The sequence below is a fragment of the Electrophorus electricus genome, chromosome 16 (assembly GCF_041902795.1).
Source record: "Electrophorus electricus isolate QZ-2024a chromosome 16, ASM4190279v1, whole genome shotgun sequence".
Taxonomy (NCBI): Eukaryota; Metazoa; Chordata; class Actinopteri; order Gymnotiformes; family Gymnotidae; genus Electrophorus; species Electrophorus electricus.
This window is the reverse complement of record NC_137512.1, coordinates 24,721,543-24,843,438: the sequence shown is the minus strand read 5'-3', so window position 1 is coordinate 24,843,438 and position 121,896 is coordinate 24,721,543. Positions and strand designations below refer to the sequence as shown.

Below are 121,896 nucleotides of genomic sequence, written 5' to 3'. Positions count from 1 at the left end.
AATATTTATCAAAATCATTTTGAAATTGTCAAACAATATGGCTGCAATACGCAAATGAATCATTCAGGAAGTTAGCATATTTAGCATGAACAATTAAAACTCAGCCAATTAGCTTTCATTAGAAATTTGAAATGCTGCAAATTGACCAATCATGATGAAACTTATTTGCTGTGGATCCTGAAAGATTCTGTTACTCTGTAAAGTTTCAAAACATTTGGCATTAGGGAGCCCTATTCAAGATAATCAAGTATATCTCCAACAAATTTTAATTTAGGAACATAATATTGGATGCATGTGATTCTTTGCAGGAGTGCTAACAACAATGCATTTATAACTGCCTTTCAGAAATGTATGCTATTTTTGGATCATTAATTATAGAAAATTTGCACTTTTCAAGCTAGCCCTAGGATTTTTATTCAGTTACATCAAATTAGGACTTGCAATAACCATCAAAGTCTTAAACTAAAATATTATAAAAAAAATATTGATTTTTTTACTGCATGTGGCTGCAACCCATTAATCAAATGCATTCCTGTATGACTTTTCTTAGTTGTATCTCTGAAACTCCATGACAGTTTGTGTGATTTTGACCAAAATGGCCAAATCTTATGACGGTATAACATGCTTAGGAAAACTACAAAGTTTGAGACAAATCGGTCACCAAGAGGCATTGACATAGATGCTCAGGATACTCTATTGCTGAAGCTCTGACAGTTTGAGTGATTTTGACCAAAATGAACAGATCTATTCACAGTATAACATTTTGAGGAAAACTAAAGTTTGAGACAAATCGGTCACAGAGAGGCATTAAAATGCACAATTGCCTATTTTGCATATTAGCACAGGCCTTGCATGCTCATATCTAAATGGACAGAAATCATGAAATGTAGATCCCATCAACAGATAAATGACATGCACTGTAAGTGACTGTGATGTTAAGTGCCAAATTTGGGAGAGACAGACGCTCAAGAGGCCGATCAGTGAAAATCACCTGTTTTGCATATTAGCAGAAGCCTTGTGTTTAACTCCATATATAGGCAAAAGTCATGAAAAGTAGTTCACATCAACACAAAAATTTACAAACATACATGTAACAATAGTTTGATATGGCCTGCAAAGTTTGAGGCAGTTAATTCATCAGTAGGCTCAAGAGCATAAAATTAGCATACGCTAAAGAACAAAATATCAGAATGAAGCAGAGTGATTTTACAAAATATCAGATGAATGCTCCTCAGATTTTGCTCAAGTCTAATTTGTGGCTCTGTCAAGGACAATGTGAATCTAATATGATGATTTTACTCTCCCTCTCTCTCTATATGTAGCCCCATCAGAACGTCGTAAGACTAAGTGTGAGCAGGAGAGGGACAATGTGACGGTCAAACACATGATAGGAGCCTTCATCCCTCAGTGTGATGAGGAGGGTCACTACAGGCCTCTACAGTGCCACCCCTCCACAGGATACTGCTGGTGTGTGGACTGTATGGGGCGGGAGATAGCAGGCACCAACACCCCACCTGGTACCAAAACTCCCAACTGTAAAGCTGCAGGTAAAAAACAGTGGCACTAAATTTTAGTGGAAATAAGATTCAGTACAATTATAGATTTTTGAAGCTAGTCTCATGTTATACATATGAGTTTGACTAAAAGAAATTTACTACTATGCATATAATCAAGGTCCTAGTGTTTCAATCCATATATGGACAAAGGTCTGGAAAGGTAGTTCAAATCAATACAGAAATCTATGGTCATACATGTTATGACAGTCTAATGTTGTTTGCAAAGTTCGATGGAGCTAGCCTATCAGGAGGCTCTACAGTACAGAATTCTCTACATAACATATAATGACAGACCTTGTGAAGTGAAAGACAGGAAAAGTCTTCATATCCACACAGAAATTTACACATATTTATGTAAGGTCAAAAAAACTTGCATTTTGAAATTTTCAAACAATATGTATAACATTTGTGGCATTTTGTTGATGCTTTTGTGCAAAGCGACTTACAATTCTGTAAGTGAACACAGATTGAGCAACTGAAGCTTAAGGGCCTTGCTCAGGGGCCCCAGAGCAACAACCTGGCAGTGGTGGGGCTTCAACTAGCAACCTTCTCATTACAAGTCAGGTACCTTAACCACTGAGGTACCACTGCCCAATATGGCTGCTATATGCAAATGCATCCTTCAGAAAGTTAGCATATTTAGCATGAACAGCTAAAACTCATAAGTGCTTCATCCAATTTTAATTAATCTTAAGAATTGTTTTAAACACATGATTCCAAGATAGGTTGATGAGTTTGGCAAATGTATGTGAATAGCCAGCTCTATAAATGCTGGGAAACTATATCTCAGCATCGTGACATCAGATGAAGCTGAAACTTTGCATGCTGCATCATTGAGCTATAACATACAAGTTACATTAATGATTAACCGATATATCAAAAATTGAGATTGCCATTGGCCAATCAGATTTCAGAAGGAATTTGACATGCTTCAAATTGACCAATCATGATGAAACTTAGGTGCTGTGGATCCTTAAAGATTCTCTTTGACTATGTAAAGTTTCAAAACATTTGGACATTAGAGGTCCCTATTCAAGATAATCAAGTATATCTCTACATATTTTAATTTAGAAACATAACATTGGATGCATATGATTATTTGCAGGAGTGCTAATAACAGTGCATTTAAAACTGCCTTTCAGAAATGTATGCTATTTTTGGATCATTAATTATATACAATTTGCCCCTTTCAAGATAGTTCTAGGACTTTCATTCAATCACATCAAATTGGGACTTCCAGTAATCATCAAGGTCTTAAACTATAAAATCAAAACATGTTGACTTTTTGACTGCATGTGGCTGCAACACATTGAGCAAATGCATTCCTGTATGACTTTTTTAGTTGTATAGCTGAAACTCCATGACAGTTTGTGTGATTTTGACCAAAATGGAAAAATCATCTTACAGTATAACATGCTTAGGAAAACTACAAAGTTTGAGACAAATCGGTCACCAAGAGGCATTGACATAGATGCTCAGGATACTCTACAGTGCAAATTATTAGCACAAGCCTTGTGTTTAACTCCATATATAGGCAAAAGTCATGAAAAGTGGTTCACATCAACACAAAAATTTACAAACATACATGTAACAATAGTTTGATATGGCCTGCAAAGTTTGAGGCAGTTAATTCATCAGGAGGCTCAAGAGCATAAAATTAGCATACGCTAAAGAACAAAATATCAGAATGAAGCAGAGTGATTTTACAAAATATCAGATGAATGCTCCTCAGATTTTGCTCAAGTCTAATTTGTGGCTCTGTCAAGGACAATGTGAATCTAATATGATGATTTTACTCTCCCTCTCTCTCTATATGTAGCCCCATCAGAACGTCGTAAGACTAAGTGTGAGCAGGAGAGGGACAATGTGACGGTCAAACACATGATAGGAGCCTTCATCCCTCAGTGTGATGAGGAGGGTCACTACAGGCCTCTACAGTGCCACCCCTCCACAGGATACTGCTGGTGTGTGGACTGTATGGGGCGGGAGATAGCAGGCACCAACACCCCACCTGGTACCAAAACTCCCAACTGTAAAGCTGCAGGTAAAACAGTGGCACTAAATTTTAGTGGAAATAAGATTCAGTACAATTATAGATTTTTGAAGCTAGTCTCATGTTATACATATGAGTTTGACTAAAATAAATTAACTACTATACATATAATCAAAGTCCTTGTGTTTAAATACATATATGGACAAAGGTCTGGAAAAGTAGTTCACATCAATGCAGAAATGTATAGACATACACGTTATGACAGTCTAATGTTGCTTGCAAAGCGTGATGGAGATAGCCCATCAGGATGCTCTATAGTGCACAATTACTTACTTATCATGTAATGACAGGCCTTGTAATGTGAAAGTCAGGAATGTAGTTCACATCCACACAGAAATTTACACATATTCATGTAAGGACAAAAAAAACCTTGTATGTTGAATTTAGATTCAGTAGGTTATGAGCCAAAAGTGCCACTTTGTAAATTTTACACATGTGCAAGGTATGCACTACTTGCATGTGACAGACCTTTCATCAAACCTGCAAAGAAATGGACCTCCAGAGCCAATGAACCCTTCAGAAAAAATATAATACCTAGTTCAGTCTTTACCAAACTTCACATACACCTGTGCTTTCACTCACTTAGTGCACTAACAACTAAGCTTCACACACTACTTCATAACTTTAATTTGCAGCCCTCCAGTCAGACTGCTTGATATCCATAAATATTATTTAAAGTAACAGGTACTGGGGCCTTCTCTGACCTCATGGTGGTGCTATAGCACAGCCTTTCACATTTTTGTGATTATCTCCCACAGTATAAAGCATAGAGATACATTTCCACTTCCATTGCATTCCTTAGCTGAAACCAAACAAAAAAGGTTGATGGAACTCTAAGCTCTGCCCACTGAGATCGATAATTTGCACAATATATGAGACCTACTTTTGCAAACTAATCATAGGTTTTTCACCCTCTGACCACAATCTTAGTGTTAAAATATTCACATGAATGTGACACTCAATAATTATCAAAAACATTTTGGAATTTTCAAACAATATGCAAATGAATGCTTCAAGAAGTTATCACATTTAGCATGAACAGTTAAAACTCAGAAATTCATGCTATTTTTGCATTCATTAACTGTATAAAACTGCATATTTAGCAAGACCGATAATGCTAACAGAGCTGGCAGAACATGTAATACCAGCAGATTAAACTGAACTGCCCATGTCCTCGAATCCCCCTCTATATATACCTCTTGGCTCCTCCCTGAATTGGTAGGAGCATACCATTATGGGTAAGAGAGTCAATCACAGATTATACATTATAATATTATACATGGAAGGTATATTCATATAATGTTACATCTTCATTTTTAGTTATTCATTTATTAGTTATTCTGTTATTAGTATGCATACACTCCATTAAACTGAATGTCTCTTTTGTTGTTGTAGGTTGGCTTCCTCCGGATTCCCCTCCTCCAGGTGTGTTGCGGATTCACCCGTGTTTGGATCTGTCCAGGGCCTCACCTCCATGCTCTGCAGATTCTTTTATGTGTTAATGACAGTAATATGATATATGGGTGAGGTGTGAGGCAGCTATATTAATACTTCTACTATTATTAGGAGTATTAGTAGCAGTAGTAAAACATACAATGTCACTCTCAAGTTCTTTATAATAGGAAAACAGGTGAGAGCTTTAAGGTGACAGGTGATGTTTGAGGTACCTTCTGTTAACCCTGATCATTTCTACCTGACTTGTGCTTTTTGGTCAGATATGGGCTGTAATGGAGCTGATGAAAACATTGTTTTTTTCTGCTAGTTAAACCAAAATTAACACTTAAAATATAATTTTAAAGTTTTCTTCTGGTCCTCAGTTCAAGGTGTTGGCACTCCTCAAACCTGCTGTTTTGACTTTTTCAATGGGAAAATTCCTGTCAACAAAATTAAAAAAATCGAAAAATTAGATTCAAGATGTGCAAACCCAGGCTTTTTGTGAGTATCTGACATTCACATGTGTTGTGGATTAATTGTTATATAACACAAACTAAATTGCTTTCCAGTTAAACCTGACTGGCTATTCAGTTATCTGTAGATAAGACCCTCTTGTCTGATAGAATGATTCCAGATCTAATGCTCTTCACAGCGATGGATAACTGTCATCTCTGTCTGTCAGGGTTACTACGGAAAAGAGGCAGATTTGCGTGGGGGAAGATCTCACCAGCGAGCTCGAGAATGACTAGACTGTAGTGGAGCAGCTTCTACTCACGCCAGATGCATCACGTGATGGTTATTTACCAGTGTAACACTCCCTTCTGACTATCAGTGTTTGGTTTATATACAAATGCAACCAATAAATCAAATGTAAAAATCACCAGAGTGTCTATAATGTCACTACATTGAAATACATGGATATTTACATATCAGAGGTGTGCAACAGTCTGCAGAGAGAAGGGTGATACAGCACTTAGTATAACCATTTCATCTTTAATAGTGATAATGTACAGACAGGTACACACAATAGCTAATAGTAAAATGAAGAAAAGATGACAATATGTTGAAAACAATATACATATAAAAACAATAAAACAAGATCATCATGAATGTGATATTGGGTTCTAGCATAACGACGTGGGAGAAAGATTTAGCAATGGTTAGAAAAAAGTCGGCTTAGAGTTCTACTGAAGCCTTCGAAGTGTGAGTTCTGATTATCAGGACCACAGGTAGAAGAGCGAAGTGTTGAAACTTGCATAGTGGATAACTGGATGCGATTATGTGATGCTTAACCCTCTTTGCTGCCTCATGGTTGATGAAGGTCACAGAGTTGTAAACGCCCATAAAGATGTAGAATACAGACAACAATCATCAGTATTTGTTTGTTTTTTGTTTTGTGTTTGTGTGTGTGTGTGGTTAGTATTTGCACAGGTTATGTAGTTTCCACTGAGGTCCACATAAATAAAAGTAGCTAGAGGGATTAGACTACAGAATACAGAGAGACCAGCCTCTACAGCAGATCTGTGCCTGGTGAATGAACTCTCACTGAGTAGGATGAAATGAACAAGATAATGATTCAAGATCAGTCTCCCAGATAAACTGCTGATCTTGAATGCATCAGCATGAGACTTTTAAGATTACTGATCCTGGTCCAGCAATCTTCCTTCCCGGGAAGTCTAATGAATGAAACCCACTGGTTTCAGGTCGTGCCCTATGAAACTGACTGGTTTCATGGGGCACAGGTCAGGAACATTGGAAAATGTTTCAAAATGTATCCATCCACAATAGTTGAAGAAAACAACAGGGAAAAGAAAAATATCTAAACATATTAAACTGACCCTTTGGTTTGTGTTGTACTGTGACTGATTTGGGGCAAACTAAATTAAATATTTATCTAAGTATTGATATTACTGTCATTATAATCAACCACACGGTCATCACTGTTACCGTTGAATACATTTCAACACCCATTCCCTTCACAACACTATATAATATAGGGACGATTATCTGGCTATATATATCATTCAAAAATGCATATTTATATAATGACAATGAAACTGTTACAGTTTAATCTGATGTGCTTGAACAAAAATGTGTTAGAGTGGAGTTTGAGACAATGCATTTGACCCCCCTTAAACAACACACGCAAACACACTCCACAAGGTAATGTCATAACATTACCAAAATCTAATAAAAAGATAGCTAAGACTTTCAGCACACAACATAAAATGTTCTTTAAACCATAGTTCCACTCAACTCCTAAACTCTATGTTCCACTGATCTTGGCTTTTCACATTCGGCTTCATTTCAGCTGACATTCACAACCATCATCTGCACACTGACGCTCTCAATATGTGAGTGCCCTCTGCTGGAAGAATAAGTAAGACAATCGCTCTAACCAAGTGAGTGTGTGTGAGTGTGTGTGTGTGTGTGTGTGTGTGTGTGTGTGTGTGTGTGTGTGTGTGTGTGTGTGTGTGTGTGTGGAAACATGGAAACACCAGCAGCAGATAAAATTGGTACTCCCAGACTTGAGTTAGTTGTCAGAGGGTTAGTTATTAACATCCTCTTCGTCATAGTCACTAAAAGACGGTTCTCCTACAAGAGTGCAGTAGCAGTCACTGTACACAAGAGGGCAGACTGAACTTGAGATTGAGGTTCATGTATGTAACCTTTTACATACAAGTATCTGAAAGGTTTTGATCAAGTTCATGTAGAAAAACTTGTTTATTGGAAACAGGCTGAGAGCAAATGTCTGTTTTTGAAATGTTACAACAGCATGTGAGTACTCACTGCAAATGAAATGCTTTGTCTATATGTACACAAGAACTGACTGTGTGTGTGTGTGTGTGTGTGTGTGTGTGTGTGTGTGTGCGTGTGTGTGTATGTGTGTGTGTGTGTGTGTGCGTGTGGGTGTGTGTGTATGTGTGTGTGTATGTGTGTGTGTGTGTGTGTGTGTGTCTGTATGTATGTGTGTGTGTGTGTGTGTGTGTGTCTGTGTGTGTGTGTCTGTGTGTGTGTGTGTCTGTGTGTGTGTATCTGTGTGTCTGTGTGTGTGTGTGTCTGTGTGTGTGTGTGTGTGTGTGTGTGTGTGTGTACTGGGGGTCATAAATCATGCGAGCAGTAACGGGGATGGAACAAAGCGGTTCTGGTGCTGAGTTGGAGGGAAGGACGGGCTGTTAAAAGATCTTGCCTTTCTTCTTGTTCTTTTCCATGGTCCTGAAAACCAGGAAGGAAGACACTGAAATTAGCCAGGGAGAAAGTGTGTGTGTGTGTGTGTGTGTGTGTGTGTGTGTGTGTGCGTGTGTGTGTGTGTAGAATGATGTGAAAATTGCTGTTAATACTTTTGCCACTTACAGATATGTAATATTAGATCATTTTCCTCAATAAATAAATGACGGCGTCTGATATTTTTGTCTCATTTGTTTGATCTCATTTTAGAACTTGTGTGACAAGCTGAAGTCACACCTCTGAGGCAGAGGTGTGGGTGTGAGAGAGAGAGAGACACTCACTTGGACACATCGAGTTTCTGCTGCTCCAGCAGGCGCTGCTGGGCCTCCCAGTTGACCTTCTCCTCCTCAAACTGCCTCCTCTTCTCCTCCAGCTCCTTGTACTGTGCCTCCAGGTTCCTCTTCATCTGCTCGTGCCTCCTCTCCAGCTAGCAGAAACACACATGCAATACACATGCACACACAGAGACACACACACACACACACACACACACTATAAACCTTCGACCCTCTATCATATCATTTACTAACAGGTCATTCAAACTTTTACTCTCTCTCTCACTCACACACACAAACATACACACAGTGTACATTCATACACATATCTAAACACACCACATCTGCTCAAAGATGTGGCGCTAATGCATAAAGTCAATGCTAAAATTGTAAACTTTGAAGCACTAATTAACAGCATTCCACACACACACACACACACACACCTCTGCCTCAGAGTCTTTCAGTTTCTGTTTCTTCTCTTTGACCTTCATCTCGAACACCTGCTCCATCTCACTCTCCATCTTCTTCATCTTCATCACGTGCTCCCTCCTCTCCTCCTCCATCTGTGCCAGGGGACTCCTGAAGAAGACACACACACGCACACACAGATTAACACAGACACATGTGTGCCACCACAGACTCACACCACAGACCAACACATATCTAATCTGCATGTACCTCATGTCCATTATCATCATGGACCATATGGTTTGCTTACACAGAGATGATGAAAGTGTTCTCTATTATCTGTACTGTAATAATCTGTATCTGAACTGGAATCAGTTTCTGATGTGTCAGTAGGGGGTGCCCTTTCCTACTTGGTCAGTTGGCCCTTGTTCTTGGTGCCATCCACACCGTTGCAGGTGACGGCTGCAAGCTTCCTACTGCGGTAGTTCTCATAGTGAACGTTGTTGGTCACGTCTTTCAAGTCCTGCATGTGGGTCCTGATGGTGAATAAAAGGCATTTGTGTCAAACACAACAAACCAGCAGCACAAGGTTTGGGCATTAGCAAGCTAATTTGACCTTGGAAATATGCAATGCTTAAAAAAGAGTAACAAAAATGATAAAATGACAGACACAGTCATTTTCATAACATTTAAGTGAACAGGTGTCCAATACGAGCTTTAGATGCGTCACGACTCCAGGAGCCCCTCTGTGCAGCTTCACTGGCCAAAGTGAGGCATGGTGAGTGTGTGGGTTGGTGTGTGAGTGTGTGTGAGCGTGCGTGCGTGCGTGTCACCTGATGAGCATGTTCCGCAGCACAGTAAAGTCACAGTGCTCGCCGTTTTCCACTGAAAGTGCAAGAGAAAAACACACTGCTGTTAGCTTAGTATTGCTAACAGGGTGACTGGGAACCACCCTGTACAGATAATACTGATCAAGTCCTGCTTTATAATGAAGGCTTTCTGATCTCTCAGTTACACGTACATTCACACGTTTTGACGGATATGTTCAAAATGTATAATCTTCTTTTATGTGCTTTCGACATGCTTGATAGCATTGTGACCCAGACTCAAAGTCCAGTGACACAGACTCCTAATCCAGTGACACAGACCACTGTGTCTCATGGACCACCCGTTAGTCACAGACCTGCTTCAGCAGACAACACACCTGAACTAGGTAATCAAAGGCGAGAGAACTCTGATTACCTGATGCAGGTGAGTTGGAAGCTAGAGGAGAACAGATCCATAGAGTGTGCGTGAGCCAGTGAGGACTAGATCAGTAGCGTATGTGGATTGCTGCGTATTGCTAGAACACTACAGTAACATGCCACACACATGAAGTGTTAAACATTTATATAGGTTGTCTTTCTCATGCATGGCACTTTAGCCCTAAGAAAACACAGCATCATCATTAACAAAGCCAACTTTTCAGGGGAGCATTAGTGTCACACCAATATGCCCTGTTCATCAGAAAACTGTACATTTGTTTTGTTTTCTTCAAGTTCACCAAGCTGCAAAGCTCCCTGACCCACAACGGGGGCTGTCAGTGTTGCTTTTCTTTAAAGGCTGAAGGGGCAGGGACAAACAGAAAAAAAATAAGCAAATTAAAACCTCAAACTGTTAACAATGAAGCCGGAAGGTTTTCTTAGGACAGTAGCTACACAGGAAATGATCCGTTAACCTCTTAAACTCCAGATCTGCTCAGTGTTATACATTTCAGTACAAACTGTATCTTCTGAGAAAATAACATAAAAGGTTCATATTTGTGAGAGTCAGAAACGAGTGCCTGGACCTGCTCATGACTTCAAGGAGTTTAAGAGGTTTTAATCTTGAAAAAAGTTTCTAAGAGTTCTGAGAATTTCTAAAACAGTCAAAACCAAGGATGAAGATATTAAATACCACACGACTGTTTAAACAAACACCACAAAAACGCACTCAGTCACACAGCACAAGCAGACATATGCTTCAGAAACCCCAGTTTACACAACAAGATTATTAGTCTTCACAACTGCCAGCACTTCAAACAGACAAAAAACCCAATCTGGTGAGCTAGTTAACAAGTAAACAAACAAACACAGACGTTCACAGATTAAATGTTTAAACAGCTGACAGCACAGAGAAATGTAGTCATGTGGTTATACAGTTGAACAGAGACACGGTTAGAGGTAATCTGTAATATTAACAGGAAAAACAAAACAAAAATAAACAAACCAAAACCAAAAAAATTACTCTTTCAGTTTTCAAAAGAAATTCTGAGAAAGACCATGGACGCCACATTGTGACTTCTGCCAAGAATGTATTTAATATCGTTTACTTACCCTTCCACTGGCCTTATTCACCCCCTAGTAACTATGAACTTAACTACAGCTCTAACATGCTTCAAAACAAGAACCAGTCCAAGTGTACCAAAGACACCTTACCCACGAGGAGGAACGGGTGCTCAATGACCACCCTGCACGTCAATCTTACGTTACAACCACCTACCTTTGAGGAAGCTGGTGAAGGGGTGGGACTTTGGAGCTCATAGTCTCTCCTGCAGGAGACCTGTGACCCTGATTGGCTACTAAGACTAAGAATGGCATGTTGAAGGCGAGGTTACATGGTGTGGTGGTGATAAGCAGAGAAGAACCAGCCAGACTGATGGAGCTGGAAGGAGGCAAGTCGGGGGAGGGGTCACAGGGCCGCGGGGCGGTCATGGGATTTGTAGTTCTTCTAAAGGGAGGGGGGTCACATTTTGATGGCACAGCAGCACCAAACGCCTTTTAAACTAAAAGATATTGACCTTTTAGCTGTTTTCTGACTGGACCTTTAACCTTAAATCATCTCAAAAATCTCAAAAGAAAAATGCTAAAATAAATGGCTGGCCTATCTGTATCTGAGGACACAGATATTTCTGGATTTCCTATATAATTTGAAAAAGCATGATTTCAAACAAGGGTATGCACTGCATAAAAACATTTTACCTAGAGTTCCAAATTTAGATATCATATTATAAAATAATTAAAATGAGTAAAAAAGAACATAGTGGTATTTATCAGACAATCACTACCATTTTTTAAAGAAGCAATCAATATCACACCCATGAAGCTACATACATAATTTATAAATGATGCATAAAAGAAATTTAACATCACTTATGTAAACAAAGTGAAAGAAACTGGCTTGTGGCTCAATAAACATAATTATTCCAATGAGAAATAAACATTTTTAATCCTGTGTTATCAATTCAGTCCTCACACATACTGCAAGTGTCACCACATATTTTGACCCCACTTGTCAATGGAAAATGAGAGCTGGAACCAAATAAAGGGAAGCATGCATATCTGGGGGATGGGGGTGAGGGGAAGGTTTTGTTTGTGTACATGGGTAATAATTAAGGAACCTATAAACATGAGTTAGAGAGCGATGCTGCTCTATTCTACATGCCAGCGTTGCTTATAGGTTTCTCCGTGACTATTTGGTAGAACACAACCTTGACCACTCAGCATGAGGCAACAAAACTGGTGAGAGGAGAAGGGGAGGGGCTTAGGGGATAGGGGGTGGGGAAAGTAGTATAAAAAATGACAAATGGTATTGTTTACCAAAAATGCCCTCTGCCAGTCATGGAAAAGAACAGACAAAGAAAAAAGAGAAAAGAAAGAAATGAGACATGAACGACTGAGGAAGGAAAGAAAACGAAAAGACAAACCATCACCCACCATATAAAAAACGGTTCAAACTGAAGGGAAAAAAAGTCTCGGGACAATGGGAGAGGAACTTTGTAGAGAAAGAAAGCAAAACAAAGTGGGAGAATATCAACACAACATCAGGCAATTTGTGGTCTGAGATGCAAGAGGGGTGACGAGCCTTCTCTCTTCAAAGAAGGATGCAGTGACCGTTTACTAGGTAGGCTAGAACTACAATACCCAGGGTACACCTGTCCCCCCCTTTGAGACCATGCACTTTTATTGTACTTTTGTATATGGTGCTCCATCCATTAGCATCTGTGAACCCCCATGCTGTTAAATTGGTGCAGTCCTGAAAAACAACTTCCATATAGGGTATGCTGGTGTGGGACGTACCTTCAGCCACTCCCCAGGGGTACTGGCGCCCTCTGACCTTTCTCCCATTCACTTCGACTACCACATTACTGCCGACCACAGCCAGAGGCATCCGCTCCTACCACACACAGCAGAGTTAATTACAAGGGTCACATCGACCATACAAACACACACAAATGTGAAACACTGGCACACCACAGAATCACACACTCGTATGCCTTATGACACGTATATCCACACATGCACAAATGCACAGACAAAAAAACACACACTGAAGCCCACAATCATGTGACAAACACACACACACACATACACACAGGCAGATGGAGGGACTTATTGACCACTAAAGTAAAAAAAACAAAAAAACACAGATGTCAAGAGCACCTCAAAGCAGTATCATGTTCTCTGTCAGCAGGACTGATGCGTTTAAAAGCAGTTAGGCTGAGTCAGTCATTAAAGTCTGTATCTGGAAATGTACATTTTCAGCATTTTGCAGATGGTCTTATTTCAGGGCATTGTACATATAATTATCAGAACACACACACACAATGTGTTCTCTGGGAACCATCACCCTGGTGTTGATGGCTCTTTGCAATTTCTACTCTACTGGAAATCCTTCAAGTGTGTTGGATTATATATGCAAAATAATGTGGGTATATGTCATAGCTTTGGCAAACACACTAGTTTTAAAATAGGAATAATGAACATTTTATTTTAATTTTCTGTCTTTCATAGCAAAGTGTAAGAGCTTGAGAAAGAGGCGAATAACCTACTGTTGGCATGGATCTGTTACAGTGCAGCATTTGACTCTAGTGATTGTGATATTTGAAAAGACCAGTTTGCTCTTGACTGGTTCAGATCTTGTTTTACTGACCATTAGAGATTAGTTTGGGTAAATGGGGACGACAGGACAATCAGGTGTCCTACGATATTGTGTTTCAGGCACTTTATTGCCCCCCCCCCATATACAGCCCCTGGGAGGTGTAATATCATATCTTATATTCTGCTTGATGCCAGCCAGATTGAATAGTTTGACTGGACTGAGCATGACTTGGGACCAAAGAGAAGACTCTTTTAAACTCTCAGCTGAGACGTCCTGTTCACTCTCAGCTGAGACAGACGTCCTGTTCACTCTCAGCTGTATGGGGTGTTAATTTGCTTTATTCATAAATTGTAGTAATGTGTTATGGTATTTATTCATCATATGAACTTTAATGGCTAATCATTAGAATCGATATAAAACACATGGGTGTTCTAGAGCTAAAATGAAGGGCTCTATAAAAAGTGATGGGCTTTGTTCCAACATCTCTCCTCCACCTTTATCTTGCGGATGAGTTTGTTGTCCTCGTCCTCTTCTGTGTCTGGAAACTCGTAGATCTTAATCTTGTGCTCCTGAATCTCCTTCATGATCTGGAACAAGTAGAGAAGACACAAGCAAACTAAATCTAGAGCACTGAAACACACACGCACGCACGCACGCACACACACACACACACACACACACACGCGCGCGCACACGTACACACGCACGCACTCATCCACACACCTGTTTCTTGAAGTGCTGGCACTCCTCTGGTGTCATTGTGTCAGCCTTGGCGATGAGTGGAATGATGTTCACTTTATCATGCAGACGCTTCATGAATTCAATATCCAGAGGCTTCAAACTGAAAACATACAGCAGACAACACAAACTCTGTGAGCTCTTCAGGGGTGAAGATTTCAACAAATTGTTAAACACATAGTTTTTTAATAAGCGCCTATTCACATGTTTGGGCCTGGCATCACTCAGCTGTAACATCTGTCATGTGACCTCTAGTTTTGGGACAGCCGGGGGCAGTAGAGAGCTTCAGCACAGAGGCTCACAGAGACGTTAAGCACACTCTGTTTTCTTTAGACTCCTCCCCCCCCATAAAATCACATCATACTGGAAGAGTTAGAGGCCTGCTTCACACCGCTGGGTCTCACTCACTCACTGAGGGGATTGAGACAAAGATTCTGTTCTTCTCCATGGACTGTGTCTGTGTGTGTGTGTGTGTGTGTGTGTGTGTGTGTGTGTGTGTGTGTGTGTGTCTGTGTGTGTGGCGGGAACATAGAGGGCAACTGAGGGGCAGTTTATGCAGCTCTGGAATGTCAAGCATCAAGAAGAACGTCAGAGGTTACGGAGACATTGAAATGGCTGCAGGCCAGTGGGTTTGTGGGAAAACAGCCCAGCTGCTGGAGAGTGCACACGGTCACCATTTTCCACAGCAGGCTAGGGTAACATGCGTCTCCGTGCCAAGTCGTGATGGACTGAGGTTGAAAGCTACCGGATTTTCCAGATTTAAATAGTGTACCCTAGTTTAACTGAAACAACGAACCCAGGCTAAAACACACAACACACACGCACATATACTCATGCAGAACAAACATGCACGTGCAACCATGCACAACTGCATGCACGTGCACACACGCACACTTCATTTTGGCATTACCCACCCATGGCCAGAGGGGGCGATAAAGTACAGGCAGCAGTGCACACGGTTGTCTGGCATTTGTCTGCGGTTCACCCGGGATTCGGCATTCAGGAAGTCCTCACACTTGCTGTCAATATAGTTGATGACTGGCTGCCAACTGGAGTGTGGAAGAGAGGGGGGGGGAGAGAGAGAGAGAGAGAGAGAGAGAGACAGAGAGAGAGAGAGGGAGGAAGAGAGAGAGAGAGAGAGAGAGGGAGGAAGAGAGAGAGAGAGAGAGAGAGAGAAATATGAAGGAACAAGTGGCAGAAAAACAGGTGAAAATAGGACATACAAAGCCCCAGTAACTTTGTAGAATTTTTATTAAAGCCCAAGTTTAAAATACACTGTGAAAAATATGCCAAAGCACTTATATGTGTCCCCAAAATGTCCGCAATGGCCTTAAAATTCATTTTTAAGTCACAGATAATGTCTGTAAATGGGGGCCTGTTGAGACTCACCAATTGCTGTTGTCCACGGCATCACCGAACCCCGGTGTGTCCACGATGGTGAGCGTGAGCTGGACTCCCCCTTCCTTAACCAGCACTTTGGACTGTTCCACCTAAGGGGCACAATCAAATCATTTTATCTTACGTTTTATTTTATCTAATAAAACCTACATCATTTGGCAATATAATACGGACCTTCATAACTAAACAGTTATGAACGAGGAAGTGACATCAAGCAAGGATATGGGGGTGATGTGTAGCCGTGGTCTTACAGCACTGAGGGGCTTCTACATGTCTGCTCCAGCTTGGTCAGAAAACTAATGAGCAGTCTGAGCTGTGTCACTACTGTACTGGAGAGGTGTGGGATGTGTACAGGCAGAGGGGAAGGAGTGTGTGAGATGTGTGAGGGGTGTGAAGGGAATGTGAGGAGTGTGCAGAGTGTGAGGGCAGAGTGAGGAGTGTAAGGAGTGTGAGGGGGGAGAGCTCACACTAGGTGCAAATGCAGCTTTGCAGCTAGTAAACAGGACTCTGAAAGAGACACAGCAACACTGTCTGTTGGACAAGTTCTACTGCAGAAACGCTTTGAGAGAGAGAGAGAGAGAGTGTGTCTGTGTGTGTCTGTGTGTTAGTGTGAGTGTGTGTGTGTGTGTGGCATGAGGTGAGGTGGTTATCTCTGGTTGCACATCATGGTAGTCCCTCAGCTGTATTATTTCCTGCCGTTATTTCAGCTGGGTGATCCCCTCTCTCTCCCCCTCTCCCCCCCTCTCTCTCCCTCTCTCTCTCTCTCCCTCTCCCGCCTCTCTCTCTCCCTCCCTCTCTCTCTCTCTCCCTCCCGCCTCTCTCTCTCCCTCCCTCTCTCTCTCTCCCTCCCTCTCCCGCCTCTATCTCCCTCTCTCCCTCTCCCTCTCTCTCTCCCTCCCTCTCCCGCCTCTCTCTCTCTCTCTCTCTCTCGCTGTCTCCCTCTCTCTATCTCCCTCTCTCCCTCTCCCTCTCTCTCTCTCAGGCCCAGTTATTTTTGGCTGAACCTCAGTCCATGCTCGATTTCAGCCACTAACGCTCCCTCCATCTCATGCTATGTCGTCGTCACTCGTTCATACACACACCTAGAGATACAGACTATACGCTTGCTGCCAACAGAGATAAAACTGCCCAAAATGTTAGAGAGACAGATACAGCAACAGAGGTGAGTGAGGCAGGCAAGTGAGGAGCGTGAGACACAAAGACTGTGAAAGTAAACGCATTAAGTCGGTGGGAGGTTAAGGTGCCACAATCTCTTAGTCTGGCTGCTTGCTTGTGAGCCCCGTAGAGCAGTCCAGCTGTCTCACTGTGTCTTAGTCTCTTGCCAATGGTGGAAAACACTACAAAAATGTCCACCCAGTGGCCACAATCTGGGTGTTTTGACAAACTCCAGAGATTGTTTAGGAGTACAAATAACTTGCACTCGCTCGCTAAAATGACTGCGGGTGTGAGGACGTACACATAAATGCACACACACCCCCTCAGCCACACCCACAGTCTCACACAGAAAGAAACTCACAGACACAAAGGAAATGCCACAGAGCTTATTAATACAACTGACCTAAGGTCAGATTTGTCTCTGTCAGATTCCTAAGAACACGTTTCCTTGGACAAAAGGATCTGATCATAGATCAGAACTATCGGTATGAACAGAAGCCAGATGAAATGGTGGATGTGTGGAAGTTGTCTCCACAGCTGACAAAGACATGAAGATCCTGGGTCTGTCATGGAAAGGGAGCGGTGAGACGGACTCCACCCGCGGAAGCAGAAATGTTCACTGGGGCTTTTGCTTGGCCCTGGAAAATTACAAAAAAAACCTTCTAAAAAACAAACATCTCCATCAAAAGCTGTTCAAAGGTGGAGCCTCAGCGAGGTGGAGATGATCTCCATCACACCAGCATCTGTTCTTGAGACCTTGAGACCCGCCCTTGGCTCTGACGCCCGCCCGACGTAGCAGACGTGAGGCGAGTGGCAGGGGGAGATGGAGGAGCACCCCAACTGGGTGTTCCAAACCCTACCCCCACCACCCCATCTGCCCACCCCAAACCGCATTGGGAAAGCTGGGAGCGTGGTTGTCGGTTAGTGTTGGGTTGTGTGGGAACATTCTTGACCTCCAACCGAACCCTGCTGCTCTCTGTTGGAATTCAGTCACCACTGTCCAACAAACACACACACACACACACACACACACACACGACCCCCTCCCCCTAAACACTCAAATGACAAAACCCTCAACTCAAACCGTGTCTTGACTCTCAGCCATCCGCTTTCCATTTATCATCTCCTTATATGGGCAAAACTCAGCTCTCTCTCTCTCTCACTGTCTTGCTCTGTTCCTGGCTCTGGGAGCGTTTGCTCTGGGCTGAGCTCTTCAGGCAGCAGCAGGAGCTCTCTATTCGCTTGCTCAGGCCTGGATAGAGGCTCCGGGTGCCAGCTGTGGCAACTCCTCTGAGCCTGATCTGAGTTCTGAGAAATGGTGTCCCCTTTTCGAGAGTAGAGATGTGCAGCACCCAAAGGAAATGCTACAAGGTCCAAAAATGAGAGACATTTCGAGGCGTTGCGGAGCACATGATTGCCAGTTACGACTCTTCAGACACCACACCTTCAGCAGGACTTTCCAGATAGTGACATCGTCATCTCTCAAATCCCATGCAAGGGATGAGAGATCACATGGGAAATTTAAATCGGTCCTTTCCTTATGGCCATTAAAAAGCACACAGGGGCATTGAACCCTTGTTCTACAAGCTGTTACCAAAGGAAATCCAACCAATCAGACTCGTTCTGTAAGAGAGCGACACTTCCACTCCTCCCAGTAGCTGTGAGGAGGGCTGAAATGGAGTGGCTGTGGTTTTGCAGCGCGTTGGGTTTTGTCGGCAGAGGAGAGGGTTTTCTGCACCGCGGTGGACTGACGTGGTGAGAAGGTACACGTAGCCAGCAGAAGACGAACCGCCGGCTCTGCAAGTGATTTCGGGACTCAGGAAGGAACGTAAACCAAATGAGGACAGGTTTATGGTTTACTAAAAACCTCTGCCAGGGAATGGGCCACAGGAGGGAGAGTGGAGGAGAGAGAAAGAGGAAGAGAGAGAGAAGGGGAGAATCGAGAGAGGGAGAGATGACGAGGTCAGAAGTCTGCGGTGAAAGGTCAGGTGATACCTGCACCGTCTTCTTGATCCTCTGGGAGGGGCCAGGGTACTCTTTGGAGTAGAGGTCAGTCAGGAAGAGGGAGTTGATGAGCGTGGATTTACCCAATCCAGACTCACCTAGGACACAGAACAGCAGCCCATTGGTCAGTTACATAATCAGGGCCAGGCAAAGCAAAATGACAGGGAGTAAGCACTTAAAACTGAACTTGTAAAACCTCACACAACCAGACAGTCCTAAGCATCACAAATACACACACAAGCACACACGGATGCATGCACACACACAAAAACATACAGACACACACACACACACACACACACACACACACACACACACACACACACACACACACACGCGCACAAACACACCCTTTCAGTCATGGCAGCTTTCTCCACACTCAGCAGGTTCTGGCTAACAAGCACCCCGACTCCACCCGACTCCACCCAAAAGATGGATGAGTGGCTGACTGTGTTTTGAAATGAGCTGAAGAGGAAATGAGGAATTTTGATAAAGGCTATTCTCTCTCTCTCTCTCTCTCTCTCTCTCTGTCTCTCTCTCTCTGTCTCTCTCTCTCTCTCACACACACACACACACACACACGCAATGTTTCAAAGGCCTTTTCTGTTCCTGAAGGTAGTAACAGGCAACATGAGAGAGATACAGATAGTGAGAGGGGCAGGGAGACAGAGATAGACAGATAGAAGATGGAAATAGATAGTGAGACAGAGAGTGAGAGAGAGAGAGAGAGAGAGAGAGAGAGAGAGAGAGAGAGACACTAGGCCACTGTGAAAGCTGGAATGTGTTACTATGTGTTACTCCATTGGTCCTCAGACCAGGGTTAAGATACACCCCTCGTCCCTCCCCCACCCTCCTAGAGGCCGATCAGCAACTCCAAACTCTGTCTCCACCTCCCAGACCTTACCCCTCTACAGTCTACACACACACACACACACTCCACCTCCCAGACCTTACCCCTCTACAGTCTACACACACACACACACTCCACCTCCCAGACCTTACCCCTCTACAGTCTACACACACACACACACACACTCCACCTCCCAGACCTTACCCCTCTACAGTCTACACACACACACACACACACACTCCACCTCCCAGACCTTACCCCTCTACAGTCTACACACACACACACACACACTCCACCTCCCAGACCTTACCCCTCTACAGTCTACACACACACACACACTCCACCTCCCAGACCTTACCCCTCTACAGTCTACACACACACACACACTCCACCTCCCAGACCTTACCCCTCTACAGTCTACACACACACACTCCACCTCCCAGACCTTACCCCTCTACAGTCTACACACACACACACACACACACACACACACACACTCCACCTCCCAGACCTTACCCCTCTACAGTCTACACACACACACTCCACCTCCCAGACCTTACCCCTCTACAGTCTACACACACACACACACACACTCCACCTCCCAGACCTTACCCCTCTACAGTCTACACACACACACACACACACACACTCCACCTCCCAGACCTTACCCCTCTACAGTCTACACACACGCACACGCGCACACACACACACACACACACACACACACACACACACACACACACACACACACACACACACACACACACTCCACCTCCCAGACCTTACCCTCTACAGTCCACACACACACACACACACACACACACACACACTCCACCTCCCAGACCTTACCCTCTACAGTCCACACACACACACACACACACACACACACACACACACACACACACACTCCACCTCCCAGACCTTACCCCTCTACAGTCCACACACACACACACACACACACACACTCCACCTCCATCTACCAGATCCTACCCCTCTACAGCCTGGTACACCCATTCAGCCAAAGGGCATGTGTGTGTAGGTAAGACTGTGAATGTGTGTGTGGTTCTGTTTGTGTCTATAAGGAGGTGTAAGTTTACTCAGCAGACAGTGGGAAGGTTTGGTGACTTTGTGTTATGTGCTGACTAAACAGCACCCAGTCATGCCTGCTACGTCCTGCTTTGTTTTTTGTGTTTTTTTTGTGTGAGTGTGTGTGTGTGTGTGTGTGTGTGTGTATGTGCATGCATGTGTGTGTGTGTGTGTGTAGGGGTGTGTGTGTGGGTGTGTAGGAAGGTCTTGAATGCAAACAGACACTGAAGATGAGGAAGAAGTTAAGAAAAGTTGCACACAATCTCACACACACACACACACACACCCCTAGACACCCAGACATGCACACCCCTACACACACCCACACACCCCTGCACACACCCACACACCCCTACACACCCCCACACACCCCTACACACCCACACAAACCCCTACACACCCACACAAACCCCTACACACCCACACAAACCCCTACACACCCACACACAAACCCCCACACACACCCCTACACACCCACACACACCCCTACACACCCACACACCCACACACCCCTACACACCCACAGACCCACCCCCACACACCCACACACCCACCCCCACACACCCACACACACCCCTACACACCCACACAAACCCCTACACACCCACACACACCCCCACACACCTCCACATGTCTGCTGCTTGCTGCCCTCCCTTTCCATTCTCTTTTCTAGTGAGTGAGAAATACTTCTACATGTCTACTGCTATGACTGACTGAGACTCGGCGCATCCCTGCCTCAGACTGCCTGAGACTCGGCGCATCCCTGCCTCAGACTGACTGAGACTCGGCGCATCCCTGCCTCAGACTGACTGAGACTCGGCGCATCCCTGCCTCAGACTGACTGAGACTCGGCGCATCCCTGCCTCAGACTGACTGAGACTCGGCGCATCCCTGCCTCAGACTGACTGAGACTCGGCACATCCCTGCCTCAGACTGACTGAGACTCGGCGCATCCCTGCCTCAGACTGACTGAGACTCGGCGCATCCCTGCCTCAGACTGACTGAGACTCGGCGCATCCCTGCCTCAGACTGACTGAGACTCGGCGCATCCCTGCCTCAGACTGACTGAGACTCGGCGCATCCCTGCCTCAGACTGACTGAGACTCGGCGCATCCCTGCCTCAGACTGACTGAGACTCCGCGCATCCCTGCCTCAGACTGACTGAGACTCGGCGCATCCCTGCCTCAGACTGACTGAGACTCGGCACATCCCTCTCCCTGGGCCCCCACCATTCCTCCCCCCAGGCCGGGCCTGATGCATTAGCCTTATCTTCTTCTATAATTCACATTCACTCCACACACACAGTGAAACCCCTGAGAACGGCTCACAGAGGCTCGCAGCGCACGGCCTGGAAGCACAAGCACCTTTCTGCTATTGCTTCTCTCTTTTTCTCTCTTTCTTCCTCTCTATTTGTGTCTGTCATTCTCCTCTTGCCTCAGACAGTGGGGAAGGAATTACTGCCAAGTCACTGTTGTTCAACTACATAGCCAGACATCGAAAAGGTAGCTGCAGTCAGGGAAATGCAGGCTAAGCACAAGGACACAGAGAAACCAACACACACACCCTCCCGATGGGTAACGAGCCATGGTCCAGGCAGAGACTGGACTGAAGGATGCTAGAGAGTGTGAAATAGTGTAAGATAGACAGGCAGAGAGATGGATCCACACTCAGAGACAAATAGACACGTTTCACAAGACATTCCACAAATTCCTCCTTTTTACCTTTCTTCCCGTCATCATCTAAAGGCCACAGTTTGCCCCCGGGGAGGGGCAGCAGCCAGAGGCAGGCCAGAACACCCCACCCCATTCTACTGTCCCACCCCAGCCCCACAGCTACTGATCCCGCCCGTCATCCAGCCTTCCCCATAACTGCCCTGCATGACATCAGCCCGAGTGCTTAAACCCTGACCGTGTGAGACAGCTAGAGACATAGGGAGAGAATAAAAGAGGAGAGAGAGGGAGAGAGAGAGAGGCTCTTGTTATAACAGACCCATTGTTTAGTGATGTGGCAGCAGTATTCACATGTCAAATGCTATCCTCTGATATACTGGAGACACACAGGTAGATCAGTGTACACTGATATGCACACACAGCATTTAAATCAAAAGACCATCCGCAGCAGCAAACAAAACTGATCTCCCTTATTTTAAAGAAACCAGGGGTAGCAAACGATAAAGAGAGCCAAAGGCATGATGGGAAAGTGAGTCATTTAATGGTACTTCATGTAAGCGATGATTCAGTGAGGCAGTTTGCTGTCGTGCGCCCCTCAGTGCTGGGAACCACAGGGTTCCACACTCAAGATGAACACAACAGCCTCTGCTTGGACACCACAGATGCCAGTGGGGTTTGTGGCCTGTTTGCTATATGATCCGTCAACCTGGAGATGCGTGAGATTCTCCTGTCTTATGCCACTGGCACTGCTAACCCATCTAAACGGCATACTGTACAAAACGCTCATCATGTCATAGAGTATCGTCTCATATCATATCCAACGTGAGGTGTGGTGTTTCACGAGGTGGTGTATGTACATCATAATTCAATAGCATGTATTCTAACCTTTGAACAACAGAAACCTAAACTGACTTCACGCTGAGGGCAACAAACATTCAATATGGCATTAAAGGCTCAGTACACCTAAACAATAAGAATGCTTGACCCGTTTATTGACTTTCTCTCTCTCTCTCACACACACACACAGACCGAGCTGTGTGTACAGTGCACTGTAACATCATAACAGGACAGATAACAGGAAATGACAGGACAGGGGAGGGTAGGTACACATAGTCTGCTTCCAAGCCATGAGCTAAGCTAACAGGAGTGATTTAATGAAGCTTCGATTTGGTCAGTGGTAGAGGTGGGTGATATGAGCTAAAATTCATATCACGATATTTTACACTATCCAGATGGTAATACATTACGATATGTGAAATAAGTATAAAATACATTGGACTTCATGTTTTGTTAGGCATTTGCTATTATTGATATTTATATGCATTTAAAAATAAATGACAAATCTTAACTCATAAAGCCAAAACATGAATGAATCAATGCCAGTAAAAAATCTGCCTTTTCTTTATTGCAGAAATGGAAGTTTACACCTGAGGCAGAACTGTGCAAGCACAAAATGTAAATTAATATATTTAAATTAATCAATTGTTTTAAAGAAATTCAATTACTGGGGACAATTAAAGTAATCGCTGCAGTGAGTTATTGATCCTCTTGTCTCTCCATTTCGTGCTCTTCCTGTCATATGGAGTAGTGGGAGTGAACGATGTCTTGCTGGACTGCTGCACTGGTGCTTTGGGCGGAGCACTGCTGCTAGCGGGGCTAACCGTCGCACGCATGCTTACCTCCTTGTACACCCAGACAAGCGTGGGCTTCACGTGGTGAAACATCACTGGTGTTTCCACTATCAGGCAACAGCGTGTTAATCTAATCTACACAGCTGGCTATGGTTGGAAAATCTGAATCCAAACCAAATCCCAATGACGAGGGATGTTCTATATTTCTGTGGAACCGATTCTGTGTTGAGGTCTGAGAACGGTGAGGTCTGAGGTTGCGCTCTGAGGTTGAGGTTATTGAGGTCTGAGGTTGAGGTTGTTGAGGTCTGAGGATGGTGAGGTCTGAGGTTAAGGTCTGAGGTTGAGGTTGTTGAGGTCTGAGGTCTGAAGATGGTGAGGTCTGAGGTTAAGGTTGTTGAGGTCTGAGGTTGCGGTCTGAGTTCTGGTTTAGCTTCAGTCTCAGACACATTGGTTTTCTTCCTCGATCATTCTTTACTTGGTTATGCAGCATGTCTCCAAAATAAAGTTTAGCAGCTGACTTAGAAAATGTAGCTAAACTAACTACACACACACGCGCACACACACGCGCACACACGCGCGCACACACGCGCGCACACACGCGCGCACACACGCGCGCACACACGCGCGCACACACGCGCGCACACACGCGCGCACACACGCGCGCACACACGCGCGCACACGCACACACGCTTTAATGTGGTTGATTATTGAGTCATTGCCTCCAACGTTGCTGTGTGTGTGCGCGTGTGCACTTCTCTTCTGGACAACATTACCTAAAGGTTGTGCGTGTCAGACAGATCACCCCAGGCAGCACATGCTGTGTGTAACAGACTCAAACTATTCAAAAACTAGCATGCACACACACTCACAAAGAGATAAGCAGATAAACACAGATAACACAAACTTGCATAGATGAACACACCCACAGGTAAACAAAAGTGACACTCATGTTAGTTGCCAACAGCTCTGCTGTCTACAACAACTGTGAGTGAATATATACTTATGTACACGTACACACACACACACACACACACACACAAACACACAAACACACATTGACCTGGCCATTCTTAATCTTTCAGCAGATTTCAATGGGAAAAATGTTTACTATGTAAGGTATCCTTAATGTTGATGAAAATATTCCAGACAGGAGAATAGGACTTGTAGAATATTACTGTCAGCAGTCCAAAGCTGTGTGTGTCTGCATGTGCATGTATGTGTCTGCATGAATATTCAGTTGTGTTTAAAGCCTTCAGTGAAAACACTTGGGCCATAGGGTCAAACACACCTTGCTATCAGATCACCTGTAACAGGTGAGTCAAGAGACACACACATGCATACACACACGCACAGACACGCACCCATGCGCACGCACACACAGACAACTATAGGTGTGATCACCTCCAGGCAGCTGGCATGCGCCAAACTATTCAACAACGAGCACGCACACACGCACACACAGTCTATTTTCCCCAGGTCTCATTGGTTTGCTGGAGTCAGGATGAGAGCCTGTTGCAGTAAACATCTCTCCGCTGCATGTCTGAGTGTGCGACACTGAGCTCTCGCTCCACATTTCTCTCAAACAGAATTTCCAGCTGGCTGGAGAGACAGATTAAAAAAAACAGTGAACGGAAATGCTTGGGAGAGAAAAAAGAGAAAGAAAAAGAGGACAGGAAACCGATTCTTTTCCCTCTCAGCAGTTTCGGAGGGAAAAATGCAGCACAGAGCCAAAGTTTAATGCCGTCCATCTCTGTGAGGGACAGGAGAATGGCGACATTCCTAACACTCTCCATCTGACTTCAGAACTGCGCCTATGAGACGCTCTCATTCCTCTGCCTCTCCGGCAGGCTTTGCAGCTGTTCCGGGATCTGTTGTGAGCAGCGTAGATAAAAACTATTCCCCTCCAGCTGTCTCCCATTACATCCTCTACCCCCGCACTGGCAGAGTGTCTACGTCTCACTCTCAGCACTGTCTGTTAGTGTGAGGGCGTGTGCGTTTGTTTGTGTCAGAGTGTGTGTGTGTCTGAGAAAGAAAAAACAAAAACTAGAGTGATGGAAGAAAGACAGACAGATAGAGAGCGAGCAGAAGACAGCGAGAAAGCAGAGAGAGTGAGACAGACCATTTAACATCTACGTGGGTGGAGGTCTGAAGTAACAAATATAATCTATATGATAAACATGAACACAAAAGAGCAGCGAACAGAATGAGAGAGAGAGAGTGAGAGAGAGAGAGGGAGGGGGAGGGAAAGAAACTGTTTAACAACGTGCTAAAGAGATCCAAAACTCACCCTCTCTCGTTACTATGGTGAACACAGATCCATATTCCTTGGGTGAGTTAGTCACAGCTGACAGAATGCATTAGAAATGGAGCACTGTAGCATGCTTCACACCCACATTGTGTGTGTGTGTGTGTGTGTGTGTGTGTGTGTGAGAGAGAGAGTGAGTGAGTGTATACGTGTCTTCTGTATGTATGAAACAAATGTTTATCCAGCCCCACTGAGCAGACAGTATGGATTCTCCCTGTTCTTTCTGCTCCCACCACAAAACACATCCTGTAGGTCCAGAAAAACACATGCATGTCCAGGCCCTGCCTACAAATCCTAACACAGAAGTCTGAAAGACAAACACAAATAAACCCGAACAAACACCCCATGCTCGAACAAAGCTTAATGTCGAAGGCTTCCAACAGCACTCACTGCCTCCAGATTCTCTCTAACATACGCGCGTACACACACAAACACAAACAATTAAGTAAAGAATGTGTCACTCAAGTATGACCACCTGTGTCCTCTACATGTACAAACACACACACAGACACGCACACACACACACACACACACACACACGTGCGGTTACAGGTAAAGTCTCGCACATGTACATACATACACACACACACACACACACACACACACACACACACACACAGACACAGACACAGACACACGACAAAAGGTGTGTGACTTACCAACAACCATGAGCGTGAACTCGAAACCCCTTTTGACGGACTTGCGGTACACCTGGTTGGGCAGATTGGCAAAGCCCACATATCCCTCCAGATTCCTCTGCTGGAAGACACCAATCAGCTCATCAAACACCAGTCAGTTCATCAATCAACGATCAACTTTTAAAATGAGGCTCATAAGGTTTTATTTTGAATTTATATTAATGACATTGTTTTCACAGTGACAGAGTGTAATGTACATCTGAAGGCTGATGACACTCTTCAAGAATGTAAATTAGTCTTGAATGCAGACAAAATAATGTTTGTTATCTTCCAGATTTGCTCATACTGAATTGAAAAAACAAACAAACAAACAAACAAACAAACATGTTAAGTGTTTTACTTTACAAGGATCCAAAATCAGAACAACCCAAAACAACACTGACCCCCAACACCCCACAACAGCACTGACCCCCAACACCCCTAAGCAGCACTGACCTCTAACACCACAGAACAGCATCACACACAGATAACATTTCCCAGCTCACATAGACGAGTGATGGTAAGTTAACACTGGATATCGTTATTATGAGGTTATGACACTGAATCCCTAGTCATGTAATATAAACAAAAATGAAAAAGTATTACATTTGTGGTAAACATACTGCAACATCAAAAATGTTTTGCTACATAAATGACTCAAGCAACCAATTTCCTCATACACACATTAATATGTGCGATGTAATTCAGATGGATGATGTATGACCCAGTTTAACTGGAGTCTGGAGGGGAGGAAGAAGTACCAGAGAGGACTTAGTGAAGATGGGCGGGGTAGAGAGAGAGAGAGAAAGTAGTTACTAGTGGGGGGGGAAAATGGCAGCTAAAGATTGCATTTACATTTCATATCACATCCGTGATATACTCCATATCGTCATGGAGACAGTGGAGTTCGCTAGTGTCTTGCCTAGCTGCACAGCGGGCCTCTCACACTCTCACTCTCTCTCTCTCTCACTCACTCCCTCTCTCCTTTCTCCTTCTCCTCTAATATCATCCTCAAGAGCCAGCTTGAAATGCACGCTATGAGAGGCAAACACAATTAACCCATAAACACACACACACACACATACTCAGCCTGTTCAGAGACCGAACAGAAGAATAACTCATTCAGAAAGAAACAGTGCAAGAAAGACAAAACAGAGAGAGAGAGAGAGAGAGAGAGAGAGAGAGAGAGAGAGAGAGAGAGAGAGAGAGAGAGAGAGAGAGAGAGGTGGGGGGTGGGGTGGGAGGGGCAATAAAACAGCTAGTTGACCTTAGGGCCAGTTGACCTTTGCATCTCTGACTGGAGACATGAGAGTAGGTCACTCCAGTGCACATAGTCCATCAGTGGTTATCAGACATGGGAAGCAATAGTGTGTCTAAACAAATGGGCCAACACATGAAACGGACAGTAAAAGACCACAGCCTCACCTACACACACGAAACAGGCTGGGGTACTCTGCACCGGGCCTTTGCCGGAGAATATAACAATCGCGCGTGCAAACATGAATAGACTAAAAGGCTGAAGAAAGAGGAAATCATAAATGTTTAGATGCAGAACATTACGATGCCACGTTATAAAACCGCAGCGCATGCCCGCGTCTATTCATAGCGCTGTCCCCGTTCCGCGCGCTACCCCGGGCATTTTCCACACTCCTCAGCGCGCTCGCGCGTCACTTCCAGCAGCTGCGGCCAGCGCGAGACACCACAGCGCGGAGCACCAGCAAGAACGACGAAGCACTCTCGAGGCTGTACACCTGCACGCACGCCATCAAAGCACACCCAGTGAAGTCGCGTGTCTCTGCACCCGCCCGTCTGGGACAGAAGCAGCATCCCGGATGACATCATCCGCATCCCAGTAGCTCAAACAGCCGCAAGTCTTGGATGATGCGAGCTGTTTGCTGGCTTGACACGTTTACCTCGTGGAGTTTAACCTGTTAGTCTTGGTTTTTGAACTGTCGAGGTGCAAATATATGCCACAGTGGCAGGCCCGGCTGCGATAACAAAACGACGGTTCCTGTTTTAAGCAGAGCACTGACTCGCCAGTTCTTTTTGCTGTTAGTTTTGTCTGCTGTCTCTCTCTTTATCGCTTACTGATATGCACCCCCACTCCTCTGCACGGTTCGTACTGTTACACTGCGTTGATGTGTCATTCTCGTTAGTTGTAGTTGAAAGATAACCGGTAACACATTTCGTTGCGGATCGGACACAAGTGTCTTGTGTAATTACTGCACACGCATGCCGAGCGCACAACCAGCAGGTAATCCGGTTTGGGAGAAATATGGGATTGTACAGCAGCGGTGGAAGCGAATTTCGCCGAAGGGGGAGGAAGAGGAGGAGGGGTGGAGGAGGATCTCACCGGATCCGCATGCTGCTGTCCCATTGTGGGCCTGGCCGCAGTCAATCGGCCGCTCAAGCGAAACGTTATTTAACCGGAGGCGGTCAGCGTATTTTGTGTTTGTATCCAAATGAAAAGAATGACTGAAAAGTTCCCATAACTTGTTTCTTTGTGCCACACGCGTCGATATACTTGCACCATAGCCGCCAAATTAACGAATGAATGAGTTTTACGTGTTTTTTAAAAAATATTTGTTTCAAAACTCCGCTGGTATACATGCAAATGATATGTAGTTGGGTTTATACTCACCGCAACGCTGGAAACGGCGGAGTCCGCTCTCTCAATCATGGTACCGTGACACCACCCACCCTTAACCCAAATATACCATTAAATACAAAGATGGGGCAGATCGGCAGATGCAAACGCGCTGACGTCCCACCGGCCGAAAGCGATGCCTCGTTCAGTCGACGCTGTGTGGCATGAAACGGTGCAAACGAAGCTTGCTGCCTCGGGATAGGCCTAAGATGTGGGCTTTGAAGGGGAGGCTCCTGGGCTGCGAACTGCCGTTCGAGTAGCGGCCGCAGCAATTGGGATAGGCGCTTGTCCCTTCCCACTTAGCCGAGCGCTCATTGGAAAGGGACTAGAGCTACGTCACGCAAGCCCCGCCCACCCACTCTTTCGATTGGCTGACATCATAGCTCAAAGCATTGTGGTACTTGGAGTTTAACAAATCGGAGGCCGGTATTGTGTATGAGAGAAATATAACTGGTACTATTTCTTCAATAGTTACATTGTTTAGCACGCTCGAAAACCACCGTAAAATACGTAATTTGAATTTAAAACATTAGCACCAGAAGTATTTTTAAATATATAAAACTTAATACTAAACATTCACGCCATTCTTTGCCGCACAGTACATGGTCGCCCTCTAGTGTGCGCTTTTAGTGAGTGCACTACTCGTTAGCAATAGGAAATGTTTAATACAATTGCCCTATTATGTTATTTGAACTTTCAGACATTAATTCAACTAGAACACAACATGATGGAACATCCACACAAATCTTTGTGCAGCCACCTGAAAACAAGTGTGCTGTACCTAGATACAGGAGTAGTTTCAGTCAGAAGTGTCCGAAGTGCCACAGTATGAGGCCTTGACAGGAAACCCCTACGAATTATAGTATATATTTAGGTACTCTCCACGAGAGGGCACCAGAGCATAGTTTAGCAATAATCTTTGTTTTAAAGTTTGTTATTCGGACGGTAACATTTTTTGTTGTTTGGACTCAAGAAGTAAAAAACAACCATAAATAAATGGTATTGGCATCTATACTGATCTTCAGTAGGTGGGATGTTCAAATGTAAATCAGGTAGTGTGACTGATAGACCAAGTCGTCATTCCAGTTTTTGGCTGTCAAAATATTCCAAAGCTGCATTTGGGGTGATTGTCCTGCTGCAAAATGAATCATTATGCAATGACTTTATAAGCATTCGGCTGGTTATGAGCAGTTATGGTGCTGTAGTACACAGAATTCAGCAATCACACGATCAGTTACACTGGAAGCTGTTAACACCTTTGCAGCCGTGCTTAGCAAGGTTTGAGAAGCTGTTTATTTTCCTCCTCGCATTCCTCCCTCCATCCCTGTAGAACACATTAACCCCTCTGGAACACATTAATCCCTGTAGAACACATTAACCCCTCTGGAACACATTAATCCCTGTAGAACACATTAACCCCTCTGGAACATATGAATCCCTGTAAAACACATTAATTCCTGTAAAACACATTAACCCCTCTGGAACATATGAATCCCTGTAAAACACATGAACACCTCTGGAACACATGAATCCCTGTAAAACACATTAATTCCTCTGGAACGTATGAATCCCTGTAGAACACTTTTACCCCTCATAGATGTATATTAACACATTGTAAGTGTTTCACTCTTTAGTGCTTCACACTTCAAAACATGTTTATAGAAAATCAGCAACCTGGAAGGAGAAAGAACGTGTCGAATCAAGACTGGCCACCCTCCTAGCGTCCATGTTTCCATGGTTTCCTGTCTCGTGCCTTTCTTTTGCTTTACTTTCTTGTTGTGGTTCCCTTCCTTAGTTTAGTTTTTTTGGCCCCTTATGATTTGCCCCTGTGTCTTGTTTAGTGTTCATTAGATCATGTATTAGTTAAGTCTTATGGCTGATCACTGTAAGTCTAGACAACGGATTGCGAATGTAAGTGTAGTTTGTGAATGGAAGCCTGTTTTTCCTAGCCTCTTTGTTATAGCCTGCTTCCCGTTTGTCTTCGTGTGCTTTTGTTTAGTTTATCGTGCATTCCCAGACTCTCCGTGTTGGCTCTATGACCCTGGACTGTTGCAACGACACTGACTCTGGATTTGCCACTAATAAATCTCGCTCTTCTGTGCACATGCATCCGCGTTTGGAGTGATGCTGGGGCGGCAGTTTGTAGGGGGATGAATGACAGTTCTGAAAGAAAACTATTTGCTTAAGGTGCATCTAAAACCGTGTGTGTCTGTTTTTGAAAATGAACTCATATATAGGCTAGCGCATTTCCCAAATTATATTTGTCTTTGTAAGAATCTTAAGAATAACCCATTAGACTAATATGCCTTCATTACTATTAAAAACATACATTGTCAGGTCTGTGCAAACCTTTGACTGGTGTTGTATGTATATGTATGTTCACAAATATATAGACTATTCGTGAATTTTCAGTACATACACACCATAAAGAAAAATACAATTACAAGTGGACAGCTTTTTTCATGAACAGTATTGCAACAGCATACATGCTGTATATACTGTAATACATAGCAGATAACAAAATAGGCTTGTAACTATGAAATAAAAAATTTGATCTCATTGACTGTAACGGTGAGCGGTAAGGAGGCGGACGCGTGTGCGGAGAAGAGCGAGATTTATTAAGGGCAACTCCAGAGTCGTAGTCGTTAGGGTAGTGTAGGGTCATAGAGCCAACACGGAAAGTGCGAGGATACATTACACACAAATCAAGGGCTAGAATAAACAAACCAAAGGCACACAAAGGCAAACTGAGGAAGTAGGCTATAACAAAGACGGTAGGAAGAACTAAGACTAAACACGAAGGCTAGAAGAAACACAGGCACGGAGTACAAAACTTACAAACAGGCAGATACAGGCTCTCAGGTATTAAGACATTTACATTCAGACATGCACAACCATCAAACACAATGAACCAAATGAACAGCCAAGACAGAGGGACCACAACAGGGTTTAAATAGATGAACTTAACAAGACTAGAAACAAGGGACAGGTGTGGAAAATCAAACGAGGGGCGTTGAAAACGGAACTACAGAATGAAACTAAAATAAATAAGTCAGGGAAAACATGGAACATGGAAGCTGGGAGGGACTAACCGAGACATTGACATCACACATGATGTGCTCTCTGGCCAGAGAGCGGGGGATCTACCATTTGGAGTGATGTATCCACCCTGGCATGCTCTCACATTCATGTGGACATCAGCTTCAAAAGTATTTAGAAACCAAAAATCACTTTGAGCCATTCTGGATTCTGTCCCTACCACAGCACTGAAAGTCCCGAATAATAATCACTAATGATCGCCTCATGTTTGTTTATCCTGGTGCTCTCTGTATTCTTCTGCTGCTAGATCTAAGTGCAGCCTTTGACACGGTAAGCTGTTCTATCCTTCTGCCTAGACTGTGTGAGCTGGGCATTGACAGCTCCCCCCTGTACCGGTTCCCATCATATCTAACTGATAGAAATCAGTTCCTCAAGGATCAGTTCTTGGGCCCTTCCTATTCATTGTGTACATCCTTCCTTTAGGACATATCTTGCGTCACTTCTACCTTGACTTCCACTGCTATGCGGATGACATCCAGATTCATCTCGGTACTAAATCCAATAAAAATCCACCTCTTGAATAGTTAGAAACCCGTCTATCAAAAATCAGGATATGGATGAAGTGTAATTTTCTTATGCTAAATGGTGATTCGACTGAAATCATGATACTTGTTTCTAAATCATTTCGCAATAAAGCTGGTTCTCCGTTGATGTTACAGTTGTATTTTTCACCCCTGGTTCAAAATCTGGGTGACATCCTTGATTCCATTATCATTTAGTGTTAAGCAAAAGTTAAAACATCTTTTTAAAATCTGCGTAACATTGCCAAAATTAGGTCATCCCTCTCTCTGTCTGCTGTAGAAATTCCCATTCACGCATTCATCTCTAGTCGGTTGGACTATTATTGGACTATTATTATTGTAACTCTATTCTGTGTTACCTCCTCCTCTGTTCACTGACATCAGATGGTTCAGAACTCTGCTGCCTTCTCACCCACATTCATCCACTCTCACCCACACACACCCACTCTCACCCACTCTCACCCACTCTCACCCACTCTCACCCACTCTCACCCCCACACACCCACTCTCATCCACTCTCACCCACTCTCACCCACTCTCACCCACACACCCACTCTTACCTACACTCACCTGCACTCAACCTCACTCACCCACACTCGCTAGCTCCATCACATTATGCCCGTTCTCAATAATCTCCACTGGCTTCCTGTAAAATATTGTATTCAGTTTAAAATCCTCCAATTCACCTACAAAGCCCTAAATAACCTCACTCCTCACCTGTCTGATCTTCTCCTTCCTTACAAACCTACTCACACTCTCAGATCTTCCTCAGCTGGGCTGTGTACTGTTCCTGTTCTCTCCTCCAGCCTACATGGTGATCGTGCCTTTTCTAGATGTGCTCCTTGACTCTGGATCGCTTTCCCCTCTGGTACAACAGTCTGCAACTCCATCTATATTCAAATCTAGCGTTAAAATATCTTTTTTTCTTTTGCCTGGAATACTTCTCAAATATAAACAGCCCTCTCATCATGCCCGTGTCCTGTAAGTGCTATTTGTAAATGTTATGTACACTGGACATGTTGTCTTATATGTCTATCAACATCTTTTTACTGACAATTATAAGCATCTTTTGGTCCTTGAAAAGCATAAACAACTATCACTGTGACACGTTAAAACATCAAACAATAATTATCATCAAACATGAAGAAAAAGCTCTTGCTTCTCTACGCCACCGACTACCAGCGACACTAACTGGTCATCATGGACGTTTTTGGGCTGCGTAAACCCTCATCTGGCAAAATTCTCTCACACACTGATTTAACTAGTACTGATTCTTCATCTGATACACTCTTTGGTCACTTCGCTGTTTTACGTTTTGCTTCCTCACCTCTTCCTCAACTCTCTCTTCCTCTCTCTCCTGCACCTTCCCACGTCACCCATGAAGAAGTCACGGGATTGGATACTCCACAGAACAAACTCAGGATACACAGCACAATAAATTTCTTGCTGGTAAATGTGTGTAAATTGGGAATTTTCAAGTAGGAATTTCCACACAAGAATGCTGTAATGCCCCAGGGTCTCCTCAAGCTAGGATGGGCGCTGGGTTTTTAACATGTCACGAATTAGACTTGATTAATATAACAGACTTCCCAGTTCAAGAGTTTGTCCTTATCTCCTCCAACCTATGGGTTTACTTTACTTAGAATGAGTAATACCTATCAAACAACTATTACTGTGATACGTTAAGACATCAAACAAAAATGATCATCAAACATGAAAACGAACAGTTTTTACTTTAAGAAAGAACACAGTAAATCAGCATCACACCTGCCCTTATTATAAGACACCCCTTTTTCAAACCCAGTCCTTTAATTTTGGGAGTCTGTAACCTTGTTAAGTGACGTAGCAGGTTACTGTCCACACGCGACAAAAACGTTGCAGGCTCGAGCATGAAAAACAGAAAAACAGTGGCCCCTTCACTCAGCGAGCAGGAAATAATAAAGGAAATAATGTCTAAGTGAAGATTCAGGTATTTATGGGTGCACATTACTGTCCTTTTTGCTCTCTGTCCATTCTGCGAAGTAACCTCTCCTAGCACAGCACACACGGAGGAGCCTCTCAGATCAATCCTGTCCCTTCTCCGAGACTTGCACCTCAGATCTTCCCACACACAGGGGGGTTATCAGCAATTCCAGCTGCGTTATCTTCCTTGAAATGATACCCCTCGGATGTGAACTTTAACTGTCTGACCAGCTGAGCGAGTTGCCCATAGTTACTTTTTAGCTCTTCCTTTTCTACGCCACCGACTACCAGCGACACTATCTGGTCATCATGGACGTTTTTGGGCTGCGTAAACCCTCATCTGGCAAAATTCTCTCACACGTTGCTTTAACTAGTACTGATTCTTTTTTACTTTTTGCTTTTTTCTTCTGAAGCTCTCTTTATCCTCTGTTCCTCACCTCTCTTCCTCTCTCTCCTGCACCTTCCCACATCACCCGTGAAGAAGTCATGGGATTGGATACTCCACAGAACAAACTCAGGATATACAGCACATTAAATTTCTCCATACAGTATTGTGTTACCCATTACCAAATACAACATGTAACCCATTTATAAAATAAAATTCCTTAAAACACAACTATTAAAGGAACTATTACTATCTTTTCATTATATTTTCACTGGGCTACAGTGTCCTTTGTCTTTCTTGTCTGCTCTATGAGGCACAGTCTTCCCTCGTGTCTCAGTCTCAGAAAAGAGTTCCCCCCTCTGTCAGTTGTTCAACAGGAAAAGAAATCTGTAGCAGGCAGTGTTCCTGCATGTGTTTTCTGCCATTTTCTGTGTTTCTGGTGTTGTGGCTAGAGCTGAGGTCCCTGACATGCGTGAACTCTGGTTTTCTCCCTGGACTGGGCAAATCTAGTGGGCTTCACTCCCTTTGTTTCTGTTTGGACGAGGCTGAGCATCCGTGCACGTATTCCCATCCCGTCTGCTTGGGTGAGATTCCTGCTCCCTTCCAAACTAACGGTGTCACGAAGGTGTCAACCCCCCTCACCTTCTACTGAAGTTGTTTTCTAGATTTTTTACTATCCCATTAGTGTAGCATGAATCAGAATCAGTCGGGTTTACTGGGCAAGTATGTTGACACACAAGGAGTTTGGTTCTGGCTGCTGTTGACTCTCAAGCATTACAAGAAATATACCTACAATACACAATATGCAAGAAATATACCCACAATACACAATATACAAGCAATGTAACTTCACTACACAATATACAAGCAATGTAACTTCACTACACAATATACAAGCAATGTAACTTCACTACACAATATACAAGCAATGTAACTTCACTACACAATATGCAAGCAATGTAACTTCACTACACAATATACAAGCAATGTAACTTCACTACACAATATACAAGCAATGTAACTTCAATACACAATATACAAGCAATGTAACTTCAATACACAATATACAAGCAATGTAACTTCACTACACAATATGCAAGCAATGTAACTTCACTACACAATATGCAAGCAATGTAACTTCACTACACAATATACAAGCAGTGTAACTTCACTACACAATATACAAGCAATGTAACTTCACTACACAATATACAAGCAATGTAACTTCACTACACAATATACAAGCAATGTAACTTCAATACACAATATACAAGCAATGTAACTTCAATACACAATATACAAGCAATGTAACTTCAATACACAATATACAACCAATGTAACTTCACTACACAATATACAAGCAATATACCCACAATACACAATATACAAGCAATGTAACTTCACTACACAATATGCAAGCAATGTAACTTCACTACACAATATACAAGCAATGTAACTTCACTACACAATATACAAGCAATGTAACTTCACTACACAATATACAAGCAATGTAACTTCACTACACAATATGCAAGCAATGTAACTTCACTACACAATATGCAAGCAATGTAACTTCACTACACAATATGCAAGCAATGTAACTTCACTACACAATATACAAGCAATGTAACTTCACTACACAATATACAAGCAATGTAACTTCACTACACAATATACAAGCAGTGTAACTTCACTACACAATATACAAGCAATGTAACTTCACTACACAATATACAAGCAATGTAACTTCACTACACAATATACAAGCAATATACCCACACTACACAATATACAAGCAATGTAACTTCACTACACAATATACAAGCAATGTAACTTCACTACACAATATACAAGCAATATACCCACACTACACAATATACAAGCAATGTAACTTCACTACACAATATACAAGCAATGTAACTTCACTACACAATATACAAGCAATGTAACTTCAATACACAATATACAAGCAATGTAACTTCACTACACAATATGCAAGCAATGTAACTTCACTACACAATATGCAAGCAATGTAACTTCAATACACAATATACAAGCAATGTAACTTCACTACACAATATGCAAGCAATGTAACTTCACTACACAATATACAAGCAATGTAACTCCACTACACAATATACAAGCAATGTAACTTCACTACACAATATACAAGTAATGTAACTTCAATACACAATATACAAGCAATGTAACTTCACTACACAATATACAAGTAATGTAACTTCACTACACAATATGCAAGCAATGTAACTTCACTACACAATATACAAGCAATGTAACTTCACTACACAATATACAAGCAATGTAACTTCACTACACAATATACAAGCAATGTAACTTCACTACACAATATACAAGCAATATACCCACACTACACAATATACAAGCAATGTAACTTCACTACACAATATACAAGCAATATACCCACACTACACAATATACAAGCAATGTAACTTCACTACACAATATACAAGCAATGTAACTTCACTACACAATATACAAGCAATGTAACTTCAATACACAATATACAAGCAATGTAACTTCACTACACAATATGCAAGCAATGTAACTTCACTACACAATATGCAAGCAATGTAACTTCAATACACAATATACAAGCAATGTAACTTCACTACACAATATGCAAGCAATGTAACTTCACTACACAATATACAAGCAATGTAACTTCAATACACAATATACAAGCAATGTAACTTCACTACACAATATACAAGCAATGTAACTTCACTACACAATATACAAGTAATGTAACTTCAATACACAATATACAAGCAATGTAACTTCACTACACAATATACAAGTAATGTAACTTCACTACACAATATGCAAGCAATGTAACTTCACTACACAATATACAAGCAATGTAACTTCAATACACAATATACAAGCAATGTAACTTCACTACACAATATACAAGCAATGTAACTTCACTACACAATATACAAGCAATGTAACTTCACTACACAATATACAAGCAATGTAACTTCACTACACAATATACAAGCAATATACCCACACTACACAATATACAAGCAATGTAACTTCACTACACAATATACAAGCAATGTAACTTCACTACACAATATGCAAGCAATGTAACTTCACTACACAATATACAAGCAATGTAACTTCACTACACAATATACAAGCAATGTAACTTCACTACACAATATACAAGCAATGTAACTTCACTACACAATATGCAAGCAATGTAACTTCATTACACAATATGCAAGCAATGTAACTTCACTACACAATATACAAGCAATGTAACTTCACTACACAATATGCAAGCAATGTAACTTCACTACACAATATGCAAGCAATGTAACTTCACTACACAATATACAAGCAATGTAACTTCACTACACAATGCTACATTCTGAGCCCTTCCTTGCTCCATTTCATCTGCTATTGGGTCCTTCTAGGTGAGTTAAGAGCAACCACTGGGGGCACCATCTGTCGGGGTGCTATGACCCTGATTACCTCCTGCTGCCCAGGTACAGAGCTTGGTTGTCTCTGTGGAAGACGGCCTCATGCTAGTATACTGGGGCTAAATGTAAGGACACCATAAAACTAGAATCATGTCAGTGAATACACACAGAGGACGTACATCCTTTTATTTAATGTAGAGAAGTAAGTGAAGGATTAGTGAGTAATCAAGAACTTTGAAATAGTTATGCATCATTCAAGTGCTTCAAGAAGAGGTGGACCTTTATTCCATGTATGAAGACAACAATAGACAACTGTACAGACAGGCAGGTCAAAGTTCATTTCACTATCTGTGTAGGAGTACAGAAAAGTACTGATGGTATCTATCAAACTGGACACACGTGCACTTCGTTTCGACGGACGTCCAGAAGAGATTTGAATGACTTTCTTCTGAAGTTGTTTCTTCAAGATTATAATGAATGATTGGGCATGTATATGAATGATTTATGAATGTATATGAAGGATGACTGTGTATATTTTTAATCATGGATTGAGGAGGAAATAGTCACATAAACACACACACACACACACACACACACACACACACACACACACACACACACTCTCTCTCTCTCTCTCTCTCTCTCTCTCTCTCTCTCTCTCTCTGTCACACACACACACACACACACACACACACACAGTGAACACAAAAAGTCAAGACTTTTGTTTTTTTGTTTAATTGCACAAAAAGTTGCTGAGATGTTGTAACTGTGTACTATGTTAGGGTGGTTTAGGGGAGACTCAACACAGTAGACCCTACTTAGTGTTCTGGTTCCTGAATGTAATTTTGTTTGTATATAACTTACTAGTCTAAATGATAACATTTGTTATCTATAGATAAGGATTTGAAAAAAAAAGTTTTGAAGACGTTACTTTTGGTATCTTCGGTTTAAGAAAAAATATCTCATGGCCTTTTTGGTCTTCTGTAAGAATGAACACCTACACTGTAAGTCCCACAGGACACAAATAAAGACTATTGGTGATAATTATACACTGGGCCCACATTCTATTAACCATATTCATATGATCATATGATGTTCCAACATAAACTGTCTGATTGACATCAGTAGACTCAACTGAGTGGTTTCTTAGTTGTGTTTAGTCTGTGGTTGGGTGAAGTGTGCTATTTATGTTGAGGTGGTGGTGGCATAAATAAATAAATAAAGTTCATCTCTAAAACTGCAGGCGGCCACTGAGACACACACAGTGGGTCTGGAAGTCCCTGTGTGACAGTGGAACCTGAATGTCACATCTCATGTTCATGTTCCTCCTCCTACCCACATCAGCACAGGTACCTTCATTACTGTCCACAAAAATAACAACTGGGTGAGAATAGCATTACAAAAATAATAATGACCAAGATTTATTTCCCTCTCACACCCACACACACCCACACAAACACCCAAACAAAATGGGACTGGGACTACAGAAACCTGAACACTGCTATTTCTTTATCTTTTTCTATATATTATTTATCTTTCTCCATAACTGCAATGTTGTGTCTGTTCCATTTCACTTCCTGCTGAATGGTGGTGATCAGAGATTTGTAAGACTCTGTCCTGTGCACTGTGGAGCTGAGAATTCTCAGTGGTACCAGAGGATTTAGCTTCCATCTGCAATCAATAGTTATCTCCACAAGAACTACAGTTGGGTAGTTCCACACCAGGACACCAGATGCTTCACTTTCTTATGGTATTTGGACTCATCATTGTTAGAGATGAGACCAACCAGAAAGGTGTCATCTGCAATTGTAATAAGTTTAACAGAGTCACTGTTAGAGGTGCAGTCATTTGTGTAATGAGAACAGAGTAAAGGGAGAACACACAGGCCTGTGGAGCACCGATACTGAGGCAGAGAGGGTCTGAAACACCCAGCCTTACATACTGTTTCCTGTTGGACAGGAAGTTGTGGATCTAGTAGCAAACATCGAGCTGCCTCAGTCTATGCATAAGAACATCAGGGATGATGGGATTAAACGAAGAGCTAAAATCTCCAAACAGCACAAAGGTGAAGGTGTGAAAGGCATTCAGGTGTTGTAGGTTGTAGTGTATATAATGAGGTATCATCTACAGACCTGTTAACTCTGTATGCGAATGTCTGAGGGTCTTAGAGGCTGTCAGACAGGATTAAGAGGTGATGTAATATCAGTCTCTCAAAGCACTTGATGACTGCAGGTCTGTAGTCATTCTTGTCTGTAGTCAATCAAGGAGATATTCAGTTGTTTGGGAACTGGTATGATGACAGAGGTCTTGAAACAAGCAGACACTGCGCACTGTCTCCTGAGAACCTGCTGTTCAGTGATTATGTGATAGTGATGGTAGTGTGAGGATGTCTGAGTGTTCCTGCTTGCTGATGACGGCAGTTAACACTTTCCTCTGGATGTGCAGGGCTGTCCACTCTCACAGCAAGAGCAGCAGTTCAAAGAGACGTGATGCCTGGCTTCCTGTGTCCAGGGTGGGAACTGGAATAGTGCCTGAAAATGGGATAAGAAAAATCCCCCCCAAAAAACCCCAACAAAAAAACCCCCAAATGACTAACTATGATTAAAAAACAAAGTGATTTTAACTTTATTTTAAACATCATTTAATTTATTCAAAACTGTATTCCTATTTGAGTTAAAAAGTAAACAACATAAATCTCATAAATCAAAATGGTGTGATATAAATTGCAAAACGCTTGTGATGTTCTATCGCCAGTGAATGGTTACAGGAACATGAGGGAGTTTTTGTTGTTTTAGCTGCGTAATCAGCCTGTCAGTCTCGTACTTCTTCTCATGGCATGATAGGTAGACGTGATAGAAGATGTGCATTTCCGTTTCTTGGGGCAAATTGTAAGTGGTCTGTAAATAGCTGAGATTGTGTAGGCACACAGAAGTGATGTCAGTGTTAAGAGAAAGGAAACATCACAGCAGCAAGACTGACTCAGCAGAAGTTTATACAGAGAAACGTGTCTTAAATTAGAGCCACTGGGGATTTCAGACAGAGAAGGAGGTCAGTCCGTGTGTATAAATGATGGATTGCAGGTCACTCCACACACACTCAGCTCTTCACACAGACACTCAGCTCCTCACACAGACACTCACCTCCTCACACAGGTCCACATACACACTCAGCTCCTCTCTCCTGTAGTACAGGGCCCACTCTGCCCTCACAGTCTCTCTCTGTGTGTAATCAGACATTCTGCTAGAATGAGGAACCTGTCTGCTCTGCTGTTTGTGCTGCTGCTCTGTTCTCTCCAGCTGGTCTCTAGTGGTGAGTCTCCATCTCTCTGTTATATGGTGCCTTCTGTCTTTTACTGTGAAAACTACTAATGTGAACCAAACTGAGAGAATTCATTTTTACATCACTGTTACATAGTTTAGGCCTAAAGGTACAAAAAAGTGGTACAATCTCTCATTGCTGTACTGAGTGACTTTGTCTGGAACTGTTTGCTGATGACTTCCAGGTCCTGATGCTGGTAACCGTGCGATCTGCTGTCCTAATCTGACTCAGAAGAAGTTGCCCCTCAAACGCATTGTGTCCTACAACTGGAGCAGAAGTGATTGCTCCATCAAAGCTGTGGTGTGAGTATCACCTGCTCTGAGAGGCAGCACAAGCCTGCTGCAGCCCTTCATATATGTAACACAGTCCACACACTGCATGTATGAACCATTTCTGGAATCAGGTTTGGATTCCCTACTGAAACACTACAGTGAAGGTGCTGCAGCAACAACATTAAGAGATGATTTTAAACACTCACATTAATCCCAGTGGGAGAAACCTCTACAGGGAATTATCACTGATAGTGTCATTTACATCAGGAATGTTTATTGTGATTTTCCCCCACAGGTACATTTTTGCCATCTTGGGTCATTTAGTCCCGGCCTGCTGTATTAACAGAACATTGCTGTACCTTTGTCTCTGTTCCAGCTTTAAGATGATTAGTGGAAAGATGTTCTGTGTGGATCCTGCCTCTGACTGGGTCAATAACCACATGAAAGCAGTGGACCAGAGAACAAAAGGACCTGCTACTGGAAAACAAACATCCTCCAAACACTGAAGCTGACCAGCTAAAGGCTGTGAAATACATGAGATTACATATCACATATACATGTGTACATATAACTGTCTGCCATAAGGAGCCATTTATGTTAAATATGTAAATACTGTAGGCTTTCCTTTTTCTAAATTAATAATAAAGCTAATTTTCCTACAATGTCTTGCTCACTGTAATTTATGCTTTATTGAGTTGGAAATACAGAAAATACAGAAAAAGAAAAATGTCATTTTAAAGAGGTTCACCATAAAGCTGAATTCCTTTTGCACTTGAACCAGTGAAAGCCTTTCCTGGTGTATGAGGAAACCTTAACCCTAAATCTAACCCTAACTCTTACCCTAACCATAAATACCAGAAAACAACAGTTTGCTGTACCAAGCTGAGAAATCACTCTGAATCATCTGGGCCCCTACATTGTACTCAGACTAAAACATTATTAGTCATTATTGTTGATGGATATTATTCTGCAGATACCAAAACACTGATGTGAGAGGGGAGCAGATTAAATGTAATAATACTACTGTTCCTAAACCAGCCCTAACAGACTGTTGTGTCTGCAGACACGTCAGTGTAAAAGGTCAACTGTAACTCACCGGCCTCTACTGGTGTTCATCAGTTCATCTTTGTTTCATTGACGTTTAGTTGGATTATGTTGTGTTAGTTTATGTTCATGTGGGGTGTTTTAACTCAAAAGGTCAAATGAATTAGAAACAGAGCAATTTATTTCATTACATCTACTTCAAAGTCTTTTTAGAGCTACAGAAATCCAGAAAAAAAATGCAAAAATACTCTGACTGCCTTTTGGAAAATCTTGCATATGAACTCTAACCGTAAACATTAATCCATACACATTCTAATTAAGTCTAAACCAACACAGGCAGTAAAATGATGCCCACAATCAGAAATTCTTAATAACAATTCATTTTGACTTTGTTTATCCAACAACAACATTAATAACATTAACATTAATAACAAAAAATAAGTAAATAAATAATGATAATAATAATGTATTGAATAAGCACCTTTCAAGACACCCAAGGACACTGTACAATGTACCAGCACACAAGGCTCCTCCACAACTTGGGGCCAGCAACACCAAATGTACACAGCTTGGAGTGAAGAACCTTTAGCAGAAGGAAGTCAGAAGAGTAAATGCTGGAGAATAAGACTGAAGCAAACTACCACGTGTTACGGCCCTGTTGAAGGCAAAAAAATAAATAAAAAGGAAGCACACAACACTTCTCCCCTAACTCCCTAATACAAAAACAGGACAGTAAACGCAAAACACACCACCCACCCTACAACTCCAAACAAGATCAATAGTAGTTAAGATACACACACATCAGTTCATTGTCCTGTCAGCCAATCAGGTCGTCCATATGGAAAAGATAAGTCACATCTTCACTCTCTCACTGGCCCCTCTTAGATCGCCCACTTGTAGACAACCTCTAAAAACAAACCTCAAAGCACAACAGCACATATGACAATCTCATAACACCCCAGGAAATAACACCAAGATTAAGAGAAGCAAGACCATGCAAAACTTCAAAAACCAGCACTAGTATTTTGTATTGTACACGATACAGTACAAGGAGCCGATGAAGATGTTTCAAAATTGGACTAATATTTCCCAGTATTAAAAGATTATTTAGCACTCTAATGAGTGGTAAAACCAGCGGAACACCCAAAATGTGTCTTTTGTTATGAGTGTCTTAAATAACAATGGGTCTGTAACAGGTGGCTCGCAGTGCCAGCTGTTCATCACCAGAAGGAGCCGGTGGAGTCGTGGAGAGAATTTTCTCTTCTCCAGTTAAGGTTCAGGACAAATGAAGAGTACAACACAACAAAATACATTCCTAAGAGAGGATAGCAATTCTGAGCAGGTGCACCAGGTATTTATGGGTGCACATTACTGTCCTTTTTGCTCTCTGTCCATTCTGCGAAGTAACCTCTCCTAGCACAGCACACACGGAGGAGCCGCTCAGATCACTCCTGTCCCTTCTCCGAGACTTGCACCTCAGATCTTCCCACACACAGGGGGGTTATCAGCAATTCCAGCTGCGTTATCTTCCTTGAAATGATACCCCTCGGACGTGAACTTTAACTGTCCGACCAGCTGAGCGAGTTGGCCGTAGTTACTTTTTAGCTCTTCCTTCTCTACGCCACCGACTACCAGCGACACTAACTGGTCATCATGGACGTTTTTGGGCTGTGTAAACATCTGGCAAAATTCTCTCACACGCTGCTTTAACTAGTACTGATTCTTCATCTAAGACACTGTTTGGTTACTTCACTGTTTTACTTTTTGCTTTTTTCTTCTGAAGCTCTCTTTATCCTCTCTTCCTGACCTCTCTCTTCCTCTCTCTCCTGCACCTTCCCACATCACCCGTGAAGAAGTCACGGGATTGGATACTCCACAGAACAAACTTAGGATACACAGTACATTAAATTTCTCCATACAGTATTGTGTTACCCATTACCAAATACAATATGTAACCCATTTCTAAAATAAAATTCCTTAAAACACAACTATTAAAGGAACTATTACTATCTTTTCATTATATTTTCACTGGGCTACAGTGTCCTTTGTCTTTCTTGTCTGCTCTATGAGGGACAGTCTTCCCTCGTGTCTCAGTCTCAGAAAAGAGTTCCCCCCTCTGTCAGTTGTTCAACAGGAAAAGAAATCTGTAGCAGGCAGTGTTCCTGCATGTGTTTTCTGCCATTTTCTGTGTTTCTGGTGTTGTGGCTAGAGCTGAGGTCCCTGACATGCGTGGACTCTGGTTTTCTCCCTGGACTGGGCAAATCTAGTGGGCTTCACTCCCTTTGTTTCTGTTTGGACGAGGCTGAGCATCCGTGCACGTATTCCCATCCCGTCTGCTTGGGCGAGATTCCTGCTCCCTTCCAAACTAACGGTGTCACCAAGGTGTCAACCCCCCTCACCTTCTACTGAAGTTGTTTTCTAGATTTTTTACTATCCCATTAGTGTAGCATGAATCAGAATCAGTCGGGTTTACTGGGCAAGTATGTTGACACACAAGGAGTTTGGTTCTGGCTGCTGTTGACTCTCAAGCATTACAAGAAATATACCTACAATACACAATATGCAAGAAATATACCCACAATACACAATATACAAGCAATGTAACTTCACTACACAATATACAAGCAATGTAACTTCACTACACAATATACAAGCAATGTAACTTCACTACACAATATGCAAGCAATGTAACTTCACTACACAATATGCAAGCAATGTAACTTCACTACACAATATACAAGCAATGTAACTTCACTACACAATATACAAGCAATGTAACTTCACTACACAATGGACAAGCAATGTAACTTCACTACACAATATGCAAGCAATGTAACTTCACTACACAATATACAAGCAATGTAACTTCACTACACAATATACAAGCAATGTAACTTCACTACACAATATACAAGCAATGTAACTTCACTACACAATATACAAGCAATGTAACTTCACTACACAATATACAAGCAATGTAACTTCACTACACAATATACAAGCAATGTAACTTCACTACACAATATGCAAGCAATGTAACTTCACTACACAATATACAAGCAATGTAACTTCACTACACAATATGCAAGCAATGTAACTTCACTACACAATATGCAAGCAATGTAACTTCACTACACAATATACAAGCAATGTAACTTCAATACACAATATGCAAGCAATGTAACTTCACTACACAATATACAAGCAATGTAACTTCACTACACAATATGCAAGCAATGTAACTTCACTACACAATATACAAGCAATGTAACTTCACTACACAATATACAAGCAATGTAACTTCACTACACAATATGCAAGCAATGTAACTTCACTACACAATATGCAAGCAATGTAACTTCACTACACAATATACAAGCAATGTAACTTCACTACACAATATACAAGCAATGTAACTTCACTACACAATATGCAAGCAATGTAACTTCACTACACAATATGCAAGTAATGTAACTTCACTACACAATATGCAAGCAATGTAACTTCACTACACAATATACAAGCAATGTAACTTCACTACACAATATGCAAGCAATGTAACTTCACTACACAATATACAAGCAATGTAACTTCACTACACAATATACAAGCAATGTAACTTCACTACACAATATACAAGCAATGTAACTTCACTACACAATATACAAGCAATGTAACTTCACTACACAATATGCAAGCAATGTAACTTCACTACACAATATACAAGCAATGTAACTTCACTACACAATATACAAGCAATGTAACTTCACTACACAATATACAAGCAATGTAACTTCACTACACAATATGCAAGCAATGTAACTTCACTACACAATATGCAAGCAATGTAACTTCACTACACAATATACAAGCAATGTAACTTCACTACACAATATGCAAGCAATGTAACTTCACTACACAATATACAAGCAATGTAACTTCACTACACAATGCTACATTCTGAGCCCTTCCTTGCTCCATTTCATCTGCTATTGGGTCCTTCTAGGTGAGTTAAGAGCAACCACTGGGGGCACCATCTGTCGGGGTGCTATGACCCTGATTACCTCCTGCTGCCCAGGTACAGAGCTTGGTTGTCTCTGTGGAAGACGGCCTCATGCTAGTATACTGGGGCTAAATGTAAGGACACCATAAAACTAGAATCATGTCAGTGAATACACACAGAGGACGTACATCCTTTTATTTAATGTAGAGAAGTAAGTGAAGGATTAGTGAGTAATCAAGAACTTTGAAATAGTTATGCATCATTCAAGTGCTTCAAGAAGAGGTGGACCTTTATTCCATGTATGAAGACAACAATAGACAACTGTACAGACAGGCAGGTCAAAGTTCATTTCACTATCTGTGTAGGAGTACAGAAAAGTACTGATGGTATCTATCAAACTGGACACACGTGCACTTCGTTTCGACGGACGTCCAGAAGAGATTTGAATGACTTTCTTCTGAAGTTGTTTCTTCAAGATTATAATGAATGATTGGGCATGTATATGAATGATTTATGAATGTATATGAAGGATGACTGTGTATATTTTTAATCATGGATTGAGGAGGAAATAGTCACATAAACACACACACACACACACACACACACACACACACACACACACACACACACACTCTCTCTCTCTCTCTCTCTCTCTCTCTCTCTCTCTCTCTCTCTCTGTCACACACACACACACACACACACACACACACACAGTGAACACAAAAAGTCAAGACTTTTGTTTTTTTGTTTAATTGCACAAAAAGTTGCTGAGATGTTGTAACTGTGTACTATGTTAGGGTGGTTTAGGGGAGACTCAACACAGTAGACCCTACTTAGTGTTCTGGTTCCTGAATGTAATTTTGTTTGTATATAACTTACTAGTCTAAATGATAACATTTGTTATCTATAGATAAGGATTTGAAAAAAAAAGTTTTGAAGACGTTACTTTTGGTATCTTCGGTTTAAGAAAAAATATCTCATGGCCTTTTTGGTCTTCTGTAAGAATGAACACCTACACTGTAAGTCCCACAGGACACAAATAAAGACTATTGGTGATAATTATACACTGGGCCCACATTCTATTAACCATATTCATATGATCATATGATGTTCCAACATAAACTGTCTGATTGACATCAGTAGACTCAACTGAGTGGTTTCTTAGTTGTGTTTAGTCTGTGGTTGGGTGAAGTGTGCTATTTATGTTGAGGTGGTGGTGGCATAAATAAATAAATAAAGTTCATCACTAAAACTGCAGGCGGCCACTGAGACACACACAGTGGGTCTGGAAGTCCCTGTGTGACAGTGGAACCTGAATGTCACATCTCATGTTCATGTTCCTCCTCCTACCCACATCAGCACAGGTACCTTCATTACTGTCCACAAAAATAACAACTGGGTGAGAATAGCATTACAAAAATAATAATGACCAAGATTTATTTCCCTCTCACACCCACACACACCCACACAAACACCCAAACAAAATGGGACTGGGACTACAGAAACCTGAACACTGCTATTTCTTTATCTTTTTCTATATATTATTTATCTTTCTCCATAACTGCAATGTTGTGTCTGTTCCATTTCACTTCCTGCTGAATGGTGGTGATCAGAGATTTGTAAGACTCTGTCCTGTGCACTGTGGAGCTGAGAATTCTCAGTGGTACCAGAGGATTTAGCTTCCATCTGCAATCAATAGTTATCTCCACAAGAACTACAGTTGGGTAGTTCCACACCAGGACACCAGATGCTTCACTTTCTTATGGTATTTGGACTCATCATTGTTAGAGATGAGACCAACCAGAAAGGTGTCATCTGCAATTGTAATAAGTTTAACAGAGTCACTGTTAGAGGTGCAGTCATTTGTGTAATGAGAACAGAGTAAAGGGAGAACACACAGGCCTGTGGAGCACCGATACTGAGGCAGAGAGGGTCTGAAACACCCAGCCTTACATACTGTTTCCTGTTGGACAGGAAGTTGTGGATCTAGTAGCAAACATCGAGCTGCCTCAGTCTATGCATAAGAACATCAGGGATGATGGGATTAAACGAAGAGCTAAAATCTCCAAACAGCACAAAGGTGAAGGTGTGAAAGGCATTCAGGTGTTGTAGGTTGTAGTGTATATAATGAGGTATCATCTACAGACCTGTTAACTCTGTATGCGAATGTCTGAGGGTCTTAGAGGCTGTCAGACAGGATTAAGAGGTGATGTAATATCAGTCTCTCAAAGCACTTGATGACTGCAGGTCTGTAGTCATTCTTGTCTGTAGTCAATCAAGGAGATATTCAGTTGTTTGGGAACTGGTATGATGACAGAGGTCTTGAAACAAGCAGACACTGCGCACTGTCTCCTGAGAACCTGCTGTTCAGTGATTATGTGATAGTGATGGTAGTGTGAGGATGTCTGAGTGTTCCTGCTTGCTGATGACGGCAGTTAACACTTTCCTCTGGATGTGCAGGGCTGTCCACTCTCACAGCAAGAGCAGCAGTTCAAAGAGACGTGATGCCTGGCTTCCTGTGTCCAGGGTGGGAACTGGAATAGTGCCTGAAAATGGGATAAGAAAAATCCCCCCCAAAAAACCCCAACAAAAAAAACCCCAAATGACTAACTATGATTAAAAAACAAAGTGATTTTAACTTTATTTTAAACATCATTTAATTTATTCAAAACTGTATTCCTATTTGAGTTAAAAAGTAAACAACATAAATCTCATAAATCAAAATGGTGTGATATAAATTGCAAAACGCTTGTGATGTTCTATCGCCAGTGAATGGTTACAGGAACATGAGGGAGTTTTTGTTGTTTTAGCTGCGTAATCAGCCTGTCAGTCTCGTACTTCTTCTCATGGCATGATAGGTAGACGTGATAGAAGATGTGCATTTCCGTTTCTTGGGGCAAATTGTAAGTGGTCTGTAAATAGCTGAGATTGTGTAGGCACACAGAAGTGATGTCAGTGTTAAGAGAAAGGAAACATCACAGCAGCAAGACTGACTCAGCAGAAGTTTATACAGAGAAACGTGTCTTAATTAGAGCCACTGGGGATTTCAGACAGAGAAGGAGGTCAGTCCGTGTGTATAAATGATGGATTGCAGGTCACTCCACACACACTCAGCTCTTCACACAGACACTCAGCTCCTCACACAGACACTCACCTCCTCACACAGGTCCACATACACACTCAGCTCCTCTCTCCTGTAGTACAGGGCCCACTCTGCCCTCACAGTCTCTCTCTGTGTGTAATCAGACATTCTGCTAGAATGAGGAACCTGTCTGCTCTGCTGTTTGTGCTGCTGCTCTGTTCTCTCCAGCTGGTCTCTAGTGGTGAGTCTCCATCTCTCTGTTATATGGTGCCTTCTGTCTTTTACTGTGAAAACTACTAATGTGAACCAAACTGAGAGAATTCATTTTTACATCACTGTTACATAGTTTAGGCCTAAAGGTACAAAAAAGTGGTACAATCTCTCATTGCTGTACTGAGTGACTTTGTCTGGAACTGTTTGCTGATGACTTCCAGGTCCTGATGCTGGTAACCGTGCGATCTGCTGTCCTAATCTGACTCAGAAGAAGTTGCCCCTCAAACGCATTGTGTCCTACAACTGGAGCAGAAGTGATTGCTCCATCAAAGCTGTGGTGTGAGTATCACCTGCTCTGAGAGGCAGCACAAGCCTGCTGCAGCCCTTCATATATGTAACACAGTCCACACACTGCATGTATGAACCATTTCTGGAATCAGGTTTGGATTCCCTACTGAAACACTACAGTGAAGGTGCTGCAGCAACAACATTAAGAGATGATTTTAAACACTCACATTAATCCCAGTGGGAGAAACCTCTACAGGGAATTATCACTGATAGTGTCATTTACATCAGGAATGTTTATTGTGATTTTCCCCCACAGGTACATTTTTGCCATCTTGGGTCATTTAGTCCCGGCCTGCTGTATTAACAGAACATTGCTGTACCTTTGTCTCTGTTCCAGCTTTAAGATGATTAGTGGAAAGATGTTCTGTGTGGATCCTGCCTCTGACTGGGTCAATAACCACATGAAAGCAGTGGACCAGAGAACAAAAGGACCTGCTACTGGAAAACAAACATCCTCCAAACACTGAAGCTGACCAGCTAAAGGCTGTGAAATACATGAGATTACATATCACATATACATGTGTACATATAACTGTCTGCCATAAGGAGCCATTTATGTTAAATATGTAAATACTGTAGGCTTTCCTTTTTCTAAATTAATAATAAAGCTAATTTTCCTACAATGTCTTGCTCACTGTAATTTATGCTTTATTGAGTTGGAAATACAGAAAATACAGAAAAAGAAAAATGTCATTTTAAAGAGGTTCACCATAAAGCTGAATTCCTTTTGCACTTGAACCAGTGAAAGCCTTTCCTGGTGTATGAGGAAACCTTAACCCTAAATCTAACCCTAACTCTTACCCTAACCATAAATACCAGAAAACAACAGTTTGCTGTACCAAGCTGAGAAATCACTCTGAATCATCTGGGCCCCTACATTGTACTCAGACTAAAACATTATTAGTCATTATTGTTGATGGATATTATTCTGCAGATACCAAAACACTGATGTGAGAGGGGAGCAGATTAAATGTAATAATACTACTGTTCCTAAACCAGCCCTAACAGACTGTTGTGTCTGCAGACACGTCAGTGTAAAAGGTCAACTGTAACTCACCGGCCTCTACTGGTGTTCATCAGTTCATCTTTGTTTCATTGACGTTTAGTTGGATTATGTTGTGTTAGTTTATGTTCATGTGGGGTGTTTTAACTCAAAAGGTCAAATGAATTAGAAACAGAGCAATTTATTTCATTACATCTACTTCAAAGTCTTTTTAGAGCTACAGAAATCCAGAAAAAAAATGCAAAAATACTCTGACTGCCTTTTGGAAAATCTTGCATATGAACTCTAACCGTAAACATTAATCCATACACATTCTAATTAAGTCTAAACCAACACAGGCAGTAAAATGATGCCCACAATCAGAAATTCTTAATAACAATTCATTTTGACTTTGTTTATCCAACAACAACATTAATAACATTAACATTAATAACAAAAAATAAGTAAATAAATAATGATAATAATAATGTATTGAATAAGCACCTTTCATGACACCCAAGGACACTGTACAATGTACCAGCACACAAGGCTCCTCCACAACTTGGGGCCAGCAACACCAAATGTACACAGCTTGGAGTGAAGAACCTTTAGCAGAAGGAAGTCAGAAGAGTAAATGCTGGAGAATAAGACTGAAGCAAACTACCACGTGTTACGGCCCTGTTGAAGGCAAAAAAATAAATAAAAAGGAAGCACACAACACTTCTCCCCTAACTCCCTAATACAAAAACAGGACAGTAAACGCAAAACACACCACCCACCCTACAACTCCAAACAAGATCAATAGTAGTTAAGATACACACACATCAGTTCATTGTCCTGTCAGCCAATCAGGTCGTCCATATGGAAAAGATAAGTCACATCTTCACTCTCTCACTGGCCCCTCTTAGATCGCCCACTTGTAGACAACCTCTAAAAACAAACCTCAAAGCACAACAGCACATATGACAATCTCATAACACCCCAGGAAATAACACCAAGGTTAAGAGAAGCAAGACCATGCAAAACTTCAAAAACCAGCACTAGTATTTTGTATTGTACACGATACAGTACAAGGAGCCGATGAAGATGTTTCAAAATTGGACTAATATTTCCCAGTATTAAAAGATTATTTAGCACTCTAATGAGTGGTAAAACCAGCGGAACACCCAAAATGTGTCTTTTGTTATGAGTGTCTTAAATAACAATGGGTCTGTAACAGGTGGCTCGCAGTGCCAGCTGTTCATCACCAGAAGGAGCCGGTGGAGTCGTGGAGAGAATTTTCTCTTCTCCAGTTAAGGTTCAGGACAAATGAAGAGTACAACACAACAAAATACATTCCTAAGAGAGGATAGCAATTCTGAGCAGGTGCACCAGGTATTTATGGGTGCACATTACTGTCCTTTTTGCTCTCTGTCCATTCTGCGAAGTAACCTCTCCTAGCACAGCACACACGGAGGAGCCGCTCAGATCACTCCTGTCCCTTCTCTGAGACTTGCACCTCAGATCTTCCCACACACAGGGGGGTTATCAGCAATTCCAGCTGCGTTATCTTCCTTGAAATGATACCCCTCGGACGTGAACTTTAACTGTCCGACCAGCTGAGCGAGTTGGCCGTAGTTACTTTTTAGCTCTTCCTTCTCTACGCCACCGACTACCAGCGACACTAACTGGTCATCATGGACGTTTTTGGGCTGTGTAAACATCTGGCAAAATTCTCTCACACGCTGCTTTAACTAGTACTGATTCTTCATCTAAGACACTGTTTGGTTACTTCACTGTTTTACTTTTTGCTTTTTTCTTCTGAAGCTCTCTTTATCCTCTCTTCCTGACCTCTCTCTTCCTCTCTCTCCTGCACCTTCCCACATCACCCGTGAAGAAGTCACGGGATTGGATACTCCACAGAACAAACTTAGGATACACAGCACATTAAATTTCTCCATACAGTATTGTGTTACCCATTACCAAATACAATATGTAACCCATTTCTAAAATAAAATTCCTTAAAACACAACTATTAAAGGAACTATTACTATCTTTTCATTATATTTTCACTGGGCTACAGTGTCCTTTGTCTTTCTTGTCTGCTCTATGAGGGACAGTCTTCCCTCGTGTCTCAGTCTCAGAAAAGAGTTCCCCCCTCTGTCAGTTGTTCAACAGGAAAAGAAATCTGTAGCAGGCAGTGTTCCTGCATGTGTTTTCTGCCATTTTCTGTGTTTCTGGTGTTGTGGCTAGAGCTGAGGTCCCTGACATGCGTGGACTCTGGTTTTCTCCCTGGACTGGGCAAATCTAGTGGGCTTCACTCCCTTTGTTTCTGTTTGGACGAGGCTGAGCATCCGTGCACGTATTCCCATCCCGTCTGCTTGGGCGAGATTCCTGCTCCCTTCCAAACTAACGGTGTCACCAAGGTGTCAACCCCCCTCACCTTCTACTGAAGTTGTTTTCTAGATTTTTTACTATCCCATTAGTGTAGCATGAATCAGAATCAGTCGGGTTTACTGGGCAAGTATGTTGACACACAAGGAGTTTGGTTCTGGCTGCTGTTGACTCTCAAGCATTACAAGAAATATACCTACAATACACAATATGCAAGAAATATACCCACAATACACAATATACAAGCAATATACCTACAATACACAATATACAAGCAATATACATACAATACACAATATACAAGTAATGTACCTTCAATACACAATATACAAACATTATACCTACAATACACAATATACAAGTAATGTACCTTCAATACACAATATACAAACAATATACCTACAATATACAATATGCAAGCAATATACACACAATACACAATATACAAGTAATCTACCTTCAATACACAATATACAAACAATATACACACAATACACAATATACAAGTAATGTACCTTCAATACACAATATACAAACAATATACCTACAATATACAATATACAAGCAATATACCCACAATACACAATATACAAGCAAAATATCTACAATACACAATCAAAATACCCACAATACACAATATACAAGAAATATGCTCACAATAAACAATATACAAGAAATATACCTTCAATACATTCAAGTGCTTCTTGAAGAACTCTCTCTGTCACACACACACACACACACACACACACACACACACAGTGAACACAAAAAGTCAAGTCTTCTGTTTTTTTGTTTAATTGCACAAAAGGTTGCTGAGATGTTGTAACTGTGCACTATGTTAGGGTGGTTTAGGGGAGACTCAACACAGTAGACCCTACTTGGTGTTCTGGTTCCTGAATGTAATTTTGTTCGTATATAACTTACTAGTCTAAGTGATAACATTTGTTATCTATAGATAAGGATTTGGAAAAAAAGTTTTGAAGACATTACTTTTGGTATCTTCGGTTCAAGAAAAAAATATCTCATGGCCTTTTTGGTCTTCTGTAAGAATGAACACCTACACTGTAAGTCCCACAGGACACAAATAAAGACTATTATACACTGGGCCCACATGCTATTAACCATATTCATATGATCATATGATGTTCCAACATAACTGTCTGTTTGACATCAGTAGACTCATCTGAGTGGTTTGTTAGTTGTGTTTAGTTTGTGGTTGGGTGAAGTGTCCTATTTATGTTGAGGTGGTGGTGGCGGCATAAATAAATAAATAAATAAATAAATAAATAAATAAATGATGTTCATCTCTAAAACTGCAGGCGGCCACTGAGACACACACAGTGGGTCTGGAAGTCCCTGTGTCACAGTGGAACCTGAATGTCACATCTCATGTTCATGTTCCTCCTCCTACCCACATCAGCACAGGTACCTTCATTACTGTCCACAGAAATATGAACTGGGTGAGAATATCATTATAAACATAAAGCCATGTTTGGCCAAGATCTCTTTAACTCACACACCCACTCACCCATACACATCCACACCAACAGAATGGGGCTGGGACCACAGAAAGCCGAACACTGTTATTTCTTTATCTTTGTCCATGTATTCTTAATCTTTCTCCATAACTGCAGTGCTGTGTCTGTCTTATGCCAACTCCAGACTAGTTGTTCCACACCAGGAAACCAGAAGCCTAACTTTCTTATAGTACTTGGACTCAGCATTGTTAGAGTTCAGACTGACCGGCATGGTGTCATCTGCAAAAGGTATAAGCTTAACAGAGTAACTGAGGTCCAGTCATTTGTGTAATGAGAGCAAAGCAAAGGGAGAACACCTATGCCTGTGGAGCACTGATACTGAGGCAGAGAGGGTCTGAAACACCCAGCCTTACATACTGTTTCCTGTTGGACAGGAAGTTGTGGATCTAGTAGCAAACATTGAGCTGACTCAGTCTATGCATAAGAACATCAGGGATGATGGGATTAAACGAAGAGCTAAAATCTCCAAACAGCACAAAGGTGAAGGTGTGAAGGGCATCCAGATGTTGTAGGTTGTAGTGTATATACTGAGGTATCATCTACATTACAGCGTCTACAGCACCTTCTACAGACCTAATAATTCTGTATGTGAATGTCTGAGGGTCGTAGAGGCTGTCAGTCAGGATTATGAGGTGATGTAATATCAGTCTCTCAAAGCACTTGATGATTACAGGTCTGTAGTCATTCATGTCTGTAGTCAAGGAGATATTCAGTTGTTTGGGAACTGGTATGATGACAGAAGTCTTGAAACAAACAGACACAGGACACTTTGTCAGGGACTGATAGAGGAGATCAAAGGTTCAAAGGTTCAAAAGGCTTTTATTGTCATTTCAGATATACACAAGTACACAGCAAAAACGTAACAATGTTCCTCCCGGACCATGGTGCAATATAAAACAAAACAAGTGCAATAGACAACACTCTACACAAGTGCAAACAATACAATACAGTGCAATAAAGTCATACAACATACAACATATCAGTGAAGATGGGGAAAGATGTTCAGCACAGTGACAGAGATCATAAGCAGGATAGAGACCATCCAGGCTGCTGATCTCTTACTCCTCAGTCTCCCGAGAACCTTGAGAACCTAAACTAGACACATTTTCTTATAGGCTGAAGCCAAGACCTCAGGCCTAGCACATGTATTGCTTTGGCTTTAAAGACCCCAATGCACCATTTCATATGGCATGCAAAAAAGCAATACAGTGATCCCAGTTCTCAGATGGTTTGTAAAAACAATTAAACTATAACTAATGAAGTTTTTATGTAAAAGCAAATGCAATGTACACAATGCAAAAGTCCCCTAAACAATTTCCCACAACAGCATTTCTTTGTTAAAAAAACTGTATTGCTGTAATTATTAAACTATGTAATTATTGTATTTACATAATTAATGTAATTATTAAACTAGATGAATATCAATCATAAAAAGTATGTTTGTAATAACCAGGTAGATAATTCACAATCACTATCAAATTCATTCATGTTTGACCTGATTTAATAATTATTAGGTACAACCTGTAAACTGCTAATATTGTGAATATAAAACAATGACACGTTATAAAAGATCACACGAGCATGAAATATTAACTGAGGATCGGAAGTTAGTCAGCTTCACGGGATCATCTAGTTTGGTGTGATGCTGGGATGGCAGTTTGATGGGAATGGGAGTGGGACGTGTTTTCCGGGTACACAGAAGGACCCTGATACCCCCTGAATGGCACAGCATACCTGAGCAGGTGCACCAAATTCAAATCCTCTTGTTCACTTCCTCATGGGGACCTTCTTGGTTACCAAGGCAGGTGACATCATCAAATAATTACAAGAACACGATAGCAAGTTTTGCTGTTTTAGCTGCCTACACAATGTATCAGTTTCATTGCGTAAAGGCGTGATAGCAAGATGTGCATTTCTGTATCTTGGGGCAAATTCTAAGTGGTCTGTAAATAGCTGAGATTGTGTAACCACACAGACGTGATGTAAGTGTAAAGAGAACAAGACGCACCTCACAGCAGCAAGACTGACTCAGAGAGAAACAGGTTTTAATTTAGAACCACTGGGGATTTCATTCAGACACAACAGTTCCTTCTCTATGTATAAATGCAGAGGTGCAAGTCATTCCTCACACACTCAGATGCTCTCACACACTCAGCTCTTCTCACACACTCAAATCCTCATACACTTAAGTCCTCTCATACACTCACGTCCTCTCACACGCTCAGCTCCTCTGCGCTGTAGTACAGGGCCCACTCTGCCCTCACAGTCTCTCTCTGTGTGAAATCAGCCATTCTGCTGTAATGAGGAACCTGTCTGCTCTGCTGTTTGTGCTGCTGCTTTGTTCTCTCCAGTTGTTCTAGTCTAGTAGTGAGTCTCCATCTCTCTGTTATATGATGCATTTCTTACACATTTGGCAGATGCCCTAATCCAAAGTGACTTACAATTTCCAGGTAGGAAATCAAAGTCAAGTGATAGGAGCTTTTTCCAAGGATTATTATTGGTATAACATGGAGCCCAGACAGGGACTGAACCCAGTCCCCAACAGGATATATACACAAGAGGCTATAACCTGTATTAAAAATACTAAGCCTCAGGAATTTGAAATGCATGAAAGCACAACATTTGGAGAAGAAGCAAGAAATAAAATGGATAAACAGAAGAGGGAAGCAGAGAAGGGAGCTTTCCAGATGTACATCTGTGCTGTTCTGAATTCTAAAGGTGGGGCGCTCATTTGGAACATTACTAATACCGACTACAGTTTCAATGAACATGACATCAGTCAAGATCTAGAACAGTGTTTAAACACCTTGATTTATCCTGCATGAATTGAAGATTTTGTTCAGTTCAGCAGCTACATATTCTACTCACTGAGATAAGGCCTTGGGGTGAGCACACATTTGCAGTGTTACCAGTGGCCTTTTTTGAAAGCTCTGGAAACACTTAACAGTTCACTCTGTTACAAAGAGGACGAACTTCTAAATTCATATATAACTGTACAGTACATTCCAAACAGAGCTAATGAATTCCAGGTGATTTTTTCTGCTGAGCTGCACAGCCTCTCATCTCTACTGATGCTGATACAATAAGAGTTCCTGGTTGTTTGCTCTTCAGACCAGTCTAACCACCATGGACCCTCCAGCTGTACCCAATTAGCTCATCTACATGTCCATCAGATCAATCTGACCACCAGCAACCCTCCAGCTGTACCTGATTGGCTCAACTGCCAGACCAGACCAGTCTGACCAGCAGGGACCCTCTATACTTGATTGGGTCATAACCACTGCCATTGGCTCTCCTGCCAGACTGTCTTAGTTGTTTACTCTGTGGAATACAAATTGGTTCTACAAACTGAATAACACCAGTATTTTTGCCAAATATATTGTCATTCCATTTGGTTTGTTAGCTGCTTCTTCTTCTTCTTCATAAGTTTTAAAGCATATTAAAGTTAAAAGCAACTTTTATTCATTTTGCGCTATTTGCCATCCAGTGTCAACCAGAGGAGGATGGGTTCCCCTTCTGATCCTGGTTCTTCTCAAGGTTTCTTCCTTCTGCTCTCTGGGAGTTTTTCCTTGCCACTGTCACCTTGGCTTGTTCACTGGGGGCTTGGAACTGGATTCTATGTACATATGATCTCTGTAAAGCTACTTTGTGAGAACATGTTGTGTAAAAATGCTTTATACAAATACATTTGGATTTGAACTTTTGGGACTTCTTGAAGCAGTGCAGGTTGGGCATGACCTTATGACAGTGGCAAGAGAACAAGCTCTTCACCACAACAGGAAAACCCATCAACCATTTCGAGATCATTTGAGGCCCTCATTATCTAAATTACATTATATTCTGCATCCTATACTCACTCAGGTCGAAAAAGTCTGCCATGTGCTATAACGAACTGAAGTGATTTGGTGCTGGGGTAGTTTATCAGGGGAACAGATCAGCCTCAAACATCTTCACTGAGCACCTTTGACATTGTTACAGCTTTTCAGCAGAATTCCACACACTACCACACTGAGTCAATATCACGTATTACCCTTTAAGAGATGGAAACAGCTGACAGTGTGTGTTGGAAGTCTACATGGATTATAGTTTGAATGAAATGCATGCTGTAGAAACAGTTTTTAAAAAAGGCAAAAAAATTATGCATATAAGATTTATTTCATATTGAATATATATTCAGATATATTTGTTTATTATACAGATTTCTCAAGAAGATCAAAAATGAGTTAAATAATATTTTCCAGAGTAATACATATCAGCTAAGTAAACATTTACATCTATTGCAGATGGGTGAGACATTTATCTAAAGTGACAACTATGACTGAATACATTTTGAGCAGTTAAGGGTCTTGCTAAGGACACAACAGTGGCAACCTGGCAGTGATGGGACATGAACTGGCAAACTTCTGATCACTAGTCAAATACCTTGACCCGTGAGCTACCACTGCCATTTACATTAGCTTTGAATAAATCATGGAATAAACATGAACATGAAGTTCTTGCTAATCAACTAAGACTTTGGACTGTATTGTATGTGATTAAAGAAATATCTTAAAGATGTTATATTTGTCATAACAAATGAGCTGCACCTTCAAAAATCAATAAAACGCAGGCTGTGATAAACAATCCTTACATTTTACTTTATCTTTACTACTTCTACAAAAAGTCAATCATACATTTATATTATTATTCCTTGAGTGAAGTGACTTGTCATTCCAGTTCATTCTCTTATCTTCTGATCTTGCTGGGGCTGCTCTCCCTCTCGGAGCTGTGAAACAAGTTCATTTTTTTAAGTGTAGAATTTTAAAATTTTAAATAAACTAGTAAAACTGTCATTACTTTCACCTTCCTGTGCAGGTTGGTCAGTGTTCTAGAATATGTGTAGCATTTTGGAATGATGTCCCAAAAGGTCTCTGACATCGTGTGAAAGAGATCTTCATTGTTTATTTACTTGGCTTATTAGAGATTTTCTTAGCATACACACTTTTTATAGCTATTAAAATAACCTCATATGAAGTAGGATACAAGAAGGTCATAGCCATGAGCTATTATTATTATTATTATTATTATTATTATTATTAAGGGACTAATAAAGTATAATGATACTCATATAACCAGAAATCTATGTATTGTTATTTGAATGTCCACATATAGTGACCAAGGTTTAGGAAATTGATGTATTTATTTGATGTTTAATTGATGTTTTTATTTACTCATTTTAACCTCTTGACTTATCTTCTCCTCTCTAGCACTCTCTCCTCCAGGCCACTATATTCTAATCACCATTCCAGTCATATATTTTCTTCATCCATGTTCTCCACTCGTCTCTTCTCTCTCTTCCTCCTCCTCTCCTCTCATCTCTGGGTCTCTCCTCTCCTCTGTTCTCCATGTCTTTCTTCCTCTCCTCTGGTACTTCTTCTCTTCTCCTCTCCAATCATCTCTTTTCCTCTCATTTATTTTTAGTTACATATTTAATTGTTTTTTAATACCTCCCCCTCATGCTGGAGGACTACTAATTTGAAATACTACTAATAAATTAAAGCTGCTACTCTCTACCTGTTCAAATGCATCACTACAGATGTCTGACAGATTACTGATACTTCACGTGGAATTTCTAACAAACATAATAGAATATAAAATATGTTTTTTATAATGGAATATAAAAACATTAATGTGTGTGGCTAATTAACTTTCCAGGTAACTTAGCTATGATAGCTATCTCAGTTTCATTACATTTGGACTATGAGGCCACAAGGGGGCACACATGCGCCTGCCACACAAACCACACAAGTTCTCCAAATGGGTGGAAGTCAAATCCACCAAAACCAGCACCGCTCATACTGTGTCACGTGCGTTGGCCTCTCTGGCCATCCCTCCTTGCTGGGCATGCTGAGTCACATCATGGAGCTCCTGGTACAGCCCAGGTCATGAAGGACGTGGAAGCTGCTGAACCACAAAAACAGCATGTCCCCCACAGGCCCTGAAGCTCAGGTACAGAGGACCAGGCAAATAGTGCCATGAAAGAAAACACTGCAACACAGTAATCACAACACACAAATTTGTGGTTTGTTATTTTTACATTTACCTGATAACAATTATAATTATAGTAACAATTATGACTGAACACATCTTGAGCAATTGAGGGCTAAAGATCTTGCTCAGGTGCCAAAGAGTGGCAACTTGGTAGTTGTGGGGTTTGAACGAGCAACCTTCTGATTAGTAGTCAAGTGTGCATGACATTGGGACATGTACACTGACAAAATCTCTAAATGAAAGTGACCGTACGCTCACTTCCCACAGACCTCAGCAGATTTAAAAAAATCAAAGCGGAACAACACGTCTTTTATACAATTCTGAATGGGGCAAATATCCAATTAAGAGGAACTTTCTCATTAATGAAAAGTTCAACAAGAATAAACCCTGAAAGGGTTTTAAAATCTTTCCTACAGCCCTCTTTCACTGCCACAGTAGTAGACATTAAAATATAATGTGATTATTGGGTTAATTCCTCTCAGCCCCACACTGTTTGCTTTCACCAGTGATAAACACAAGAACAGTAGATGTTTAATTCAGTAGTGAATTAATTAATCTAACAGCTGTATTAAATCAATTGTGTTTACATTTTAATGGTTTCAGGTTTGCAAGTGGGAAACCCTCCATATTGTGGTCCAACATAATTTAAAACCAGTGGGTGTAAAAAATCAGTGAGTGAAGACCAAATGTAGAAGCTTCCCACTTGTTAAGTAAACACGATTGCAAAGAAAACGAATTAATAATAACTTTTCTATTTAAATTAGTAGTTTTATTTATGTAGGGGCCCTGAAAAAGGGAAGGGAACCCAATATTGTTTATTGTGTATTTGTTTGCTATTGTTGTACTGAGTGTTAAATACTCTATTTCCCAGAAATCTTTTCCGCGCCAGTTTTCTCGCTGGCACGGCCAGTCTCTCAGCAAGGCGAGCAATCAGATGGCTGGTAGGATTGAGCGACATTGTCTCTGACCAATCAGTGATGATGAGGCGGGACTAGACTGGGACGTATGGGGAGGTTTTTGGCTGGAGAGAGAGTGGGAGTTTTCCCCTTTACTTTCGGTTTTTGGAGGCTTAATATACGCTGTATATGGGCCCAAACTAACTTTTTCATCTCTTTTTTTGGTTCAGGTCTAACGGTGTTTGTTTGTGTAAAAGTATATTCTCTTTGCGGCAGGCACTGTCTGTGTATTTCGGTTCTGTGACGAGAGTTGGCCATATTGGGTTGAACATCTCCAGCTGCAGACTAAAGCGCTGAACTGGCTGCTTCTCAGCGAAGAGGACGGAATCCTCCACGCTGCTGCTCGTGTGGACAGACAAGGAGGCCCAGAGTCAACAGAGATCACCACACTGGTGTCGTGTGCGGAGCTGAGAGGAGACGCGAGTAGCGGCTGGTCGCGGACGCTACGGCCCGTCTCTACACGGGTCAGGGTCTCGTGAGTGTCGGCCAACCCGCGCCGCGCGTCTCAAGCACGTCATCCGGCCTTCTACTCACGCGCACCAACGTTTGGCCCCGCGAGTGCTAACAGACGCTTGTGAACATCCACGCGCTGAAGTGGACACAGCACAACTCTGGGTCATGTTCGTATTAATTGTATTGACCATTTATTATTGCGTCTGCTAATGATAGTTTACTCATATATGTGCTTTTTTACATTAAAAGTGTCGTTTGGGGTTTACTAACATGTGAATCATTCGGGTCACTCAGCACGAGGGGTTTAAAAAGCTTTATTGCTATCAACATAGCTGAAGTAGACACATTTTTGGAGGCACCGCGCTAAATTACATTTAACTAACCCGAAATTTCTGAGATGTGCTCCCCCTAAATTATCTTATTAGGGCGCCTTTAGAGAGAGGCTACATGTTATTTGAACTTTCAGACATTAATACAACTAGAACAACATGATGGAACATCCACACAAATCTTTATGCAGCCACCTGAAAACAAGTGTGCTGCACCTAGATACAGTTTCAGTCAGAAGTGTCAGCACAGGAAACCCCTACGAATTATAGTATATATTTAGGTACTCTCCACGAGAGGGCACCAGAGCATAGGTGAGCAATAATCTTTGTTTTAAAGTTTCTGACAATTTTTGTTGTTTGGACAGTGTGGATTTTAAATGAAAATATTAGATTCAAGAAGTAAATAACAACCATAAATAAATGGTTTTCGCATCTGTACTGATCTTCAGTAGGTGGGATGATCAAATGTAAATTAGGTAGTGTGACTGATAGACCAAGTCGTCATTCCAGTTTTTGGCTATCAAAATACTCTAAAGGTGCATTTGTGGCGATTGTCCTGCTGCACAATGAATCATTATGCAATGACTTTAGAAGCTTATGACTTTAGAAGGTTATGAGCAGTTATGGTGCTGTAGTACACAGAATTCAGCATTCACATGATCAGTTCCACTGGAAGCCGTTAACACCTTTGCAGCCGTGCTTAGCAAGGTTTGAGGAGCTGTTTTTCATCCTCGCATTCTTCCCTCCATCCCTGTAGAACACATTAACCCCTCTGGAACACATTAATCCCTGTAAAACACATTAAGCATCTAGAACACATTAATCCCTGTAGAACACATTAACCCCTCTGGAACACATGAATCCCTGTAAAACACATTAACCCCTCTGGAACGCATGAATCCCTGTAGAGTACACTAATCCCTGTAGAACACATTAACCCCTCTGGAACACATTAATCCCTGTAAAACACATGAATTCCTGTAAAATACATTAACCGCTCTGGAACACATTAATCCCTGTAGAACACATTAAGCATCTAGAACACATTAACCCTCTGGAACACATTAATCCCTGTAGAACACATTCATTCATGTAAAACACATTAACGCCTCTGGAACACATGAATCCCTGTAAAATACATCAATTCCTGTAAAACACATTAACCCCTCTGGAACACATGAATCCCTGTAAAACACAACAATTCCTGTAAAACACATTAACCCCTCTGGAACACATGAATCTCTGTAAAACACATTAATTCCTGTAAAATACATTAACCGCTCTGGCACACATTAATCCCTGTAGAATACATTATCCCTCATAGATGTATATTAACACATTGTAAGTGTTTCACTCTTTAGTGCTTCACACTTGTTTGTGAATCGAAGCCTGTTTTTTCTAGCCTCTTTGTTATAGCCTGCTTCCCGTTTGTCTTCATGTGCTTTTGTTTAGTTTATCGTACATTCCCAGACTCTCCGTGTTGGCTCTATGACCCTGGAATGTTGCAACGACACTGACTCTGGATTTGCCACTAATAAATCTCGCTCTTCTCTGCACATGCATCCGTGTTTGGAGTGATGCTGGGGCAGCAGTTTGTAGGGGGAGGAATGACAGTTCTGAAAGAAAACTATTTGCATAAGGTGCATCTAAAACCGTGTGTGTCTGTTTTCGAAAATGAATTCATATATAGACTAGCGCATTTCCCAAATTATATTTGTCTTTGAAAGAATCTTAAGAATAACCCATTAGACTAATATGCCTTCATTACTATTAAAAACATACATTGTCAGGTCTGTGCGAACCTTTGACTGGTGCTGTATGTATATGTATGTTCACAAATATATAGGCTATTCGTGAATTTTCAGTACATACACACCATAAAGCAAAATACAATTACAAGTGGACAGCTTTTTTCATGAATAGTATTGCAACAGCATACATGCTGTATATACTGTAATACATAGCAGATAACAAAATAGGCTTGCAACTATGAAATAAAAAATTAGATCTCATTGACTGTAACGGTGAGCGGTAAGGAGGCGGACGCGTGTGCGGAGAAGAGCGAGATTTATTAAGGGCAAATCCAGAGTCGTAGTCGTTAGGGTAGAGCAGTGTCATAGAGCCAACACGGAGAGTACGCGGATACATTACACACAAATCAAGGGCTAGAATAAACAAACCAAAGGCACACAAAGGCAAACTGAGGAAGTAGGCTATAACAAAGACGGTAGGAAGAACTAAGACTAAACACGACGGCTAGAAGAAACACAGGCACGGAGTACAAAACTTACAAACAGGCAGATACAGGCTCTCAGGTATTAAGACATTCACATTCAGACATGCACAACCATCAAACACAATGAACCTAATGAACAGCCAAGACAGAGGGACCACAACAGGGTTTAAATACATGAACTTAACAAGACTAGAAACAAGGGACAGGTGTGGAAAATCAAACGAGGGGCGTTGAAAACGGAACTACAGAATGAAACTAAAATAAATAAGTCAGGGAAAACATGGAACACGGAAGCTGGGAGGGACTAACCGAGACATTGACATCACACATGATGTGCTCTCTGGCCAGAGAGCGGGGGATGTACCATTTGGAGTGACGTATCCACCCTGGCATGCTCCCACATTCATGTGGACATCAGCTTCAAAAGTATTTAGAAACCAAAAATCACTTTGAGCCATTCTGGATTCTGTCCCTACCACAGCACTGAAAGTCCCGAATAATAATCACTAATGATCGCCTCATGTTTGTTTATCCTGGTGCTCTCTGTATTCTTCTGCTGCTAGATCTAAGTGCAGCCTTTGACACGGTAAGCTGTTCTATCCTTCTGCCTAGACTGTGTGAGCTGGGCATTGACAGCTCCCCCCTGTACCGGTTCCCATCATATCTAACTGATAGAAATCAGTTCCTCAAGGATCAGTTCTTGGGCCCTTCCTATTCATTGTGTACATCCTTCCTTTAGGACATATCTTGCGTCACTTCTACCTTGACTTCCACTGCTATGCGGATGACATCCAGATTCATCTCGGTACTAAATCCAATAAAAATCCACCTCTTGAATAGAGGAAACCTGTCTATCAAAAATCAGGATATGGATGAAGTGTAATTTTCTTATGCTAAATGGTGATATGACTGAAATCATGATACTTGTTTCTGAATCATTTCGCAATAAAGCTGGTTCTCCGTTGATGTTACAGTTGTATCTCTTTCCTGGTTCAAAATCTGGGTGACATCCTTGATTCCACTATCATTTAGTGTTAAGCAAAAGTTAAAACATCTTTTTAAAATCTGCGTAACATTGCCAAAATTAGGTCATCCCTCTCTCTGTCTGCTGTAGAAATTCCCATTCACGCATTCATCTCTAGTCGGTTGGACTATTGTAATTCTATTCTGTGTTACCTCCTTCTCTGTTCACTGACTTCAGATGGTTCAGAACTCTGCTGCCTTCTCACCCACTCTCATCCACTCTCACCCACACACCCACTCACACCCAAACACACCCACTCTCACCCACACACCCACTCTCACCCACTCACACCCAAACACACCCACTCTCACCCACACACCCACTCTCACCCACTCACACCCAAACACACCCACTCTCACCCACACACCCACACACCCAAACACACCCACTCTCACCCACACACACCCACTCTCACCCACACACCCACTCTCACCCACTCTCACCCCCACACACCCACTCTCATCCACTCTCACCCACTCTCACCCACTCTCACCCACACACCCACTCTTACATACACTCACCTGCACTCAACCTCACTCACCCACACTCGCTAGCTCCATCACATTATGCCCGTTCTCAATAATCTCCACTGGCTTCCTGTAAAATATTGTATTCAGTTTAAAATCCACCTATTTACCTACAAAGCCCTAAATAACCTCACTCCTCACCTGTCTGATCTTCTCCTTCCTTACAAACCTACTCACACTCTCAGATCTTCCTCAGCTGGGCTGCGTACTGTTCCTGTTCTCTCCTCCAGCCTACATGGCGATGGTGATCGTGCCTTTTCTAGATGTGCTCCTTGACTCTGGATCGCTTTCCCCTCTGGTACAACAGTCTGCAACTCCATCTATATTCAAATCTAGCGTTAAAATATCTTTTTTTCTTTTGCCTGGAATACTTCTCAAACATAAACAGCCCTCTCATCGTGCCCGTGTCCTGTAAGTGCTATTTGTAAATGTTATGTACACTGGACATGTTGTCTTATATGTCTATCAACATCTTTTTACTGACAATTGTAAGCATCTTTTGGTCCTTGAAAAGCATAAATAAATACAATATATTATAATAATAATTATTATTATTAACAGTTAGGGATTTTTGACAAACAGCTCTGTCTGTGTGTATAAATGACAGTGTGCAGGTCACTCCCCCCTCACTCAGCTCCTCACACACACTCAGCTCCTCTCACACTCAGCTCCTCACACACACTCAGCTCCTCACACACACTCACCTCCTCACACAGGTCCACATACACACTCAGTTCCTCTCTCCTGTAGTACAGGGCCCACTCTGCCCTCACAGTCTCTCTCTGTGTGTAGTCAGCCATTCTGCTAGAATGAGGAACCTGTGTGCTCTGCTGTTTGTGCTGCTGCTCTGTTCTCTCCAGCTGGTCTCTAGTGGTGAGTCTCCATCTCTCTGTTATATGATGCTTTCTGTCTTTTACTGTGAAAACTACTAATGTGAAACAAACTGAGAGAATTCATTTTTACATCACTGTTACATAGTTTAGGCCTAAAGGTACAAAAAAGTGGTACAATCTCTCACTGGTGTACTGAGTGACTTTGTCTGGAACTGTTTGCTGATGTCTTCCAGGTCCCGATGCTCGTAACCGTGCGATCTGCTGTCCTAATCTGACTCAGAAGAAGTTGCCCCTCAAACGCATCGTGTCCTACAGCTGGACCAGAAGTGATTGCTCCATCAAAGCTCTCGTGTGAGTATCACCTGCTCTGAGAGGCAGCATACGCCTGCTGCAGCCCTTCATATGTGTAACACAGTCCACACACTGCATCTATGAACCATTTCTGGAATCAGGTTTGGACTTCCTGCTGAAACGCTGCAGTGAAGGTGCTGTAGCGACAACATTAAGAGCTGATTTTACACACTCACACTAAGCCCAGTGGGAGAATCTTCCACAGGTATTTATCACTGATAGTGTCATTTACATCAGGAATGTTTACTGTGATTTTCCCACACAGGTACATTTTTGCCATCTTGGGTCATTAAGTCCTGGCCTGCTGTATTAACAGAACATTGCTGTACCTTTGTCTCTGTTCCAGCTTTAAGATGAGTAGTGGAAAGATGTACTGTGTGGATCCTGCCTCTGATTGGGTCAATAACCACATGAAAGCAGTGGACCAGAGAACAAAAATACCTGCTACTGGAAAACAAACATCCTCCAAAAACTGAAGTTGACCAGCTAAAGGCTGTGAAGAACTATGTTAAATATTGGTAACATTCTGTAATTAGTGTTCTGGACAGGCCAATAAATGTTTTGGCATTCTAGCGGCCCCTGCTGGCTGAACAGAAAAACCCAGTAGGAAGTATTGAGATAGGAAGTGTTCAGGGAAAGCACATTGGATTGAGTGCTACAAAATCCACCATAATCTGTTTATTACTAGTTTAGAAGGACAGTGTGACTCCCTGTGAGTAATACTATTTTATTATTGTTCATGTGTGGTTTAAGTGGATTTTTGGATATTGAAGTTGAGATGATATACATCTTCACCAACTGTCGAGTGGTAAGCATGGAAAGTGTTGCTGACTATAGAACAACAGCATATGCTACAGTTAATAGCAAATATAGCTATTTATAATTCTACGTAAGCATTATTGATTTGTTTGTATTTTCAGTTTTACACTATTCATATGATAAAACATTCGGAGAATCACATTGTGGATCTCGGGTGTCATTGTATGGTTATTTTCAAATTTTTTAAAAATAAAGCTCATTTTCCTACAGTGCATTACCTGTTATAACTTATGATTTACTGAGTTGCATGTATACAAAATATATAAACTATATTCAACATAAGGCTGAATTCCTATTGCACTTCAACTAATCACAGCCTTTCCTGTATCACGATCAGTTTCTTTCCCTGTCTTGTTTAGTTCCGGTCTATAGTTTCGTTTTGTTCTCACATTGTTTGATTGCGTACACCTGTCCCTCGTTTCGAGTTCATGTATTTAAACCCTGCTGTGTGTCTTGGTCGTGGCTGTTCGTTGTTTGTTTGGATGTGTGACTGTTAGAATTATTGAATTTGTGAATGTGTTTCCCTGTGTGTGTTTTTGTTTACTCATGTTTCCCCGTACTCTCCGTGTTGGCTCTATGACCCTGGACTACGACAACAGCTCTGATTTTGGATTTGCCGATAATAAATCTCGCTCCTCTCCGCGCATGCGTCCGCCTCCTTATCGCTCAACGCTACATCCTGGTGCATGAGAAAACCCTCACATAACCCCAACTCTCATGCCAACTCTAAGCTTAAATATTTGAATGCAGTAGTTTGCTTGTAGATGTTGACAATTTTTGCGGAATCATCCGGGACCTTACACTACATCAGTCCAAAACTTTAAATGAATCTACTTTGAACTTTTAGCTTGTTCTTTCTAACTATCAACTGCAGTTGTGAAGCTTCTGTTATAAAATAAAACGCTGGAAGCAACTCCCAAAAGAAATGACAGATTTTCTATCCTTGAAAAGCTGTCTAGAGAGATTTTAGTCAGGATTTTGGCCTGCTCATAGACTGAGGCTGCGCTAATTTAAGGTAATTAATCATATATGTTTAAATACAGAATCTGGAAAAAGTACCAGTTTTACTACTGCTTGATCTCAGTGCAGCTCTTGGTACTATAGACCAAAACGTTCTTATAGACAGACTTGAGAAGAGGGTTAGACTCTCAGGAACAGTCCTGAAATGGTTCAGTTCATACGTACATGTACTCAGATCTCTTCACACGTCTGATTGTAGCTGGGGGTCCACCACAATATCATGGTCTGCTCATAGGCTGGGCTCAGCCTCCAAAAAGTGTATTCACTGCATATGACTGGAATTTGAGTCAAACCTTTGACATTTGATCCTAAACGGACAGTCATTGTTTAAAGGCAAGACGAGGCTAATTTATTTGTACAGGCCTTTACATACACAGCAATTCAAAGTGCTTCACACAGACATAAAAAATAAAGCTTAAGATATAAAGTGTTGTGATAAAGATAAATACAGAATAAATGAAGAATTAAGACATATAAAAGTGCACAGTAGTGTGTAACAGTGCACTGTTACAGGATCTGAGGGAAAAGTGTTTACCCGAGATGAAAGCCTCACCAAATAAAGGATGTTTTTAGTTTAGATTTAAAGCCACTGGGTCCATTTATAAACAGCATCATAGCTACACGCTGCTTCTGTATGCTTAGTTTGTCTCTTAGGCAGGATTAACCGACTACATCTGATCTGAGGGTTCTGCTTGGCTCATAACACTGCAGTGTATCACATAGATACACTCGTCCTACACCATTACAGGATTATTAGACCAGTAATAATGCCTTAAAGGTCAACTCTGTAGTATACCAATAGCCAGTGTAAGAACTTAGAAATGAGCATCATGTGTTCAGTTCTTTTGCCCGTAGTCAGAAGTCTGGCAGCGGCATTTTGATGGCCTGTCTGATTGTCTTTTTGGGGAGTTCCATTAGGAGGCTGCAATTATATTGTGAAGGCCCAAGTGCAGCAAGACAAGGAATAGGACTCGCAGATGTCTCTCGACGAAGACAGACATTTATTAAGCATTAACAATGGCACTCACATACAACAAGGTAGTGACATAAATGATACATAAACACGAGCATTAAACACACAACTTATACAGGCAACTGTAAATGTAAACACTAGCACTAATATCAACACAAACAATGACTGACAATAAGTTACAAAACACAAGGGTTTGTATACCTAAATAAATGGAACAAATAAAGTGCAGGTGTGCAGGGGGTGTGATTACAAACAAGGGGCAGTCCTGACGAAAACAGTGAACAATGACGCCTCCACATGCACGTGGTGGGACGTGCTGTTACATATACAAGAACAAGCTAGATTTTATCTGTCACCAGTGTGGGAAACCCTAACATATTGCTTACTATTGCAGGGTTATTTTGGCAGGACAGGAGCAAGGCCAAGCAGTGAGTGTTAATGAGGCTGACCAGTCTTTAAACGCCTAGAACCTGTGGTAACTAGGGCAACCATGGGTTGTCAGCAAAGCATTTATACAACAGCAACTCAAAAATGTAATGACAGCACTTGTGGGCCCTAGTAATGAAGCAGATGTGGTGGTGAATGGAACTGTGTGTCAGGCCCCCATTGATTCAGGATATCACTTCACAGCAATCACTGATATGTTTTTGAAGAAACAACCCTAACTTTGTTTAATGAGCCACCACCAATGGGCCCATAGAAGGAACAGCAGGCACCATATTACAGTGTGCTGAACATTTACCTCCAACTCCTCAACTCTATGTTTAGCAGTTCCCCCTTACATTTACATCATTTAGCTGACACTTTTATCCAAAGCCACTTAAAATTATGACTGAGTACAAGGCTAAGGGCCTTGCTCAGGGGTCCCAACAGTGGCAACTTGAACCAGCCAGTTATAAGCCAAATAGCTTAACCACTGAGCTATGACTGCCCCAAGCCCCAGCAGTTGTTCCAGAAATAGAATACAGGGCAACTCATTGGCACCATTTACAGTTTATATTTAGCTGACACTGACTGAATACAACTTGAGCAATTGAGGGTTAAGGGCATTACTCAGGGGCCCAACAGTGGCAAGTTGGCATTTGTGGGACTTGATTTGGCAACCTTTTGATTACTAGTGAAGTGCTTTAACCACTGAGCTTCCACTGTGCCATGACATTTGTGCTTATGGCATATGGTACTCAAGGGATCAAGGGATACATTTAAAAAATGCTTTGGTGAAGGAACTGTGTCACATTGGAGGGGTGCAGAAAGTCCCTAAGAACTCCATATCACCTGCAAGAGAATGGTACAACTGAAAGGCTCAACTGAAGCGTGATGAACGTTAGGCACCCCAAATTAAGTTAAGTTATCTATAGATAAAAAATGGTAATATTTACAAAAATGGTAATTTATAAACAAACAAACAAAAAGTTCAGGAATTTGATAAGAACACTGATTATTACATCAATCAATCAAAGTTTATTTATATAACGCATTTTACAACAGATATTGTGACAAAGCAGCTTTACAAATATCCAAGTCCAAGCCCCCAGTGAACAAGCCAAGGATGACAGTGGCAAGGAAAAACTCCCTAGAGCATGAGGAAAAAACCTGGAGAGGAACCAGGACTCAAAGGCAGCCCTCCTCTTCTGGCCAACAGTCACCACAATAGTAATAATTTTAAGAGAAAAAGCTACATAAAGCTACCAAATTTAGTTTATGTGATGCAGAGGGAGATTTCCTCAAACCCCGGTTCAGTGTTAAATGTGCTTCTAAGTAGTGTCTCTGTTTAGACTGGGAGTCTCTTCCTCTTCTGACCACAAATTCTTGCCAACTCTTGTTTTAATGGATTGTGTGCACAGACGTCCTGCTGATGACCTCACCAGAGACACATGTGAACAAGAGAAAGTAAACTACTGCTACATAATGCTGATGATTCATCATAATAATGCTGCAGACTGCTGTTCTAAACTGACTCAGATGGTGTTGGCCTGCTGTATTAACAGAACATTGCTGTACCTTTGTCTCTGTTCCAGCTTTAAGATGATTAGTGGAAAGATGTGTGGATCCTGCCTCTGACTGGGTCAATAACCACATGAAAGCAGTGGACCAGAGAACAGTATCTACTACTGGAAACCCAACATCTACACCTGCTACTTGAAATACAACATCCTCCAAACACTGAAGATGACCAGCTAAAGGCTATGAAATGCCTAAGATTTTATATCACATACACACTGTATATAAGTACATATAACCGTCTACCGTGAGGAACTATTTATCTTAAATATTGGTAAAATATTGGTAAAAGTCTTTTTTCTATAATAAAGTCAGTTTTTCAACAATGCATTACTTGTTACAATTTGTTTTATTGAGCTGCATATACAAAAACTACAGAAAATATATAGAAAAAAAGGAAAAGGTCATTTAAAAGAGGTTCAACATAAAGATGCATTCCTATGGTACTTGAACGAATCATAGCCTTTCCTGGTATATTGGGAAACCTTAATTCTAACCCTAATCCTAATTCTAATCCTAACTCAAGTATTTGAATGCAGTAGTTTGCTGCCAGATGCTGACAAATAGCTCTGAATCATCTCGGACCTCACACTGCATCAAACAGAAACTTAAAATGAATCTGCTTTATACTTTTAGGGTGTTTTTCCTAACTCACTCAAAACTGCATCTGTGAAGCCTCTATTATAAAAGAAAAATCTGGAAGCAGCTTTGTTAAGAAATTATAAGGTTTTCTATCTTCAAAGAGCTGTCTAGAGAAATATCAGTCAAAATCAAATATCAGATTTTGAACTATCCATAGACTGAGACTGCGCTAATTAAAGTAATTAATCATATTTGTTTAAATACAGACTTTAGGGAGGTATCAGTTTTACTACTGCTCTATTTCAGTGCAGCGTTTGATAATTAACTGGGTTGGCCATAAAATTCTGCAGGTGGAAAAAAATAAAACAGAGATAATTAAATTTGGGAACAGCAATAAGAGCCACAGACTAGCTGCCATTTTGGCATTATACCCTATAATGTATAAGTGCTAGCTTGTAACCTTGGTGCACTAATGGAATCTGATCTAAGTTTTAACAGCCAAATCAAGATTAATAACCTTAAGAACATCAACAAGATCAGAGATTTCTTAACTAAACCAGACCTTGAGAACCTCATCTATGCTTTTATCTCTAGCAGGTTGATTACTGTAATGGCTTCCTCATAGTACTCCCAGAAAAGAGAATCAAACAGCTACAGTTGATTCAAATAAGAGTGTCACGGTATGCCCCCCCCCCGAGTCACGTGGTACGGCCTGCCACATGCAATGTGGTTCACCTTATTTGTAACCACGCCCTCTGTAATTGCACGCACCTGCACTGGGTTTAATGTCTTGTGTTTTTTGTCTATTTAAATCTCTGCTAGTGTGTGTACTGTTTTGGTCATTGTTAGTCTGCTGCTGTATATGCATATGTACTCATCGTTTAATGTTAGTATTGTCTGTGTTTTGTTAAGTATGAGTCACGTCTTTCATTAATGTTGTGTATGAGTGCCATCGTTGTTGTTCGTGTGTTTTGTTAATAAATGTGTCACTTCATCGAGGGAGTCTGTGCGTCCTGCTCCACGCCCATCGGCACTCGGGCCGGCAGACATGTTACAAAGAGCAAGAAAAGAGAACACATCACCCTGATTCACCCCAATTCACCCCAAGAGAAAAGAACACATCATCCCAATTCACCCCAAGAAAAGAGAACACATCACCCCAATTCTCAAGTCCTTACACCAAGTAACAATATACAACAGAATTGACTTTAGCTATTGTGCTGTTTATAAATTGATCCTGTGGTTTTAAATATAAAAAACATGCTTAATTATCCAGTCGTTTGGCTCAGATTAAACACTGTTCCCTCAAATTCTGTAGTATTGCACATTTAACTTTTAAATGCTATTGTGTAATTTTATCTTTTGATTCTTAATTCTTTCTTTCTTTTCTCAACACTTTATTTTTAATTCAAGTTTATGTACTTTATATCTTAATAAGCTTTGTTATTTTTCTGTCTGTGTGAAGCACTTTGAACTGCTGTGTATGATAAAGCCTATTCAAATAAACTTGCCTTGCCTTTAAACACTGAATGTCAGATTATGATCAAATGTCAAGACTGAAATTCCATTCATATTCAGTGAATACACTGTTTGGAGGCTGAACCCAGTCTACGAGCAGACTGTGATATGGCTGTGGACCCCCAGCTCCAATCAGATGTGTGAACAGGTCTGAGAAGCTGAATGTGTTAGAGATGTGAACTGCATGGAATAAGGAAGTATAACAGTGTTCCACTTGATGCGGTCTCAGTTCCTGTGTGTGTGAGGGAGATCTTGACCAAGCATGCCTTTACTGTAATAATGATTTTCTTTTTTTGCTATTTTCCTGGACAGTAGTGAAAGTACCTGTGCTGATGTGGGTAGGAGGAGGAACATGAACATGAGATGTGACATTCAGGTTCCACTGTTACACAGGGACTTCCAGACCCACTGTGTGTGTCTCAGTGGCCGTCTGCGATTTTAGAGATGAACATTATTTCACCACCACATAAAGCGGGTACTTCACACAACCACAAACTAAATACAACTGACACAACACTCACTTTTGGCTACAGATGTAAATCAAAGTTGATCCATCATGTACGCATGGAACATCATATTAAAGTAATAAAAAGAATGTTTGTAGGCAGAAAGGTTTAAGCACTGAATTAGAAATATTGATAACATAAACCCTAAGTGGCAAAAGCCTAGAGTTGAGGAGGTTCTTCACTGTGTCACGGACCGCTCCCAGTCCCACTGGTCACGTGGTATGGCCCTCTGTGTGATGTGGGAGTTTGTTTGTGACCACGCCCATGTTCGCACACCTGCACCAGCTTCTGTGTCTAATGTCTGCATGTATTTAAACCATTGCAGGAGAGTGCAGAGTTGTCGGTCTTTGTTCATGTTCATGTTGGACTACGTGTTCATGTCACGGTAGTATCGTATGTTATGTTTGTAACCTGTTGTCCGTGTTCACCTACCTGGTATTGTGTGAGTGCCAATATGTTGGTCCTTCGTGTGTGTATAATAAATATGTATAATATGTCTGTCTATGTCAAGTTTGTATGTCCCACTCCTCACCCTGCAGAAATCGGGCTGTTACACACTGGAAATAATGGTGTCACACTTCAACCTGTGTGATATTGTATTTTAATTTGCGTAATATTTAAAAAATGTATGATTTGAATATAATGTAGGCGTTTTCAACAACTGTTATGTAAAGAAGGAGGGGCGATTATCACACACAGAAAACTATTTAAAAGTTTGGGCTCTTTGTGATTTCTTCAGTCATTCTCTGGGAGAAGTACCAGCTCTTCTCTTCAACTAATTCTCTGGTTTGTGTTTTCATTTTTTTTTGTCTGTGTGTGTGGCTTAGAAATTATAGTACTGGCAAATCCAAGAATTTGTCCACCACAATATGATCATACAATAGAATTAATAGAATGTGGGCCCAGTCTTGATCACTTACAGTTTGTTGTGTCCTGTGGGACTTTAACGGTGCAGGTGTTCAATCTTACAGAAGCACAAAACTTCATGAGCTGCTCATTGTTCTCGTCAGCTGAACATCAGAAAACTCGTTTGTTTTTTCAAAACCACAACTGATTTTACTTGTTTGTAGATATCAAATGTTATTATTTACAAAAGTGAGTTATAAACAAATAAACCTACTTTCAGGAATCAGAACGATTTTGAAGACCTAAATTAAGCCTTGAAATGCCATCAATACCTGCAGTGTTTGATGTCTGCCAATGAAATAGTTCATAAATCTGCAGTGCAAGTGTGTACAGATTTACTGTGTTTCAAAATCACGTTGGTCAGACCCTCTTTTCAACATATTGGTCAGATACTACTTTCAACAATGGATTTATAATAAGAACCCAGAGGAGGGTTCAGACGTGACAAGCTCCTCTAAACCACCCTAACAGAGAAAATATGTAAGGAATTGTTCATACAAGTAAACGGAGAAAAAGAAGTCTATTCTTTCTGTTCACTGTGTGTGTGTGTGTGTGCGTGTTTGTGCTGAGGTGTAATTGTCTGGTCCTCTGCAGTTTGATAGACACCATGAGCAATCTTTGTAACGCGGTGGCCCGAGTGCCGCAGGCCGTGGAGCAGGACGCACAGACTTCCTCGACATGGACGAACATTTAATTGAAACACAAAGACAACGGCACTCACATGTATTATAAACAATGAACGCAACACAGTTAACACTGAAGAAACATGATGAACAGGATACATTTAACAACGACAAGAAGAACATTTAACATTCACATTTTCACGCTACATTAACATATTACGTCAACAATAACCGACAACACTGCACACAATGACAAAAGATTAAATACACAAAGAATAACACAATACAGGTGTGTGCAGGTGTGGCTACGAAGAGGATCCTCCCACTGCAGGTGGTGGGCCAAACCACGGGACTTGCGGGAGGCGAGCGTTCTGTGACAATCTTTCCTGTACTCCCACCCAGAAGGTGAAATGAAATTTGAATGAATGTCTGTACATCAGAGTCTCATGTCATCAAACGTAGAATATAATTTCACCTCTTCTAGCCCTTGAATGACCTACAGCCATTTCAATGTTAAAAATAAATGACAGTCTAATGTTTTTGTCTAATTTGTTTGATTTGGCTCTTTTTATCTACTGTTAGGACTTGTGACTCCTCATTCATGTGAAAATTATCCTTAGTTTTCATTGACATGTCAATTTGAAAGGTTTAAAAAAAAGAATGAAGGAAACAAACATTTTCATTCAGTGAGCTCAAGTTCAAAAGCTCACCATCCACTGAGGAAAAAGAGGATGTGAGAGTTGATGTAAATAAAAGAGGAAGGACTCAGCAGAAGACTTTCTGGATTGAGGTGATGATGTGAACTGTTTGTTTCTGACTCCTACAGCTCCACATGTGTGTAGCACCAACTGTTGGCCCAGTGTGACGAATATGAACATCCCTCTGAAGAAGGTGGTGTCCTACACACATACAGACAGTCACTGTGCCACTAAAGCCATTGAGTGAGCAGTAATGATTTAACTTCTAATACTGACATGATGATAATAAGAGGGCAAATGTACACTTGAAAGATTTTAGTATCTTTTAGTATCTTTATATCAATTGGACATTAGTGCATAATAACATTAACAAACACAAAAATACAAGACAAATACCTTCAGTACATTTTCATTACCAAAATGCATTTTTCCTGCAGCATAATTTTATATACAAACAGTTCACTTCAACCACGTCCTTTTGAGACAGTTTCTGTTTTTGAAATACATTGTTGTGTTTTCCATAGTTCACACTAGCATAGTCTGTTGTGTAAGCAGAGATATTGTTCAAATCCAGACCAGCCTGATCTAGCTTAGACAGTACCTGGTGATTACAACTTCAGGAGTTTCACTGCTATTTTGCTATTTTGCTATTACTGTAAAAGTCAAGCAGCAGCTATGTAACACACTTCTTAAAATATCAGAGAACAAGTGGAAAAAACATGCTGTGTCTCTTAATGTAGTCCTTATGCACAGTGGCACATAGATTTTGCTTTGATTTTCCCACAGGTCACACCTTAGGCAACAGAGGAGTCGATATAAATCTCTCTGTCATATCTAATGCCACAGTCCACACCTCTGTAAGTGTGTCAGTTTTGGATAAACTGCAGTGTTTAAATGACTTACTTTATCCTGCATGAATTGAAGACTTTGTTCAGTTCAAACGTCAACATTATCTGCTCATCAGGTTAAGCCATGGAATCCAGTTGCACACATCTGTAGCATTACCACTGGTTTTTATGAAAGATCTCTTATTGGAGGATAATTGTAACAAAGCTAGTCATCTATATATAGAAGAACATGCATCCCTTGATCAATTTTTATGCTTTGCTGAAAGTAAGTATGTTGAGTTCAAAGGTTTTTGCAGTGAAAAAAATGGTATTGAGGCTTAAAGGAAAACTTCCCTGGAACCTCTCCACTTCTATAATCACCAGCAAGGGCTTCCTCTTTAATTGGATACTGTCATGGTTGGTCAGCCAGTTAGCAGGGGAGACACACCCACCCCTGCTAGGGACTACTCATCGCACCTGCCCCGTTCACAGTCCCCTGATTTCTAATTGCTTTCACCTATTTCACATTCACTCCCTGCTCTATTTTAACCCCCAGATACGAGGAGATGGAGCTGCACATTAGCGGTATTATTGCGTCAAGTCGAACCATGCATAATTGATTGTCTAGAGGAAGACTAGCTCCTGTACACCTTGTATTTGAGATCCCATGTTCCCATCGTGGATTACCAATGGAGAATAAAGATGACCTCTCTGCTGACCCGCCTCTCGCTTCCATTCACCCACCGCTTGCAGGAATATGCATCATGATGAGTTATACAGTAATGTCAAAGCCATATGTGCTAAACTCATGGCTCAAGCTATTCACATGCATTAGTGTATGTATGTATAACAAAAAGTATGTGTTACTCAGAGATTAAAGTATTTCTGGTTAAAAGAACATCATTTATTATAGCAATAAAAATCCCACAATTCTACTGTGCTGTGTATTCAGAAGAACCAAAAAAGCTGGAAAATGACTGACAAGAATGATGAAATATGAAACACAAATATTTCGGACTTGTGTAATAATTTTTGCAGATCGCCTGACCCTCTGCCTGACCTTCTGCATGACCCTGTGCCTGACCCTCTGCCTGACCTTTTACCTGACCCTGTGCCTGACCTTCTGCTTGATCCTGTGCCTGACCCTCTGCCTGACCTTCTACCTGACCCTCTGTCTGACCTTCTGCCCCTGCCCCACTACCTGCATTCACAGTCACTTCTCTGCCCACAGCCTGGTTGCATTATCCCTGCCTACCTCTATAACACTGTCCTCTTGAGCGGAGAACTTCACCACTGAGCGAAACGTTTGTCCTAATGAGAAGACTTGCCAATAAATAGAACTGAAAGGATATGTTTGTTTAAAAGTATATAGAGGCCCTATGTTTGACTTTACTCTTCAAATTATAAAATTGATCCAACCTGTCACGGAACCTCTCCCATGAGTCACATGGTACGGCCCACCGCGTGCAGGAGGACTAGCGTGTGTCATTTGTAACCACGCCCCCCCGGGGATTGCGTACACCTGGACAGGGATTAACCTTAAACGTTACTCTGTCTACTTAAACCCCTGTCAGTGTGTGATCCCCGTTGGTCATTGTCGCCCTGTAAGGTTGAAACGTCTATGTAGTTGTCATACACGTTTGTATCGTCTTTCGTTGCATGTTGCTTAGCTTTGTTACGTGTTAAGTGGAGTCGTGTTGCTCGTAGATGTTACATGTGAGTGCCACCGTTAATGTCTCTATTGTGTCAAGGAGTGGCATTTATGTGTAATAATTAAAAGTGAAGAATAAAAAATAAGTACATCCAGAATAATCCATCACATATTTCAGAGTACCAAACCGTATTTATTATGTATTTATTAAATGTTAGAATTAACAATACGATTTTAAATTGGAAACAGCACTTATGTCTTGCTCATTTAATTACCATCGATTAAAAAGTATGATAACATAAATTGACTGTAGGAAAATGTAATTAGATAGAAAATGTGATTCTAGTTGATTTGACTCCCTTCAGCTGCCTGGAAATGTTCCATTATCCTTTTCCGAAAAAAAAAATCGGAAATAAATATTACCCAAAATTATATATGATAATAATTATTTGTATTCATATTGTTTATCATTTTCAGACATATTTAGTTGTTGTCTATATTTTCAGATATAAATAATACATCTTACAAAAAGGCATATTTTGCCTGTTTTGTCAGAAGTAACGTATAGAGCTAGAATTAAGCTGTCATGGATCATCACTTAAACTTTATAATTAGATCCCTGCTATATTCACTCCATGAAATTCCCCTTAAAATAGGCCTACCTGACTTTCTGTGAGATGTAGGAAGATAAAAAAGATCAGAGACGCGTCTTAATTGGATGGTGTGGAGTTTAATGCCAGACCACATAACAGTTTTTCTGTTGCTGTGGAGAAAAGTCAAATGAGAACATTGCGCTGGGATCTCCAAAATGTAACGTGCATTTTTAACCTACAATAGTTCTCCTTTTGATTTCTGATGTGGATTTTGTGGGCACTGTATGCTCCTGGATGGGGCTCTACTGTGGTTAGCCAGACCTCCTCTAGTCCCTGCATGGGGGAGACTACAGGCCTCAGAGGGAGCCCAGAAGAGTCCCTGCCAGCTGCTGTTCCACTGTCTCCTGTCTCCAGTACTGCCACAGAAACATGGCCACCCTCCACCACCTGCAGCCACAAGAGTTCCTGGACCCACCTGCGGCTTTTGCGGCTCTCCCGGTCCACTTTGATGACCCACCATCCTGCGGACACCCTGCCCCACCTGTCACACCTGTCACCTTCAACGGCCCATTGCCCTGTCGGCTCCTGGACTAAGCTGTGAAACTGGGGACCTTTACACGCTTTTGTTGCTGTTTTCGTCCTCCTGCTCCAGTCATGGCTCCTGTCGTGGCTCCTCCCCCTACACCTGTCGTGGCTCCTCCCCCTACACCTGTCCTGGCTCCTCCCCCTACACCTGTCCTTGTTTCTGGCCCTGCACCTGTGTCTGTCCCCAGTCTCCAGTCCTGACAAATTATTTTACTCAACCCATCATAAACTTGTGGTTCTGAAAAGTGTGTAAACAATCTTTTCATTTGTTTAGGAATACAGAATAAAGAAATAATCCAGAAATGTCTACATAAATGTTCGATATGATGAAATGTCTTTAACCTAAAGCAGGAAGATTATATATATACACAATAAAATGTATAATATTTTGATAAACATATAAAATTACTTATACATTACTGTCACTCCTTCAGCGCCAATCCACATCTGGTGGACTACATTACCCAGAATCCCCCTGTTCTATCCAAAGCCCCTGAATATTAGCTGCACTTGTGTCTTGTTTGTTCCTTCATCTTTATGTGTTCCCTTCCATATTGTCTTGTTTGCCAGCCAAATGTTTCCTATAAGTCCTATAATTCAGTTTATCTGGTTAGTTTTCTACTTCTGCCTGTTTCTTCGGATCTTATTGTCTACTCTCACATTGATTTGTTTGCCTGGATTATTGTTTGCACTGTGACCAGCCCTTGCCTGTTTAACAATGCTGTGTTTGGACTCCCCTTTGTTATTACATTACATACATCTAAACTGCAAGTTACTCTGTCTCCTAAGCCTGACAGTTATATGTTAAAATAACTTATTGTCACAGGACTCTCCCCCTCCCACAAGTCACATGGTATGGCCTGCCGCATGCAGGTGGGGTTCATGCTTGTTTGTAGCCACACCCCCGTCATGGCATGCACCTGTACGGGGTTTATCATTTAATGCTTGTCAGTCTATTTTAAACCCCGTTAGTGCATGCCTCACTGTTGGTCATTCTTTATTAGCGTCTGAGTATAATCTTAGTATCCATGTGTGTCTAGCCTGTGTTAATGTTGCAGTCTTTATTGTTAGCGTTGTGTGTCTATGTACATTGTCAATGTTGTGAGTGCCACCATTGTCTTTACGTTTTATGTCATGAAATGTTTCGCAAAGTTGAGGGAGTCTGTGCGTCCTGTTCCACGCCCTGCAGCACTCGGGCAAACGTCACACTTATATTAGTTCCAGCTACATATTGGAAGTAAATCCCTGAATAGAATTCAAATGACCTTCACTTTAAAAAATACATCATTTCGTCCTCTAGAATTCTGTCCTCTCGTCCCACTGTACCTTGTGAATGTTTCTGTATGTATAGCCTGGAGTGTGTGTGCTTACAGTGGGGTAATAAAGATCCAGCACTCCTGAATGGGTCCTCTACTACAAAGAAGTCAAAACCTCTACTACAAAGAAGTCAAGATACCAGAATTCTGCAGCACACACAACATGTGTAGAAGGAGCACATTGATGTCACAGTTCAATAAAACAAAAGCGGATTTCAGGGCACAACTGAAATACTCTACAATTTCTTGTGCTGAATTATACTTCCCGGAGCAAAAATTGATTTGGTGTAGTGTTTAGATTGGCCATACTGTGCAGATGCTTCATCAGGTGAAAAAAGAAAAAGAAAGAAACAAAAGACTTTTCTGTCTTATTCCCCATTGTTGCCAGGGGTTTGACCTGGAAGCACTCTTGACACTATCCTGTCTATGTTCACATGAAGATATGTTTTGATAGAGTCGCTCTGGACAGAATTTGTATACCAAATTCTGTAAATGTAAGTGAATGTTTCTTATTAACATATTACTTTACAAGATTAAAAATATTAAAGAACCTAAGAGTATAAAAAACACATAACATATTGAATTTAAATAATTTTATTAAAAAAAATAAATTATATAGCAATAATAGAATGGTAAAAAAAATGCACAAAAACACAAAGTTTGTTTCAGTGTGGTATTGGCTTAATAACTTCACATAGAAAACATTGTGAGAGTTGTAGTTGTAGTTTTTGCTGTGGTATTGCGGCGAGTGTCCACAGCAGCAACATGGCTGCTGACCCACACAGCATCTGGATTCACACAAAACTTTTTTCCAGCTACAGTTTTAAATCTGCAGGAGACGATAAATTAAAAGAAAATTAGAAAACATCATTCTGACAAAGTAGAAAAACAACATAGTGCTGAAGTTTAACAAGATTAACAATCAAGTGTCCACAATCAATCTGCCCACATATTATCAATCTGTCAATATTAGAAGTTAAATCATTACTACTCACATAATGCCTTTAACGGCACAATCACTGTCTGTAAGTGTGTAGGACAGCACCTTCTTCAGAGGGATCTTCTTATCAGTCACACTGGGACAACAGTCTGTGTTACGCACATGTGCAGCTGTAGGAGTCACAAACAAGCAACTCACATCATGATCCCAGCACACAGTAAACAAATGACCCATTTTTCCTGGTTTGGTAGTGTAATTTCCTTCCTCTCTGTGTGTGAATGTGGGTTCAGTAATCAGTCCCACAGTCCTGCTCTGGTGATGCTGCTCTCTCCTACACTGACAGTAATGCAGCTGAGTAAATTCAGGAGACTCACCACTAGAGACCAGCTGCCTCTGGTCCACTGCTTTCATGTGGTCATTGACCCAGTCAGAGGCAGGATCCACACATATCTCCGTTCCACTAATCATCTTAAAGCTGGAACAGAGACAAAGGTACAGCAATGTTCTGTTAATACAGCAGGCCGGGACTAAATGACCCAAGATGGCAAAAATGTACCTGTGTGGGAAAGTCACAGGAAACATTCCTGATGTCAATGACACTATCAGTAATAATTCCCTGTGGATGTTTCTCCCACTGGGCTTAATGTGAGTGTGTAAAATCAGCTCTTAATATTGTTTCTACAGCACCTTTACTGTAGTGTTTCAGCAGGAAGTCCAAAGCTGATTCCAGAAATGGTTCAGATGCAGTGTGTGGACTGTGTTACATATATGAAGGGCTGTAGTAGGCATGTGCTGCCTCTCAGAGCAGGTGATACTCACACCACAGCTTTGATGGAGCAATCACTTCTGGTCCAGTTGTAGGACACGATGTGTTTGAGGGGCAACTTCATCTGAGTCAGTGCAGGACAGCAGATAATCACAGGGTTAGAAGCAGCAGGAGCTGGAAGACATCAGCAAACAAACAGTCACTCAGTGCAGTACAGCAATGAGAGATTGTACCACTTTTCTGTATCCTTTGACCTAAACTATGTAACAGTGATGTAAAAATGAATTCACTGAGCTTGGTTCACATTGGTAGTTTTCACAGTAAAAGACAGAAAGCATCATATAACAGAGAGATGAAGACTCACCACTAGTGACCAGCTGGAGAGAACAGAGCAGCAGCACAAACAGCAGAGCAGACAGCTTCCTCATTCTAGCAGAATGGCTGATTTCACACACAGCTGTAGAAAGTGCAGTGTCCTCTGCTGTGGAATAGAGATCAGTGTGTGTAGAATCAGTGTTCTGATCTCTGTTATATAGGGAGAGAGAGGGCTGTTCTCCAAATATGAACACAGGAAATCTTCTTCTAGCTCCTCCTTCTTATTTAGTTTTTCTCAGTGAGCTGTGAACTAAACATTTACATTACATTACATGTGAACTAAAAAATATTTCTCAGACTTAAATAATATCTTTTTACAATATCTTTCAATATCTTATTTTTTAATCCAATCAAGTTGTAATTCATTCTTGAAATATGAATGAAATAAACTGTGCAATGAGCTGAAATTTGATTCCTGTTAACTGTGGGAAGGAAACCAAAAGCTCAGAAGCTAAAATGTTTTCGGTTTTTTTTTTTTTGTTTTTTTTTCCTGTTTCTGTGTAGCCAGGTGGAAGGATGCATGTACACTTTGTGTAGATTTAAAGAGTTTTTGTTGTCTGGCTGTTATATTTCCTTTTGGGTTACTGTCTCTTTAAGAAGCCAGTCTCGCGTTCATTCAGTGTATTAGACACGCGTAACACAGAGCAAGCGATGAAAAGATGGCTTTGTGCATTTAGTCAGCATTAAGCCTGTGGTACATATTTACTTTTTTTTTTTTGCTTAGATGATGTAATATCAACATAGCTCCATAAATAGTTCTTTATACTGGTAAATTTGATATATTTTGATCATTAAAAGCTTGCCATGTTTGCTGTCATAGTGGTTGTGTGTGCGTGTGTGTGATACAAAGAGGTAGCTTTGTGTAAACACTGTGTGATTTCAACATAGTTTACCTACTAAATCCTTGAAGTTTTCCCACAGGTCTCTGACCTCAAGTCTTTACTTCACTGAACGAGATTGTTTCTTTAATTTAGTCTTCCTGAATGACCCAATTCACTCAGCAGCCTGTGAATATGTTACCAAGAAGGGATTTTGAGTTGGGCTTTAGCCTGCAAACACCTTTGATACTCAATGAAAAGTCTAAACCTGGACAGAGTACCTTTTCAAACATGTCTATTTAAACCTCTGCTGGTGTATGTGTTCTGTTGGTCATTGTTTGCTGAAGTCTGCTTAAACATTTGTATATCCATTGTTCAGTGTTGTGTAACCTGTGTATAGTAATATGTATTATGTCTGTCGCTAATGTCATTTGTGATTGCTACCGTTATTGTTAGTGTTTTACGTTAATAAATGATTCACTCTATCGAGGGAGTCTGTGCGTCCTGCTCCACGCCCATCGGCACTCGGGCCAGCAGCAATGTTACAAATTTCAAGAAATAAAATGAAAGATTAGTGAAACAAAGAGGAACTGAGGAAATCAGTAGGGGCCAATGAGGTTTATACAACTATTCAGTTTCCACTATTCATACCCTGCACTTAGTACTGGTTTAAAACACCATTAGCAGCAATGACAATTCATGTCATCTTGGGAATGTTGTTGGTAATGACCTTTCTTTTGGAAGTTTCTCCAATTCCACTTGGCAGAATCATTCAAGCTTTGCCAGGTTGGATCAAGCTTTGCCAGGTGGGCATCGGTGGCCAGCCATTTTCAGGTACTTCCAGAGATTCTCTCTGGGATTCAGGTCTGGACTGGGGCTGGGACCATCCAGGACCATCACAGTTTGCCTGAGAGCAGCCTGAAAGATCGGCCAAGTATTTTCTATTCCCTGTAACAGATACTGGCATTTAATTCTTTTCTGGTGGAGTTTGAATTTTCATCCCAGGCTGTTTCCTGTTGAGCGGTGCAGTATTCAAGTACTCAAATATTCAAATACTCAAGTCCAAATAACAGAGATGCCATCTCAAGAAAAATATTTTAGTACATTCCAGTTTTAAGTTCTGACATTTCTCTTTAAAATCATTTAGTGTAAAACATAATAATGTAAGATTTTTTTTTTAACACAGTGCACTGTGGGAGTATGTATGATGAAAATAAATTTTGCTCAGTCTTTAGATGTACCATTTAACATAATTCCAGTTACTGTTTCTCATTAACATTTAACTCTATTAATCAATCCAATTAGGATTTTTTTAAAAAAACCTCATATAACATTAAAATATTTTATTGGAATATAATTTATGGTATATGAAAAAGGAAAACTCTTTGTCTGTTTCAATCTAGTGCAGGGATCCTAAAAAAGGGAAAGGAACCCTTTATTGTTTATTGTATATTTATTTTTAATATTGTAGACAAATTGGCATTAGTGTGTCCCAATCCTCTTTCTGAGTTACGTGTAGCCATGTTAGTGGGAACCAACACTCAGATAATAAGGAAGCTGTTTAAGGTACATTTTAACATCTGCAAAGCTTGATGCAACCCAGTCACCAATGGTTGTCTGCTTTGTCCACATATAATTTCAACCTGAAATATAGGCCTGGGCGGAGGAACATAGACATGGAGTCTTTGTCCAGGTGGCACCATGCAAGATCTTCCCCAGAGGGTGAAGGGCAAGAAATTCCTGCTCCTGGGGTTAGGGCAATGTGTCAGGGACTGTCACATGATGACTTGGTATGATGTGTCTTCCATACCAAGGGCTTATTGTCAAAGTACTACAGTGGGAGCTGACCAGCTGCCAGTTTTCAGTTCAGAAGATATCCAAACTGCACAGAGGAGTGACCCGTGTATTGGAGAGGTTTGGTCATCTCTTAATCAAAGAAAACCTGCTGCAAGTGTTGAGACTAAACATCCAGACATTAGAGTTTTGAAGAGAGAATAGGAGAAATCATCTCTTAACCTTCAAGGACTATTGTACTGAAGAGTTAAGTTCCCTGACCAGCGAATGAGACAATAACTAGTGCTTCTCAAGCAGTTTTGTGGTGTGGTATTAAAATTTTTGCATGATGACAGTGGACATGTAGGTTTTGACAAAACCTTTGCCCTAGTATGAGACAGATTTTTCTGGCCGCGCATGAAGCATTGTCAGACCTGTGATCATTGCATAAAGAGGAAAACCTTACCTCAATGAGCACTTCCTTTATCCCATCTGAGTAGTTCTGGACCCATGGATCTTGTATGGGATTTTCTTACCATTGAGCCAGATTCTCGGAATGTGTGTAATGTCTTTGTGGTAACGGATCACTTTATAAGGTATGTGCAGACGTTTCCCACTAAGGATCAGAAAGTGGTGATGGTAGCCAGAACCCTGTGGGAAAAATGTTTCATTCATTATGATCTGCCAACTTGATTTCATTCTGATCAGGAAAGGGATTTTCAGAGTAAATTAATTCACAAGATGTTGAGCATGTTGGGCATGAAGAAGTCCCGAACATCCTACATGTGTTTTCTGCCATTTTCTGTGTTTCTGGTGTTGTGGTTAGAGCTGAGGTCCCTGACATGTGTGGACTCTGGTTTTCTCCCTGGACTGGGCAAATCTAGTAGGCTTCACTCCCTTTTGTTTCTGTTTGGACGAGGCTGAGGATCCGTGCACGTATTCCCATCCCGTCTGCTTGGGCGAGATTCCTGCTCCCTTCCTTAATTAACGGTGTCACCAAGGCGTCAACCCCCCTCACCTTCTACTGAACTTGTTTTCTAGATTTCTTACTATCCCTGTAGTGTAGCATGAATCAGAATCAATCAGGTTTATTGGGCAAGTATGCCGACACAAACAAGGAGTTTGGCTCTGGCTGCTGTTGACTCTCAAGCATTACAGGAAATATACCTACAATACACAATATACAAGCAATATACCCACAATACACAATATACAAGCAATATACATACAATGCTGCATTCTTCAGTGTCAGAAAAAATATCTCATGACCTTTTTGCTCTTCTGTAAGAATGAACACCTACACTGTAAGTCCCACAGGACACAAATAAACGCTATTGGTGATAATTATACTCTGGGCTCACATTCTAGTAACCATATTCATATGATCATATGATGTTCCAACATAAACTGTCTGATTGACATCAGTAGACTCAACTGAGTGGTTTGTTAGTTGTGTTTAGTCTGTGGTTGGGTGAAGTGTCCTATTTATGTTGAGGTGGTGGTGGCATAAATAAATAAATAAAGTTCATCTCTAAAACTGCAGGCAGTCACTGAGACACACAAAGTGGGTCTGGAAGTCCCTGTGTCACAGTGGAACCTGAATGTCACATCTCATGTTCATGTTCCTCCTCCTACCCACATCAGCACAGGTACTTTCATTACTGTCCACAAAAATAACAACCGGGTAGGAATATCATTATAAAAATAAAGCCATGTTTGGCCAAGATCTCTTTCACTCACACACCCACCCACAGACACACACCCACTCACCCATACCAACAGAATGGTACTGGGACCACAGAAAGCTGAACACTGCTATTTCTGTATCTTTGTCCATATATTCTTAATCTTTCTCCACAACTGCAGTGCTGTGTCTGTCTCATGCCAACTCCAGACTAGTAGTTCCACACCAGAACACCAGATGCCTCAATTTCTTTTGGTATTTGGACTCATCATTGTTAGAGATGAGACCGACCAGAATGATGTCATCTGCAATTGTAATACGTTTAACAGAGTTATTGTTAGAGGTCCATTCATTTGTGTAATGGGAGCAGAGTAAAGTGAGAACACACAGGCCTGTGGAGCACCGATACTGAGGCAGAGAGGGTCTGAAATACCCAGCCTTTCATACTGTTTCCGGTTGGACAGGAAGTTGTGAAACCAGTAGCAAACATTGAGCTGCCTCAGTGTGAGTAGAGCTAAAATCTCCAAACAGCACACAGGTGAAGGTGTGAAGGGCATCCAGGTGCTCTATGATGTAGTGTATATATTGAGTTATCGTCTACTGTCAGTCAGGATTGTTATGTAATATCAGTCTCTCAAAGCACTTGATGACTACATGTCTGTAGTCATTCAAGGAGGTCTATAGTCATTCAGTTGTTAGAGAACTGGTATAATGACAGAGGTCTTGAAACAAGCAGACACAGCACACTGTGTCAGGGACTGACAGAGGAGATCAGTGAGGATGGGGAAGATGATCAGCACAGTGAAGAATTCAGCAGGAAAGAACATCCAGGCCGCTGATCTCTTACACTTCAGTCTCCTGAGAACTTCCTGTTCAGTGATGATGTGCTGGTATTTGTCTCATGATGGTTGAGAGCTGGCTAGCTGGTGAATGGAAACTGGAATAGTGCCTGAAAATGGGATAAAAGAAGCACACAAATAAAAACAAACAAACAAAAAAAAACAAATTAGTAACAGTGTGATTAAAAAACAAGTGCTTTTTAACTTTACATAGCATATGTTTGTTAAAAATCTGTATTCCCAGGTGAGAGGAAAAGTAGTCATAAATATCATAAATCATACAAGATGCAATATTATTAATCTTGATAAATGTCACTAATTGTATAAAGGCTGTGATATAATATTAGTCTAGATTAGTATGATGAATTACAAAAATGTTATGATGTATTTGTTAAACTAGATAAATGTCATAAATCATAAAAAGTATGTGTGTAATTACCAGTGTTGATAATACACAACTATAAAACTCCTGTTTTAACTGATGTGGTCATTTATTAGGTACATGTAGAGTACTGATATTGTTAGTATAAAACAAAGAACATGAATTATATGATATCACATGAACTTCAAATCTTAAGTTGGGGGAAGAATTGCGTCAACTCCATGGCAATATCCCATCTGGTTTGTGGCAGTTTGATGGAAATGTGAGTTGGGAATTGTGTTCCGCAAACAGTAGAATCCTTATACCCCCTGTAGAAACCTCTGCATGACACAACATACCTAAGTAGGTTCATCACGTTCATTTTCTCATGGGAACCTTCTTGGTTACCAGGGCAGGTGACATCATTGAATAATTACAGGAACATGATAATGATTTTTGTTGTTTTAGGTGCCTACATGGCATATCTATTTCTTTTTGCATAATGGAATGATAGAATATAGCAAATTCTAAGTGGTTCATTTATTAAGTGTAATGATAATACTCTTCCTGCAGCATCTGGTTTAGTGTACTGAAAGATGAGAAAAGCTGTAACTACGAACTGGCTCTAACTTTAACCGCCCATAGCTTTTCATACGTCATGCAAATTCTTATGAACTTTCACATGTGAGGTTGTAGGGAATGTTAATGTAACACTAGAGGGCGCTAAGATTCAAGTGTGCTTCCTCTGACTGTTGTGCCTGCAGACACGTCAGGGTGAAAGGTCAGCTGTAACTCATCGGCCTCTACGGGTGTTCATCAGTTCATCTTTGTTTCATTGATGTTTAGCTGGATTATGTTGTGTTAGTTTATGATCATGTGGGGTAATTTAACTCAAAAGGTCAAATGAATTAGAAACAGAGCAATTTATTTCATTAGATCTACTTAGAAGTCTTTTTAGAGCTACAGAAATTCCAGAAGAAAATACATAAAAATACACTGACAGCCTTTTAAATAGAAAATCTGTATTAACTCTAACCCTAACACTTCCATGCAACTACTAAATAACCCTAACCGTAACGCAATCCAATATGGAATAAAAGCAATTGCCCCAAAACAAACACTAGGGTGTTCTGAGCATGCTCAATCAGCAGTGTGAGAGGACGTGTGTTCTCTGTGCATGTTTAGACTGGACAGGTTTAAGATCTGTCTGATGCTGAAAATGAAGCCACATACAGTGTAACACACTTCTGAATACACTAATTGAAGCTTATTCATGCAAATCACCTTGAACTGTAGCTACTATTGTTTTCAAAAGATTAAAAGACAATAGACTAATAAAAGACAACTAAAGAGTGTCACCATGTTAATATGTGTGTTAGTAGCTTCCTGTTGGACAGGAAGTTGTGGATCCAGTAGGAAGAGGAACAAACAGGAAGGGGAACCCTGAGATCACTTTATACATTAGAACATATGGGATGATTGGATTAAACACACAGCTCCAAATCTCCAAACAGCACACAGGTGAAGATGTGAAGGGCATCCAGGTGTTGTAGGTTGTAGTGTATATATTGAGGTAGCATCTACAGACGTGTTAACTCTGTATGTGAATGTCTGAGGGTCTTAGAGGCTGTCAGTCAGGATTATGAGGTGGTGTAATATCAGTCTCTCAAATCACTTGATGATTACAGGTCTGTAGTCATTCGTGTCTGTAGTCAAGGAGATATTCAGTTGTTTGGGAACTGGTATGATGACAGAAGTCTTGAAACAAGCAGACACAACACACTTTGTCAGGGACTGATAGAGGAAATCAAAGGTTCAAAGGTTCAAAAGGCTTTTATTGTCATTTCAGCTATACACAAGTACACAGCAAAAACGTAACAATGTTCCTCCCGAACCATGGTGCAATATAAAACAAAACAAATGCAATAGACAACACTCTACACAAGTGCAAACAATACAATACAGTGCAATAATGTCATACAACATACAACATATCAGTGAAGATGGGGAAAGATGTTCAGCACAGTGACAGAGATCATAAGCAGGAGAGAGACCATCCAGGCTGCTGATCTCTTATTCCTCAGTCTCCCGAGAACTTGAGAACCTAAACTAGACACATTTTCTTATAGGCTGAAGCCAAGACCTCAGGGCTAGCACATGTATTGCTTTGGTTTTAAAGACCCCAATGCACCATTTCATATGGTATGCAAAAAAGGAAAACAGTGATCCCAGGTCTCAGATGGTTTGTAAAAACAATTAAACTATAACTAATGAGGTTTGTATGTAAAAGCAAATGCAATGTACACAATGCCAAAGTCCCTTACACAATGTCCCACAACAGAATTTCTTTGTTAAAAAACTGTATTGCTCTAATTATTAAACTATGTAATTATTGTAATTACATAATTAATGTAATCATTAAATAGATGAATATCAATCACAAAAAGTATGTTTGTAATAACCAGGTAGATAATTCACAATCACTATCAAAATCATTCACGTTTGAGCTGATTTACTAAATTATTAGTAAACTGCTAATATTGTCAATATAAAACAAAATGGCACATTATGAAAGATCACATGAGCATGAAATATTAACTGAGGATATTAACTGCAATACAATTAAAAGTATAATAATAATAATAATAATAATAATAATAATAATAATAATAATAATATTATTATTGTTGTTGTTGTTGTTGTTGTTGTTGTTGTTGTTAAGACGAATTCCTGGTAAAGGGGTTTGGCGCCACCTACTGGTTGATCAGTCACATGCGGCATAAGTTTATTAGGTACAACTGTACCTAAAGAACAGGGCAGGTGATGTCTGTATATGTTATAGAAACTGTGTATGTGCATATATACATAACACTTTATGTTATGTATTGTGTATTCTGTGTAATGGTATTGTTTCCATGTTTTAAGATGTTAAGGAGTGAGTGCCAGCCCACCTTTTTGGTCTACTTAGCATTATGGATATTCTAACAAAAAAAGGTTACATTAAAAATATTTATCTTTATAGTTCTATTAGTATTTCTGTTAATCATGTAAAATGATAAGAAACACTCACTAGAATTCAAATATCTATACATTAAACGAGACGTAACAGCCTGAGTGCCGCAGGGCGAGCAGCAGAACCCACACTCCCATGACGTGGACAAACATTTACTGACAATACACGACTGGTAAATATACTGGTACTCACATAGAACATGCAGGGTGAACACGAATAACATCTAACATTGCAATAACAACAACCAGGATCATAAACAGAAACAAAGCCCGACAGGCGGGTAAATACACACATAAAGACAAACCAGTGCAGGTGTGCGCTAACAACAGGCACATGATTACGAACAAGACAATCAGTGAGCTCCCACTGCACGTGCGGGCCTTACCACGTGAGCAGTGCGAAGGGAAGCGTGCCGTGACAGCCCAACAATTTGCCCTGTGACTGGCAAATTGGAGTCATGATCTGCATTTAAAAACCAGACGTTCTGTTCTAATTCCTATTAGAAAAAGTCTTATAGTTCAACCTAGGAGGATTAATGTGGTTTCCACAAAGGTTATGGAACTATGGACCAGCTCTGGTCTCTGGCACAGATTTGTTAGTGATCATGGGTTTTTGCTGTTGAGTTTTACTGTGGGTGGCAGCACTTCCAAGTCCAAACTCTTCTGAAAAAAATGGAATGCTGGAATCTGATACAGGGAATAGAAAAGCCTTGGCTGATCTTTTCAGCCTGCTGATGCCACGACCCGTACCAAGAAAATTGAGATGATGATGATGATGATGATGATCCTGTGTGAATACTTCTTTTCTAATTCAAGATCGTAGGTGGGGTGAAGGTTTACATTTCAGAAAGACAATGACCCAAATTTTCAGACAGAGCACCACAGCATCAATGTTACTTCCTTGGACATTATGAGATTGGTATTTGTGCTTGATCAGTGGCTACCATGCAGTCACAGTAGATGGCTTTGAGTTTCTACATTGCTATCAGCTGTAGGCTTCCTGAAATATGGCCTTATGAGTTTGTACTTAAGGTGGGTGACGTGTTTCTTTTGCCTTTTCTACCCTGTTTTTGTTTTAGGGAGTTAAGATAGAATTATTGTATTTTATTTTCTTTTTTTTAGGGAAGTAAGTTTGGTTTATATTGTGATTGTTTTTTTGTAATTTATAAAGATGAACAAAATTAATTGAAACAGTGGAGTGTGCATCTCTGTGATATATGTTAGGTTGTGCCCTATTGGTCCTGGATTACTGAGTACACAAGGGGTGTCTGTGATAAGGCCGTAACACCAGACATGGCAGTCACCCTCCACCTCTCAGATCATCACTTTCTATACTCTCTCCCTCCCCACTCTTTCTGTCCACACCTCTCCCCCCACACGGTCCTCCTCCTTTGTTGCAATCTGTCCTCCATCTCTCCCTTCTCTCTTGCTTCTACTGTATTGTCTACCCTTCCTCATCCTGATTCTTTTTCTTCTCCCTCCCTGGATACAGGTACTGACACTTTCCTTTCTACACTATGAATGAATCCTTTGTGCCTCTCTCCTCCAGACCTGCAAGATCTGCCGCTCCTGCCCCCTGGCTGCCAAAAGCACTGCGTTTCCATTGAAGAAAACTTAACACTGCAGAGAGGTGGTGGAGGAAAACTCAGCTAGATTCAGACCACACTTCCTACCACTCACTCCTTTGAAAGTTCTCACTTGAAGGAACATCAACAAAGTGATCCCACTACAGAGATAAATTTGAACCATCAGCACCCATTACACGCACGCTCTTCAGTATTTTTTCTTCTCTCCTTAATCCTCCCCCTCCCCAGCATCCCTCTTATCCCTGAGGGTTCCATCATCTTCTTTGAGGAGAAACTTGCAGCAATGCACCAGTCCTTTTCCTCTGTTCTCACTCTTCCAAACCATGTTAATTCCCCTACATCCAACTCTCTGGCTTCTTTTCCTCCTCTCTCCTCAGACGAAATCCTTCAATTCCTGACTTCCAGATATCCAACTACATGCCCACTGGATCCCATTCCTTCTACGCTGTTCCAGACACTTTCAAGGGATGTGTTTCTATTTAACACTGCCAACAACCACTCCTTATCTTCTGGACATATAGGTGCTCCTGTAAAGTGTTGGAGGTGGAGAGCGAACACACTTGCGAAGTGCGGGCACCTTAGACACGAGACGGAACTGAATTACATAGGGAATCCATAATAGAAGGGACGGATGGGATAGAATAACTAAATAATATGTTTAATAACAGACACAGACTAACAATACAGAATAGAACAAAGAACAAACATACTAACAGAAGAGTAACAGGTTCACAGGGTGAGGGTGAGAACTAAGGAATTAAACAAAGGAAACACTAACAGAACGACAAAGAGGTATAAAACTAGAACATACAGGGAGAACACTGAACTGGACTACATACTGCAGACAAGCAACAGCCAAGACAAAAAAAAACATAAGTAATAATAACTTAAAGAAAACCAGATAATACTTGCATATACATATTTATTAAGAGGAAACAAACAGAAGCGAAGCAACAGGAGAATATCAGACGAGGAAAGAAAGCAGAATCAAACAAGTAAATATTAATGTGGAAAGCAACATAGTCAAAAACACAGAAGAGCATAGAAAGTAGGAACAAGCAGCGAGATCTAGAGGGAAATACAGAAACAATGAACAGCAAAAAAGAGACGCAGGAACAAAGTTCACATAGGACCACAATTAGGGATCAACTAGGAACAGCTCGAGATAAAAGGGAGGTGACAGGGAACCATGGATCAGATGAAAACTGGAAAACACGGAAGTGACTAGGTTGCCAGTGAAACGGGGAACGCTCCGGTCTGCGGGCGTGACAACTACATTAAAGACCACCAGGGTAGGTTTAATCCTAAAGAAGGCAAAACTCAACAGCTCCAACTAAGTAATGACAAACCAAAGACAAACTCTTTACTTTCAAAAGTTTTTGTAATAGTTGTCTGCAATCAATTATCTCTTTTCCTCCCCCAGAAACAGCTTCATGATCCCAATCAGTCTGGCTAAAAACCAGCACATTCAACAGAAACAGCCCTCATATCAGTTTGCTGCTAAAGCTGCAAAGCTGTCATCTGTCTTGATTCTTCTGGACATTTCGGCAGACTTTGACACAGTAAACCACAACATCCTCCTTTCTGTTCTTTCCAGCCTCCCTGTGACTGGCTCCACATAGAAATGGTTTCATTCCTAACTGGAAGGATTGTCCTATCTGGTAACATGGAGAGGATCCAAATCCAATTCGTGTAGACTCTACTGGTGTCCCCCAGGGCTCAGTATTAGGCCCTCTTCTCTTCTCTTTATATACTCTCTCACCTGATGATATAATGTCATGGTTCTCCTACCAGTGCTATGCTGATGACACCCAATTAATTCTTTCTTTCCCACCCTCTGATGCACAGGTTCCCAGACATATCTCAGCATGCTTGTCTGACATTGGTTCATGGATGCAAGGCCACCACTTGAAGCTCAACTCCAGCAAAACTGAGCTTCTGCACATCCCAGGATCTCTGAACCTTCACCTTGACCGCACCATTTCTTTTGAGAAGTGAAAAAAAAACTGTAATTGCACCACTGCGTAACTACTCTATACAGGACAATATATACAAGTGAAATATAGCAACCAGCAACCAAACCAACAAGGGAATCAGTGAACAATAATTCAGGGAGAGATGCCAAAGTCATACACACAAATCCTAAGTGATGAAATATCAAAAAGCAGACACAAGTACAAGCACTAACACAACAGTCTCTTCTCTAATCAGCCCCAAACTGAGCCCTTTTTCCTCTTCCTTTACATGGTCCTCCGGCTCACTGGAACAGGGGACGCAGCAGAGGCAGAGTCGAAACCTTGAACAGAGGGAAGACAGAGACACACATAGGTGGACATAACACAACCGAATACCACTGTATTCAATTCCAAAGTAGAATTTTTCAGAAATGACAGCTAGACTTGCTGCTATGAATATGAAGACATTTATAAATTAGGCCAAGTGAAGCCAGAATTTAGTTAGAATTATATACATTTAGTCAGAATGATATAACCAGAAGTAAAACAATGAAATGTCTCTAAAATGTCAAATAAAACAGGAAGAACATAGACCATTTTCTGATTAACAGTGGATTAACAGTTGTTGGAATTTTGTCCCAGAATAGAATTCAAATGAACACTACTGAATGAACACTACTGAACCAGCATGCTGGACCAATCCCATTTAGTGTTTCAGTCCCAGTTCAGCGCAGCCTTCCATGCTTCTGTAACGCTTTGTTATGTCCGCCTGTGTGTTCCAGGTTTTGCCTCTGCCTCTCCGGTATCCCCCATCCTGATCCACACCAGGTTTTCTGCTGAGCAGAGGACAATATAAAAGTAAAAGGAAGAGCCAAAGGGCTCAGCTGAGGCCTCATTGGAGAAGAGTTTGGTGTTGCTGGTTTTTGACGTGGTGCTACATTTTGAGCTTGTGTTTGCTAGATTGTGTGTATGACTTTGGATTTGTCCCTTGATTGTTTGATTGCTGGATAATATATGTATCTTGTATATGTGTTGTCCTGTATATAGTTACACACTGGTGGTAAGGAGTGGCTGCCGTTTCGTTTGGGTCTGAGTTTATCTTTGTTTCTAAAAGTGTAGTCAGTGTAGTCGTTGTCTGTTTATCTTTGTTAGCTTAGTCCATCATCTTTTTGTTTCTAGTGTGGCTTTTGTTCGTGTGTTGGCCTTGGTCACTCCTGACGCAATTCCACCAGTTTCTTATCTTTGAACACCAAAACTTGTAAATGTACTTGATCGTTGCTGTAAACTTTGTTTGGCTATTCATTCCATCACTCATGTCTACTGCTGAAACACTCAAACCCTGTTACGGCCTCCCAGCCTAGACAGGTTGGAACAGCTTCCAACAGGAACAAGAGGCAGAACGCAAATGCAGGAGGCGGTTTATTGAGCTAGGGAAACAAAAAACACGGCAGGCTAATAAACAGAGGCAAGAGGAAAACACTGAGGCAAAATAACACAAGAACTGAACAAACGGAAAAGCAAGGGCCACGACAGTAATAGCGAGCATAATCTAAACACGACGGAACAAACCTATCTCACCAAAATAACCGACAACCGAGGGAACAAAACACAAGGCAATCAAAGACTAACCACATACAGGTGAACATAAGAACATCGAAAACTAAAACAAGGAGCGGTATAAAGGAACAGACGAGGAGTGGAGAAAATGAAACCAAGAAACGGAACTAGGAAGTAAAGGAAAACAGACACAGCAAGGAAGCCATGAAAACAGGGATGCCAGGAGGGTGGCCAATCCTGCCAGCTACTCATTCTGGTTAACTGCAACATCGTTCATTATATAGCCTGGAGTGTCCACTCTGAAAACTAAAATGACCTTCTGAACTGGTTCACTTTCTCCAAATCTCTACTTGAAAGTGATGAAGAGACAGACGTGTAACTGCTTATAGAGTAAATTATATTAACATGGGGCTCTCTTACTCTAGTGCAATAGTTCCCACACATTTCCTGCAGAGCCACCCTTTTGTAGTTAAGAATATTTTTGAGCCCCCGCCCCCAGACAAATACATACAAAACTTTCATGTTGTATGCCTTGCTGCCCCCCTCACTTTAAGAACCACTACTTTAGTGGATTAAAAAAAAAACAGCAACACACACACACACAAAACACACACACACAACACTGTGTTCTATCAAATAAACTGTACAAAAAACTATCATTTCAGAGCACAGTAACTGTACAGAACAATTTTTGAAGGATTTTTTAAATGATTGTGCTTACTGAGATTGGTTGAAAGTTAGTAGGTGAAATATGAATGCCATCTAATGATCAGACTTATAAAAGACCTTCATCTTGACATCAAGCTCCTGCTTACACATTTAGTTTATAGATGTTTGATCGGGTGAACGTTCCTTATTATCATATTAATGTACATAATTTAGATCATGCAAATAGTAGGTGAAATATGAATGCCATCTAATGATCAGACTTATAAAAGACCTTCATCTTGACATCAAGCTCCTGCTTACACATTTAGTTTATAGATGTTTGATCGGGTGAACGTTCCTTATTATCATATTAATGTACATAATTTAGATCATGCAAATAGATCTCTGAGGATAAAGGACGCATAAACATATTGAATATTGAATGTTTTTATTTAAAAACATTAAATGATCACAAGCCAAACATAAAAAGACCAATCAGTTTTTCAATCTATATCCAAACTATTATGGATTTTCAAAGACAATAAGTTCAGGTTTTTGTTTTCAGACAGAGAGTATTGTGGCAATAATCGAATGGTAAAAAAAAAACTGTACAAAAACATATCAGTTTGCTTCAGTGTGGTATTGACTTAATAGCGTAAGGGGTTTTTTTTTTTAAACAGAGAGCATTGTGGGAGTTGTAGTTGTAATCATAACTGTGGTATTGCGGTGAATGTCCACAGCGACAACATGGCTGCTGACCCACACAGCATCTGGATTTATACAGAACCGTTTTCCTGCTACAGTTTTAAATCTGCAGAAGATGACAAAATATGATTAAACTGAAAAGAAATTATCATTCTGACAAAGTAGAAACAGAACTTAATGCTGAAGTTTAACAAGATTAAATAGTGTACATTTGCCCTCATATCATCATCATACTACTCACATAATGGCTTTAGTGGCACAGTCACTGTCTGTATGTGTGTAGGACACCACCTTCTTCAGAGGGATCTTCATATCAGTCACACTGGTACAGCAGTCAGGGGTATGTCTATGGGGAGCTGTAGGAGTCACAAACAAGCAGCTCACATCATGATCCCAGCACACATTAAACAAATGACTGACCCAATTTTCCTGGTTTGGTAGTGTAATTTCCTTCCTCTGTGTGTGTGAATGTGGGTTCAGTAATCAGTCCCACAGTCCTGCTCTGGTGATGCTGCTCTCTCCTACACTGACAGTAATGCAGCTGAGTAAATTCAGGAGACTCACCACTAGAGACCAGCTGGAGAGAACAGAGCAGCAGCACAAACAGCAGAGCAGACAGGTTCCTCATTCTAGCAGAATGGCTGATTACACACAGACAGTCACAGCTGTAGTAAGTGCAGTGTCCTCTGCTGTGGAATAGAGATCAGTGTGTGTAGAATCAATGTTCTGATCCCTGTTATATAGGGAGAGAGAGGGCTGTTCTCCAAATTAGCATCCACTGTAACTGAGTTTCTAAGTATCACCTTACATTAACATTTATGGCAATTAGCTGATGCTATTATCCAAAGTGACTTACAATTATGAGTACAACTTGAGGGTTAAGGGCATCACTCACACGGAACTTCCTGACCTGCAGACCATCTACTACAAGCGGTGCCAGACCAAGGCCAGGAAAATTGTGAAGGACCCCACCCATCCCAACAATAGGCTCTTCTCTCTGTTGAGGTCAGGGAGGCGCTTCCGCTCCCTGAAGACCAAGACAGAGAGGCTGAAGAGGAACTCCTTCCCACAGGCCATTCGGGCCCTGAATCAGGGAAACTGATAAACTGTGGGGACCACCACCACCATGTAACATAACTGTATATCTGTACACCTGTATATATAGATTTATACTCAATTACCTTGTTACACAACAACTGTAGATATGTTATTATACAAAATGGATCTGTACATTCTGTAGATTGTGTACATATATAACCAAACATATTACACCTGCACTGTACATTCTGTAGATTGTGTACATATATACCCAACCATATACATTGTACATTGTGTATATAATCATAATATACATATATTGTACATACATTGTTAATATATTTTGTACATACATAGAGTATATATATTTATCTTGCATATATACATTTTTCTCTATGCACCCCTGTTTCCTTTCCTCAGTTTGGACAGAGCACTCTCCACCATTTCACTGCGAGTTATACTGTGTATGACTATGTATGTGACGAATAAACCGAACTTGAACTTGAACTTGAACTTGAACAAGGACAGGTGTAGGGGGAGGAGCCACGACAGGAGCCATGACTGCAGCAGGAGGACGAAAACAGCAACAAAAGCGTGTAAAGGTCCCAAGTTTCACAGCTTAGTCCAGGAGCCAACAGGGCAATGGGCCGTTGAAGGTGACAGGTGTGACAGGTGAGTCAGGGTGTCCGCAGGATGGTGGGTCATCAAAGTGGACCAGGAGAGCCGCAAAAGCCGCAGGTGGGTCCAGGAACTCTTGTGGCTGCAGGTGGTGGAGGGTGGCCATGTTTCTGTGGCAGTACTGGAGACAGGAGACAGTGGAACAGCAGCTGGCAGGGACTCTTCTGGGCTCCCTCTGAGGCCAGTAGTCTCCCCCATGCAGGGACTAGAGGAGGTCTGGCTAACCACAGTAGAGCCCCATCCAGGAGCATACAGTGCCCACAAAATCCACATCAGAAATCAAAAGGAGAACTACTGTAGGTGAAAACTGCACGTTACTTTTAGGAGATCCAAGCTCAATGTTCTCATTTGACTTTTCCCCACAGCAACAGAAAAACTGTTATGTGGTCTGGCATTAAACTCCGCACCATCCAATTAAGACGCGTCTCTGATCTTTTTTATCTTCCTACATCTCACAGAAAGTCAGGTAGGCCTATTTTAAGGGGAAATTCATGGAGTGAATATAGCAGGGACCTAATTATAAAGTTTAAGTGATGATCCATGACAGCTTAATTCTAGCGCTATACGTTACTTCTGACAAAACAGGCAAAATATGCCTTTTTGTAAGCTGTATTATTTATATCTGAAAATATAGACAACAACTAAATATGTCTGAAAATGATAAACAATACAAATAATTATTATCATATATAATTTTGGGTAATATTTATTTCTGATTTTTTTTTCGGAAAAGGATAATGGAACATTTCCAGGCAGCTGAAGGGAGTCAAATCAACTGGAATCACATTTTCTATCCAATTACATTTTCCTACAGTCAATTTATGTTATCATACTTTTTAATCGATGGTAATTAAATGAGCAAGACATAAGTGCTGTTTCCAATTTAAAATCGTATTGTTAATTCTAACATTTAATAAATACATAATAAGTACGGTTTGGTACTCTGAAATATGTGATGGATTATTCTGGATGTACTTATTTTTTATTCTTCACTTTTAATTATTACACATAAATGCCACTCCTTTACACAATAGAGACATTAACGGTGGCACTCACATGTAACATCTACGAGCAACACGACTCCACTTAACACGTAACAAAGCTAAGCAACATGCAACGAAAGACGATACAAACGTGTATGACAACTACAAAGACGTTTCAACCTTACAGGGCGACAATGACCAACGGGGATCACACACTGACAGGGGTTTAAGTAGACAGAGTAACGTTTAACGTTAATCCCTGTCCAGGTGTACGCAATCCCCGGGGGGGCGTGGTTACAAATGACACACGCTAGTCCTCCTGCACGCGGTGGGCCGTACCACATGACTCATGGGAGCGGTTCCGTGACAGGTTGGATCAATTTTATAATTTGAAGAGTAAAGTCAAACATAGGGCCTCCATATACTTTTAAACAAACGTATCCTTTCAGTTCTATTTATTGACAAGTCTTCTCATTAGGACAAACGTTTCGCTCAGTGGTGAAGTTCTCCGCTCAAGAGGACAGTGTTATAGAGGTAGGCAGGGATAATGCAGCCAGGCTGTAGGCAGAGAAGTGACTGTGAATACAGGTAGCGGGGCAGGGGCAGAAGGTCAGACAGAGGGTCAAGTAGAAGGTCAGGCAGAGGGTCAGGCACAGGGTCAAGCAGAAGGTCAGGCACAGGGTCAGGTAGAAGGTCAGGCAGAGGGTCAGGCACAGGGTCATGTAGAAGGTCAGGCAGAGGGTCAGGCGATCTGCAAAAATTATTACACAAGTCCAAAATATTTGTGTTCCATATTTCATCATTCTTGTCAGTCATTTTCCAGCTTTTTTGGTTCTTCTGAATACACAGCACAGTAGAATTGTGGGATTTTTATTGCTATAATAAATGATGTTCTTTTAACCAGAAATACTTTAATCTCTGAGTAACACATACTTTTTGTTATACATACATACACTAATGCATGTGAATAGCTTGAGCCATGAGTTTAGCACATATGGCTTTGACATTACTCTATAACTCATCATGATGCATATTCCTGGCAAGTGGTGGGTGAATGGAAGCGAGAGGCGGGTCAGCAGAGAGGTCATCTTTATTCTCCATTGGTAATCCACGATGGGAACATGGGATCTCAAATACAAGGTGTACAGGAGCTAGTCTTCCTCTAGACAATCAATTATGCGTGGTTCGACTTGACGCAATAATACCGCTAATGTGCAGCTCCATCTCCTCGTATCTAGGGGTTAAAATAGAGCAGGGAGTGAATGTGAAATAGGTGAAAGCAATTAGAAATTAGGGGGCTCTGAACGGGGCAGGTGTGATGAGTAGTCCCTAGCAGGGGTGGGTGTGTCTCCCCTGCTAACTGGCTGACCAACCATGACAGTATCCAATTAAAGAGGAAGCCCTTGCTGGTGATTATAGAAGTGGAGAGGTTCCAGGGAAGTGTTCCTTTAAGCCTCAATACCATTTTTTTCACTGCAAAAACCTTTGAACTCAACATACTTACTTTCAGCAAAGCATAAAAATTGATCAAGGGATGCATGTTCATCTATATATAGATGACTAGCTTTGTCACAATTATCCTCCAATAAGAGATCTTTCATAAAGACCAGTGGTAATGCTACAGATGTGTGCAACTGGATTCCATGGCTTAACCTGATGAGCAGATAATGTTGACGTTTGAACTGAACAAAGTCTTCAATTCATGCAGGATAAAGTAAGTCATTTAAACACTGCAGATGAACTTTACAAAGTTTATCCAAAACTGACACACTTACAGAGGTGTGGACTGTGGCATTAGATATGACAGAGAGATTTATATCGACTCCTTTGTTGCCTCAGGTGTGGCCTGTGGGAAAATCAAAGCAAAATCTATGTGCCACTGTGCATAAGGACTACATTAAGAGACACAGCATGTTTTTTCCACTTGTTCTCTGATATTTTAAGAAGTGTGTTACACAGCTGCTGCTGGACTTTTACAGTAATAGCAGTGAAACTCCTGAAGTTGTAATCACCAGCTACTGTCCAACCTAGATCAGGCTGGTCTGGATTTGAACAATGTCTCTGCTTACACAACAGACTATGCTAGTGTGAACTATGGAAAACACAACAATGTATTTCAAAAACTGAAACTGTCTCAAAAGGACGTGGTTGAAGTGAACTGTTTGTATACAAAATTATGCTGCAGGAAAAATGCATTTTGGTAATGAAAATGTGCTGAAGGTATTTGTCTTGTATTTTTGTGTTTGTTAATGTGTTATTGTGCAGTAATTTCCAATTGATATAAAGATACTAAAAGATCATCTTTTAAGAAGACTAACAATCAAGTGTACATTTGCTCTCTTATTATCATCATGTCAGTATTAGAAGTTAAATCATTACTGCTCACTCAATGGCTTTAGTGGCACAGTGACTGTCTGTATGTGTTTAGTACAGCACCTTCTTCAGAGGGATGTTCACATCCGTCACACTGGGCCAACAGTTGGTGCTACGCACATGTGGAGCTGTAGGAGTCAGAAACAAACAGTTCACATCATCACCTCAATCCAGAGAGTCTTCTGCTGAGTCCTTCCTCTTTTATTTACATCAACTCTCACATCCTCTTTTTCCTCAGTGGATGGTGAGCTTTTGAACTTGAGCTCACTGAATGAAAATGTTCGTTTCCTTCATTCTTTTTTTAAACCTTTCAAATTGACATGTCGATGAAAACTAAGGATAATTTTCACATGAATGAGGAGTCACAAGTACTAACAGTAGATAAAAAGAGCCAAATCAAACAAATGAGACAAAAACATTAGACTGTCATTTATTTTTAACAATTAAATGGCTATAGGTCATTCAAGGGCTAGAAGAGGTGAAATTTTATTCTACATTTGATGACATGAGACTCCGATGTACAGACATTCATTCAAATTTCATTTCACCATCTGGGTGGGAGTACAGGAAAGATTGTCAGAACGCTGGCCTCCCGTGAGTCACGTGGTTTGGCCCGCCACCTGCAGTGGGAGGATCCTCTTCATAGCCACACCTGCACACACCTGTATTGTGTTAGTCTTTGTGTATTTAATCTCTTGTCATTGTGCGCAGTGTTGTCGGTTATTGTTGACGTAATGTGTTAATGTAGCATGATAATGTGAACGTTAAATGTTCTTCTTGCTGTTGTTAAATGTATCCTGTTCATCGTGTTTCTTCAGTGTTAACTGTGTTGCCTCCATTGTTTATAATACATGTGAGTGCCGTTGTCTTTGTGTTTCAATTAAATGTTCGTCCATGTCGAGGAAGTCTGTGCGTCCTGCTCCACGCCCTGCGGCACTCGGGCCACCGCGTTACAAAGATTGCTCATGGTGTCTATCAAACTGCAGAGGACCAGACAATTACACCTCAGCACACACACGCACACACACACACACTCACAGTGAGCAGAAAGAATAGACTTCTTTTTCTCCATTTACTTGTATCAACAATTCCTTACATATTTTCTCTGTTAGGGTGGTTTAGAGGAGCTTGTCACGTCTGAACCCTCCTCTGGGTTCTTATTATAAATCCATTGTTGAAAGTAGTGTCTGACCAATATGTTGAAAAGAGGGTCTGACCAACGTGATTTTGAAACACAGTAAATCTAACTATTTCATTGGCAGACATCAAACACTGCAGGTATTGCTGGCATTTCAAGGCTTAATTTAGGTCTTCAAAATCATTCTGATTCCTGAAAGTAGGTTTATTTGTTTATAACTCACTTGTCTAAATAATAACATTTGATATCTACAAACAAGTAAAATCAGTTGTGGTTTTGAAAAAACAAATAAGTTTTCTGATGTTCAGCTGACGAGAACAATGAGCAGCTCATGAAGTTTTGTGCTTCTGTAAGATTGAACACCTGCACCGTTAAAGTCCCACAGGACACAACAAACTATTAGTGATCAAGACTGGGCCCACATTCTATTAATTCTATTGTATGATCATATTGTGGGGGAGAAATTCTTGGATTTGCCAGTACTATAATTTCTAAGCCACACACACAGACAAAAAAAATGAAGACACAAACCAGAGAATTAGTTGAAGAGAAGAGCTGGTACTTTTCTCTATTGCAGGTTTAGGTCTGAGGCTTCCCCCAGAGAATGACTGAAGAAATCACAAAGAGCCCAAACTTTTAAATAGTTTTCTGTGTGTGATAATCGCCCCTCCTTCTTTACATAACAGTTGTTGAAAACGCCTACATTATATTCAAATCATACATTTTTTAAATATTATGCAAATTAAAATACAATATCACAGAGGTTGAAGTGTGACACCATTATTTCCAGTGTGTAACGGCCCGATTTCTGCAGGGTGAGGAGTGGGACATACAAACTTGACATAGACAGACATATTATACATATTTATTATACACACACACGAAGGACCAACATATCGGCACTCACACAATACCAGGTAGGTGAACACGGACAACAGGTTACAAACATAACATATGATACTACCGTGACATGAACACGTAGTCCAACATGAACATGAACAAAGACCGACAACTCTGCACTCTCCTGCAATGGTTTAAATACATGCGGACATTAGACACAGAAGCTGGGGCAGGTGTGCGAACATGGGCGTGGTCACAAACAAACTCCCACATCACACAGCGGGCCATACCACGTGACCGGTGGGACTGGGAGCGGTCCGCGACACAGTGAAGAATCTCCTCAACTCTAGGCTTTTACCACTTAGGTTTTATGTTATCAATATTTCTAATTCAGTGCTTAAACCTTTCTGCCTACAAACATTATTTTTATTACTTTTATATGATGTTCCATGCGTACATGATGGATCAACTCTGATTTACATCTGTAGCCGAAAGTGAGTGTTGTGTCAGTTGTATTTAGTTTGTGGTTGTGTGAAGTACCCGCTTTATGTGGTGGTGAAATAATGTTCATCTCTAAAATCATAGATGGCCACTGAGACGCACACAGTGGGTCTGGAAGTCCCTGTGTAACAGTGGAATCTGAATGTCACATCTCATGTTCATGTTCCTCCTCCTACCCACATCAGTACAAGTACTTTCATTACTGTCCAGGAAAATAGCAAAAAAAGAAAATCATTATTACAGTAAAGGCATGGTTGGTCAAGATCTTCCTCACACACACAGGAACTGAGACCGCATCAAGTGGAACACTGTTATACTTCCTTATTCCATGCAGTTCACATCTCTAACACATTCAGCTTCTCAGACCTCTTCACACATCTGATTGTAGCTGGGGGTCCACAGCCATATCACAGTCTGCTCGTAGACTGGGTTCAGCCTCCAAACAGTGTATTCACTGAATATGACTGGAATTTCAGTCTTTGACATTTGATCATAATCTGACATTCAGTGTTTAAAGGCAAGGCAAGTTTATTTGAATAGGCTTTTTCATACACAGCAGTTCAAAGTGCTTCACACAGACAGAAAAATAACAAAGCTTATTAAGATATAAAGTACATAAACTTGAATTAAAAATAAAGTGTTGAGAAAGAATTAAGAAAGAAAAGATAAAAGTGCACAATAGCATTTAAAAGTTAAATGTGCAATACTACAGAATTTGAGGGAACAGTGTTTAATCTGAGCCAAACAACTAGAGAATTAAGCATGTTTTTTTATATTTAAAACCACAGGATCAATTTATAAACAGCACAATAGCAAAAGTCAATTCTGTTGTATATTGTTACTTGGTGTAAGGACTTGAGAATTGGGGTGATGTGTTCTCTTTTCTTGGGGTGAATTGGGGTGAATCGGGATGATGTGTTCTCTTTTCTTGCTCTTTGTAACATGTCTGCTGGCCCGAGTGCCGATGGGCGTGGAGCAGGACGCACAGACTCCCTCGATGAAGTGACACATTTATTAACAAAAGACACGAACAACAACGATGGCACTCATACACAACATTAATGAAAGACATGACTCATACTTAACAAAACACAGACAATACTAACATTAAACGATGAGTACATATGCATATACAGCAGCAGACTAACAATGACCAAAACAGTACACACACTAGCAGAGATTTAAATAGACAAAAAACACAAGACATTAAACCCAGTGCTGGTGCGTGCAATTACAGAGGGTGTGGTTACAAATAAGGTGAAACCCGTTGCATGTGGCAGGCCGTACAATGTGACTCGGGGGGGGGGGGCATATCGTGACACTCTTATTTGAATCAACTGTAGCTGTTTGATTCTCTTTTCTGGGAGCACTATGAGGAAGCCATTACAGTAATCAACCTGCTAGAGATAAAAGCATAGATGAGGTTCTCAAGGTCTGGTTTAGTTAAGAAATCTCTGATCTTGTTGATGTTCTTAAGGTTATTAATCCTGATTTGGCTGTTAAAACTGAGATCAGATTCCATTAGTGTACCAAGGTTACAAGCTAGCACTTATACATTATAGGGTATAATGCCAAAATGGCAGCTAGTCTGTGGCTCTTATTGCTGTTCCCAAATTTAATGATCTCTGTTTTATTTTTATCCACCTGCAGAATTTTATGGCCAATCCAGTTAATTATGTGCTCAAGGCACATACAAACAGAGTGGAGGGGACCATAGTTGTCTGGGGAGAGGGATAAATCATAATTTGTGCCAGAGTCATCCCTTTACATATTAATTGCACCATTTTAGGACTGTTTCTGAGAGTCCAACCCCCTTCACAATTCTATAAGATACATCCAATTTATAAAGAAGGTTATGATCTATGGTTTATCAAACGCTGCACTGAAATAGAGCAGTAGTAAAAGTGATACCTTCCTAAAGTCTGTATTTAAACAAATGTGATTAATTACTTTAATTAGCGCAGTCTCAGTCTATGGATAGTTCAAAATCTGATATTTGATTTTGAATGATATTTGTCTAGACAGCTCTTTGAAGATAGAAAACCTTATAATTTCTTAACAAAGCTGCTACCAGATTTTTCTTTTATAATTGAGGCTTCACAGATGCAGTTTTGAGTGAGTTAGGAAAAACACCCTAAAAGTATAGCAGATTCATTTTAAGTTTCTGTTTGATGCAGTGTGAGGTCCGAGATGATTCAGAGATATTTGTCAGCATCTGGCAGCAAACTACTGCATTCAAATATTTGATTTAGGATTAGAATTAGGATTAGGGTTAAAATTAAGGTTTCCCAATATACCAGGAAAGGCTATGATTCGTTCAAGTACCATAGGAATTCATCTTTATCTTGAACCTCTTTTAAATGACCTTTTCCTTTTTTCTATATATTTTCTGTAGTTTTTGTATATGCAGCTCAATAAAACAAATTGTAAAAAGTAATGCATTTTTGAAAAACTGACTTTATTATAAAAAAAAAGACTTTTACCAATATTTTACCAATATTTAAGATAAATAGTCCCTCATGGTAGACGGTTATATGTACTTATATACAGTGTGTATGTGATATAAAATCTTAGACATTTCATAGCCTTTAGCTGGTCATCTTCAATGTTTGGAGGATGTTGTATTTCAAGTAGCAGGTGTAGATGTTGGGTTTCCAGTAGTAGATACTGTTCTCTGGTCCACTGCTTTCATGTGGTCATTGACCCAGTCAGAGGCAGGATCCACACATATCTCCTTTCCACTAATCATCTTAAAGCTGGAACAGAGACAAAGGTACAGCAATGTTCTGTTAATACAGCAGGCCAGGACTTAATGACCCAAGATGGTGAAAATCTACCTGTGTGGCAAAATCACAGTAAACATTCCTGATGTAAATGACACTATCAGTGATAAATACCTGTGGAAGATTCTCCCACTGGGTTTAGTGTGAGTGTGTAAAATCAGCTCTTAATGTTGTTGCTACAGCACCTTCACTGCAGCGTTTCAGCAGGAAGTCCAAACGTGATTCCAGAAATGGTTCATAGATGCAGTGTGTGGACTGTGTTACATATATGAAGGGCTGTAGTAGGCGTGTGCTGCCTCTCAGAGCAGGTGATACTCACACCACAGCTTTGATGGAGCAATCGCTTCTGCTCCAGTTGTAGGACACGATGTGCTTGAGGGGCAAGTTCACCTGAATCAGTTTAGAACAGCAGTCTGCAGGGTTAAGATCAGGACCTGGAAGACATCAGCAAACAGTTCCAGACAAAATCACTCAGTACAGCAATGAGAGATTGTACTGCTTTTAAGAGACTGTCATTAGGTCTAGTACGTCTCAGTTCAATTTGGCTCACATTGTAAATATACTGTAGTGGGGAACAGCACCGCCTCCCCTGTGGGGAATTGGGGTTCATTCCATGTCTGGCCAAGTGCTCCAAACTACACAAATAAGAATCCTTGGGAAAGACTCCATACACTACATTTGCCTACCTGGAAATTTTAAGTGACTGTTGACAAGAATGTTTGCCAAATGTGTAAGAAATGCATCATATAACAGAGAGATGGAGACTCACCACTAGAGACCAGCTGGAGAGAACAGAGCAGCAGCACAAACAGCAGAGCAGACAGGTTCCTCATTTTAGCAGAATCTCTGATTTCACACACAGACAGTCACGGCTGTAGAAAGTGTAGTGTGTGTGTAGAATCAGTGTTCTGCACCCTGTTATATAGGGACAGAGAGGGCTGTTCTCCAAATTAGCATCCACTGATTTTCCAAGTATCTCCTTACTCCAGAAAGCCTGATTCTGCTGATTCCTTCCTCTTTTCTTTACATCAACTCTCACGTCCTCATTTTTTTCTCAATGGGCTGTGAGCTTGTAAACCCAATTTTGAGTTCACTGAAAGAATGTTCTTTCCCTGCATTCTTCTTTTAAACCTTTTAAATTGTCATGCAAATTCTAATTCATTTACATAAGAGCAAAGCAGATTTGCAGATGTCTGTGTCCAAGCCCCAAGTGAACAAGCCAAAGGAGACAGTGGCAAGGAGAACCGCCCTAGAACATGAGCAAGAAACCTCGAGAGGAACAAAGACTCCAAGGGGGCCAACATCCTCTGGTCAACCCCAGACATCATAACAAGCACAAAATGTGCAACAAAAAACCAAAATAGTCAATAAATAAGGGTGAGCAATAGAAGTCCAGCCTTCCTGGTTCCTAACAGTCCTAGTCTGGGTTTCATGAGTGTAAGTGTGTGAGTGTATGATAAGATTATTTGGCATGGTCAAATACTAAAGTGTGTAAAATAGGTGTATAGAATGACTCTGGCAGGTCTAGCTATAGCCATATGGCTAAAAGGACAGAGCCAGAAGGAAACACTGACATGGAGGCTCCCTGGAACATCAGCATGCTGCCGCTCTCAGCCAACAAAGATTAATGACAAAATAGAGATGCAGTGACAGCATCATAACATCCCAGTTTTCCATAAATCCTAATGCCCATTAACCCCCAGATCAACACATTTACCTAAGATGAGAGATATTTACTAAAATGCCTGACTAAACACATAGACTAATCAAATATTGATTTCAATTTTTGATGTATAGTTGTAATGTGCGGTGTAAGTAAAATGGTCAGTGCTATTAAGATGCTATTATCAAAAGCCTATTTGAGTATTTATTGCATTTTTCTGATATATTTTCGTCTTAGTCTTGTCCTCTTCTAATCATCCTCTATGGGTTACACATGAGTAAAACAATGAAAGTATCACTACCACAAGATGCTATTATCAGAAGCCAATATCAGTTGGAGAAAATATCTCTTGTTTACATGCAAACTAAATTCTACCTCATCACACTCATGTCTGTCATCATAATCATCATTATTATGATGAATCATCATCATTATGTAGCAGTAGTTTAATTTCTCTTGTTCACATGTCTCTCTGGTGAGGTCATCAGCAGGACTTCTGTGCACACATTCCATTAAAACAAGAGTTGGCAAGAATCTGTGGTCAGAAGAGGAAGAGACTCCCAGTGTAAACAGACACTACTTAGAAGCACATTTAACACTGAACTGGGGTTTGAGGAAATCTCCCTTTGCATCACATAAACTAAATTTGGTAGCTTTATGTAGCTTTTTCTCTTAGAATTATTACTATTGTGGTGACTGTTGGCCAGAAGAGGAGGGCTGCCTTTGAGTCCTGGTTCCTCTCCAGGTTTCTTCCTCATGCTCTAGGGAGTTTTTCCTTGCCACTGTCATCCTTGGCTTGTTCACTGGGGGCTTGGACTTGGATATTTGTAAAGCTGCTTTGTGACAACATCTGTTGTAAAATGCATTATATAAATAAACTTTGATTGATTGATGTAATAATCAGTGTTCATATCAAATTCCTTAACATTTTTTTGTTTGTTTATAAATTACCATTTTTTATCTATAGATAACTTAACAGTGATGCCATCTTCCCAGATGCACTGAATAACTTCTATGCATGGTTTGAAGCGCAGAACAATGTTGCAGCAGAAAAGTCCATCCCTCCGCAAAATGGCCAGGTGCTGTGCCTGACGGCGGCTGATGTGAGGCGTACTCTGCATGGAGTTAACCCACAGAAAGCTGCTGGACCAGACAACATCCCAGGTCGTGTGCTCAGAGAATGTGCTTACCAGCTTGCAGATGTCCTGACAGACATCTTCAATATCTCTCTGAGCTGCGCCGTGGTCCCAACATGCTTCAAGACCACCACCATCGCCCCCATGCCTAAGAAGCCCACGGTGTCGTGTCTCAATGACTACTGTTCCATCGCACTCACATCCATCATCATGAAGTGCTTAGAGAGACTCATCATGAGACACATCAAGAACCAGCTTCTCCCTTCTCTGGACCCCCTGCAGTTCGTGTACCGCTCCAACCGCTGTACAGATGATGCCATCTCTACCACACTTCATCTGGTACTCACACATCTGGATAAAAAGGGCACCTCCGTAAGGATGCTGTTCATAGACATCAGTTCAACATTCAACACCATTGTTCCTCAGCATCTGATTGGAAAGTTGAGCTTACTGGGCTTGAACACCTCCCTCTGCAACTGGATCCTGGATTTCTTGACTGGTAGACCTCAGTCAGTCCGGATTGGGAGCAGCACTTCCAACACCACCACACTGAGTACTGGTGCTCCCCAGGGCAGCGTACTCAGCCCTCTGCTGTTCACACTGCTGACTCATGACTGTGCAGCGATGCACAGTTTGAATCACATTATCAAGTTCGCTGATGACACGACCGTGGTGGGTCTCATCAAACAAAGACAACGAGTCAGAACTGGTGAGCTGGTGTAAGGTCAACAACCTGTATCTGAATGTTGACAAGACAAAAGAAATGATTGATGACTTCAGGAGAGCAACGCAAGATCACTCCCCGCTTGCCATCAACGGCTCCTCAATGGAGATCATCAAGAACATCAAGTTCCTTGGTGTTCACATAGCGGAGAACCTCACCTGTTCCGTCACCAAGAGAGCCCAGCAACGTCTTTACTTCCTTCGAAAGCTGAGGAAAGCCCATCTCCCATCACCCATCCTCACTACCTTCTACAGAGGTACTGTAGAGAGCATCCTGAGCAGCTGCATCATTACCTGGTTTGGGAACTGCACCGCCTCTGACTGCAAGACCCTCCAGAGAATAGTGAGAACAGATGAGAAGATCATTGGGGTCTCTCTTCCCTCCATCACGAACATCTACATAACGCGCTGCATCCAGAAAGCCACCAACATTGTGAAAGACCCCACACACCCCTCACATGAACTGTTCACCCTTTTGCCATCTGGAAGAAGGTACTGCAGCATCCAGTCCCGCACCTCCAGACTGTGCAACAGCTTCTTCCCAGAAGCCATCAGACTCCTGAACTCTGGCTAACTCCAATTCCAATTCAGATTCCAAAATGGGCACTTTTATACATGCTTATACACAGTCACACACACACACACACATACATACATACATACATAAGTACGTACGTACATACATACATATCCATACACACACTCACACATTGTTTTGCATCGGACTAGTGCTGAAGTCAAACCTCACACAAATAAACAATGCACTCCTGTTGCAGTCTTGCACATTATCCTACTTGCTGCTAGAGTACTGTACTAAAGCAGCACTGTACTCTGAACTGTTCTGGCTGCTACCGGTGACTGCTATGTTCAGGGTAGCATGTCACTGATTCCTATGCACAACTTGCTTTACATATGCCCAGTACTGTATACTGGACTAAATAATTGCACTGTCTACTCATTTTGTATTTGTCCTGTCCTGTAGTTATTATTGTTTATTTCATGTTTATTTAATGACATTTTCGTACTATATTGGACTGTGTAGCATGTTGTCTGTTGCACTGTTGTTTTGTGTTGCACCATGGTCCTGGAGGAATATTGTCTCGTTTTTGTTGTGTGCTTTTATTTAGCTGAAATAACAATAAAACCTCTTTGAACTTGAACTTTGAACTTTGAACTTAATTTGGGGTGCCTAACGTTCATCACGCTTCCATTGAACCTTTCAGTGGTACCATTCTCTTGCAGGTGATATGGAGTTCTTAGGGACTTTCTGCACCCCACCAATGTGACACAGTTCCTTCACCAAAGCATTTTTTAAATGTATCCCTTGATCTGACAATTATCTGACTGGAACTCCAAATCTGCAAAAAAGGTTTCTCCACAACACTTTTGCTACTGTATTCGCCTTTTGGTTTTTCATGACGTAGCCTTGAGCGAATCGTGACAAATAATCAGTCACCACCAATACATTTTCTACTCCACACTTGGATTTCTCAAGCATGAGAAAGTCTATAAAAATTATCTCTAGGTGTGTGCTTGTATGAATCCTGTTCAGTGGAGCCTTCAGGCCTCTGAGTGGCCTTTTCCTGAGGCAGCACCTTTTGCACTGCTCACACCACACTTTAACATCATGAAACATTTCCCATAAAAACACTTTCTGAATTAATGCAAATATCCGATCAACTCCGAAGTGACCACAGTCATCATGAAGAACAGTTTTTGTCTGCACCCTCAGTTTTCTGACAAGACTAGCTGGTCCACAACTTTACATTGACAAGCTCTTATTCACCAATGCAGAATACTATCTTTAAAAATGAACTGCTTCCTCTCCTTTAAGAGAAGTCGCTTGTGCAGTCCAGTCCACAGCAGCTCATCGCCTGCGGGCCTGGTACCACGCTCTTTACTTGGCAAAAAGATACCAATCACTGTATCGTCTTTTAAACTCGCCCTCACGTCCTGTTTAGTCATAGCCTGTAAAACATCAATGCCCTTCCCATCAAAAGCATCACCAGTCACCAGGGCTTGGACAGGTTCTGTAGGACATCCAGTGCTTTCCACTTGACTTGGCGTCGCCCCAGTAACCCTTTTACGTCCTGCAGGTGTATCACGTGGGAGCAATACACATTGTGTTTACATTGTGCCTACTCAATCTCCTTAATGGCCAGTCTGCCCTGCTGGTACTGGGTTGAAAGTAATCAGAAAGGCTTAGTGTCAACAACTGGTATTTCACAGTCTTCCTGTGCTCATAGTTGAGAGCATGCTGGGAGAAAACACCTGCATTTTCTTTGGCTGCCTCTCCCTCCATGACCTGTCCACCTCATTTTGCATTTCACTACTATGTCCCTCTGGTAAACTGGTGTCACTTTCATGCTTGGAATCACTCATCTTACTCACTTCCCCAGCAGGTTCAGACACATCAAACACAGCTGCAATAGTAGTAATAGACTTTGTAGAGAGGTTCATTGGCCTAACAGGTATAATCCCTTTTCCACATTGGCCAGAACACGAACAAAAATCAACCCATCTGGAAGCTTTTGAGAGGGTAAACGTTCAACTAAAGCTGTATGTGGAACACCCTTGGGTGCTCTGTATGTTTTACATCTCAGATTTATTTCGTTACCAGGAGGCATCACATCCTCATGGTGTCCTGCAAACCTTACAGTGCCAGTTTTACCTTCCATTTCTTTCTCGTTGATTTTCACTACAGCTATCAATGCTGAGTACCATGCAGGGTGACTTTGCTTCACTCTGAACTGCTTACCATATACCATAAGCACAAATGTCATAGCTCAGTGGTTAAAACACTTCACTAGTAATCAGAAGGTTGCCAGATCAAGTCCCACAAATGCCAACTTGCCACTGTTGGGCCCCTGAGTAATTCCCTTAACCCTCAATTGAATATCTTCTTGAATGACTAAAGACATGAATGACTACAGACCTGCAGTCATCAAGTACTTTGAGAGACTGATATTACATCACCTCATAATCCTGTCTGACAGCCTCTAAGACCCTCAGACATTCACATACAGAGTTAACACGTCTGTAGATGCTACCTCAATATCTACACTACATCCTCCAACACGTGGATGCCCTTCACATCTTCACCTGTGTGCTGTTCGGAGATTTTAGCTCTGTGTTTAATCTAATCATTACTGATGTTCTAATGTATAAAGTGAGCGAGCTCAGGGTTCCCCTTCTGTTTGCTACTAAATCCATAACTTCCTGTCCAACAAGAAACTACTAACACACATATTAACATGGTGACACTCTTTAGTAGTCTTTTAGTAGTCTTTCGTCTTCATAATAATGATGATTTATTATGACTGACATGAGTGTGATGAGGTAGAATCAGCTTTGCATGAAAACAAGAAATAATTTCTCCAACTGATATTGGATTCTGATAATATCATCTTAACACCACTGACTATAATATTTATACTGCACATCTGAACTACACTTCCAAAACTGAAAGCACTAGTAGCTACAGTTCAATATGATTTGAATAAGCTTCAATTAGTGTATTCAGAAGTGTGTTACACTGTATGTGGCTTCATTTTCAGCATCAGACAGATCTTAAACCTGTCCAGTCTAAACATGCACAGAGAACACACGTCCTCTCACACTGCTGATTGAGCATGCTCAGAACACCCTAGTGTTTGTATTGGGGGCAATTGCTTTTATTCCATATTGGATTGGGTTACGGTTAGGGTTATTTAGTAGTTGCATGGAAGTGTTAGGGTTAGAGTTAATACAGATATTCCATTTAAAAGGCTGTCAGTGTATTTTTATATATTTTCTTCTGGAATTTCTGTAGCTCTAAAAAGACTTCTAAGTAGATCTAATGAAATAAATTGCTCTGTTTCTAATTCATTTGACCTTTTGAGTTAAATTACCACACATGATCATAAACTAACACAACATAATCCAGCTAAACATCAATGAAACAAAGATGAACTGATGAACACCTGTAGAGGCCGATGAGTTACAGCTGACCTTTCACCCTGATGTGTCTGCAGGCACAACAGTCGCAGTCAGAGGAAGCACACTTGATCTTACCGCCCTCTAGTGTTACATTAACATTCCCTACAACCTCACATGTGAAAGTTCATAAGAATTTGCATGACGTATGAAAAGCTATGGGCGGTTAAAGTTAGAGCCAGTTCGTAGTTACAGCTTTTCTCATGTTTCAATACACTAAACCACATGCTGCAAGAAGAGTATTATCATTACACTTAATAAATGAACCACTTAGAATTTGCTATATTCTATCATTCCATTATGCAAAAAGAAATAGATATGCCATGTAGGCAGCTAAAACAACAAAAATCATTATCATGTTCCTGTAATTATTCAATGATGTCACCTGCCCTGGTAACCAAGAAGGTTCCCATGAAAAATGAACGTGATGAACCTGCTTAGGTATGTAGAATGTAGAATGTACCTAATAAATGACCACATCAGTTAAAACAGGAGTTTTATAGTTGTGTATTATCAACACTGGTAATTACACACATACTTTTTATGATTTATGACATTTATCTAGTTTAATAAATACATCATAACATTTTTGTAATTCATCATACTAATCTAGACTAATATTATATCACAGCCTTTACACAATTAGTGACATTTATCAAGTTTAATAATATTGCATCTTGTATGATTTATGATATTTATGACTACTTTTCCCCTCAGCTGGGAAAACAGACCTGTAGTCATCAAGTGCTTTAAGAGACTGATATTACATCACAATCCTGCCTGACAGTAGATGATAACTCAATATATACACTACATTATAGAACACCTGGATGCCCTTCACACCTTCACCTGTGTGCTGTTTGGAGATTTTAGCTCTGCTCACAGTGAGGCAGCTCAATGTTTGCTACTGGTTTCACAACTTCCTGTCCAACAGGAAACTGTATGTAAGGCTGGGTGTTTCAGACCCTCTCTGCCTCAGTATCGGTGCTCCACAGGCCTGTGTGTTCTCCCTTTACTCTGCACTCATTACACAAATGAATGGACCTCTAACAATAACTCTGTTAAACTTATTACAATTGCAGATGACATCATTCTGGTCGGTCTAATCTCTAACAATGATGAGTCCAAATACCAAAAGAAATTGAGGCATCTTGTGTTCTGGTGTGGAACTACTAGTCTGGAGTTGGCATGAGACAGACACAGCACTGCAGTTATGGAGAAAGATTAAGAATACATGGACAAAGATAAAGAAATAGCAGTGTTCAGCTTTCTGTGGTCCCAATCCCATTCTGTTGGTATGGGTGAGTGGGTGTGTGTCTGTGGGTGGGTGTGTGAGTGAAAGAGATCTTGGCCAAACATGGCTTTATTTTTATAATGATATTCTTACCCGGTTGTTATCTTTGTGGGCAGTAATGATAGTACCTGTGCTGATGTGGGTAGGAGGAGGAACATGAACATGAGGTGTGACATTCAGGTTCCACTGTGACAAAGGGACTTCCAGACCCACTTTGTGTGTCTCAGTGACTGCCTGCAGTTTTAGAGATGAACTTTAATTATTTATTTATGCCACCACCACCTCAACATAAATAGGACATTTCACCCAACCACAGACTAAACACAACTAACAAACCACTCAGTTGAGTCTACTGATGTCAATCAGACAGTTTATGTTGGAACATCATATGATCATATGAATATGGTTAATAGAATGTAAGCCCAGAGTATAATTATCACTAATAGTCTTTATTTGTGTCCTGTGGGACTTACAGTGTAGGTGTTCATTCTTACAGAAGAGCAAAATGTTCATAAGATATTTTTTTGTGAAACTGAAGAATGCAGCATTGTATGTATATTGCTTGTATATTGTGTATTGTGGGTATATTGGTTGTATATTGTGTATTGTATGTATATTGCTTGTATATTGTGTATTGTGGGTATATTGCTTGTATATTGTGTATTGTGGGTATATTGCTTGTATATTGTGTATTGTAGGTATATTTCCTGTAATGCTTGAGAGTCAACAGCAGCCAGAACCAAACTCCTTGTGTGTGTCGGCATACTTGCCCAATAAACCTGATTGATTCTGATTCATGCTACACTACAGGGATAGTAAGAAATCTTGAAAACAAGTTCAGTAGAAGGTGAGGGGGGTTGATGCCTTGGTGACACCGTTAATTGAGGAAGGAAGCAGGAATCTTGCCCAAGCTGATGGGATGGGAATACGTGCACGGATCCTCAGCCTTGTCCAAACAGAAACAAAAGGGAGTAAAGCCCACTAGATTTGCCCAGTCCAGGGAGAAAACCAGAGTCCACGCATGTCAGGGACCTCAACTCTAACCACGACACCACAGAAAATGTGTTTGTGGCTAAAGGCAGGAAACATATGCAGGAACACTGCCTGCTACAGGTTTCTTTTCCTGTTGAACAACTGACAGAGGGGGAAATTCTCTTCTGAGACTGAGACACGGGGGAAGACACAAGAAAGACAAAGGACAATGTAGCCCAGTGAAAATATAATGAAAAGATAGTAATAGTTCCTTTAATAGTTGTGTTCTATGGAATTTTATTTTATAAATGGGTTACATGTTGCATTTGGTAATGGGTAACAGCCTGTGCTAGGTGATAGGCCTTTTCCAATTCCCATTTCATCCTTGACACATATTTTATACATGATGTGGGTGATGGACCATCAGTAGAGACACCAAAACAAACACCAGTGGCCAGTCTTGCTTCTTGTCCAAATAAGAGAATACGGGTCGTAGCCAGTAGCCTCATTGGCTGGGCAATTAGAAGCATTCACCAGGTGTTGGCTCCATTCAGACTTCTGCTGAACATTCAAAGTACCCAGTATATGCAGCAGGGTGCAATTAAACCTTTTTGGCTGGGGTTCACCCTGTGGATGACATGTTGTTGTGCGGGACTTATTCATGCCCAACATGCTCAACATCTTGTCAATTAATTTACTCTGAAAATCCCTTTCCTGATCAGAATGAAATCTAGCTGGCAGATCATAATGAATGAAATATTTTTCCCACACGGTTCTGGCTACTGTCACCACTTTC

General features: G+C 41.1%; 7 protein-coding genes across 22 annotated transcripts; 4 read left to right on the top strand and 3 right to left on the bottom strand.

Moving 5' to 3' along the window:
* The first annotated feature begins 595 nt into the window (after window positions 1-595).
* Window positions 596-5,923, top strand: LOC145651659 (saxiphilin-like). Its single transcript, XM_081698643.1, has 6 exons — window positions 596-614; window positions 1,323-1,547; window positions 3,376-3,600; window positions 5,005-5,034; window positions 5,427-5,544; window positions 5,726-5,923. Exons 1-6 carry the CDS (start codon window positions 596-598, stop codon window positions 5,790-5,792), a joined length of 684 nt encoding a protein of 227 aa, XP_081554769.1. The 3' UTR covers window positions 5,793-5,923.
* A 93-nt stretch (window positions 5,924-6,016) lies between these two features.
* Window positions 6,017-30,277, bottom strand: septin15 (septin 15). 2 transcript variants are annotated; one of them, XM_026995497.3, is made up of 13 exons: window positions 30,009-30,277; window positions 27,350-27,446; window positions 19,140-19,246; window positions 15,981-16,081; window positions 15,506-15,640; window positions 14,577-14,694; window positions 14,348-14,440; window positions 13,052-13,148; window positions 9,788-9,839; window positions 9,365-9,490; window positions 8,990-9,125; window positions 8,553-8,698; window positions 6,017-8,259 (listed from the first exon to the last, which is right to left on the bottom strand). In XM_026995497.3, exons 1-13 carry the CDS (start codon window positions 30,045-30,047, stop codon window positions 8,220-8,222), a joined length of 1,287 nt encoding a protein of 428 aa, XP_026851298.1. In that variant the 5' UTR covers window positions 30,048-30,277; the 3' UTR covers window positions 6,017-8,219. The 2 variants fall into 2 exon arrangements, with proteins under 2 accessions (XP_026851298.1, XP_026851297.1); XM_026995496.3 differs by having other exon boundaries at window positions 27,350-27,449; window positions 30,009-30,276.
* Window positions 30,278-42,562: 12,285 nt separating this feature from the next.
* LOC118242274 (monocyte chemotactic protein 1B-like) lies at window positions 42,563-43,706 on the top strand. Its single transcript, XM_035532168.1, has 3 exons — window positions 42,563-42,763; window positions 42,957-43,074; window positions 43,421-43,706. The coding sequence occupies exons 1-3, from the start codon at window positions 42,700-42,702 to the stop codon at window positions 43,548-43,550; spliced, it is 312 nt and encodes a 103-aa protein (XP_035388061.1). The 5' UTR covers window positions 42,563-42,699; the 3' UTR covers window positions 43,551-43,706.
* Window positions 43,707-51,213: 7,507 nt separating this feature from the next.
* Window positions 51,214-52,357, top strand: LOC118242275 (monocyte chemotactic protein 1B-like). Its single transcript, XM_035532169.2, has 3 exons — window positions 51,214-51,414; window positions 51,608-51,725; window positions 52,072-52,357. Exons 1-3 carry the CDS (start codon window positions 51,351-51,353, stop codon window positions 52,199-52,201), a joined length of 312 nt encoding a protein of 103 aa, XP_035388062.1. The 5' UTR covers window positions 51,214-51,350; the 3' UTR covers window positions 52,202-52,357.
* An 11,297-nt stretch (window positions 52,358-63,654) lies between these two features.
* On the top strand, window positions 63,655-74,507 carry LOC113568696 (monocyte chemotactic protein 1B-like). Of its 14 annotated transcripts, none has more exons than XR_014117414.1 (6): window positions 63,655-64,088; window positions 68,368-68,480; window positions 68,979-69,055; window positions 69,249-69,366; window positions 69,713-70,174; window positions 74,197-74,507. XR_014117414.1 is itself a non-coding variant. In XM_081698523.1 (6 exons), the coding sequence occupies exons 2-6, from the start codon at window positions 68,446-68,448 to the stop codon at window positions 74,319-74,321; spliced, it is 360 nt and encodes a 119-aa protein (XP_081554649.1). In that variant the 5' UTR covers window positions 63,655-64,233; window positions 68,368-68,445; the 3' UTR covers window positions 74,322-74,507. The 14 variants fall into 14 exon arrangements, 1 of the variants encoding a protein (XP_081554649.1); XR_014117413.1 differs by having other exon boundaries at window positions 63,655-64,233; window positions 69,713-70,078; XR_014117412.1 differs by having other exon boundaries at window positions 63,655-64,233.
* A 10,055-nt stretch (window positions 74,508-84,562) lies between these two features.
* On the bottom strand, window positions 84,563-101,354 carry LOC145651778 (C-C motif chemokine 2-like). 2 transcript variants are annotated; one of them, XM_081699562.1, is made up of 5 exons: window positions 86,055-86,238; window positions 85,744-85,864; window positions 85,299-85,399; window positions 84,980-85,094; window positions 84,563-84,813 (listed from the first exon to the last, which is right to left on the bottom strand). In XM_081699562.1, the coding sequence occupies exons 1-5, from the start codon at window positions 86,116-86,118 to the stop codon at window positions 84,675-84,677; spliced, it is 540 nt and encodes a 179-aa protein (XP_081555688.1). In that variant the 5' UTR covers window positions 86,119-86,238; the 3' UTR covers window positions 84,563-84,674. The 2 variants fall into 2 exon arrangements, 1 of the variants encoding a protein (XP_081555688.1); XR_014117745.1 differs by lacking the exons at window positions 84,980-85,094; window positions 85,299-85,399; window positions 85,744-85,864; window positions 86,055-86,238 and adding an exon at window positions 101,245-101,354 and having other exon boundaries at window positions 84,673-84,813.
* A 9,637-nt stretch (window positions 101,355-110,991) lies between these two features.
* Window positions 110,992-112,296, bottom strand: LOC118242276 (monocyte chemotactic protein 1B-like). The gene is made up of 3 exons (XM_035532173.2): window positions 112,107-112,296; window positions 111,657-111,771; window positions 110,992-111,310 (listed from the first exon to the last, which is right to left on the bottom strand). Exons 1-3 carry the CDS (start codon window positions 112,168-112,170, stop codon window positions 111,181-111,183), a joined length of 309 nt encoding a protein of 102 aa, XP_035388066.1. The 5' UTR covers window positions 112,171-112,296; the 3' UTR covers window positions 110,992-111,180.
* Window positions 112,297-121,896: the final 9,600 nt, after the last annotated feature.

Excerpts from the sequence above, each read along its gene's own strand:
- LOC118242275 (XM_035532169.2), top strand. The coding sequence starts at position 51,351 with ATGAGGAACCTGTCTGCTCTGCTGTTTGTGCTGCTGCTCTGTTCTCTC. Across the intron at positions 51,415-51,607 it reads TCTCCAGCTGGTCTCTAGTG|GTCCTGATGCTGGTAACCGT; the intron begins GTGAGTCTCCAT and ends GATGACTTCCAG. Across the intron at positions 51,726-52,071 it reads TGCTCCATCAAAGCTGTGGT|CTTTAAGATGATTAGTGGAA; the intron begins GTGAGTATCACC and ends TCTCTGTTCCAG.
- LOC113568696 (XM_081698523.1), top strand. The coding sequence starts at position 68,446 with ATGTGCTCCTTGACTCTGGATCGCTTTCCCCTCTG. Across the intron at positions 68,481-68,978 it reads CTGGATCGCTTTCCCCTCTG|CCATTCTGCTAGAATGAGGA; the intron begins GTACAACAGTCT and ends GTGTGTAGTCAG. Across the intron at positions 69,367-69,712 it reads TGCTCCATCAAAGCTCTCGT|CTTTAAGATGAGTAGTGGAA; the intron begins GTGAGTATCACC and ends TCTCTGTTCCAG.
- LOC145651659 (XM_081698643.1), top strand. Across the intron at positions 5,035-5,426 it reads TCCGGATTCCCCTCCTCCAG|TTCAAGGTGTTGGCACTCCT; the intron begins GTGTGTTGCGGA and ends TCTGGTCCTCAG. Across the intron at positions 5,545-5,725 it reads TGTGCAAACCCAGGCTTTTT|GGTTACTACGGAAAAGAGGC; the intron begins GTGAGTATCTGA and ends TCTGTCTGTCAG.
- LOC118242276 (XM_035532173.2), bottom strand. The coding sequence starts at position 112,170 with ATGAGGAACCTGTCTGCTCTGCTGTTTGTGCTGCTGCTCTGTTCTCTC. Across the intron at positions 111,772-112,106 it reads TCTCCAGCTGGTCTCTAGTG|GTCCTGATCTTAACCCTGCA; the intron begins GTGAGTCTCCAT and ends GATGTCTTCCAG. Across the intron at positions 111,311-111,656 it reads TGCTCCATCAAAGCTGTGGT|CTTTAAGATGATTAGTGGAA; the intron begins GTGAGTATCACC and ends TCTCTGTTCCAG.
- LOC118242274 (XM_035532168.1), top strand. The coding sequence starts at position 42,700 with ATGAGGAACCTGTCTGCTCTGCTGTTTGTGCTGCTGCTCTGTTCTCTC. Across the intron at positions 42,764-42,956 it reads TCTCCAGCTGGTCTCTAGTG|GTCCTGATGCTGGTAACCGT; the intron begins GTGAGTCTCCAT and ends GATGACTTCCAG. Across the intron at positions 43,075-43,420 it reads TGCTCCATCAAAGCTGTGGT|CTTTAAGATGATTAGTGGAA; the intron begins GTGAGTATCACC and ends TCTCTGTTCCAG.
- LOC145651778 (XM_081699562.1), bottom strand. The coding sequence starts at position 86,118 with ATGAGGAAGCTGTCTGCTCTGCTGTTTGTGCTGCTGCTCTGTTCTCTC. Across the intron at positions 85,865-86,054 it reads TCTCCAGCTGGTCACTAGTG|CTCCTGCTGCTTCTAACCCT; the intron begins GTGAGTCTTCAT and ends GATGTCTTCCAG. Across the intron at positions 85,095-85,298 it reads GAGGCAGCTGGTCTCTAGTG|CTGCACATGTGCGTAACACA; the intron begins GTGAGTCTCCTG and ends TGACTCCTACAG.
- septin15 (XM_026995496.3), bottom strand. The coding sequence starts at position 30,047 with ATGATTGAGAGAGCGGACTCCGCCGTTTCCAGCGTTGCG. Across the intron at positions 27,450-30,008 it reads CCGCCGTTTCCAGCGTTGCG|CAGAGGAATCTGGAGGGATA; the intron begins GTGAGTATAAAC and ends GGTGTCTTCCAG. Across the intron at positions 8,260-8,552 it reads CAGAAACTCGATGTGTCCAA|GACCATGGAAAAGAACAAGA; the intron begins GTGAGTGTCTCT and ends CCTGGTTTTCAG.